Genomic DNA, 127,338 nt, shown 5'->3' on the forward strand with positions numbered 1-127,338 from the left:
TAAATAAAAGTTTTAAAAAGTTGAGGAATTTCTTCATCCAAAGGATCGTGAGAATCTGGAATTCCCTGCCTAGTGAAGCAGTTGAGGCAGTTAGGTGGATTGGCCATGCTAAATTGCTCTTAGTGTCTAAAATTGCCCTTAGTGTTGGGTGGGGTTGCTGGGTTATGGGGATAGGGTGGAGGTGTGGACTTGGGTAGGGTGCTCTTTCCAAGAGCCGGTGCAGACTCGATGGGTTGAATGGCCTCCTTCTGCACTGTAAATTCTATGAAAATACCTCGCTAAATGTTTTTAAGGCAAATGTAGATAGATTTTTGAACAGCAAAGGAATTAGCGTTACGGTGAGTGGTCGGGTAAGTAGAGCTGAGTCCACAAAAAGATCAGCCATGATCTCATTGAATGGCAGAGCAGGCCTGAGGGGCCAGACAGCCTACTCCTGCTCCTAGTTCTTATGTTCTTAAAATACTTTTCTTCCTGAAGTCAATGACCAGCTCTTTAGTTTTCCTGACGTTGAGGGAGAGATTGTTGTCGTTACACCACTTCGCTAGGTTCTCTATCTCTCTCCTGTTTGTGTCATCAGCAAATTTGTAGATGGGGATGGAGTTACCTCTTGAGATTGCAATCAAAAACCAATTGCCTAATCTTGAACATAGAACATACAGTGCAGAAGGAGGCCATTCGGCCGATCGGGTATGCACCGACCCACTTAAGCCCTCACTGCCACCCTATCCCCATAACCCAATAACCCCTCCTAACCTTTTCGGTCACTAAGGGCAATTTCTCATGGCCAATCCACCTAACCTGCACATCTTTGAATCTTCTCAGCATTGTTCTGATTGAAATATTCATCTGTCTTTTTTCCCTTAATCCAGGGGTGGGCAAACTTTTCCGTGCAAGGGCCACATTCAGAAATTCACAATTTTAAAGGGCCGCATAGTATATTAAGTAAAATAATTACTTCACCCGGTTATGATTCTGGGCGCCTCATATAGAACATAGAACAGTACAGCACAGAACAGGCCCTTCGGCCCTCGACGTTGTGCCGAGCAATGATCACCCTACTCAAGTCAACGTATCCACCCTATACCAGTAAGTAACCCAACAGCCCCCCCCCCCCATTAACCTTAAAAAAAATTTAAAAAAAAAAAACCAAATTTCTAAAAAAAAATTTTTTTTTTTTTTTAATGACTTGGTGGGCCGCATGCCGCGGGCCGTAGTTTGCCCACCCCTGCCTTAATCAATCCATCACTCCCTGCTTCAACGAATTAGAAGTGCAAGAAGATAAAACTGGAAATATTTTGTCTTTCATCTGTAGTTGCTTTGAGGGTAGGCCGCATTAAAATAACCTTCCTCCATTGATTTCTATTCTCCACTGCCTCCAAACCTGCCCCATATAGTGACCAATCCACATTCTGATTCAACCACATCTTGGGTCTTCCCTTTTGCACGTTTTCGCTTTGCGTTCCGCCTTTCTTCCCAAACACTCCTCTCTTGTGTGAGCTTCCTTGCTATTATCACTGCCTCAAACAAGTTCCTCTTAACACCCGCTTTTTCAAGCACCCACTTGCTTGTCCACTTGGCCATCCATAATACAGGTAATATCGGTCTGATATTAATGCTCTTATTTGTACCTCGTCACACTGATCGTCCAGCTTTAACAGCAATATAACACAGCCAGACAAGGACAATCAGAAGATGGATTTTCATTATAACTAAGATGCTTTGACTACTCCATGATCTTTGAGTTCACAACGCCATAACCCTGTTGAGTCCAGCCTGAATGTCCTTGGTAGATTCTGTGGCGGGATTCTGTTTCTGAGACTAAGTGTTGACGTCGACGCAGGATTCGTGGACTTTCACGACATCAAAACTGCCTCTGAACCTGGACCGAGTCAGCAAATGTTGAGGGGCTAGCACCGGCGCCACGTGGAGCACAATCGACTCCAATGAAAAACAGTGCGGGATTTGCCAGGTCCGTGCTTGACACTCGGGAGGCTGCCAAGCTGCAGCCGCACATACACATTACACTCCCCACACACACTCATCCCAGCCAACAACATGGCACTGGTTGTGGACACTGCCCATACAGCTGATGGAGGGACACCTTTACGACCCATAGCCCTAAGTTCACAGTAGGCTGTTAGTGGTGTGTGCAGTTGCATGGCTGCCTTGCCAGCTGTGGCAAAGGTGTTCCCTGCCCGTCCACCCCGACCCCGCAGCCCACCTCCTGGCCACCTTCCCACTACTCCCCATGGCCCTGGCAGAAGCCTCCTGGCCAGCGATACAACTGTCAGCAAACTGTGGCGATATTCAGCCATAGTTCTCTCCTGATATTCTCTCCCTCAGCAACCATGACGCGGATTTCACTATTTTTAAAACGTCAAGCGAACCACACCTTCGGCAATTCTGCTCATTGGAGGCGGAGCATCGTGGAGGCCCCGAAGAATACCGGGTCGGGCCCGCTAATGACATTCCAACGGTGTTTACTGCACGTGCGTCCGGACCACTGTCGAAATGATGGAGCATTGCTATTTGGCGTCAAATCGGCACCCGTGGTGATTTTAGCGTCGGAACCTATTCTCCACCCAATCGCATTTCACAATTTCAGCGTCAGCCAACGGGGAACGCCGCCAATTTATCTTTTGTGATGATTTTTTTTTCTTTATTCATTCACGGGATGTGCGCATCGCTGACAGGGTCAGTATTTGTTGCCCATCCATGAGGAGTCGACCACATTGCTCTGGGTCTGGAGTCGCATGTTGGGCAGACCAGGTAAAGAATATTAGTGAATCAGATGGGTTTTTTCAACAATCTACAATGGTTTCAATGGTTCCAGATATTTATTGAATTCAAATTCCACCTGCCTTGATGGGATTTGAACCCAGGTCCCCAGAGCAATACCCCGGGTCTCTGGATTACTAGTCAAGTGACAGTCCAGGAGGGAGATAGAGAACCTAGTGGAGTGGTACAGTGACAACAATCTCTTCCCTCAATGCCAACAAAACTAAAGAGCTGGTCATTGACTTTAGGAAGCAAAGTACTGTACACACCCCTGTTAGCATCAATGGGACTGAGGTAGAGATGTTTAGCAGTTTCAAATTCCTAGGGGTGCATATCTCCAATAATGTGTCCTGGTCCACCCACATAGATGCTATCATCAAGTAAGCACATCAGCGCCTATACTTCCTCAGGAAACTAAGGAAATTCGGCATGTCCACATTAACTCTTACCAACTTTTACAGATGCACCATAGAAAGCATCCTATCTGGCTGCATCACAGCCCAGTATGGCAACTGCTCGGCCCAGGACTGCAAGAAACTTGACAGAGTCGTGAACACAGTCCAGTCCATCACACAAACCTGCCTCCCATCCATTGGCTCCATCTACACCTCCAGCTGCCTGGGGAAAGCGGGCAGCATAATCCAAGACCCGGCTTACTCACTCTTCCAACTTCTTCCATCGGCAGGAGATACAGAAGTCTGGGAACACGCACGAACAGACTCAAAAACAGCTTCTTCCCCGCTGTCACCAGACTCCTAAACGACCCTCTTATGGACTGACCTCATTAACACTACATCCCTGTATGCTTCACCCGAAGCCTTGTATTGCCCTGTTAAGTATTTTCTTTTTTTAAATTTTCTTTTCATGTACTTAATAATCTTTTGAGCTGCTCGCAGAAAAATACTTTTCACTGTACCTCGGTACACGTGACAATAAACAAATCCAAATACCACTACGCTGCTACCTCCCCTGAGTGGCCCAAGATAATGCAAGGTACCAACATGTTGAAACTGCTTTAACCAGAACCTTGCAGGCTTTTAACCACTTATCCCCATCACCTTTGCGTTGTCAACATTATTCAGACTGTATTACTGGTTAACTTGATAATGACAATTCACTAACTCTTGATGCTCCTCCATTGAGCTAGCGAGCAGAATAACGTCATCAGCATATCGAAGATTCAAAACACCCCCCCTCTCCAAACCATATCCCATCTTTGCATCCATTGAGTGTCTATCTCATAACTATTTCTGCCTGGATGTTGAATAAGTATGGCAAGAGGACACAGCCGTCGCACACACTTTTTGACTCTGAACCATTCTGAGAGGATGCTTACAAAAAAGCTTGGCTAGCAAAGTGATTAAATGTGGTGATTATGTCATATCGTCAGCAAGGGCTTTGCACGTGAGACCGAATCGAATACCTTCTCAAAATCAATGTGACACATATATATATATATTGGTTGTTTATCTTCTTGAACTTGTATATCATGATTTCATGATCCTATGCAAAATTGAAGAGTCGTATTGGACTCACATTAACTCTGTTTCTCTCTGTACCAGACACTGCCAGACCTGCTGAGTTTTTCCCAGCATTTTATTTCAGATTTCCAGCATCTGTATTCTGTGTTCACGATTCTAAGATGAGTGACTTGATTAGTGACTACGTTGGGGACTGCAACGGTTCAGGAAGGCAACTCACCATCACCTACTAAAGAGCAACTAGGGATGGGCAATAAATGCTGGCCTAATCAGCGCCGCCACATCCCTTAAATTAATAAAAACAAACTTTGGTTCCATTTCCAGATCGGAATCCTTCCGTATCTGCAACTTCACTCTGACTTTTTTCCCGATTTGTTCCGGGATAATCCAAAGCAAAAGTGCAGGAGCATTAAAGAGCATTAAAAACAATTATTCTTTAATTTGCGCACTGTTCCAGCTCATCTTTCTTTGGAAGAAGAATCAAGGTAGAATCAGTCCAGTCCAGACCCCAGTTGCCTGTCTCCCACAGTGCCACATATATTCAGTACATCCTGTACACGACTGACTCCTCCCATCTTAGGCAGTATATAATCCAGGCCCATGGCTTAACAGCTGGCCACCTGGTGAATGGCTCATTGTACCTCAGATCGAATGTGGAGGCTTATGTTCAACTTGGCTTTAAATTTTTTTCTTTTTAAATGTTTTCATTGAAGTTTTACATTTTATACACTGTGCATTCAATAAGGGTATGTGCATCGGTTACAATATACAAGACATTTCCTTTGGTATCTGTTGCGGCTGTTTTCCAGCCACCCCTCCTCTCTCTGGCCTCTCCACCCCCTCCCCCCCTGCCTGTTCCCTGCAGTTTTGTATGCTCCCGTGTGCCACCCCCACTCCCTTCACTCTATTGGCTGTTGGCCTTGAACAGGTCCTGGAACCTCAAAGAATGTTGTCCAAAACCCGACAAGTCTGGGGCAAGCCCAGAACATGTGGGCTTGGTTGGCCAGGCCTCCCTGGCACCGTTTATCCTCCACCTCCGGGAAGAACCTGCTCATTGAGGTTATTGTCAGGTGCGCTTTGTGCACCACTTTAAACTGCACGAGGCTTAGCCTTGGACATGAGGAGGTGGAGTTGGCAGTGTTCAGTGCTTCACTCCAGAGCCTTATTTCCATCCGTAGTGTTCCTCCCATTTTTCCCTTATTTCGTCCAGTGGAGAGCGTGTCCTTTTTAAAAATAAATTTAGAGTGCCCAATTCATTTTTTCCAATTAAGGGGCAATTTAGCGTGGCCAATCGACCTACCCTGCACATCTTTGGGTTTTAGGGGCGAAACCCACGCAAACACAGGGAGAATTTGCAAACTCCACACGGACAGTGACCCAGAGCCGGGATCGAACCTGGGACCTCGGCGCCGTGAGGCAGCAGGGCTAACCCACTGCGCCACTGTGCCGCCCGTACTTTCTAATAATAGTTGTCTGTACAAGTCCCCAGGATCCCCTCCCCAAATATTATTTATGTTTGGTAACTGTTTAGGCAGCACGGTGGCACAGTGGTTCACACTGTTGCCTCAAAGCCCCCGGGTCCCGGGTTCAATTCTGGCCTCCGGTGACTGTGTGGAGTTTGCACGTTGTCTCCGTGTCTGCGTGGGTCCAAATATGTGCAGGTTCGGTGGATTGGCCATTCTAAATTGTCCTTTTGCATCCAAAAGCATAGGTGGGGTTACTGAATTATGGTGATAGGGGGAAGGTGTGGGCTTAAGTAGGGTGCTCTTTCCAAGGGCCGGTGCAGAGTTGATGGGCCGAATGGCCTCCCTCTGCACTGTAAATTCTATGATTATATAAATAAGTTTGGAATAAAATACATTTTAAAAGGTAGCTGCATCGCTCTGTCAGTTCCTCTAGGATCGCTAACCTGTTTTCGGTGTAAAAGTCTCTGACAGTCTGTGTCTCCCTGTTCTGTCTCCACCTCTTAAAGGTGGCGTCAAGCGTGGCCGGTGCGAACCTGTGGTTGCCACAGATGGGGGCCATAGTGGACATTTCGGTCAGGCCGAAGTGCTGCCTCATCTGGTTCCAGCTTCTGAGGGTGGCTAGCACCACTGGCCTTGTTGAGTGTTTGCCGGCGGGGATGAGAGTGCTGCTGTGGCGAGGGCCCAGAGGGTCGTCCCAGTACAGGAGCTCTCCTCCATCCCCACCCATTTCATGTCTGGTTCTTTCACCCATCTCCTCACTCTGGCTGCCCAGTGGTAGTGTAGGTTTGGGACGGTCAGCCCCCCCATGTTTCTTCTGGTTATAAGAACATAAGAACATGGAGCAGGCCATCTGGCCCCTCGAGCCTGCTCCACCATTCAATGAGATCATGGCTGATCTTTTGTGGACTCAGCTCCACTTTCCGGCCCAAACATCATAACCCTTAATCCCTTTATTCTTCCAAAAACTATCTATCTTTACCTTAAAAACATTTAATGAAGGAGCCTCAACTGCTTCACTGGGCAAGGAATTCCATAGATTCACAACCCTTTGGGTGAAGAAGTTCCTCCTAAACCCAGTCCTAAATCTACTTCCCCTTATTTTGAGGCTCTGCCCCCTAGTTCTGCTTTCACCCGCCAGTGGAAACAACCTGCCCGCATCTATCCTATCTATTCCCTTCATAATTTTAAATGTTTCTATAAGATCCCCCCTCATCCTTCTAAATTCCAACGAGTACAGTCCCAGTCTACTCAACCTCTCATAATCCAACTCTGGGATTAACCTAGTGAATCTCCTCTGCACACCCTCCAGCGCCAGTACGTCCTTTCTCAGGTAAGGAGACCAAAACTGAACACAATACTCTAGGTGTGGCCTCACTAACACCGTATACAATTGCAGCATAACCTCCCTAGTCTTAAACTCCATCCTTCTAGCAATGAAGGCCAAAATTCCATTCGCCTTTTTAAATCACCTGTTGCACCTGTAAACCAACTTTCTGTGACTCTTCAGTGTGAAGATGTAGTTTCGTCACCACAAGGACTAAGCAGAGGTCATTCCTACCAATACTATGAACAGCTGTATCAGGTGGATGAGTGAAGGAGAGGACAAGTAGGTTTTTTTTCCCTTGTGCAGGTTCTCTGGACATCTGACGCAGGTCCAGCCTGGTAGATATATCTTTCAGGACTTGACGATCCCTAATGCGACTGAGCCACTCTTGGTGATGGACATTGAAGTTCTTCCACCCAAAGTAAATTGCTTGTCCCGGCTACAATGATTCTTCCAAATAGAGAATTACTGATTTGTCAACTGAACAAAGGTGGTGGGCCAGAGACATTTCCTGGCCGATGTTTGAGTCAGTATTGGGGAGTCAGGACCACCCCTCCCAACAATATGTGGTATACAGTACAACCACCACTGCTGCGTCTGCATTGACAGTTGGACCAGACGTACCCAGGGATAGTAATGGAGGTGTCTTGAACTTTGGTTGTAAGGTATGATTTGTTGAGTATAACTATAGACAGGCTGATGCCTCACTAGTCTCGAGACAGCTCTCCCAATTTTAGCAACAGTTCCCAGATGATGGTGAGGTAGACTTTGCAGAAATGACTGTGTACCAAGTGCAATTCCGGTCAATCCATTATAGGAAGGATGTGTTTGCACTGGAGGCGTTTCACCAGGATGTTGCCTGGGATGGAACATTTAAGTTATGAAGAGAGGTTGGATAAGCCTTGGTTGTTTTTGCTGGAGCAGAGAAGACGGAGAGGTGGCCTGATCGCACTGCACAAGATTATGAGGGGTACGGACAGAGTGGATAGGATAGTGAGCAGCTGCTCCCTTAGTTGAAGGGTCAGTCACGGGGATGGGGACGACGACACAAGTTGAAGCTGAGGGAAAGGAAGTTTGAGGGTGTTGTGAGGAAAAACCCTTTTACCCAGAGGGTGGTGATAGTCTGAAACACACTGCCTGGGAGGGTGGCAGAGGCAGTTGCCTTACATCCTTTATAAAGTACCTGGATGAGCACTTGGCGCATCATAACATTCAAGGCTATGGGCCAAGTGCTGGCAAATGAGATGCAGGTAGGTAGGTAGGCCAGGTGTTTCTCATGTGTTGGTGCAGGTTCAATGGGCTAAGGAGCCTCTTCTGCACTGTATTTGCTGATTCTGTGACTAAGCAGTGTGTACCGTTACCAGTGCTTTGGTTGTTGCTGGCTAGCCCTTCAGATTTTATTCAACTTTTCTACAGTAGCTTGATTCAACTGAGTGGCTTGCTGGAGCATTTCAGAGGGCAGTCAAGAGTCACCATGTAAGGTACCACAGGATAAGGACTTTCTTTCTGAAAAGGACATAATGGGAGGATGAGACACCCAAATAGGCGATTGCATAAAAAGAAATGAACACGTTATAAGTAAACAAGTCTGTTCTTTATTCGTAGAACCACATACAGGAATGAAACTAGTTCTCCTATTTACAAAGATATCTTGCGTTCAGACATGAAGCAATGCAGGAAGGGTAAACCATTCACAGCAGTAAATCAGTAAACCATTTACCTGGCACAACCAGGGAAAATTTTCCTGGTTCCGTTGCTGCTGTTGGCTCTTCAGTCACAAACAGTACTATAATATTTATTTCAACATTAACATAAACAAATGTCGCTTGGAAGGTTGAATCTCTCCATTTAACTGGTGCTCGAGGCTACACTGACAGAACCATAGAATAACTAGAGCACAGAGTGGGGTCATTTGGCCCATTGGATCTGAGCTAGCTTCAGTTAGTCCCAAATCCTGACTCTTTCCACAGATACTAAAATTTTTTCTCCTTCCATTAATTTAATGGCAAATCACTGCTACAGGTGGGATGTGGCTTTGAGGAGATAATGAATACTGCATTAACAGAGACACAAAATGACACTATTGGGATATGCCAGCATTATATAACATGGGTTGTTCTATTCAGCAACTGAAGACATCTCCATGACTTTTGGAACAGGAGTCCGGAGGAAGATTCCACCTTAACTGTTAACAATTAATTTTCATTCTGATGAAGGGTACATATGCAAACTGCAGAATTGTCTGTTCTCTCCAGCATACATGTCCTTATATTAGAGTGAGGAAGCTGGAGAAGGGAAATCCTTCGCACCTCTGGACTTGGTTTGCAATTCTGGGCAGCTCTGTGAGCTATCAGGCCAGGCTATGATGTTATTTTGCTTCAATGGCCAAATCGCGCTGCCAGCATTTGATTTCTAAGCTCAAGCATAACGAGTGGTGACTTGGGTCAGATAAAGATGCAAAGGGTGCCTGCAAAAACAAAACCCCTGCAGTGGGCCAACACCTTCAAGGTGGGCGGGGAATAAAATTGTGTCACCGAGTGACTACAGCAGAAAAGCCATGATGTGGAGATGCCGGCGTTGGACTGGGGTGAGCACAGTAAGAAGTCTTACAACACCAGGTTAAAGTCCAACAGGTTTGTTTCAAACACGAGCTTTCGGAGCACGGCTCCTTCTTCACGGCACCTGAAGAAGGAGCCGTGCTCCGAAAGCTCGTGTTTGAAACAAACCTGTTGGACTTTAACCTGGTGTTGTAAGACTTCTTACTGTACAGCAGAAAAGACAGCAAAGAAAAAATATTAAACCATTTATGCCCAACTATTGGCATTCTCTGCTGGGAGTGTGCAGTTATTGACTGGGATATGGCTGAGAGTTCACTTTTCACTTGGAGATCTTCCAGCCAACACCAAAAGGAGTCTTTCATTCCATTACCTGAGAGCGAGTGCAGTAATCTACTGCACCAACTGAATTATAATTTAGTTACGTTACTGTACAGATTATAAAGGGTGCAGTTGCAAGATATGCTATCAATACAAAGGGAAATTATATTAACACAGGTGTAGACAGAATATAGGTGTTTGAAGAGGAAACTTATCAAAGGATTGGGGAAAGAACAGGAAAATGAGATTGGAGTAGATTATTCCAATGTGAAGATGGTAGGCAGATGTATCAGGGAACCGGATTCGCTTCCCCCGCAGTTTCCATGGTTCAACATCACTATCCTCTGCCTAACTGAAAGAATTAACTTAACATTTATTAAAGTGCCTTTCACTACATCCCAAATTGCTTTACAATCAACCAAGGATTCCTGAAGTTTGATTATTTTAGTGCTGCTAACAAATAAAGAAGCTAAATTTCACACGGCAACGTCCCAGCAAACAGCAATAAGGTCAATGACCAGATATCCTGTTTCAGTGACGTTGGCTGACGAATCTATATTGGCCAAGGGTCTCTTGCCCTTCTTTAAACAGTGCCATGGGATCTCTCATTTCCACCTGAGGGGACAGCATCATAACTATATTATGGGATGCTCTCTGACATTGCTACAGTGCTCCATTGCTATCACCTGCAATCTACTCAAGCACAACGATGGGTGTATAAAATGTGCATTGCGAAAACGTCCCAACGGCGACAGATATGAATGAAGAAGGAAAAACTGCAAGTATGAAATGAAAAAAAACGCATGAAAATGTTAGAAATATACAGCAGGTCAGTCAGATTTGGAGTAAATGGAAAAGACAGAGATAGACTGTGGCCGCCCTTTGTGGCCTGAAACCTAATTGCTTCGATTCTCATTTGTGTTACACTGTTAGCATTGAAACATAATGATCATTCCTGGACACATTCCATAGTGTGTAACGTTCTTCCATATCAAAACCTTCGGAGGTGCTGCCTGGTAATTTGATCGTAGCCTTCTCTTTTTAAGAAGAAATGCTAATTCAAAGTAATTATTCTCAATAAAATAAGAGGATTTACCATGCAAAAGCACAGTAATCATACGAGCTTAACTAGTCTTTGTACTGGCATTAAGATACCACACAGGCCGTCTCCCCAAGGCTACTTTGAAAATAAAATACTTAGAACTGAATCAAAACACTGCTTCCCTTGGCACTGAGCCCGTCAGCTGTGAAGACCAGGATGGTTCAGGGTTCAATCCAATGGTCATTGCCAAGTCATCTGGTATCAGCTACATAGCAGGAGCACTTCAATCGTTTCCTGCGCTAAGGTACAGATTCCTGGTTTTGAACCATCTCACAACCCATGTCAAAAAAAGTGCCCTAGTGCAAAGCTCGGGTTAGGATAGGAGAAATTTGAGTTGCAGTATGATGCCCCCCACAGTTGAACAGTCTGCCAATGATGCAGTCTAGATGCAAACAAAGAATATCCATTTGGAACTGGAGGCTTAACAGTCTCTGGGAACAATATATCCTCTTACCATGAATTTGCATCTTCAGGGACAAGGGGATGAAAAGGAAAGAAAGTGGGATGAAAACTGGCAGAATGTAAAGGGAAAGACATCTAAAGTGGTGCAAGTCAAAACATGGAGACAAACATTCCAGGCAATAGGCCTTTGACTGAATAAGAATACCATTTTCGGTTCCAGTGCAGAAAGTATCAGACGCAATGTTGATCCAGTCCTCAATCAACAGCCACCCGCTTACACTGTGCTGCAAGAAATGGGGTGAAGGCAGGCTTGCATTTATATAGCGCCATTCGCGACCTCTATCAAGGCAATGGTGTTTCCGCTCAACAAAATATGTTCAACAGAAGATCCTACAACAAACTGCTTTGGGAATAGAAAGCTCCAATAATTCTGAGGCGATAAACAAACCATTTAATAATCTCATCCGCATCTTTTAAAGTCAACAGCAGGAACTTGGACCAATTATGCCCCATCCCTTGATTGCACAGTATGGGCCATTGGTTGCAACCCAGCAAAGATCGACCAAGCCAACAGACCAGGGTCACAAACCTGGGACTGATCTCTCTACACCACTCCGGGTGATCTGTGAGAATTGGGGCGACAGTTATAATTACGACGAGGAGAAAATCTTCCGGGCTTGTGAAGTTCGGAATGCTTGAATTAAAAAAAAAAGTTACTTTGGTTTTTTTTTGGGTTCCATGGATTTTATTGGCTGCTGCACTACATAACCAATGAAATTAAAAAGAAAACTCCAAATATTATACATCTGCAACAACAGTGCTGAAAATACACAGCAGGCATGTCAGCATTCACAGGAGAAGATAAGGGAGGTTAACATTTAGATTGTAGATTCATCTCCAAATGTTTGAAATGGTAAACTACCATATTACACATACTACACACCTGCTGCACATTTCCAGTGTTTTTAGGTTTCAAGTCGTTATGAATGGACTTGACCCAGGCTTGTGCAGGCTCACTATATACAAGCCCCACACGATGCGGTCATCAGGCTTCTTAAAAGTGAAAAAACATTTGAGACGGTCAACTCAAAGCAAAATGCGTTAAGACCTGACAAGAAAACAAAACTTTTAGGAAACAGAAACTCCAGCGACTACTCCAAGTGATCCATTAGAATAACCCGTTGCTGCTTTCAAGAGCCCTTCATTTGGTCTGCTTCAATGCCTGTCCCCAGACCCACAGCTGTCCAATCATCTGCAAGCAAAGAGAATGATGTTAAAGGAGAAATGCAGCCCACATCTCTTTCCACATCCACTGGTGTAAAATACAGCACGTGGTGGCAAATGCAGAATGTTTCCACACTGAACTGATGTCGCCAAGAGTGGAGTTCAGAGATGGCTGCATTAACATGTCCAATCACTGCACAGCAATCAACACAGCCAACTGATTGCTCAGCTATGGAGCCTGCAGTGGTGGAGTACAGAATGCAAGTCGAGCTTAAACTGTACAGTGCACTGTGGACACCCATCTCTAGTTCTGCTTAGTGAGTTACAGAAAAAAGCCAGAAGGCTGACTTCTCATTACCAGGCTACTTGAGGGAGAATAGACTGGAGAAATGTAGTGTTCCCGTGCTGAGATGACAGAGAGGTGCCTGTTATTAGCTACTGATTATTGTTTCAATAATACTGGGACAAGGGCATCACAGTTCTTGCCTTAGAGGGGGTGCAATGAATGTTCGCTGCATTGGCTCCTGGAAATAAGAAACTTGTCCTCGGAAGAGAGATCGAGTAGAATGGGTCTATGTTCTCCGGAGCTTAGAGGAATGAGGTAATTTGATTGAAGCACACACAACTCTTCGAGAGCATGTTGGGACAGATGGACCCTTCCACTGGGGGAAGAGAACTAAATGGGTCCGTACCTGTCAGTGATGGGACAGGGGGATCTCTCTGGGTCAGTGTCTGTCAGTGATGGGACAGAGGGAACTCTCTGGGTCAGTGTCTGTCAGTGATGGGACAGAGGGAACTCTCTGGGCCAGTACCTGTCAGTGATGGGACAGGGGGAACTCTCTGGGTCAGTACCTGTCAGTGATGGGACAGAGGGAACTCTCTGGGTCAGTGTCTGTCAGTGGTGGGACAGGGGGAACTCTCTGGGTCAGTGTCTGTCAGTGGTGGGACAGGGGGAACTCTCTGGGTCAGTACCTGTCAGTGATGGGACAGAGGGAACTCTCTGGGTCAGTACCTGTCAGTGATGGGACAGGAGGATCTCTCTGGGTCAGTGTCTGTCAGTGATGGGACAGGGGGAACTTTCTGGGTCAGTACCTGTCAGTGACGGGACAGAGGGAACTCTCTGGTTCAGTACCTATCAGTGATGGGACAGGGGGAACTCTCTGGGTCAGTACCTGTCAGTGATGGGACAGGGGGAGCTCTCTGGGTCAGTACCTGTCAGTGATGGGACAGGGGTAATATCTCTGGGTCAGTGTCTGTCAGTGGTGGGACAGGGGGATCTCTCTGGGTCAGTACCTGTCAGTGATGGGACAGGGGAACTATCTGGGTCAGAACCTGTCAGTGATGGGACAGAGGGAACTCTCTGGGTCAGTACCTGTCAGTGATGGGACAGGGGGAACTCTCTGGGTCAGTACTTGTCAGTGATGGGACAGGGGGAACTCTCTGGGTCAGTACCTGTAAGTGATGGGACAGGGGGAACTCTCTGGGTCAGTACCTGTCAGTGATGGGACAGGGGGAACTCTCTGGGTCAGTACCTGTCAGTGATGGGACAGGGGGAACTCTCTGGGTCAGTACCTGTCAGTGATGGGACAGAGGGAACTCTCTGGGTCAGTACCTGTCAGTGATGGGACAGGGGGAACTCTGGGTCAGTACCTGTCAGTGATGGGACAGAGGGAGCTCTCTGGGTCAGTACCTGTCAGTGATGGGACAGGGGGAACTCTGGGTCAGTACCTGTCAGTGATGGGACAGGGGGAACTCTGGGTCAGTACCTGTCAGTGATGGGACAGGGGGAACTTTCTGGGTCAGTACCTGTCAGTGATGGGACAGGGGGAACTCTCTGGGTCAGTACCGGTCAGTGATGGGACAGGGGGAGCTCTCTGGGTCAGTACCTGTCAGTGATGGGACAGGGGGAATCTCTCCAGTTTGAAAAACAACCCTCTACAACCACCCTTTGTCTTCTGTCGACAAGCCAACTTTGTATCCAATTGGTACCTCATCATGGATCCCATGGGATTTAACCTCATGCAACAACTTACAATGGGGGATCTTGTCAAAGGATTTGCTAAAGTCCATGTAGATAATGTCAACTGCACTGCCCTCATCCACCTTCTTGGTTACTCCTTCAAAAAATTTAATCAAATTGGTGAGACATGATTTTCCACTCACAAAGCCATGTTGTCTGTCCCTAACTAGTCCTTGCTTCTCTAAACACCTGTTGACCCTGTCTCTCAGAATACCTTCTGACAACTTGCCCACCACAGATATTAGGCTCACCGGTCTGTACTTCCCAGACTTTCCCTGCAGCCCTTCTTAAACAAAGGCACAACATTTGCTATCCTCCAATCTTCAGGCACTTCACCTGTGGTTGTCGACGATTCAAACATCTCTGCGAGGGGACCCGCAATTTCCTCCCATACTGGGATACATTTCATCAGGTCCCGGGGATTTATCTATCTTGATGCGCTTTAAGACTTCCAGTACCTCCTTCTCTGTAATGTGTACACTCCTCAAGGCATCACTATTTAATTCCCCAAGTTCCCCAACATCCATGCCTTTCTCAACAGTAAATACCAATGAGAAATATTCATTTAGGACCTCACTCATCTCTTGTGGATCCGCACATAGATGACCTTGTAGATTCTCAACATGCCCTACTCTCTCCCCAGTTCCTCTTTTGACCGTTATGTATTTGTAGAAGCTCTTTGGATTCTCCTTTGCCTCACCTGCCAAAGCAATCTCATGTCCTCTTTTTGCCCTCCTGATCTCTCACTTAACTCAACTCCGAGAACCTTTATACTCTTCAAGGATCCCCTTGATCCCAGCTGCCTATGCATGCAATATGCCTCCTTCTTCCTTTTGACCATGGCCTCAATATCCCGAGTCATCCAGGGTTCCCTGCTTCTACCAGCCTTGCCCTTTACTCTAAAATGAATGTGCTTACCCTGGTTAACACACTTGTGAAAGCCTCCCACTTACCAGCTGTCCCTTTTGCCTGCCAACAGACTCCCCGAATCAACTTTTGAAAGTTCCTGTCTAATACCATCAAAATTGGCCTTGCCCCAATTTAGAATTTGAACTTTTGGGCCAGACCTATCATTCTCCACAGCTATCTTAAAACTAATGGAATTATGGTCACTGGTCCCAAAGTGATCCCTCACTGCCACCTGTCTTCCTCATTTCCCAAGAGGAGGTCAAGGTTTCCCCCCTCTCTAGTCAGGCCATCCACATTACTGAATGAGAAATTCCTCCTGAATACACTCAACAAATTTCTCTCCATCCAAGCCCCTAAATGCTATAACCATCCCAGTCAATGGTGGGAAAGTGGCCAACTATTGCCACTCTATTTTTCTTGCAGCTATCTGTAATCTCCTTACATATTTGCTCCTCAATTTCCCGCTGACTATTTGGGGGCCTGTAGTGCAATCCTATTAAAAGTGATCTCTCCCTTCTTATTTTCAGTTCTACCCACATAGATTCAAGTGGGTAAACCCTCGGATATATCCCCTCAGTACTGCCATGATATTCCCGTACCAGCCTCCCCGGACAGGCGCCGGAATGTGGCAACTAGGGGCTTTTCACAGTAACTTAATTGAAGCCTACTCGTGACAATAAGCGATTTTCATTTCATTTCATATTCTCCTTGCTCAAATTATCATCTGAATGCTTCAGGTACTTACTTTTAGGTCTTCAAATCGTAATGAGCTTTTTATAAAGTTTTGAAACTTCTGTTGTGTCTTCGGTAGGTGCTGCCCCTGGGAAGCAAGAATACACCATCTTATTGTGGCAAGGGTGTCTTCACATTTTGCCAAATGGCATAACATTTGTATTAAAATCTAATCTGTCAATATATAGACAATAAAAGTAAAGGCCAAAGTTCCATAATAAATGTGCACCAAGGAGTGTGCAGGTGATGGTGGTGGTGGGATCGCAGGATCGCACCAAAACGAAAGTGAGGAAGAAAGAGCAGAAGGGGTTGGGCGGAGGAATCCTGCTATCCGACATGAGTGTTATGGTTAATAAAAACAGAAAATGTTGGAAATACTCAACAGGTCTGGCATCATCTGTGGAGGGAGAAACAGAAATATTTTGTATCTTTCCACCATCTTCAGTCCAAAGATGTGCAGGTTAGGTGGGCTGGCAATGATAAATGGGTTCCAGAGATAGGGCGGGGGAAGTGGTCTTTCGGAGGGTCTGTACAGACTCGATGGGCCGAATGACTCCCTCCTATACTGCAGGGGTTCTATGGATACGGTTTCGGTTTCTATTTCAGGTCTCCAGCACCAATTGTATTTGCTTTTGTATTAAAGTTACTGATTTCCACAAAACAAAGAAGCAAATAACGCCTCTGAATAAAACACTGGTTACCTTTTCAACCATGCTCTTCAGTTTGGATTTTATTTCATCTACAGTGGGTGAAACCTTGGCAGGTTTCAGTAGCTTTGATTTGTCATCTTGCCTTGCATTTTTATCTGGGGTCTGCCAAAGGAAGAGATAAACAACACCGGTTTACTTCACATTGTAATAAAGGTAAAGTCGCCACAGTCCCAGATAACCATAGGCTGCTTTGCCCTTTGAGGGGAGAGAGCTGACTGGTGGTGATATACCCTGAGGATCACCACAACTCAGATGAGGGGGCAAGGTTGAGATGGCGAGGCCTTCATGAATAACCTTCATGTCTCGTGGATAAGCAACCGTACATCACTGCATTCCTCTGAAGCATTGTTCTGTTAGCTATCTGGTTCTCTAAGTGCATTAGCCAGAATGTGCCACATTTGTAACCTACCACAATAAAACAAATCACATCTTAATCCCCACAACAGCAGCAAATGACTACCATTTCCTCAGAATTTGACTAGTTGAAGCTCCTCCCCACTTTTTATGACCCTTAAAAAGACGGCCTTAGTTATCAAACAGCTTTCCTGAAAAGAGTCTCAGGATCCTGCAGCACAGGAGGCCACATGCACCATCGTGAATGATCACAAGAAATAAACTCTGAAACAGGCCACTTGGTTAGAGATGGTCCATGGGATGAGGGATTTCAATTATATGGATAGATTGGAGAAGCTGGGTTATTCTTCTTTGAGAAAGTTGAGGGGATGGATGCTTGAGAGTGGTGCTGAAAATCATGGAGCATCTGAAGGAGTGAGCAGAGAGAGAAATTGTTCCCATCGGCAGAAGGGTTGAGAACCAGAGGACATTAATTCTTTTGCGATCCGCCTTAAATCAATTACAATACAAGAAAAAGCTTTTTAAATGTGGTGAATGGTTAGGATGTGAAATGCACAGACTGAGTGTATGATCGAGGTGGTTTTTCATGAGAATTAAATAATTATCTGAAGAGAGAAAAAGTGCAACAGGGCAAGGGCAGAGGGTTAGGTTGGAAGAGTTGCTCTCGGAAGAGCTGGCACAGACAAAACAGGTCAAATAGTCTCCTTCTGTGCTGTAACCACCCTACGACTCCAAGTTAGGAGTTTACAAAGGACCATCAAATCTACAGCACTGATGCTGAAACCATCATCCGTGCATTTGCTATGTCTAGACTCTAACATTCCAACACACTCCCACATTCTACCTCAGAAAGTTATGTAAAACTCTGCTGCCTGTGTCTTATCTCGCACCAAGTCCTGTTCCCCTATCACTCTTGTCCTCGATGAACTACACTGGCTCCTAATCAAGCAACATCTGGATTTTTCCCCAAATCCCTCCATGGCCCCCCCGTCTCTGTGGCCTCCTTCAACCCCACAATCCTCTTGGAATATCTGTGCTCTTCTAATTCCGCCCCCTTGTGAATTCTCACTGATAACCGCTCCATCAATGGTGGTTGTGCCTTTAGTTGTCTAGGCCTCAAGCTCTGGAATTCCCTCCCTACACCTCTCCACTTTATTTCTCTTCAAATTTAGAGTACCCAATTATTTTCTTTTTCCACTTAAGGAGCAATTTAATGTGGCCAATCCACCTAACCTGCACAGCTTTTGTTTCGAGGGGGTGAAACCCATGCAAACTCCACACGGACAGTGACCCAGGGCCGGGATTCGAACTAGGGCCCTCAGTGCCACAGTCCCAGTGCTAACCACTGCGCCACATGCCACCCTTGCTTACCTCCTTTTAGACTCTCTCTTACTGACAAGATTTTGGTCACCACATCTACTATCACTTCATGTGGTTTTGTGTCACAGTTTGTTTTATTGTACTCTTGTGAAGCACCTGGGATGTTTCATTATGTTAAAAGCACTATTTAAAGAAATGTTGTAAACAACCACAGTTCCGCAGCAAGGATCAAGGTATTCCAGATATCCTTTTGCTTGGCAAGTTCCAGAAGCACGTAGATTGGAGCCTGCAGTAGAAGTGGTCTTTCTACAGCATCAATCACTCTCTATTTTATCAATTCTACTGCAATCATTCCTCCTTCACCCCATGCGCTCCAAAGACAATAAAAGTACGTATGTCTTCCTCCCCCGTAGCCCTCTGTTGAAATTTAAAAAAAATCCAAGTTCCTTCTCCTACTCTAACTTGGGTCTTTTTTTTTTTAAGCATCTCAGATTTTGGCACTTACCTCCTCCCTTCCTAGTACAATCTACACCAAACCTCAACCGTAGTATCAAAAAACTGACATACTCCTCGCTGTTCTTTTCAACCTTGATGGTGCCTTGCACCACTGCCCCGTTACCCTTCATCTAAGTTTCTTCATAATAATTTACTGAAAGAAACACATTACGTTTGGAGCTTAGAAGCAACCTTGCAATTCATTGTGGCCCGTGTTATACCTGACCCAACAAAAATTCTTGTCACTGGATGCAAGGAGACAAAAGGCATTCCATTCCCTAATATGGTCATCACTCACCTGAACAAGTAAATTAATGATGCTTTCCCTTTTAAAAAAAAATACTAGAGTAATGGAGAGCCTTGAGAATTAACAACAAAAAAATTCCAGTTGTAAATGAATGCATCACATCAATGTCTTCTTACATCAGTCAGATCAAAGGCAATGTTATTATAGGATACAGAAACCACATTCAAATCCCTTGGAAGCTGGCTTACGGCCAGAACGGTAGATTTTTGATTCTTCAAAGAACTGTGACCTGTACCGCTACATGACCAACTGAAATAGTTTTTGGGGGGATTTCCGTGGGGCTTCAAGCTCTTTGCAATGTTTCCTGCCAGCATCGCTACGGGATTCCACCGCACGGCAGATGACCAGTGAAAGGCCAAGGCTTTACGGTTAAAAATCCACATCCTCGGAACCCAGGACGACAGCTGTTATTCGAGTGCGAGCGATTAATAATATGTGTGGGGGGGGGGGGGGGGGGGGGGGGGGGAAAAGAGTTGTTGGGGGTGATTGTCAGTGGTGTGTTCTCCCGCCAGCACCGGTCATATTCTAACAGGACCAATGCATTGAATTTTTTAAAACTTCAAAGTTCCAAACCAATTGTTTGTTCAGATCTGGGACCTACTTTTATTCTTCTAAAGGCTGGAATTTACACATTGGACCAACCTTGAGGGTTAGGCCAAGTTCTTAAGGCAATTGGAAGCTCTTCCTGAAGGAGGCTTCAAAAGGTGTGGACAGAGATTATGTTCTTTACAAGGTTGAATGGAAATTGTGAAACAACGTTTGTCTTTGGGGTCCTAGTTATGTTAACCAAACGTTCAACCCAATTCCTGCTCCTCCCACTAACGGCTAACCTCCTCCACCGAGGGGAGATCTCTCTTCTACAGATCCCCACCTTGTCCTCTCCTATTTCCTCCTCAGACACAAGTTTGACCTCTGACCTGCAGCACCGGGGGTTGGTGACTTTGGAAACAAAGGTATCCTTTCCTCAAAGTCCCTCACCTACAGATACCTAAACCCATTCCCCTTCGCAACTGATATGCCCCCTCCAACTCCTCCAGGTCTGAAAATTTCCTTTCAACAAATAAATCCCTGAAGTACTCTATTCCCACCTACCGCCACCCACGGAACCTTGCAGCTAACCCCACCGGAACAAACCTATGATTGTCGCAGATCATAGAATTTACAGTGCAGGAGGAGGCCATTCGGCCCATCGAGTCTGCACCGACCCCTGGAAAGAGCACCCTACCCAAGCATACACCTCCACCCTATCCCTGTAACCCTGTAGCCCGAGCCAACCTTTTTGGACACGAAGGGCAATTTATCATGGCCAATCCACCTAACCTGCACGTCTTTGGACTGTGGGAGGAAACCGGAGCACCCGGAGGAAATCCACGCAGACACAGAGAGAACGTGCAGACTCCGCACAGACAGTGACCCAAGCTGGGAATCGAACCTGAGAGCCTGGAGCTGTGAAGCAATTGTCCTAACCACTGTGTTACCGTGCTGCCCACATGAATATACCTTCCATTCTGAAATGCTGCCGGCACTGGTTCCACATATTCACCGTCGATACCACCACCAGGCCCGTGGAGTACCTGGCCGGCGAGAACAGCAGGGGTGGCAACAATAGTGCCCTCAAACTGGTCCATTTACACAAGACCTCCTTCACCCACTCCCACACCGACCGCTCCTCCACCGCTCATTCCCTAACCACTGCAATGTTTCTGCCCAATAATAGTTTTGCAAGTTGGGACCTGTAACCTTGCTTGCCTGCACTGACCCCATGCAATCCATTGGGAGGTAGTGGCGTAGTAACTATCGCTGGATTAGTAATCCAGAGAGCCAGAGTCATGCTCTGGAGACCTGTGTTCGAAACCTGCCGTGGCAGATAGTGAAATTTGAATTCGATAAAAATTCTTGGAATTAAAAGTCTAAAAAGTGACCATGAAACCATGGTCGACTGTCGTAAAAACCCATCTGGTTCACTAATGTCCGTTGGGGAAGGAAATCTTCCATCCTCACCTGGTCTGGCCGACATGTCACTCCAGATCCACAGCAATGTGATTGACTCTTAAATGCCCTCGAGGATGGGAAATAAATGCTGGCCCAGCCAGCAATGCCCACATCCCATGGACGACTGAAAAAAATGGATCTCCCTCAGCCCAATCGGGGCCCCCTGCACTTTCGCCACCCTCGGGAACTCCAGCCCAGCCGAAACCACCTCATACCCTCATCCTCCACCGGAGGCTCCGAGCTCCACAGTTTCCAGTAAAACGCCTCAAACACCCCATTCACCTCCTCTGGCTCCGTTACCACCGTACCCCTGCCATCTTTGACCCCTCGAATTTCCTTCGCCGCTACTTGCCTCCTCAACTGATGGCAGCATCCTGATGGCTTTCTCCCTATATTCATATATTGCCCCCTCATGGTCTGCACACCTGCCCCACCGCCTTTCCCATGGACACAAGTCCAAACTCAGTCTTGAGCTTTTGTCTCTCGTTCAACAGCCGCCTCCTCAGACACTGCCGAATACCTCCAGTCGACTCTCAAAAGGCCTCTACTACTAACCTCAACCTCTCAGTCTGTTCCACCCTCTCCTTGTGCACCAGGATCGAGAAACTCCCCCCTTACCACTGCCTTCAGTGCCTCCCACAACGTAGAGCCAGAAACATCCCCCACCCCATCTTATTCTGCTCCACATAGTTCCACAAAGCCACCTCTAACTTTTCGCAAACCTCCTTATCCACCAATAACCCAACATCAACCTCTGCTGCGGCTGTTGGGGACTCCCCTTTGCCACCCACAAATCCAAGCAATGCGGCACGTGGTCAGAGACCACAAATCGCTAAATTTTTCAATCCAACCACCCCCACCAATAGTGCCTTGTCCAGGGCAAAGAAGTCAATCTGGGAGTACAACTGGTGGACGTACGAGAAGTACGAAAATTCCTTTGGCCTCTCAAACTGCCACGGTCAGCACTTCCCATGCGCTCCATAAACCCAGACAGCTCCTTGCCATGGTCAACACATCAGGGACCTGGGACACGACTGGTCCAAACAAGGGTCCAGCACTGTATTAAAATCACCTTCATAATCAGCCGGTGCATGTGCTGGTCCGGAATCTTTGCCAATATCCGCCTCAAAAACTCCACATTGTCCAATTCACATTCACTTTTTAAAAATAAATTTAGAGTACCCAATTATTGTTTTCCAATTAAGGGATAATTTTTAATGTGATCAATCCACCTATCCTGCACATCTTTGGGTTGTGGGGGTGAAACCCACGCAGGCACGGGGAGAACGTGCAAACTCCACACGGACAGTGACCCAGGGCCGGGATTCGAACGCCGCAGGCAGCAATGCAAACCACTGTGCCACCATACTGCCCCCAATTCACATTCACCAACACCACGGGCACCCCCTCCAACCTCCCCCTCACCATCACAAATCTACTCCCACGGTCTGCCACTATACTTCCCACCTCCAAAGCCACGCCCTTATTGATCAACACGGCCATCCTCCTCGTCTTCATATCCAACACCGAATGGCATTCGTGCCCCACCTAGCCCCTTCCTCAACCTTGTCTGGTCCCACCACCTTCAAATGTGTCTCAAGAAACACTATGTCCGACTTCAAACCCCTTAAACGAGTGAAAACACGACACCTCTAATCGGCCCATTCAACCCCCAAACGTTCCACCTCATCCCCCCCCCCCGCCCATTAAGGGGCAAGTGAGCATGACCAATCCACCTATCCTGCACATCTTTGGGTTGTGGGGGTGAAACCCACGCACATGGGGAGAACGTGCAAACTCCGCACGGACAGTGACCCAGGGCCGGGATTCGAACGCCGCAGGCAGCAATGCAAACCACTGTGCCACCATGCTGCCCCCAATTCACATTCACCAACACCACGGGCACCCCCTCCAACCTCCCCCTCACCATCACAAATCTACTCCCACGGTCTGCCACTATACTTCCCACCTCCAAAGGCACGCCCTTATTGATCAACACTGCCATCCTCCTAGTCCTCATATCCAACACCGAATGGCATTCGTGCCCCACCTAGTCCCTTCCTCAACCTTGTCTGGTCCCACCACCTTCAAATGTGTCTCAAGAAACACTACGTCCGACTTCAAACCCCTTAAACGAGTGAAAACACGACACCTCTAATCGGCCCATTCAACCCCCGAACGTTCCACCTCATCAATTGGGTCAGGGTGGCTTCCCCCCCCCCCCATTAAGGGGCAAGTGAGCATGACCAATCCACCTAACCTGCACATCATTTTGGGTTGTGGGAGTGAGACCTACACAGACGCGGGGAGAATGTTCAAACTCCACACTGATAGTGACCAGAGGTTGGCGCCGTGAGGCAGCAGTGCTAACCACTGCACCACCGTGCTGTCCCTGGCCTGTGTTCCTTGGATCCCCGCTGTCAGCCCCATAATCTGGAGATTCTGCCTCCTGGAGCGATTCTCCAGGTTCTCCACCTTTTCCTTCAACCGCTTCTGGTCCACCGCCTGACTCAAAATGAGGCCAAGCGGTACTCATGATCCACCACCGACGACTCCATCTTCTGGGGTGCCGAACTCTCAGGGCCTTTGCTCCACTCTCTCAGTGGCAACCTGATCGGCACCACCACATTAGCCAGGTCCTCCATGGACGCTTACCTCTGCTGCTGAAACGTGCCATTTAAATAGTCCACCAATTGCTCGTTAGACCACTGGGCAGTCATTGCTGCCCCAGAGTCCTGCGCCATCTTTCCCTCTATCGCACCAAAAGTCCTCCCGGCCAGGCTGCTGCCCCTTGATCATTAAACTCCTCAATAGGTAATCCATAAACCGACCCCACTACAGGAGAATTCCTGTCTCTCACTGTTTATGCACTTTGCACCAGGAAATACCTCCGATATTGGCTGAAAAGGATCAAACAATTCCACCTCGAGCAGGACCAATTGTGCAACCTGTCACTGTGGGCAGCACAGTGGTTAGCACTGTGACTTCACAGTGCCAGGGTCCCAGGTTCCATTCCCCGCTGGGTCACTGTCTGTGCGGAGTCTGCACGTTCTCTCCGTGTCTGCGTGAGTTTCCTCCGGGTGCTCCGGTTTCCTCCCACAGTCCAAAGACGTGCAGGTTAGGAGGATTGGCCATGCTAAATTGCCCTTAGTGTCAGTTAGATGGGGTTATTGGGTTAAGGGAATAGGGTTGAAGTGAGGGCTTAAGTGGGTCGGTGCAGACTTGATGGGCCGAATGGCCTCCTTCTGCACTGTATATTCTACGTTCTATGTTACATAGCCGCCACCGGAAGTCCGGGAGAAACAGAGGTATCGTCGAGTCCAGTATGATTCTTCTTCAGTACTGAGTTCCGAATCACAAAGAAGAATGTGGCTCGAAACATTAACTCTGTTTTTCTCTCTCCACAGGTGCTGCCAGACCTGCTGAATATTTATAGCATTGTTTTATTTCAGATTTCTAGAATTTGCGGTATTTTCCTTCTATTCCCTTGAATTATGAGCCCTGTTCATAGAATCATAATATGTATGGGCAAGCAGACAAGCAATTCGGCCCAAACTGGTCCATGCCAACCAAAAGATCAATCCAAGCTAACCCTATTTCCCGGCATTTGGCCCATATCCCTCTAAACCTTTCCTATCCATGTCTCTGATCAAATGCCTTTTAAATGTTGTCTATGTCCCTGCGTCAACCACTTCCTCCGGCAGCTCATTCCACATACGTACGACTCTCTGTGTAAAAACATTGCTCCTCAGGTTCCCATTAATTCTTCCCACTCTTAACTTAAACCTATGCCTTCTAGTTCTCTGTTCCAGAATACTCCCCAAGGTCTTACCATTCACCGTGAAAGTCCTACCTTGATTTGACTTCCCAAAATGCAACACCTCACACTATATTGAACTCCATTTGCCATTTCTCAGCCCACTTCCCCAGCTGATCAAGATCCTGCCGCAATTTTTGATAACCTTCCACACTGTCTACAATAGCACCTATTTTAGCGTCATCTGCAAACTTACTAACCATGCCTTGTACATTCTCATCCAAATCGTTGATATAGCACTGACCCCTGAGGCACACCACTAGTCACAGGCCTCCAGTCCGACAGGCATCCTTCCACCATTACCCTCTGCTTCTCTCTGGATTCCATGTGATCTAATCTTCCAGAGCATCCTACCATGTGGAACTTCATCAAAGGCCTTACTAAAGTCCATATGGACAAAGTCTATTGCCCTGCCCTCATCAACCTGTCACTTCAAAGAACTAACAAATTTGTAAGGCATGATCTCCCATGCACAAAGTCATGCTGACTACTCCTAATCAAACCCCGTCTTTCCAAATGCCTGTATATCTTATCCTTCAGAATCCTCTCTAGTAACTTACCCACCACAGATGTTAGGCTTACAGGGCCAGGAGATTTATTCACCTTAACATTTAAATACGTCCATCACCTCCGTATACACCTCCTGTGACGCGAACTGTTCCCAATAGGGGCTGGTTTAGCACACAGTTAAATCGCTGGCTTTGAAAGCAGACCAAGGCAGGCCAGCAGCACGGTTCAATTCCCGTACCAGCCTTCCCGAACAGGCGCCGGAATGTGGCGACTGGGGGCTTTTCACAGTGACTTCATTTGAAACCTACTTGTGACAATAAGCGATTTTCATTTTTCATTTCAATATATCGCCACTAATCTTCCCAGGTTCCCAAGCCTTCATGTCTTTCTCCACGGTAAACACAGAAGAAATATTCATTGAGAACTTTGCCCATCTCCTGCAATTCCACACGTGTCCACGTTTATCTTTTAAAAAAATAAATTTAGAGTACCCAATTCCTTTTTTCCAATTGCTCCTTTTAAGGGGCAATTTAGCATGTTCAATCCACCTACCTTGCAAATCTTTGTGTTGTGGGGGTGAAACCCACGCAAACACGGGGAGAATGTGCAAACTCCACACGGACAGTGACCCAGAGCTGGGATCGAACCTGGGACCTCGGCGCCGTGAGACTGCAGTGCTACCACTGCGCGACTGTGCTGCCCTGTCCACATTGATCCTCGAGGGGTCCTAGTCTCTCTCTAGTGATTCTTTTTCCTTACTTAAAGAATCCCTTTGGATTCACTTTAATCCTCTCGGCCAAAGCTACCTCATGCCCCCTTTTTGCCCTCCTAATTTCCTTCTTCAGTGTATTCCTGCATCCCCAGTACACCTCCAGGGAATCCCTTGATTCCAGCTGCTTGTACCCGAGCCACAATTCCTTCTTTTCCCTGGCCAAAACCTCATCATGTTTTGTCATACCGGGTTCCCAACTCCTGCCAGCCTTGCCCTTCACTCCAACAGGAACATATAGACCCTGAACTCTAGCTATTTCACTTTAAAAGGCCTCCCACTTGCCGGAGGCCCCTTTGCCCTCAAACAAACTACTCCAATCAACCCTTGCGAGTTCCTGTCTAATTCCATCAAAAAACTATTTTAAAATTAATAGAATTATGGTCACTGGTTCCTAAGTGGTACCGCACTGTCACCTCAGTCACTTGCCCTGCCCTATTTCCCAAGAGTAGGTCAAGTTTTGCCCTTTCCTGAGTAGGATCCTCCACATACTGCCTGAGGAAACTTCCTGAACACACTTAACAAATTCCACTCCATCTAAGCTCTTAGCACAATGGCAGTCCCAGTCTATGTTAGGCAAATTAAAATCCCCTACTATGACAACCCCATTACTTCTGCAAGTCCATCTGTTCTTCTAATTCCCATTGACTATTTGGGGGCCTATAGTACAACCCCATTAAGGTCACCATCCCCTTATTTTTTAGTTCCGCCCACAGAGCCTCGCTGGATGATCCCTCTGTTATTTCATCTGATTATTGCCGTGATGCTTCCCGTAATCAAAAATGCAACACCCCCTCCTCTGTCCCGACGGAAGCACCTGTATCCTGGAACATTAAGCCAGTCCTGTCCCTCCCTTAGCCATGTTTCAGTTATGGCTATAACATCCCAGTCCCACGTACCGATCCATACCCTGAGTTCATCAGCCTTACCTGTCAGCCCTCTTGCATTGAAATAGATGCGATTTAATCCACAGGTTTTCCCCGCTCCCTGCCATGCTCCTGCATATCATGTATATTCAGCTTGCCGTTACTGAGTATTCCATTTCCTTTCAGCCCCTCATTTACTTCCCTGCTGCTGAGGATCGCCCCCCGGTACCCCCACCCCGCCAATCTAGTTTAAACCCTCCCTAGTCAGTAATTACAGAACCACAATGCTACTGTACCCCAATGAATGTTCATTAGAGCATTTGACTTGCCCAAGCATGGAAACGATTCCCACTTCTATCTCTGAACAGCCGGAAGGATCCAAACACAGAGCCATGGCACCTTGTGGTAGTAGCTCGCTGATGCGCACTATTTGGGCTTAGTTATTGAAAGACACTAATAAAAAAATCAGAAAGTAGAGAAAAAAATTACTACGAAAGGAATTTTGGCTCCTTTAAATAGAACTGCTTATTTTACCCAGTTTGAACACCGGAAATCTGTCCAAAATTATTTGATTACCTTTACATGCTTTGCGAGTTTTTCATGATATCCTACACGGTGAAAAAAAACTTTCCTTCCTCATTCTTCTCTACTTGGATTGGATTTGTTTTGTTGTCACGTGTACCGAGGTACAGTGAAAAGTATTTTTCTGCAAGCAGCTCAACAGATCATTAAGTACATGGGAAGAAAAGGGAATAAATACTTGAACAGCCTTTGACAGTTGAATACTCCGTCCCGCGCACCGCCTCCCCCTCCCGCACCGGCACCTCCCCCTCCCGCACCAGCACCACCCCGGCCCCTCACCCGCACCACCCCGGCCCCTCACCCGCACCTCCCCGGCCCCTCACCCGCACCTCCCCGGCCCCTCACCCGCACCTCCCCGGCCCCTCACCCGCACCTCCCCGGCCCCTCACCCGCACCTCCCCGGCCCCTCACCCGCACCTCCCCGGCCCCTCACCCGCACCTCCCCGGCCCCTCACCCGCACCTCCCCGGCCCCTCACCCGCACCTCCCCGGCCCCTCACCCGCACCTCCCCGGCCCCTCACCCGCACCTCCCCGGCCCCTCACCCGCACCTCCCCGGCCCCTCACCCGCACCTCCCCGGCCCCTCACCCGCACCTCCCCGGCCCCTCACCCGCACCTCCCCGGCCCCTCACCCGCACCTCCCCGGCCCCTCACCCGCACCTCCCCGGCCCCTCCCCCGCACCTCCCCGGCCCCTCACCCGCACCTCCCCGGCCCCTCACCCGCACCTCCCCGGCCCCTCACCCGCACCTCCCCGGCCCCTCACCCGCACCTCCCCGGCCCCTCACCCGCACCGCCCCGGCCCCTCACCCGCACCGCCCCGGCCCCTCACCCGCACCGCCCCGGCCCCTCACCCGCACCGCCCCGGCCCCTCACCCGCACCGCCCCGGCCCCTCACCCGCACCGCCCCGGCCCCTCACCCGCACCGCCCCGGGCCCTCACCCGCACCTCCCCGGCCCTCACCCGCACCTCCCCGGCCCTCACCCGCACCTCCCCGGCCCTCACCCGCACCTCCCCGGCCCTCACCAGCACCTCCCCGGCCCTCACCAGCACCTCCCCGGCCCTCACCAGCACCTCCCCGGCCCTCACCAGCACCTCCCCGGCCCTCACCAGCACCTCCCCGGCCCTCACCAGCCCCTCCCCGGCCCTCACCAGCACCTCCCCGGCCCTCACCAGCACCTCCCCGGCCCTCACCAGCACCTCCCCGGCCCTCACCAGCACCTCCCCGACCCTCACCAGCACCTCCCCGGCCCTCACCAGCACCTCTCCGGCCCTCACCAGCACCTCTCCGGCCCTCACCAGCACCTCCCCGGCCCTCACCAGCACCTCTCCGGCCCTCACCAGCACCTCTCCGGCCCTCACCAGCACCTCTCCGCACCACCACCTCTCCATTATTGTCCAATTGGAGGAGTCTGCTCTCATCCGATTTCATTCTTACCTATGTAATCTTTGCCAGAGAATCACATGATGATGCACATCAAGATACTCTATGCCAAATGCCGGCAAATGGGGTTAGCTTAGATGTTTTTTTTTGGGTTGGCATGGACCAGTTTGGGCTGAAGGGCCCGTCTCTGTGCCATAGATTCAATGATACATACATGGTGTCTCTTCCTACCTCCTCACTGTTGCCTCTGGAGACCCCCAAGGATCAATACTTGCCCCCCCCCCATTTCTCTTTGTTACCCCATAAGGCTGTGGAAGCTGTCACTGAACATGTCCAAGACAGAAATTGATAGGTTTCTGGAACGTAATGACATCCAGGCGTGTGGAGATAGTGAGGATAAAGGAAGCAAGAGTCATGATCTGTTTGAATAGTGGAGCGGGCTCAACAGGCTGCCTCCTACTTCCTATGTTCCTATCTGCATTGCGCCCTCGGTCCATCATCTGAAGGCAGTGTTAGGTTTCACAGGGGCTGGTTTAGCACAGGGGTAAATAGCTGGCTTTTAAAGCGGACCAAGGTAGGCCAGCAGTACGGTTCAATTGCTGTACCAGCCTCCCCGAACTGGCACCGGAATGCGGCGACTAGGGGTTTTTCACAGTAACTTAATTTGAAGCCTACTTGTGACAATAAGCTATTTTCATTTTACATTTTCATCGAGGTTGACAACAGCCTGCTTCACCTCACCACCACTTCTTTTGACGCCTCCATTGTTGCTAAATTATCAGACCGCTCATCGGTCATCCATTACAGGATGAACAAAAATTTACTCCAATTAAATATCGGGAAGACTGAAGGCATCATTTCCGCTCCCCGCTCCAACTTCCGTTCCCTGACTATTGTCTCCATCCTCTCCATGACAACAGTTTGAGATTAACCAGGCTGCTCACAACCTTCTCAGCACATTTGACCTGGAGATGAAATTCTGACATCATTTGTAGCATCACTAAAACCATCTGTTTCCATCTCCGTGATATCACCGGATTTCACCCACCTTGGCTCATCTGCTGCTAAACGCTCGTTTCTACTTTTGTCATCTCTAGACTTGACTATTCCAATACACTCCTGGCTGGTCTCCGACATCCCACCACCCATAAACTGGAGGTTGTCTAAAACCCTGCTGTCCAAGTCTGAACTCTCAGCAAGTCCTGCTCCCCCAACACCTCTACCCTCCCCCACTTGCACTTTCCCTCAATCATGCCCCACCTTGATTTTCAAATTATCTTCGTTTTCAAACCACTGCAGCTCCACAACACACAGATCTGCGTTCCTCTAATCTAGCCTCTTGTTCTGAATTGCTCCACCATTGGTAACACCTTTAGTTGCCTATATAACCTCCAAGCTCCTGAAAACCTTCTCTACCTCACTTTTCTCCTCCAAGACACTCCTTAAGACCTATCTCTTTGACCACGTTTTTAGTCATCTCACCTAATTATATGTCTTGGTGTTTTATAATGTTTGTTTTGTTTTATAATGCACCTATGAAGTGCCTCGGGATGTTTCATCACATTAAACGTGCTATATGAGATGTTTATTATGACTAAATATGATTATGTGGTCAATATCACATTGCTGTCTGTTACAGCTTGCTGTGAAGAAAGTGCTTGCCACTTTACCTTGGAGGAAAGTCCTTCATTGACTGGAAAATGCTGTGGGACATTGAGGTAGTGAAAGCAGCCATATAAATGAAAGCTAATTTTTTAAAAAATTACTATCTTTTTGTTTTTACATTGGTGCAATGGCACACTCCAAACTTGAGCTGTAGAAAATTTGTACTGTAATATGGCCTATTATATATTGCGATTGTGTGCTGGTTTGGGCACAGTTTCTGAAACTCCACATACTATTACAGTGGCTCTGAAAGGCAATCTTCCGCCCCCCCTGTAGCAAGACTAACCAGGCAGTCACGCTCTGATTAGTACATAGTTATTAAGGTAAGAGACATCTGAACACTGTGGTTTGGGAACTAAAAGAAGCATTATTCCACAATTTGTCTCGCATAATCATGCCAAACTTAATTACATGATGCTAAAGGCTGGAATTCATTTCATGTGGTAAAAGGCTAAATACTGTGATGTAAGCCCATGTAAGTAGTAATTCAATACAGTTGATTCTTGTTCAGCGAATAACCCCTGCTTGCCATGAAATATTTCTTTTCTGCGAGAAACAAAATAGCTGACTTAACAAGGGATTTAAAAACTATAACACAAACTTGCGTGTTGTAAAAACATGACGTCCTCTTTGCTAATCTGTTTTAACTGCATTAAAAAAAAAGGATCTATAAATAAATAACTGGGAATATGCCAATGCCAGCAGAGAGGGATGACAGATACGGCACCAAGTGGAAGATGAAATGCAGGAATACATTACCTTTAACGAGCTTCTTGTGTTTGAAACAGCACTGGTGTAACCTGCTGCTGTTGAATTTGCCGAATTGACACGGAGTGAATTTGGCAACCGTGGGGCAACTATTCAGGTACAAGACGGAAGTCGCATTGCTGAGAATACTGTGCATCTGTAGGCAAGGCAGGGTTGCATTTTGGGGGGGGGGGGGGGTTCGGTTTCTGCACATCCATCAGAAATCTACCCCAACACTGCCCCCCTCTAGTTAAAGAGGTCTATTGATGGTCAATTACATAGAACATAGAACAGTACAGCACAGAACAGGCCCTTCGGCCCTTGATGTTGTGCCGAGCAATGATCACCCTACTTAAACCCACGTAACCTGTATACCCGTAACCCAACAATCCCCCCATTAACCTTACACTACGGGCAATTTAGCATGGCCAATCCACCTAACCCGCACATCTTTGGACTGTGGGAGGAAACCGGAGCACCCGGAGGAAACCCACGCACACACGGGGAGGACGTGCAGACTCCACACAGACAGTGACCCAGCCAGGAATCGAACCTGGGACTGTGAAGCATTGATGCTAACCACCATGCTACCGTGAGGCCCCTTAGTTGGGGGTTGGGGGGTTTGGGGGGGGGGGGGGGGGAAGCGGGATAGAGGGCGATAAGTCCATCTTCCCATGGCAGGACCCAAGGTAGTAGATACAACAACCCCCATTGCAAGTTTAAAAACTTATTTTAGTACGGACAGCACGGTAGCACAAGGGATTAGTACTGTGGCTTCACAGCGCAAGAGTCCCAGGTTCGATTCCCCGCTGGGTCACTGTCTGTGCGCAGTCTTCACGTTCTCTCCGTGTCTGTGAGAGTATCCTCCGGGTGCTCCAGTTTCCTACCACAGTCCAAAGATGTGCAGGATAGGTCGATGGCCATGATAAATTGCCCTTAGTGACCAAAAAGGTTGGGAGGGGTTATTGGGTTACGGGGATAGGGTGGAAGTGAGGGCTTAAGTGGGTCGATGCAGACTTGATGGGCCGAATGGCCTCCTTCTGCACTGTATGTTCTATGTTTCTAACATTTCCGAGTAGGTTTTGCTGCCTTAGAACAATTCTGTGGAGCAGTGGAGTTTTACTGGATAGTCCTTCATATTTGGGTTTACTTTGCCGACATTTAGTTTCATTAATGTTGGTTGCTAATTACATTGCATCGAACAGGGGAGGATGAGAAATCCCATGAGTACTGCACAAGGCAGCTTTATTACCTTGTTGGCATTCCCAACCGAGTACACTGCATAACATTCTTAAGAACTGTCATTCGCTAATGGATTTTTAGAGAGCACTGTGGCAGATTACCCAAATATGGCTCCACATGAATACTACATGATGGACTCTCAAGGCCCCAGAATGTCACTCAGTACCAGGCAACCAAAATAAGCAATACATGAGGCCTTTCCAGTATCACTGATATCCCAAGATAAAACATTTTTTGAAAAATAAAGAAATTGATGCCTTCAGGATATCAGAAGGAATAAAACAGACAAAAGAATACCTGAGAAAAGGAAATTCCAAACTGGTCATACTGGTGACCATGCCCGAGTGAAAAAATGATTTCTGAATAGAGTGTAGTGGATTATATTTCAGACAACATTCACCAGCAGGATAATACTTGGGATTTTATCAATTCAGGCTCCAACCCAACAAGCACACTTTCTTAGCCGATATTGTAATGCTGTGTTAATGGAGTGAAAATGGGGTTTTCTGATGACCTGGATAATTGCCCTTCCTTAACTACACAAAAAGAAATGGACTTTGTTGTCCAGTACTTCCCCGGAGCAGAGAAACTACGATAACTTCTTCGCAGCCTTCAACACGTCATCGATGAAGACGAACATCTTGTGAAAGTCATCCCCACACCCCCACTACTTGCCTTCAAACAATCGCACAACCTCAAACCAACCAGTTTGCAACAACCTACCCAGCCTTCAGAACAGCGACCACGACACCACACAACCCTGCCATGGAAATCTCTGTAAAACATGCCAGATCATCAACATGGGTACCACCATTGCACACGAGTACACCACCCACCAGGTACACGGTACATACTCGTGCGACTCGGCCAACGTTGCCTACCTCTTCCGCTGCAGGAAAGGATGTCACGAAGCGTGGTACATTGGCGAGACCATGCAGACGCTGCGACAATGGATGAACGAACATCGCGTGATGATCGCCAGGCAGTAATGTTCCTTTCCAGTCGCGGAATACTTCAGCGGTCAAGGGCATTCAGCCTCTGATCTCCAGGTAAGCGTTCTTCAAGGCGGCCTCAGGATGGTGGAGTTGTAGTTGTAGACAGTGCGGAAGGATGTTGCAGGTTACAGAGGGACATAGATAAGCTGCAGAGCTGGGCTGAGAGGTGGCAAATGGAGTTTAATGTGGAGAAGTGTGAGGTGATTCACTTTGGAAAGAATAACAGAAATGCGGAATATTTGGCTAATGGTAAAATTCTTGGTAGTGTGGATGAGCAGAGGGATCTCGGTGTCCATGTACATAGATCCCTGAAAGTTGCCACCCAGGTTGATAGGGTTGTGAAGAAGGCCTATGGTGTGTTGGCCTTTATTGGTAGAGGGATTGAGTTCCGGAGCCATGAGGTCATGTTGCAGTTGTACAAAACTCTAGTACGGCCGCATTTGGAGTATTGCGTACAGTTCTGGTCGCCTCATTATAGGAAGGACGTGGAAGCTTTGGAACGGGTGCAGAGGAGATTTACCAGGATGTTGCCTGGTATGGAGGGAAAATCTTATGAGGAAAGGCTGATGGACTTGAGGTTATTTTCGTTAGAGAGAAGAAGGTTAAGAGGTGACTTAATAGAGGCATACAAAATGATCAGAGGGTTAGATAGGGTGGACAGCGAGAGCCTTCTCCCGCGGATGGAGGTGGCTAGCACGAGGGGACATAGCCTTAAATTGAGGGGTAATAGATATAGGACAGAGGTCAGAGGTGGGTTTTGTACGCAAAGAGTGGTGAGGCCGTGGAATGCCCTACCTGCAACAGTAGTGAACACGCCAACATTGAGGGCATTTAAAAATTTATTGGATAAGCATATGGATGATAAGGGCATAGTGTAGGTTAGATGGCCTTTAGATTTTTTCCATGTCGGTGCAACATCGAGGGCCAAAGGGCCTGTACTGCACTGTATCGTTCTATGTTCTATGTTCTATGCGTGACAACGCAGTATCGCCGTGCAGAAACTTATAGCCAAGTTCCGCACACGACTGCGGCCTCAACCGGGACCTTGGATTCATGTTGCATTATATTCACCCCCCCACCATCTGGCCTGGGCTTGCAAAATCTTACCAACTGTCCTGGCTTGAGACAATTCACACCTCTTTAACCTGGGATTACCCCTCTGGATCTGTAAAGACTTAATTACCTGCAAATGCTCGCATTCAAAGCATTATCTTGCATCTTTGACTTTGTCTATATATATGTTTCTGGAACCTACCTCTTCATTCACCTGAGGAAGGAGCAGTGCTCCAAAAGCTAGTGATTTGAAACAAACCTATTGGACTTTAACCTGGTGTTGTAAGACTTCTTACTGTGCACAAGAAGAAAGCTGCTCATTATCCCACTGTAGTCTGTGGGCTCATACTGTATACATCTGGCTTTCATCCTTCACCCACATTACAAAAAGTAATTTATTGACCACTGTGCAGTGAAATTTGGAAAGGGGCGATGGTGTGGCACAGTGACTGCTTCATGCTTTAAATATAACTGCCCTCAGCATCCAAGTCTTTTCTTCTGAAAGGGTGGACTCCGATCTATTTCCGAGTAACCTCGTTTGTCAAAGAGATTTGATTAATCAATCACATGGAATTTCTTGTTAAGAGGAAGAAGGAGGCCTATGTGAAGATGAGGCGTGAAGTTTCAGTTGGGGCGCTTGATAGTTACAAGGAAGCGAGGAAGGATCTAAAGAGAGAGCTGAGAGGAGCAAGGAGGGCCATGAGAAGTCTTTGGCAGGTAGGATCAAGGAAAACCCAAAAGCTTTCTATAGGTATGTCAGGAATAAAAGAATGACTAGGGTAAGAGTAGGGCCAGTCAAGGACAGTGGTGGGAAGTTGTGTGTGGAGGCTGAGGAGATAAACGAGATACTAAATGAATACTTTTTGTCAGTATTCACTCAAGAAAAAGATAATATTGTGGAGGAGAATGCTGAGACCCAGGCTAATAGAATAGATGGCATTGAGGTGCGTAGGGAAGAAGTGTTGGCAATTCTGGACAAGGTGAAAATAGATAAGTCCCCGGGGCCGGATGGGATTTATCCTAGGATTCTCTGGGAAGCCAGGGAAGAGATTGCTGAGCCTTTGGCTTTGATTTTTAGGTCATCATTGGCTACAGGAATAGTGCCAGAGGACTGGAGGATAGCAAATGTGGTCCCTTTGTTCAAGAAGGGGAGTAGAGATAACCCCGGTAACTATAGGCCGGTGAGCCTAACATCTGTGGTGGGTAAAGTCTTGGAGAGGATTATAAAAGATACGATTTATAATCATCTAGATAGGAATAATATTAGGGACAGTCAGCATGGTTTTGTGAAGGGTAGGTCATGCCTCACAAACCTTATCGAGTTCTTTGAGAAGGTGACTGAACAGGTAGACGAGGGTAGAGCAGTTGATGTGGTGTATATGGATTTTAGTAAAGCGTTTGATAAGGTTCCCCACGGTCGGCTATTGCAGACAATACAGAGGCTGGGGATTGAGTGTGATTTACAGATGTGGATCAGAAATTGGCTAGTTGAAAGAAAACAGAGAGTGGTAGTTGATGGCAAATGTTCAGAATGGAGTTCAGTTACGAGTGGCGTACCACAAGGATCTGTTCTGGGGCCATTGCTGTTTGTCATTTTTATAAATGACCTAGAGGAGGGCGCAGAAGGATGGGTGAGTAAATTTGCAGACGACACTAAAGTCGGTGGAGTTGTAGACAGTGCGGAAGGATGTTGCAGGTTACGGAGGGACATAGATAAGCTGCAGAGCTGGGCTGAGAGGTGGCAAATGGAGTTTAATGTGGAGAAGTGTGAGGTGATTCACTTTGGAAAGAATAACAGGAATGCGGAATATTTGGCTAATGGTAAAATTCTTGGCAGTGTGGATGAGCAGAGGGATCGCGGTGTCAATGTACATAGATCCCTGAAAGTTGCCACCCAGGTTGATAGGGTTGTGAAGAAGGCCTATGGTGTGTTGGCCTTTATTGGTAGAGGGATTGAGTTCCGGAGCCATGAGGCCATGTTGCAGTTGTACAAAACTCTAGTACGGCCGCATTTGGAGTATTGCGTACAGTTCTGGTCGCCTCATTATAGGAAGGACGTGGAAGCTTTGGAACGGGTGCAGAGGAGATTTACCAGGATGTTGCCTGGTATGGAGGGAAAATCTTACGAGGAAAGGCTGATGGACTTGAGGTTGTTTTCGTTAGAGAGAAGAAGGTTAAGAGGTGACTTAATAGAGGCATACAAAATGATCAGAGGGTTAGATAGGGTGGACAGCGAGAGCCTTCTCCCGCGGATGGAGGTGGCTAGCACGAGGGGACATAGCTTTAAATTTAGGGGTAATAGATATAGGACAGAGGTCAGAGGTGGGTTTTTTACGCAAAGAGTGGTGAGGCCGTGGAATGCCCTACCTGCAACAGTAGTGAACTCGCCAACATTGAGGGCATTTAAAAATTTATTGGATAAGCATATGGATGATAAGGGCATAGTGTAGGTTAGATGGCCTTTAGATTTTTTCCATGTCGGTGCAACATCGAGGGCCGAAGGGCCTGTACTGCGCTGTATCGTTCTATGGCTTGATTTTACCGCTGCAGAGGATGTTGTAAACATTATGCATCTCAGTTAGATGCAAAGTAGACAGGATTGAGAGATTGTGTTGATCTCAACGTCACATCGTTTGCCACTGAAATGCAGAAAGATTAAGATTACGTTCCAATTTGTTTATGAATTTGCATTGTGATGCAGTCTGCCCAATTTCTCAATGAATTGCTGAAATTTGTTTCTTGGAACACAGGAAAGCGTACTGAGGCAGTGTCAATCAGTGCCTCTATGAGCTTGGACGTCTCTTCTTATATCCACTCCTTTGGTTTGCACCCCTGTGAAGGAAGTGGCCACACGTTGCGAGACAGAGCCCAGCTGTTTATGTTTCGTCCATTTAAAACACCTTTTTAAGGTGTCAATAGCCTCATGGTTTTTGGATAAGAGGCACCCCAAGAACAAATGTGAACTGCTTTGCCAGAACGAGTGCTGTATCCATCATCAAAAGATCAACTGCAGCCAGCAACACAAGGATCTGTACTCTGCATCAACGCTCAATATCACTTCTTCTTGCATGGAGCCAACAGTAATTTAAGCCGAACAACCCTGGAACTTTTCAATGGTGGTCAGACTATTCCCTTGAATAACTCAAAACAATTACACCCTGACTTTTATCAGGAACCCAAATCTTTCTACAAAAAAATAATTTCAACCCTTCTGGACAATAGTTTTAGTGCAAAAGGTGCAAGTAAACTCTGATAAAGACATTCTGGATCCAAATTTGTAGCTGCTTCACAGAACTTTGCTTCTGGTAATTGACTCTGTCCAGTGAATATCAATGATTGCCCGAGGAGCTCTGAAATCCCAATGTGAAATTGTGCAGCCGCCGTGTCCGTGGTCTCCTTGGGCCGATCACATGAATGATCCTTGGAAGTGTTCCCATCCATGGCAATAGTTGTGTTGTCTCCTGTTACCTGAAGAGGGATGACTTAGCATATCATACAAACCCTGTAACATCTAACATGACTTGAGGTGAAGGACTTCGATTGCCAATAGGCATGACTTTTTCTGAATTTATAGGACTTGCCAGCTGGAAGCCTTGTTGACCAAACTTACCCTTTTGCTGAACCTGCTCCTTTCTTCCTCCATTACCTCTGAGCAGAGAGTTTGTTAACAAAAGTGAACCAAAGCAATTAAATACATTTATAAAACCATATGACGTAGGCACAGAAGTCGGCCATTCGGCCCAGCAAGTCCACTCTGCCGTTCAATGAGATCATGACTAATCAGATATAATCCTCAACTCTACTTTCCCAGAGCAGCACGGGGGCGCAGAGGGTAGGCCCTGCAGCCTCACAGCACCGAGGTCCCAGGCTAAATCCTGGTTCTGGGCCACTATCCCTGTGTTTCTCCCTGTGTTTGCGTGGGTTTCGCCCCCACAACCCAAAGATGTGCAGGGTTAGTGGATTGGCCACGCTAAATTGCCCCTTAATTGGAAAAAATGAATTGGATACTCTAAATTTATTTTTAAAAACTCTACTTTCCCAACTTACTCCCATAACCCTCGATTCCCTTAATGGTTAAAAATCCATCTCGGCCTTGAACATACTTAAAAACCCAGCCTCTACAGCCCTTTGCAGTAAAGAATTCCACAGATCCACTAATCTCCGAGAGAAGAAATTCCTCCTCATCTCGGTCTTAAATGGGTGACCCCTTACTCTGGTATTTATATCCTCTGGTTCTAGACTACCACACAGGGGGGAAACAGCCTCACAGCATCAACCCTGTCAAGCCCCCTGAGAATCCTCTAATTCTCAATAAGGTCGCCTTTCATTCTTCTAAACTCCAATGTGTACAGGCCCAACCTCCTCAACCTCTCAAGAAAATCTCTCCATGCCCAGGATCAACCTAGTGAACCTTCTCTGGACTGCCTCCAATGGCAGTATATCGTGAGTAGCACGGTAGCACAGTTGCTTCACAGTTCCAGGGTCCCAGGTTTGATACCCGGTTTGAGTCACTGTCTGTGCGGAGTCTGCACGTTCTCCGTGTTTGCGTGGGTTTCCTCCGGGTGCTCCGGTTTCCTCCCACAGTCTAAAGATGTGTGGGTTAGGTGGATTGGTCATGCTAAATTGCCCTTGGTGTCCAAGGAAAGGTTAAGTTACGTGGGGTAACTGGGTTACGGGGATAGGGTGAAGGCGTGGACTTGAGTAGGGTTCTCCTTCCAAGGACTGGTGCAGACTCGATGGGCCGAATAGCCTCTTTCTATACTGTAAATTCTATGATGCTATGATCTTTCCTTAGATAAGGGAACCAATCTTGTTAACATATACCAGGTGTGGTCCAATGAGTGCCTTGTATAGTTTTATCAGGACGTGCCTATTTTTATACTCTATTCCCTTTGAAATAAAGGCAGCCAACATTCTATTTGCTTTCCTACTACTTGCTGAACTTGTATACTAGCTTTTTATGATTTATGCACGAGGTCCCCCATATACTTTACATTGTATTACAAAGATTATTCAGGGAAAGGTCATTTGTCCCAACTAGTCTGTGCCAGGGTTTATACTCCACAAGTCTCCCATTCAGTTTGCCACACTGTCGCTGAGTCAAGATCCTGGAACTCCCTCCCTAAAAGTACTGAGGGTGTACCTACACCACGTGGACTGCAGCAGCGCAAGACGACAGCTCACCGCCACTTCCTCAAGGGCAATTAGGGATGGACAATGCATGCTAGCCTAGCCACCGAAGCCCACATCCTTTGATCTGGTCCCATTCCTGGACATCTTTGCACAGAGATTCATGGGAAACCGTTCACAATTAAATCTGTGGTTGCACTTGGAGCAGGTTTGGACTGTAAAAATAGATGACGGGAGTGAATAGGTTTCAAAAGGGAAGAGTGAGAGGGTCAACGTCCTCAACTAATTAAAGCAGAGCATCCAAAAAAATAACCTCATTTCAATTCGAGTTAGTTTGAGTGCCGGCTAGATTGAAGAGTTTTTAAAAAATCTATGGATATTTCCAGAAAAGAAAATCAAACACGTCCTGCAAAGAGAATAGTGAATACTACTGGTACCAGTCTTGGATCTTTTTGTGCACAGATGCAAGAGTGAATACTACTGATAACAAAAGACAAAAAGTGTCTTAAAACGAGAGCATTACAGTGAAGTACAACCAAAGGAAAAAGCAGAACAATGGGGCATAATCTTGTAATGAGAGCTAGGCCATTCAGCAGGTTGATGTCACGACTTCTTCACACACAGGGCGGTGCTATTATCCTCCAAAAAAACTGTTGAGACTAGGGGGGCTCAATTGAAATTTTCCAAACAGAGATCAATGGATTTTTCGGAAGAAGTCACACTCGACTTATTGTTTCCTTAAATGATCACATTGCTGGTAACCGGGAGGAGGCCGATAGCGTAGTCAGTGGAAAGATTTGATTTTAGTGGTTAGGACCTGGGATAATGCGGTGGGCGCAGGTTCAATCATAGATTTCCAAAGAGAATTGGATGATTGTGCGTGCGTATGCATGTGGGTGTGGCAGGCAAGGGGGAGAGACTGCAGGGTTACGGATGAAGGGTGGAATAATGGGACTAGCTGAGTTCCTCTTGCAAACAGCTGGCATGAACATGAATGGCCTCCTCTTGTGCTGCAACCTTTCTATGGAACTCTCTCTCTTCCCAATGCTGCCAGGCCTGCTGAATGTTTCCAGCATTCTCTGCTTTTAGTTCCATTGATTTTTGGCAGGCAAGAGTATTAAGTGCTATGAAGCCTGGGTAGATGGAGTTTGAGATTCAGATCAGCCATGGTCTAATTGAAAGGCAGGAAGAGGCCAAGAGGGTGAACAATCTGTTGCCGTACTTACGTGCTTATAATGATCCTCATTTATTAAAACAACAATGCCCTAATTGTTACCTCTTCCCCACTGTACATAGAGGATGAAAAAATGAAGAGCAAGTGGAAAGGAAATTACACATTTCATATAGCATCTCATTAATCTCCATTGTGCCTGTAACAGTGACTACATTTCAACGTATATATCTCACACACACATAAACAATATATAAAGTAAGCTTGGTGACAGGAAGCAGAGACAATAACACAAAAAATCATTTGCCAATTTCTGCAGCAGCAAAAGCAAAAATCAGTCTTCCATTTGCCTCACATAGCAATAATCAGTCATTTCTCTGGTGAACAAAACAAATTCCCAACACCTAGGTTTGCTATTTCAAAGTATCTATTTTCTATAAATTCAGGTGTTCTTCAAACGTGGTATGCAATGAAGCTTTGATTCTAAGAACTTGGCGGGGGGGGGGGGGGGGGTGCGCGTTGGTTATGGGAATTGGGAGGCAGACTAGGGTGGAACTGCAAAGGACGGATTTCTATGGACGGAACTGGAGACAGAGACGGTGCTTGTGATTTGCAGTCGGAAGCAGATGTTTGCTGATTACGGGGGGGGGGGGGGGGTACTTTTAGATAATGACAGGACAGCTTGTGGACAGTGAAACATTCTGCTACTCGAAGGGAAGCTTTGAAAAAATATCTTTTATTTAAAAGCTGTCGATTGTTGGACAAGGCAGCATCTTTGTTCCAACAAAAACTTGTCACGCAAATTAAAGGTAAAGGCACTCGTATTTATGCTCAAGCTGATGTTGAACCCTCTCAAAAGTTCTGTTTAATTTCTTTTGGAGCACAGGTGCAATGACCAAACTGCACCAGCAACATCCTGTAAATAAATTCTTCTCTTTTAAAGGTTTAAAGAAATAAACTATATCTGCATTTATACAGCACTCATGAACTCAGGACATTCTGAAGCACTTACAGTCAATGAAGTAATGATGTACTTTCTGAAGCGTAGTCAGGGTTGTAATGTAGGATAAATGTCAGCCAACTTGGAGAAGAAGCTCCCACAAATGGCAATAATAGTTTAAATAGCCATGATCAATGTGGTACAGGAGGCCATTCAGTTCATGTCAGATCTCAGTAGAGCAATTTATTCAGTCTCATTCCCTCACTCTTATCCCCAATGGGATTTCACAGAATTTACAGTGCAGAAGGAAGCCATTTGGCCTATCGAGTCTGCACCGGCCATAAGACCTCGGAGCAGAATTAGGCCACTCGGCCCACCAAGTCTGCTCCGCCATTCACTTGGAAAGGGCACCCTACCTAAACTCACACCTCCACCCTATCCCCATAACCCAGTAGCTCCACCAAGGGCAATTTAGCATGGTCAATTCACCTAACCTGAACACCTTTGGACTGTGGGAGGAAACCAGAGGAAACAGAACGTGCAGACTCCGCACAGACAGTGACCCAAGCTGGATTGAACCTGGGACCCTGGTGCTGTGAAGCAACTGTGCTAACCACTGCTACCGCGCCACCCAGAATTTCTCTCAATTCATTTTTCGAATAATTTTAAAATATTACTTGAATTTTAACTGGATACAATTAATCCATAAATGCAACTTTAATCATCGGTTAGGATTATGTGGCAAATGGTTAGCAGAAAATCACACTTGTACCAGTACAATTTAACAGGCACAATATCCTTCTCGTGTGATGCCTGTATTTAATTTAACTCCCCAGTGAGTGACCTGCAATTACCATCTTACATCCTAGTATTATAAAGCTACAAATTCTCTAGCCCAGGTATGAAAGAACAAAATCCAGCCTGTACGAACTTGGGCACATTTTCTTTTAATACCTGATTTACCACAGTTGAAGTGGCCAAGGTACAAAACATTTGTTAACCCATCATCACTCTTCACTGAAATCTTAATGTCCACACTAACTTTGGGTAGATCAGGCACTAAGCAGGGGATTCAGATGTTTAAGCATCCAGGTGGGATTAAGGATGAAGGAAAGCAGAGAAAATAACCATGAGGAATGTAGGATGGAAAGGGAGGAAACTGTTGATCGGTTTTGTATTTCAGTTCAGCCGAGTGTGGAAGGGAGGCAGGAAGTGTCAGGTACAGCTGCTCTCTTACTGGTTTAAAAACTTGTTGGAAGAGCACAGAGAACCCTCTTGCTCAAGGAACATACAAATTCAACCCAGTAGGCGAGCACACTCAAGCCATATCCTCTCAAGTCATCCATGGTCCTCACCCTTCCCTCGCACAATGGCCAGAGACCAAAAGCAGGAACCTTGGCTGAACTTTCATCTTCCTTTTTTCAGTGGCACAAATGGCCAAGTGAATGGTTACTCACCCTGTGGTTGTGAAGATGAACCAACTCAGCACTTTTAACCGGATGGGGCTCAGCTGATTCAATATGCTACGTGCCCTCATTTCCATATCATTTAGGAGCCAGAGTAAAGAGATAAAGATCCCCAAAGAAGTGCCTGTAAACTTTCACTCGTCATTGCTCTGCAGTGCAAAGTTTAACATGCCTATCATATCCTTCTGATATCTGTGACCAAACCCATTTTTGTTTAACAGCTGGCTAATCTGTCATTAATTCCTTGCACCTTTGCCTTGTTTACTTGCCTCAGGCGCGAACCTTTCCAAGTGCCTTCTGAAAATTCAGGTTTAATTACAGCCCCGACCTCTCCTCAAACTGGTGAATTCAAAGTTCTACATGAATAAATCATGCTTAGTAGGCCGTCAAGCTGAGTGAGCTACAATCACTTGCACTCTTCCAGACAGTCTGATCTCTGGGGTTAGAAATTGCTGGATGGAGCAGAGTCCATTCCTAGGTTCATCCTTTCATAGTTCTTTCCAGGAGATAGACTGACTTTCCTTTATTTGCTACCTTATCTCTCTCCTCAAACCTTTAAGCCCTCCACAAAGGAATTAGCTCTCTTTTATCGCGGCCAGTGCAACAAATCATATCACACATAACAAAGTCCTATAAATAGCATTGAATTAAATGATCAGTTCATTTATTTTGGCAGATGGAGAAGTAAAAATGTTAGCCATGAGAAAACCAACTACTCTTCTTCAAATAGAGTCATTAGATATACTCATATTGTGCTTGGCAATGGTCAAAGAAGAGGTCTGAAAATTAGTGGCCAATTAACAAAAAAGATGATTCTGTGTGACAAGGAATCATGCAATTATAGCACTTTTTAATAATCTGTGGCGACATACTTCTAGATCATAAATACTTCTAGATCACTTCAGATGGGAACGAGAGGAGAATCAGCATGTGCGTGCATGTGAGAGTGAGCGCACGCACGTGAGAGGGATAGAGAGACCGACCTGCGTGTGAGAAAATGCGATACAGAGACAGGAGTGTTGTGCACGTGAAGGGAGGGAGGCAAGTGTCCCCAATATTAGAATTAACATTCCAGCATCATTCCTCCCATTAAAAGTGGCAAAGGGAGGGGCAGCACAGTGGCTAGCACTGCTGCCTCACGGCACCGAGGACCTGGGTTCCACACTGGCCCTGGGTCACTATCCGTGTGAAGTTTGTACATTCGTATCTGCGTGGGTCTCACCCCAACAAACCCAAAGATGTTCAGGAGAGGTAGATTGGCCACACTAAACTGCCCCTTTATTGGAAAAAAAGAATTGGATGCTCTTAAATGTTTTTAAAATGGCAAAAGATAAGACTTTTATATTTTTAACCAGAGAACTTCTTAATTATTACCAGATTAACATATGCATAGTTATAGCTAGAAAAGACTCGTTTACATTTGACTTCTGCGTTCACACCAATTTTGCAGCAAAAGGGCATCGACATTAATGCTTGGGTTCTCTGATGCTCTTGATAGGTCACTAGGGGTTGCTCAGCTCGAAAGGTTTGGGAAACCCTGATCATTTCAGCACTCAGTGCTTGTAATATATGATGGAGGCCATATTAACAAGCCAGTCTCAGTAATGGTGACGATGGCTACTATCATCTGTTTCACTCATGTCCTTTAGGGAAGGAAATCTACTGTCCTTAAGTGACTCCAGATCCTCCTCCTCCTTGGGCAGTCCCTCAGGGTCGAGGATGGCTTGCTTCCACTCCGGGAAGGTGGGTTCCGCGGTGGCGGAATAGTCCAATCCTGGATTCGCAGACTCTACCACAGGTTTGGCAGGTGGTGTTTGAGACACTCTGGATTCCGCCTTCTCCTTCCGCTGTTTACACTTGGCCTCCACCTGCTCCACTCTACGACACTCGAGCCGATTGGCGCCCTCGCGGATGTGTTTTCTCCAGTTTGTGCGTTCTAAGACAAGCGATTCCCACGGGTCAATGGGGATGTTGCATTTATTTAGGGAGCCTTTCAGAGTGTCCTTGTGGTGTTCCCTCTGCCCTCCTAGTGATCGCAGAATGGTTCTTGACTGTGGCACGCACACAAGAAGTTGAACTCGGCTACACTGAGTTTAAATTCAGTGTTCCAGCACACAGGGCCATCAATTTCAACTGGGCTTTCGGAACATCAAGTCGGATCTGGAACGCTTTATCCGAAAGGATGGCGAAAGCCCAAAATTAGTGAGCTGGCCAGAAAACTGGGGCTGGTTTAGCACAGTGAGCTAAACAGCTGACTTGTAATATAGAACAAAGCCAGCAGCGCGGGTTCAATTCCCGTACTGCCTCCCCGAACAAGCGCCGGAATGTGGTGACTAGGGGCTTTTCACAGTAACTTCATTGAAGCCTACTTGTGAGAATAGGCTATTATTAAAGCAGGGATGCGCGATTATAGATCAATTGGTCTTTCAAAGAGATATCACAGACATGAGGGGCCCAATGGTCTCCTTCCATGCTGTAAATTAATAAAGAGGGCAAGAGACTACCTTTCAAACATTTCTGGTGCAAGTCGAGCTGCTTTCTCTTTATGTTTTGGGAAGGGAGAACCACAACTGGATGAATCCGAAGAATGGAATGTATTCGATATAGCAGATCCTAACCACGGTGATCAGCTCCATCCTGGTAAACGAGAGCCATGTATGAATGAACCATGAGTGATTACAGGTCACTACAACCCAAACCACACATCAAACTCTGAACAAGTCACAGAGACCTCGTAATGTTTGTCAAAAGGTTAATAAGGGTCAAGGAAGCACACCGAGTTTAACTTACTGCATGCCAAGTGCCCCGTCATAGCAAGCAAAACAGAGAGGCTTCTCCAAACAAAACTGATTCTTCAGGGAATCTTTTCACTTGCAAGGTACTTTATAAAAACAAAAATCATTGCAGGCTGTGGACTTTGCTGGCAAAGCCAGTGTTTATTGTCTATCCCTACTTGCCCTCACGAAGGTGGTATCAAGCTGCCTTCCTGAATACAGCTTTCTAGGCCATTTCAGAGGGCAGCCTCGAGTCAACCACATCACTGTGGGTCTGGAGTCCTCTGTAGATCAGACTGGCAAAGGATGATGGATTTCTTTCCTTAAGTTCAGATCACTGGTCGGTAGTTGAGATTTGATTAATTGCAAATATAGAAATCAACACCATCGTACAATAATTCTTGCGTTGTGGTTGGTCAAATGGTGTAAATATATACATTGCTTACTCTCAACCCACCACACGCAACATCCACCCGCACCCCCATCTCTCCTGAAAGCACAAACCACGCTTAGGACCTACCCAAGACAGCCGCCAACCCAGTCCCTAAGACAGGACAAAGAAAAGCGTTTAGTCTCAGGTAAATCCTTCCCCCTGCCCCCCCATACCCCATAAACCTGAAAAAAGCTTCCCCCCCCCCCCACCAACCCTCCAACCTCCACCACCGCCCATCAGACAAATAGGCTAGGCTCACTGAACCTTGCCAGCAAAGGTCATCCTCCCACCAGATTGTACGTCCAAAGAACAAAGAAAAACGACGCTCCCCAGCCAGTCCCAGCTACTGAAGGGTCACCAAATCCCAACACCAGCTCCCATAATCCCAAAACATACAACGGAGATAAACTCTCTCAAACCCATGCCTCCCAACCACCCCATTAAAGTCCCAATCAAATCCATTTCTCAATTCCAAGTCCATGCTCCTTGACAAAGACATCTTCTCCAATGTATTAAAAAAAATGATCTTTTGACCGAAATGTAATTCTCTGCCTCGCCAGGTACACCACTCCAAACCCGACTCCACTCCTCAATAGCGCTATTAATAGCCGTATATCACTTTGCCAACTCCTCTGACATCTTATATCCGGATGACGCTTCCTTCCCACCTCGAGTCCCGATTCACTTTGGCCCATTGCAGAACCCACTCCTCCTCCTGGAAGTTGTGGAATCCAATAACCACCGTCCGTGGCGGCTCATAATAATAATCTTTATTGAATGAAATGAAATGAAAATCGCTTGTCACGAGTAGGCTTCAATGAAGTTACTGTGAAAAGCCCCTAGTCGCCACATTCCAGCACCTGTTCGGGAAGGCTGTTACAGGAATCGAACCGTGCTGCTGGCCTGCCTTGGTCTGCTTTCAAAGCCAGCGATTTAGCCCAGTGTGCTAAACAGCCCCAGATAGTGTCACAAGTAGGCTTACATTAACATTGCATTGAAGTTACTGAGAAAAGCCCTTAGTCGCCACACTCCGACGCCTATTTGGATACATTGAGGGAAAATTCAGAATGTCCAATTCACCCAACAAGCATGTCTTTCGGGACTTGTGGGAGGAAACTGGAGCACCTGGATGAAACCCACAGAGACACGGGGAGAACATGTAGACTCTCAGTCATTTTCAAAGGTTTCCACCAGAGTAGTCAGTGGGCCCGATCCACCTCAAGGGGACAATCGCCCGTCTCCTCTCCCCTCTCCCAAAGGCTTGCCGAACATCTCAGAAAAGAACAGCGGCTTCGGGCCTTCCACCCCCTCCAGCAACCTCATGACTCTTGAGGTTCTGTCTGTTCGATCTTTGTCCACCTCATCCACCTTTGCCCTCAGTGTTTTTGTCCTCTCCTCCACCACCAACATCTCAGCTTCCAACAAGGTGATTCTGTCACCATGCTGTGGAAAGCCACCTCCACACCCTTCAGTGCCTCCTTCACCAGCTCAGTTACCAGTGTCTCCCGGATCAGGCCAAGTGCCTCCTCAGTTGACCACTTGAGGGTTTCCATCATCACCCTGCCCTGCTCCTCAAAATGGTTCGCAAAATTTTTTTCAAACGCCCGCGCCATCTCCCCAGTCAGCGTTTCCACCATGATATGAGCAGCTACACGCAAGGCCATGTCCACCACCTTCCCTTCTACTGAGCTTCACGGGCTTTCCTCTATAAACCATCTTGCCACCGAGCTTCTTCATATTTTTGCTGACAAATTCCTTATCCCATACGATAGGCCAGTTTTGATAACCAAATCCCTGGGACGTGGTTAAAAAGTCTAAAAAAACAAAGCCCATGGCTGGAGCTACCTTATGCGCGACTTTCTCACCTTTCACCACCGGAGTCCATTCACAATCAATAGCTGAACAACATGTGAGAATAACATATTGCACAAAATTGGAACCAGGTACCCAAACATAACATCCTGCTATGCTGCTGCCCTAACTGGTAAAACATTAACCAGCAATCAAACCCCGTTACTTCCTTGGTCATGTGGCTCGCTGCCACTATATTTCTTTTAACCAGTAAACTGCAGATCGACCCCTGGCAATCTAACCCTCCAAGCCAAGACAACGGCTACGTCTGCACTTTTATTTCTTATTTGCTGCACATAGAACGTCCAAAAAACCCCTCGATAACTTGGAAATAACTGTACTGGTCTGAACTGGTTCTGTATACCTTCAAATGGAACTCCAATTTGGATCAGTACCAGTCATTTCCAGGTTTGCCGTGTTTATTCTTCTCATCTTGTTCGAATTTCATGGATCTGGAGCTTTGAAAAGTTAAAGCTAGGTTACCTTTATTGGTGGATAAATTCCAAGATCTATTCAAGAGTAAGAACCCAATGACTCACTGGGCAATAATTAAGCTGCGAGTCAGAAGGTTACGTGCTCGAGTTGATACTCGTGCAGTACTGGAGGAGAGCTGCACTGTTGGAGGTCACAGCAATAATTAAGCTGCGAGTCAGAAGGTTACGTGCTCGAATTGACACTCGTGCAGTACTGGAGGAGTGCTGTGCTGTTGGAGGTCATGGCAATAACTCAGCTGCGAGTCAGAAGGTTACGTGCTAGAGTTGACACTCGATGCAGTACTGGAGGAGAGCTGCGCTGTTGGGAGGTCACAGCAATAACTCAGCTGTGAGTCAGAAGGTTACATGCTCGAGTTGACACTCGATGCAGTACTGAAGAAGTGCTGCACTGTTGGAGGTCACGGCAATAACTCAGCTGTGAGTCAGAAGGTTACATGCTCGAGTTGACACTCGATGCAGTACTGAAGAAGTGCTGCACTGTTGGAGGTCACGGCAATAACTCAGCTGTGAGTCAGAAGGTTACATGCTCGAGTTGACACTCGATGCAGTACTGAAGAAGTGCTGCACTGTTGGAGGTCACGGCAATAACTCAGCTGTGAGTCAGAAGGTTACATGCTCGAGTTGACACTCGATGCAGTACTGAAGAAGTGCTGCACTGTTGGAGGTCACGGCAATAACTCAGCTGCGAGTCAGAAGATTATGTGCTCGAGTTGACACTCGATGCAGTACTGGAGGAGTGCTGCGCTGTTGGAGGTCACGGCAATAACTCAGCTGTGAGTCAGAAGGTTACATGCTCGAGTTGACACTCGATGCAGTACTGGAGGAGTGCTGCACTGTTGGAGGTCACGGCAATAACTCAGCTGCGGGTCAGAAGGTTACGTGCTCGAGTTGACACTCGATGCAGTACTGGAAGAGTGCTGCGCTGTTGGAGGTCACGGCAATAACTCAGCTGTGAGTCAGAAGGTTATGTGCTCGAGTTGACACTCGATGCAGTACTGGAAGAGTGCTGCGCTGTTGGAGGTCACGGCAATAACTCAGCTGCAAGTCAGAAGGTTACGTGCTCGAGTTGACACTCGATGGAGGAGTGCTGCGCTGTTGGAGGTCACGGCAATAACTCAGCTGTGAGTCAGAAGGTTACGTGCTCGAGTTGACACTCGATGCAGTACTGGAAGAGTGCTGCACTGTTGGAGGTCACGGCAATAACTCAACTGCGGGTCAGAAGATTACGTGCTCGAGTTGACACTCGATGCAGTACTGGAAGAGTGCGGCGCTGTTGGAGGTGCCGTCTTTCGGATGAGACATTATACCCTGTAGCGTGAAGACCAAAGATTCCATGGCACTACTTCAAACAGCAGGGCCGCACTCAAGTGTCCTATCAATTGCTCAACTGACATTGCCAATAAAGATTATTTGGTCATTGCTTCGTTAGTTTAGGGGGCCTTGCGGTTTACAAATTGACTGCTGGGTCTCCAAGAGATTATGCTTCAAAAAGTTTTATAACTGGCGGTAAAGTGCTTTGCAATGCCAAGCTTATCAAAGTAAGAAGTCTTACAACACCAGGTTAAAGTCCAACAGGTTTGTTTCAAACACGAGCTTTCGGAGCACGGCTCCTTCTTCAGGTGAGCCGTGCTCCGAAAGCTCGTGTTTGAAACAAACCTGTTGGACTTTAACCTGGTGTTGTAAGACTTCTTACTGTGCTCACCCCAGTCCAACGCCGGCATCTCCACATCAAAGCTTATCAAAGACACTGCATAAAGACAAGTCTTTCTTTAAAAATAAATCAGCTTAAAATATATGCAAAATAATGCAAGCATGAATTTAAACTTTAAATGTTCCCTCCCTCCATCCATCTGGTTTCAATGACTAGCCAAATGACCCTTGGACATCATACAATAAGCAATCTAGCTTTTAAAAAAGAAAACAGGTTTTCAGTACAACACTGTCCTTCCAAGTCACAGTAATCATTCTTTTCTTTCTTGGCTTTCATGCAGCTTAAAAAGATTTCAGAACAGTCAACACGTGGTTTAGCCTGCAGCCAGCTTCCCACAACTTCCCTGCACACAAAAAAAAACACTCCTCAAACTGGATTAAATACCGGATGGCAGTCACAACCCTGTAACGTACTTAGTTGTTACTTGATGACACATCGCACGAGCCACCGCTTTATCTTACAGTTACAGCAGCAGATATCAATGCTATCTTAAATATAAAAACACATACTTGCATCTATGTGGCACCCTCCATGACGTCAGGGCATTCCAAAGCACGTTAAAGTTATTTAGAGGAAAGGAAAGGCTTGTGCTTTTCACAATCACCAGTCGATAGAGGGATAAACATTGGCCAGGAGACCGGAGCCAACACCCTGGGTCTTCTTTCAAGTAGTACCACACAGCTACTCGACCAGACAGATGAGGCCTTGTTTTAACAACTCATCTGAAATTCGGCACGTCTGACAGTGCACCACTCCCTCAGTACGGTACTAGAGTGCCAGTCTTAATTTTTGCGATCAAGCCCTGGATTTAAGTACTTTCTAAGTGTAGGTGCTGCTGAAGTATGCAAACACAGCAGCCAATTTGCATACAGCAAGTACCCACAAGTAACAGTCATTTAATCTGTTTTAGTGGTGCTAGTTGAAATACAAACATTGGCCAAAACACTGGGGAGAACACACCTTGTCTTCTTTAAGATAGTGGCGAGGGATCTTGACCGTCCACCTGAGGGGGCAGATAGGGTCTCAGTTCAATATTTCATCTGCATGATAGCATCTCGGATAGTGCAGCACTGCCTCAGTACTGCATTAAAGTGTCAGTCTGGATTATAGGAAGACTGGTGAGAATTCCTTCAAGTTACAGCATTGAAATACTATGAGAGAGGAAACTTGACTTAGAATTGACATTGCAGATTGGCTGCAATCAGAATTAAAATCCAGCAGGCATGGCAGGTTGAGGTGAGGTGCAAAAATCAGTCAGGTTACATATTCCTGATCATCATTTACTTCAGTGCTGGATAACATGAATATTGTTACTGGGCGAGAACAGAATCAGGTTCAGCTGTGACCGTCGTAAAGTTCAAAATATCCTACTGACACTCGGGCCTAGAAATGAGGTAATAACCAGACTTGTCACTGTGTGGCCAGCGAGCCCTGAACTGAAAAGGCCAGAGGAGCAGTGGAAATTGTTGCTCAGGTCTGATGCACATGCAAGGTGCTGATCTCACTTCAACAGGTAGCTCACTCGACAGGCGACCTTGTTGTTGAGCTACCTACCTCGCTTGAAGTGGCATTCTTACAAGTTCTGAAAAAGGGGGAAGGGATCTGAAACAGGTCATGGGCTTGGGGTGGGGGGGACGGGGATCGAAACCCACTTAACTTTCTATCCTCAGGTGTCAAAGCTCACCAATGAACAATATTTGCTCGAGTAAGATAATAGAGGGTAACCTCAGAAAACAATTGCTCAACATCACGATAGTCCAAGCTTGCTTATAAAGATTTGGCATTCATTAATTTGTCAGAGATCTGACCCTGCTTGTGGAACTGCACTCCCAACAAGAGTTAGTAACTGACAGAGGAAGTGGGGAGAATGGAGAGAGAAAGAGAGGGGAAATAAAATGAGGAATGAGAACATAAACATTTCTTTAAGTTCCACAGGGACACTTCTCATCTGATAGCGTGTGCTAAACAAGGGTTAGCAACAAAGTCACAAGACAAGCACTGGAGGCTTATACTTGCCGAATGCACACCTTAAAGGGAATTCATTGAAAAGGTAGCCGGGGGCGATTATGGGGAGCGACAAAAGCATACAAAACACAAGAGAAAAAAAGAGAGCGAAAAATGAGGGAATTGTGCTGCATTTAACTAGCGCTATGCTTTAGCAGTGGGTGTGTCAGCTTGCCCAGGTGTACAATTCTGTTTCGAATCAAGCTTAGGCTCAGCTTTGACCTTTGCTGGTATCTCCTTTAGAAAGACATGATTTGAAAAGAAAGAAGATTAAAATAAAAAGATCAAAACACCTTTTTTTGGCATTGGGAGGTGGGGGTGGTGGAAAGGTGGATTACTGCAAACACTTGTGTGCGGATTAACTTTATAACTAGATATTTTTTTAAAAAAATACTTTCACGAAGCATAAAAATGTGTTTATAAACCCTCCTCTCTCTCATTTACTTGGGCTATAATCTGGATTGAATAGAATGGATTTGTCAAAGTAGCCACGAGGAGGATCGGATTTCAGATAGTGAACTGTACATTTAGAAATTCCAGTTGTTTTTCTTAAAATCAAGTTTGACACAGGATAGAAACTAAAAGTCTAAAATGTGCGCCGATTTCATGTCTCATTTTAATAAAAAAATCTTACCAACTGCATAGCAAACATAATAAAACATCCCAAAGCACTTGATGGGAGTGTTAAGGTTTGACACCAAGCCACATAAGAAAACAACCCTGATCAAAGAGGTAGGTTTAAGGAGCATCTTAAAGGATGAGAGAAAGGTAGCAAGGCAGAGATTTAAGGAGGGAAATCCAGGGCTTAGGACAAAGACAGCTGAACGCTCCTCCATTAGTGCAAAGGGATAAAAAAACACTTGGGGATGTGCAAGAGTTAGAATTAGACTAGATCTAGATTTATTGTGAAATGAAAATGATAATCGCTTATTGTCACGAGTAGGCTTCAATGAAGTTACTGTGAAAAGCCCCTAGTCGCCACATTCCGGCACCTGTTCGGGGAGGCTGGTATGGGAATTGAACCGTGCTGCTGGCCTGCCTTGGTCTGCTTTAAAAGCCAGCGATTTAGCCCAGTGTGCTAAACCAGCCACGTATTGTCACGTGGACTGAGGGTTTGCCTGCGTGCAATCCAGGCACATTGCTCCATACATGAAAAAAATAGGACATACAATAGATACACAATATAAATACATAGACACAGGCATCGGGTGAAGCATACACTGAAACAGGACTACAACTGTAGAGAACATAGAACATACAACGATACAGCGCAGTACAGGCCCTTCGGCCCACGATGTTGCACCGACATGGGAAGTCAAAAACTAAAGGCCATCTAACCTACACTATGTCATTTTCATCCATATGCTTATCCAATAAACTTTTAAATACCCTCAATGTTGGCGAGTTCACTACTGTTGCAGGTAGGGCATTCCACGGCCTCACCACTCTTTGCGTAAAAAACCTACCTCTGACCTCTGTTCTATATCTATTACCCCTCAATTTAAAGCTATGTCCCCTCGTGCTAGCCACCTCCATCCGCGGGAGAAGGCTCTCACTGTCCACCCTATCTAACCCTCTGATCATTTTGTATGCCTCTATTAAGTCACCTCTTAACCTTCTTCTCTCTAACGAAAACAACCTCAAGTCCATCAGCCTTTCCTCATAAGATTTTCCCTCCATACCAAGCAACATCCTGGTAAATCTCCTCTGCACCCGTTCCAAAGCTTCCACGTCCTTCCTATAATGAGGCGATCAGAACTGTACGCAATACTCCAAATGCGGCCGTACCAGAGTTTTGTACAGCTGCCACATGACCTCATGGCTCCGGAACTCAATCCCTCTACCAATAAAGGCCAACACACCATAGGCCTTCTTCACAACCCTATCAACCTGGGTGGCAACTTTCAGGGATCTATGTACATGGACACCGAGATCCCTCTGCTCATCCACACTGCCAAGAATTTTACCATTAGCCAAATATTCCGCATTCCTGTTATTCTTTCCAAAGTGAATCACCTCACACTTCTCTACATTAAACTCCATTTGCCACCTCTCAGCCCAGCTCTGCAGCTTATCTATGTCCCTCTGTAACCTGCAACATCCTTCCACACTGTCTACAACTCCACCGACTTTAGTGTCGTCTGCAAATTTACTCACCCAACCATCTGTGCCCTCCTCTAGGTCATTTATAAAAATGACAAACAGCAACGGCCCCAGAACAGATCCTTGTGGTACGCCACTCGTAACTGAACTCCATTCTGAACATTTGCCATCAACCACCACCCTATGTCTTCTTTCAACTAGCCAATTTCTGATCCACATCTCTAAATCACCCTCAATCCCCAGCCTCCGTAATTTCTGCAATAGCCGACCGTGGGGAACCCTATCAAACGCTTTACTGAAATCCATATACACCACATCAACTGCTCTACCCTCGTCTATCTGTTCAGTCACCTTCTCAAAGAACTCGATAAGGTTTGTGAGGCATGACCTACCCTTCACAAAACCATGCTGACTATCCCTAATCATATTATTCCTATCTAGATGATTATAAATCGTATCTCTTATAATCCTCTCCAAGACTTTACCCACAACAGACGTGAGGCTCACCGGCCTATAGTTACCGGGGTTATCTCTACTCCCCTTCTTGAACAAAGGGACCACATTTGCTACCCTCCAGTCCTCTGGCACTATTCCTGTAGCCAATGATGACCTAAAAATCAAAGCCAAAGGCTCAGCAATCTCTTCCTTGGCTTCCCAGAGAATCCTAGGATAAATCCCATCAGGCCCCGGGGACTTATCTATTTTCACCTTGTCCAGAATTGCCAACACTTCTTCCCTACGCACCTCAATGCCATCTATTCTAATAGCCTGGGTCTCAGCATTCTCCTCCACAACATTATCTTTTTCCTGAGTGAATACTGACGAAAAGTATTCATTTAGTATCTCGCTTATCTCCTCAGCCTCCACACACAACTTCCCACCATTGTCCTTGACTGGCCCTACTCTTGCCCTAGTCATTCTTTTATTCCTGACATACCTATAGAAAGCTTTTGGGTTTTCTTTGATCCTACCTGCCGAAGACTTTTCATGTCCCCTCCTTGCTCGTCTGAGCTCTCTCTTTAGATCCTTCCTCGCTTCCTTGTAACTATAAAGCGCCCCAACTGAAACTTCACGCCTCATCTTCACATAGGCCTCCTTCTTCCTCTTAACAAGAGATTCCACTTCTTTGGTAAACCACGGTTCCCTCGCTCTACCCCATCCTCCCTGCCTGACTGGTACGTACTTATCAAGAAGCTGTTCCTTGAACAAGCTCCACATATCCAGTGTGCCCAACCCTTGCAGCCTACTTCTCCAACCTACACATCCTAAGTCATGTCTAATGGCATCATAATTGCCCTTCCCCCAGCTATAACTCTTGCCCTGCGGGGTATACTTATCCCTTTCCATCACTAACATAAAGGTCACCGAATTGTGGTCACTGTTTCCAAAGTGCTCACCTACCTCCAGATCTAACACCTGGCCTGGTTCATTACCCAAAACCAAATCCAATGTGGCCTCGCCTCTTGTTGGCCTGTCAACATATTGTGCAGGAAACCCTCCTGCACACATTGTACAAAGAACGACCCATCTAATGTACTCGAACTGTATCTTTTCCAGTCAATATTTGGAAAGTTAAAGTCTCCCATAACAACTACCCTGTCACTTTCGCTCTTTTCCAGAATCATCTTCGCCATCCTTTCCTCTACATCCCTAGAACTATTAGGTGGCCTATAGAAAACTCCCAACAGGGGTGACCTCTCCTTTCCTGTTTCTAACCTCAGCCCATACTACCTCAGAGAAGAGTCCCCATCTAGCATCCTTTCCGCCACCGTAATACTGTCCTTGACTAGCAGCGCCACACCTCCCCCTCTTTTGCCCCCTTCTCTGAGCTTACTAAAACACCTAAACCCCGGAACCTGCAACAACCATTCCTGTCCCTGCTCTATCCATGTCTCTGAAATGGCCACAACATCGAAGTCCCAGGTACCAACCCATGCTGCCAGTTCCCCTACCTTATTTCGTATACTCCTGGCATTGAAGTAGACACACTTCAAACCACCTACCTGAACACTGGCACCCTCCTGCGAAGTCAAATCTGTGCTCCTGACCTCTATACTCTCAATCGCCGTACCCCAAAACTACAATCCAGGTTCCCATGCCCCTGCTGAATTAGTTTAAACCCCCCAAAAAGCACTAACAAATCTCCCCCCCAGGATATTGGTGCCCCTCAGGTTCAGATGTAGACCATCCTGTCTATAGAGGTCCCACCTTCCCCAGAAAGAGCCCCAGTTATCCAGAAATCTGAATCCCTCCCGCCTGCACCATCCCTGTAGCCACGTGTTTAATTGCTCTCTCTCCCTATTCCTCGTCTCACTATCACGTGGCACGGGCAACAACCCAGAGATAACAACTCTGTTTGTTCTCGCTCTGAGCTTCCATCCTAGCTCCCTAAAGGCCTGCCTGACATCCTTGTCCCCTTTCCTACCTGTGTCGTTAGTGCCAATGTGGACTACGACTTGGGGCTGCTCCCCCTCCCCCTAAAGGACCCGAAAAACACGATCCGAGACATCACATACCCTTGCACCTGGGAGGCAACATACCAAACGTGAGTCTCTCTCGCTCCCACAAAATCTCCTATCTGTGCCCCTGACTATTGAGTCCCCAATTACTAATGTTCTACTCCTTTCCCCCCTTACCTTCTGAGCAACAGGGACAGACTCCATGCCAGAGGCCCGTACCCCATGGCTTACCCCTGGTAAGTCGCCCCCCCTACAAGTATCCAAAACGGTATACTTGTTACTCAGGGGAACGACCGCAGGGGGTCCCTGCACTGACTGCTTCTTCCCAGTCCCTCTTACAGTTACCCATCTATCTCCAGTCTTTGGTGTAACTACTTCCCTGAAGCTCCTATCTATGACCCCCTCTGCCTCCCGAATGATCCGAAGTTCATCCAGCTCAAGCTCCAGGTCCCTAACACGGTTTTTGAGGAGCTGGAGTTGGGTGCACTTCCCACAGATGAAATCAGCAGGGACACTGACGGCGTCCCTCACCTCAAACATTCTGCAGGAGGAGCATTGTACTGCCTTCCCTGACATCACCTCTAGATTTAAAAAAAACAAGAAAAATAAAAGAAAAAGAAAGGAAGAGCTTACCTTACATTCCCTCAAACCCTGCTCCCGCTGAAAGGTAAGCAAATTTAAAGGCACTCACTCACCTTCACGACAAGCCCCTGCTCCCGCTTCCCAACAACCGTGGTTTTTTTTTGGTTAGAGGAGGAGGTAGGGTGGGAAATACTGACGAAGTGTTTCAGGTTTAACTGTCACTTGACAACAGCCCCTCCACAAACCACCTTCAAATTAGGCTGACCGCACTGCACGTATGCAAATTTCCCCAGAACAGCTGATCAGTAGCTCTGCTCTGCTGCCCTCTGCTGGATGCTTGCCTTCACTCAAACTCCTCGGGTCTTCTTCGCAGGTACACCTTCAAATTAGGCTGACCGCACTGCACGTATGCAAATTTCCCCAGAACAGCTGATCAGTAGCTCTGCTCTGCTGCCCTCTGCTGGATGCGTAGAGAGATCAGTTCAGTCCATAAGGGGTCTGGTAACAGCGGGGAAGCTGTTTTTGAATCTGTTGGGGCGTGTTCTCAGACTTTTGTATCTCCTGCCGATGGAAGAGGTTGGAAGAGAGAATAGCCCAGGTGGGAAAGGTCTTTGATTCTGCTGCCCACTTTCCCAAGGCAGCAGGAGGTGTGGACAGAACTGAAGGAGCAATGAGATCTCGATGGGTCGTAGAAGGTGACAGAGATGGGGAAGGACGAAGCCATGGAGAACCTCTTATGTTCTCCCCTTTCCTCCTCCCTCGAGCATGCTGGCTCTTGGCTGAGATACACCTGCAGTATTGCTCCCAACTAGCCATTTATCACTTGTAGGCCAATGCATTTGAATTTATTATTGCTACACAAGCCACACCCTGTCCTTATTTAATGCCCACATTTACTGCAGAGGTTATTCAGCAGTGATCAAGACTGGGAACTGCAGCTGACTTTGTCCCACTCTAATCCAAGGCTGCTGCTGCCCCAACTAACAGAAACTGTGGTCTTCTTGGTCTGGATAGTTTTGTCATTACACCAGGTAATGCATTAAATCGCTAGACCAGTTTTTGTTGCAAATTAAGAGTGATGAATGCATGGAACAGTTTGCTACATGCCACAGCAGTGACAATGCCTTAATGAGGCAGAAAGTCAGGGTAGGGGCCATATCTAGAGACTTCAAATTAAGGTAATCATCTGCCTGCTTAGGTAGAGACAAAGGACAGGATTCTCCATTTGGGAGACTATGTTCTACTGCCAGAGATGAATTGCACTAGATTTTCGATAGATTATTGGTCATAAAGCAGATTGCAATTCTGTACTCCTGGCCATGCAACTTTATGAATGGTGTGGAATACGAGGTGATTCCGATATCAGATCGGCAACTTGAGCGGGTGGCAGTAGAGTCCTGAGGCTAACACCCCCCCCCCCCCTCATCACTACAAATCAGCCGAGACCCTCATCTCCCGCATCCCAGACTGCTCCCCCCCCCCCCCCCCCCCCCCGCCCACTGGCCACGATACGCCGCCACAAGGACCCCACCCCCCACAAAGTGACCCCCATCAGAGGGGGAACCTCCCTCCCCCACAGACAAAGGCCCTCACCACACACACAGGCCCACTCCTCACCCCCACACACCAAGTCCCCTTCCTCCCACACACAGTCCCCCTCCCCCCCACACACACACGCAGGCCGCCCCCCCACACACACACAGCCCCCCCCCACACACCACACACAGCCCCCCCCCCACACACACACACACAGCCCCCCCACACACACACACACAGCCCCCCCACACACACACACACACAGCCCCCCCCACACACACACACCCACACACCACAGCCCCCCCACACACCACACACACACACAGCCCCCCCACACACACACAGCCCCCCCACCACACACACACAGCCCCCCCCACACACACACACAGCCCCCCACACACACACACAGCCCCCCACACACACACAGCCCCCCACACACACACAGCCCCCCACACACACACAGCCCCCCCCACACACACAGCCCCCCCCCCACCACAGCCCCCCCCACACACAGCCCCCCCCACACACAGCCCCCCCCACACACAGCCCCCCCCACACACATCCCCCCCACACACATCCCCCACACACATCCCCCCCACACACAGCCCCCCCACACACAGCCCCCCACACACAGCCCCCCACACCCACACACAGCCCCCCACACCACACCCCCCACACACCCCCCCACACACACCCCCCACACACAGCCCCCCACACACAGCCCCCCACACACAGCCCCCCACACACAGCCCCCACACACAGCCCCCACCACAGCCCCCCACACACAGCCCCCCCACACACAGCCCCCCACACACAGCCCCCCACACACAGCCCCCCACACACACCCCCCACACACACCCCCCACACACAGCCCCCCCACACAGCCCCCCACACACATCCCCCCCACACAGCCCCCCACACACAGCCCCCACACACAGCCCCCCACACACAGCCCCCCACCACAGCCCCCCACACACACCCCACACACACACCCACACCCCCCCACCACACACACAGCCCCCCACCACACACACACACAGCCCCCCACACACACACACAGCCCCCCACACACCACACACACCCCCCACACCACACACCCCCCCCACACACACACAGCCCCCCACACACACACACACCGCCCCCCACACACACACACACAGCCCCCCACACACACACACACACAGCCCCCCACACACACACACAGCCCCCCACACACACACACAGCCCCCCACACACACACACAGCCCCCCACACACACACACACAGCCCCCACACACACACACACAGCCCCCCCACACACACACAGCCCCCCACACCCACACACAGCCCCCCACACACACACACACAGCCCCCCACACACACACACAGCCCCCCACACACACACACAGCCCCCCCACACACACACACAGCCCCCCACACACACACAGCCCCCCACACACACACACAGAGCCTCCCACACACACACAGCCCCCCCACCACACACACAGCCCCCCATCTCACACACAGCACACACACACACACACACAGCCCCTCCCCCCACAAACAGCCCCTCCACAGCCCCCCCCCACACACACCACACACAGCCCCACCCCCCCCCCCCCACACACAGCCCCACCCCCCCCCACACACAGCCCCACCACCCCCCCACACACAGCCCCACCACCCCCCACACACAGCCCCACCACCCCCCACACACAGCCACACCCCCCCACACACAGCCCCATCCCCCCCCACACAGCCCCATCCCCCCACACACACACACAGCCCCATTCCCCCCACACACACAGCCCCATCCCCCCCCCCCACACACAGCCCTATTCCCCCCACCACAAACACACAGCCCCCCCCCCACCACGCACAGGCCCTCTCTTCCCACCACCCCCACGGGCACACACACACACAGGCCCTACACACACACACAAACAGGCCCTACACACACACACAAACAGGCCCTACACACACACACACACACAGGCCCTACACACACACACACACACACACACAGGCCCTACACACACACACACACAGGCCCTACACACACACACACACAGGCCCTACACACACACACACACAGGCCCTACACACACACACACACAGGCCCTACACACACACACACACAGGCCCTACACACACACACACACACAGGCCCTACACACACACACACACAGGCCCTACACACACACACACACAGGCCCACACACACACAGGCCCCACACACACACACAGGCCACACACACACACACAGGCCACACACACAGGCCACACACACAGGCCACTCTCTTTGCCCCCCCCCCCCCCCAACTCTCTCACACTCGGGCCGAGCGCCAACTCAAACTGTAATTTATTTTACAACGAATGGGATTGGGCGTCGCAGGCAAGGCCAGCATTTGTTGTCCGTCCCTTATTGCCCTCGAACGGTGTGGCTTTTTAAAAAAAAAGAGTCAACCACATTTGCTGTGGATCTGGAGTAACATGTCGGCCAGACATGGTAAGGATGGCAGATTTCCTTCCCTGAAGGATGTTAGTGAACCCGATAACTTTCTACAACAATCGACAATGGTTTCACTAGACTTATAATTACAGGTATTTATGAAATTCACATTTCACCATCTGCCATGGCGGGATTCAAACCCAGGTCCCCAGAACTTGACGCTCGGTCTTGGGATTAGTAGTGCAGTGACAATACCACCCAACCACCGTCTCCCGCTAACTGTAATCTAATAACTCCAAGCATATCTGGAAATCTACTTTCTTTTTAGGCTGTTGGGACTAAATATTCCAAGACTTTGGATAATTTCTTGGTACACATCCCAAATCACATGCTATTTGGCTAACGGCAAACAGTGAGAATTGCTTTGGTGCTCGGGCTGTCTGTGTACAACAGCAGGAAAGGTTTGAATAGCGGGAATGTGCAAACTCTGGAGTCTTGCTTGATCTGGGGTATTGGTGGGCCCTTGCTGGATGGAATAAATGATGGAATGCATATTAAGTTGTTTTGTGGGAAAGTAGACTTGCGGAATAAAGAATACCCTGGGCTGCTGATTTTGGATATTCCAGACAGCACACAGAATCAATCTAGTTAGCTCAACTTGCCGAGAAAGTTGGAAAGAGCAAAAAGCAATCACAAATCATAATGTTAGTAGACATACTCAGCATCCATCTACCTCAAAGCCACTTTCTTGCGCTTTTGCATATCACAATGTCATTAGTCTCCAGAAATCTTTGACACCATTTTGAACATGGTCAATGATCTAACTTCCACAGTCCTCTGGGGTAGGGAATTCCAAAGATTCACCACCCTCACAGTGAAACATTCCTCATCTTGGTCTTAAATGGCTTACCCCATTATCTTACTAGCCAGGGGAAACATTGAATCCCTACAGTGCAGGAGGAGGCCATTTGGCCCATTGCATCTGCACCAACCCTGCAAAAGAGCACTCTCCCTGGGACCCCACCCCGCCCCACCCTTGTAACCACACATTTGGATACTAAGGGGCAATTTAGCATGGCCAATCCACCTAACCTGCACATCCTTAGACGATGGGTGGAAACTGGAGCACCCGGAGGAAACCTACACAGACCCGAGGAGACCATGCAAACTCCACAGCCACACAAGGTCGGAATGAGGCAACAGTGCTAACCATCATACCTATATCCGCCCCGTCATGTCCTGTAAGCATTTTGTAGGTTTCAATGAGATCACCCTTCCATTCTCCAAACTTCTACAGAATACAGGCCCAGTCTCCTCAATCTCTCCTCATACAGCAACCCACCATGCCAGGGATTAATGAACTGGATGGAGCTCCAATCAAGCAGGCTCTTACTTCTTGGTGGTGTTGAGCGTCTTGAATTTTGTTGGAGCCGAATTCATCAAAGCTTGATTATTCAAGGAAAATCTAATTGTAGTCCTCAGTTTTGTCTTGCACGTCAGATTCTCTAAAGCCTGCCCACCATTGACGAGGCACATGTCAGGAGTGGGATGGAAAATCCTCTTCTTGCCTGGATGAAGGTGTTCAAACTTTCAAGAAGTCGGCACAATCCAGGATTGATCAGCAGCCCAACCATTACCTTAAACATTCATTCCCTCTACCACTGACGCACAGTGGCAATAGTGTAGACCATCCACTGTGCCAACTTGCAAAGGCTTCTTCGGCAGCACTTTCCAAACCTGTGGCCTCGCCCACTTCAAAGACCAAGGGCAGTTGCCAGGACACCGGGCAGAAACCCCAATATTTTATTTAATTTGTAAAACTGAGGAAAGGATACTTCAGGAGTGATTTCATGCTCAAATATGGGTTTTGGTATGTTAAAACTATTCCTAACTTTTACAGTTACCAGTTAAACAATGCTTAACAATACAATGAAACATCAATTCCGAACTGCTATCTTTATCTCCACTGAAACAACACCCATCTCAGGTCACAATGCACTTTTAAATACAGTTAGCAGACTCAGGAATGCTTTCTGTAACGAGATGTCTTGGATAAACCATGATGTGGAGATGCCGGCGTTGGACTGGGGTGAGCACAGTAAGAAGTCTTACACACCAGGTTAAAGTCCAACAGGTTTGTTTCGAACACTGGCTCCTTCCTCAGGTAGAGGTAGGTTCCAGAAACATCAATATATATATATGTTTCTGGAACCTACCTGTTCATCACCTGAGGAAGGAGCTGTGCTCCGAAAGCCAGTGTTTGAAACAAACCTGTTGGACTTTAACCTGGTGTTGTAAGACTTCTTACTTGGATAAACCACATGAGAAAGCGATATCCTTCAGAACACAACTTGCAGATTCTTGCCTGTCTCAACTTACTGTTTAAACTGCCAGCCTTTGAAATTGCTATTATCCTGTCCACAGGTAAATCTTTAAATCACTGTCTTGAGCTCAACTGCCTCTGGTCTGTCTCCAGTCAAAATCAGCTGCTAATCTCGCCTCAACTGCATTGAAAGCAGAGTTTCGTTCTGTTCGCATCCCAATCTGAAACTAAACTTCAAACCCGAAAAACTCAACACCCGACCGCTTCAACCCCAGCTCCTCCTATTAGCTACATCTGTCTAAGCTGAAAACCATATATCTAATTATCTACTCCCCAGGAACCCTCTTAATATTAGTCCAAACTTTTACGCTGCTTTAATTGCACCTCTCGTAGCCTCAAAGCCCGGTTGCCTTGCCAACCAGGATTTTTAAAAAAACAGTAGCAGTTATACACACTAACCCAGGCTTTTAACACCTTATTGCATCAACTACATAGAATGCGGCATATCTGAAATTACGACATTCATCACACAACACAATATCCCAACTTAGAAATATATTTCCGCTCCTTCACTGTTGCTGCGTTAAAATCTTGGAACTCCCGTCTCAACAGTACTGCGAGTATACCTACACCACATGGACTGCAGCCTTCTGCAAGGCAAGTGGAGATGGGCAATAAATGCTGGTCAAGCCTGCAACACTTTCATCCACTGAAAGAATAAAACAAATTGGGATGGGCAATCATGTTGGTCCTCGTCAGGGACACTCACATTGGGTAAATAAGCAAAAAGGATAAAGCCCTCATTTGGAAATGCGGAATCTACAATTGCATTAACGAGTAAACCTTCCAGAACCTTTCATGCCTCAGGACATCACAAATCGCTTCACTGCCAGTAAAATATTTTGAAATGAGGACACTGTTGTCATCTACTAGTAACATATTTCAAAACTTGAGTGAGCATATTAAGAAAATTACAGCAGCTTTAGAATCGGAATTTCAGTCAATCAGTCTGTACCACCACGAGAAGGAAATGGTCTGCTTCATCTCATCTAAGGAAGTTGAAGCACTTGTCAAGAGGAAGAAGAAGGCTTATGTTAGGATGAGACATGAAGGCTCAGTTAGGGCACTTGAGAGTTACAAGTTAGCCAGGAAGGACCTAAAGGGAGAGTTAAGAAGAGCGAGGAGAGGACACGAAAAGTCGTTGGCGGATAGGATCAAGGAAAACCCTAAGGCTTTCTATAGGTATATCAGGAACAAAAGAATGACTCGAGTAAGATTAGGGCCAATCAAGGATAGTAGTGGAAAGTTGTGTGTGGAATCAGAGGAGATAGGGGAAGCATTAAATGGATATTTTTCGTCAGTGTTTACACTGGAGAAAGACAATGTTGTCAAGGAGAACACTCAGGTTCAGTCGACCAGGCTAGATGGAATTGAGGTTCAAAAGGAGGAGGTGTTAGCAATTTTAGAAAATGTCAAAATAGATAAGTCCCCATGGCCAGATGGGATTTATCCTAGGATTCTCTGGGAAGCCAGGGAGGAGATTGCAGAGCCTTTGTCCTTGATCTTTATGTCGTCTTTGTCGACAGGAATAGTGCCGGAAGACTGGAGGATAGCAAATGTTGTCCCCTTGTTCAAGAAGGGGAGTAGAGACAACCCTGGTAATTATAGACCTGTGAGCCTTACTTCGGTTGTGGGTAAAATGTTGGAAAAGGTTATAAGAGATAGGGTTTATAATCATCTTGAAAAGAACAAGTTGATTAGCGATACTCAACACGGTTTTGTGAAGGGTAGGTCATGTCTCACAAACCTTATTGAGTTTTTTGAGAAGGTGACCAAACAGGTGGATCAGGGTAAAGCTGTTGATGTGGTGTATATGGATTTCAGTAAGGCGTTTGATAAGGTTCCCCACGGTAGGCTATTGCAGAAAATAAGGAAGTATGGAATTGAAGGTGATTTAGTGGTTTGGATCAGTAATTGGCTAGCTGAAAGAAGACAGAGGGTGGTGGTTGATGGCAAATGTTCATCCTGGAGTTCAGTTACTAGTGGTGTACCGCAAGGATCTGTTTTGGGGCCACTGCTGTTTGTCATTTTTATAAATGACCTGGAAGAGGGTGTAGAAGGATGGGTTAGTAAATTTGCAGATGACACGAAGGTCGGTGGAGTTGTGGATAGTGCTGAAGGATGTTATAGGATACAGAGGGACATAGATAAGCTGCAGAGCTGGGCTGAGAGGTGGCAGATGGAGTTTAATGCGGAAAAGTGTGAGGTGGTTCACTTTGGAAGGAGTAACAGGAATGCAGAGTACTGGGCTAATGGCAAGATTCTTGGTAGTGTAGATGAACAGAGAGATCTCGGCATCCAGGTACATAAATCCTTGAAAGTTGCCACCCAGGTTAATAGGGCTGTTAAGAAGGCATATGGTGTGCTAGCCTTTATAAGCAGGGGGATTGAGTTTCGGAACCACAGGGTCATGCTGCAGCTGTACATAACTCTGGTGCGGCCACACCTGGAGTACTGCGTGCAGTTCTGGTCACCACATTATAGGAAGGATGTGGAAGCTTTGGAAAGGGTTCAGAGGAGATTTACTAGGATGTTGCCTGGTATGGAGGGAAGGTCTTACGAGGAAAGGCTCAGGGAATTGAGGTTGTTTTCGTTAGAGAGGAGAAGGCTGAGAGGTGACTTAATAGAGACATATAAGATAGTCAGAGGGTTAGATAGGGTGGACAGTGAGAGTCTTTTTCCTCGGATGGTGATGACCAACACGAGGGGACATAGCTTTAAATTGAGGGGTGAGAGATATAGGACAGATGTCAGAGGCAGTTTCTTTACTCAGAGAGTAGTAGGGGTGTGGAACGCCCTGCCTGCAACAGTAGTAGACTCGCCAACTTTAAGGGCATTTAAGTGGTCACTGGATAGACATATGGATGAAAATGGAATAGTGTAGGTCAGATAGGCTTCAGATGGTTTCACAGGTCGGCGCAACATCGAGGGCCGAAGGGCCCGTACTGCGCTGTAGTGTTCTATGTTCTATCCCCCAGCCCATATCCATGCCCTTCAAATATTATTTTCCAAACATATATTCAATTCTCTTAACTAGAAATTATGTTGGAAGCAAAATCCTCATGTTCAAAAAGACCGCTGCACAGGATTTCTCCCAGTATTTTCCTTTTCTCGATGAACAGAACATTGCCAGGGCAATGCCTACTACACGTTTCTGTTAGCCTGACAGCACATGACATGAAGGTTTGAGATTTGATCCTGGTCATGGCAACTGAACTGATACTCCAGAGCAATTGTACGGTATTTAGTTGCATTGTTCTCCTAATAAGACAACATCTTCTACGTCTGACGGCTCAAACGAGTGGCGCGGTGGTTAGCACTGCTGCCTACAGCGCTGAGGACCCGGGTTCGAACCCCGACCCTGGGTCACTGTCCGTGTGCTGTTTGCACATTCTCCCCATGTCTGCGTGGGTCTCACCCCGCAACCCAAAGATCTGTGGGGGTAGGTGAATTGGCCATGCTAAATTTCCCCTTAATTGGAAAAAAAATAATCGGGTACTCTAAATTTACATTTAAAAAAGTACTGTCAATTTGGAGTTTTTGCAGCGTCCTCGTCAATACTGCTGTCAAGCAACCCCTTTAGGGAATGAAACCAGCCGTCTTAACCTAGATCTGGACTATTTATGAAAGTCTGTCTCCACCAAAATGCTTGACTCATCACTGTCCTCTCAAGTGACCTGGCAACCAGGCTGATTGTTACTTTTAGAAAGGTAATTAGGGATAGTCAATAAATGTCGAAAATGCCAGTGATGTCGATATCCCGACAATGAAGAAAATAAGAAATAATCTTCTAATATTTTCAATGAGATCAACACCACTATGAACTCTATCACCGTAGCTTCTAGTTCCTGAAACTCTATTGATCTCAATCCTGAGTATGCTCAACAGCTAAGCAGCCCCAACCTTCTCAGCTTTATGGTTCCAAAGATTCACAACTCTCCAAGTGAAGAAATCCCTCTTTCACCCTGCCCTAAACGGTTTACGTCACTCATACTTCTCAACTCCAGAGTGTACAGGCCATTTCTACTCAAATTAATCGTTACTATTTATTAACTTCATGGCCAGTGGTGGACCTTTTCTTGGTGTAGATTAACTGCTGCATACTTCCCTTAATGCTAAAGGCAGGTATATGGAGGTAGGCCACAGATCAGCCATGATCTCACAGAATGGTAGAACAGGCTTGAGGGGCTGAATGGCCTAATGCTGTTCCTATGTTCTTCGGACAAAGAGTATTGAAAAAATCTGATTGGGCTAAGTTGAAGTTATTTCTACATAAATCCAAATATTGTTTATTTCAAATTAGAAGGGTGCACAAATTTAATGGCACAATTCACTGCCTGTTAAGTATTTAATTTACACCCCGCCCTCACCAATTGCTGGTCAAAATATCAGGTATTGACCATCTTTTATTATATTCATAGAATCCCTACAGTGCAGGAGGCCATTCAACTCACCAAGTCACCACTGACCCGCCAAAAGAGCATTCAATCTAGGTCCAGTCCCCTGCCCAGCACATTTCCATAACCCCAGAAAGTAACCTACACATCCCAGGGCACTATGTAGCAATTGAGCATGGCCAACCACCTAAACTACACATCTTTGGTTGTGGGAGGAGATCGGAGCACCGGGAAGGAACCCACATAGACACGGGGAGAATGTGCAAATTCCACACAATCAGTCAAGGCTGCAATCGAACCAGTGCCCCGACACTGTGAGGCAACAGTGCTAACCACTGCGCCACCTTGCAAGAGAGAAGATAACCATCGTCCCTTGTCATGCAATGCTATTACCGTCAATATCAACATTCTGGGGGCTATCAGTATCCAAAAAACTGAACTGGACCAGCCATGTAATTATTGTGGCTACAAGAGCAGGTCAGAGCTTTGGAATTCTGCAGCGAGTAACTCACCTCCTGACTCCCCAGCGTCTAGCCACCATTTACAAGGCAAGAGTACAATAGAATATTTCCCATTTGCCTGATTGAGTGCAAATTCAAGGAGATTGACAACATCCAGGACAAAGCAGCAGGATTGATCCAACCCCCATTCACTAATTCCAATGCCAGTGGCAGCAGTGTGCATCATTCAAAAGATACACTGTTGTAACTCAGCAAGACACCTTCGACAGCATCTTCCAAATGCATGACCTTTACCATCTAGGACAAGAGCAGCTGACGCATGGTACACCCACCTGAAGCTACACACCATCCTGACTTGGAACTATATCACCGTTCCTTCATTGTCAGAGGTATTAGGAAAATAAAGGCAGTTTTAAGGGATGTTTCTTTGTATTGGTAAAAATGAGAAAGAACGTATAGTTTTAAGTGCATTTAATTTAATGTTTCTGTGCCTGGAAGAATAAAATCTATCGTTGAATTCATGCTGGACAAACATGTTTGTATTTGTGGGGGTTGACCAAGTTCCAACTGTGCTTCTATTGTGCTTCAAGAGGGCTACGGTATGAAAAATAAATATTAGTAGCAAGGGCATTGCTTAGCAACCACTTTCCTTTGTTCTCAGTTTAACTGGAAGCCAGAGACGTTGGAGAGAGGTCACTGAGTGAACAATTCTTAACTTTGCCAGAGGCCGGACAGGTCACGGGACTTGCAAAGATGCAATCAAGTTTCTTAAGGAACAAGATACAGTCCAGATTACAGATTACAAGGGAAATGGGACAGAAAGACTGTCTAAGGCAACTGGAGCTAAGTGAACAGAGACAAAGTAATTGTTCAGATGATGTCAAGAAAGAGTAAACAAATTGTTCCGAGTTAGAGGCCATTGTAATAACTAGATTCAAAGTGAGACTACAGGCTTCAAATAGGTTGATGAAACATTTGATGTCATTTTAATGAGTCTGGGAAATGAGTTAAAACAATTGTTGTTTGAACAGCAAAGACAAAGAAATTCTAAAGAAGTTGATGCAAAATCTTGGACTGGATTTGCTGGTAAAAGTGGAGCGGAAGCTCTGTTCAAAAGAGTCATTTGGAAAGCAGTATTGAGAGAAGATTTGGGGAGAGGAGTTTGGATCCTCTCATATGACAATCATCTGGGGAGACATCTACAGACATTCACTTCGGATTCAAAGTAGAGTGTTTATTTGACCATCATCATCTTGTGTGCTTAATAGGGACTTATCATAGAATTTACAGTACAGGAGGCCGCCCATCGGGTCCCTTGGAAAGAGCACCCTATTTAAACTCACACTTCTAACCTATCCCCGTAATCCAGTAACCCCACCAGACCTTTTTGGAGTCGAAGGGCAATTTAGCATGACCTAATCTGCACATCTTTGGACTGAGGGAGGAAACCGGAGCACCCGGAGGAAACCCATGCAAGCACGAGGAGAGCGTGCAGACGCCACACAGACAGTGACCCAAGCCGGGAATCGAACCAGGGACCCTGGAGCGGTGAAGCAACTGTGCTAACCACAGTGCTGCCCTAACACGTGTGTTAATAAGAACATTGTAGTTTACGGTGTACTTGGTAATGAGTGTTAATCTTAAAATCGGTGTGCATTTGGTTAAACTGGGGGGGGGGGGGGGGGGGGGGGGGGGTAGTAATATAGTCCAATTTTTTCATGTTTAATTAATGTGTTTTTTCTTGTTAAAACTAATTAGCCGTCCCATAACTCTATTAAAAATAGTTAGACTTTTGAGCTAGGGTCCCATTCTGAGATCTTCCTGTTCAGTTCTAATATCAACTGAGATCTTAACAGTCGATTAAAATCCTGGAATTACCTTCCTAACAGCATTATGGGTGTACCTACAACCATATGGACTGTAGTGGATCAAAAAGGCATCTCACCACTAGCTTTTCAAGGGCAATTAGGGATGGGAAATAAATGTTGGCCTTACCGGAAATGAATAAAAAAAGACAATCATTAGCAAATGCAATGCCTGATGTGGTACCAAGTCATACATATCAGAGGTCAGGTTTTATCAGTGAGTTAGCTGATCATAACATTAGTAGCAAGTGGACTGGTACAACATTGTCAGGCTAGATGGAATCCAGAATTCCATCCGCTGATTGTTGTCCAGTGAGTCCAGCTGTAAAATGCATCTTTGTAAACATGGGAGTTAGGATGAACTGTGACGCTATCCAAAGAGGAGCAATGCACCGATACCCATTCGTCAGGCTCACCGGTTAGGCCAATATTGTCCGGAACACAAGAGGACTCCCATCACTTTTAAAAACTAGCTAGCAACAGGCACTAGGTCGAACCATTCAATGTTGGTTGGCACCTGCCGCACCATCAGTGCTTTGATAAGATAGAAATGAGAAGAGAGCCACCCATACAAAAATGACCCTATCCCTAGCTAGAAGGTCAAAATTAACTCATTTGCTTCAGAATTTTACAACCAGATAGAATTTACAGTGCAGAAGGAGGCCATTCGGCCCATCGAGTCTGCACCGGCTCTTTGGAAAGAGCACCCTACCCAAGCCCACATCTCCACCCTACACCCATGACCCAGCAACCCCACACGACACTAAGGGCAATTTTGGACACTAAGGGCAATTTAGCATGGCCAATCCACCTAGCCTGCACATCTTTGGACTGTGGGAGGAAACCGGAGCACCCGGAGGAAACCCACGCACACACGGGGAGAACGTGCAGACTCCGCACAGACAGTGACCCAAGCCGGGAATCGAACCTGGGACCCTGGAGCTGTGAAGCAATTGTGCTAACCACTATGCTACTGTGCTGCCCAATGTGGAGCTTCACAACTCTTGAATCTAACTGTATAAGATCTTGAGTTAATTTTTTTTATTTGTTCATTGAATGTGGGTGTCACTGGCTGGGCCAGCATTTATTGCCTATTGAAGAGTCAACCACATTGTTGTGGATCTGGAGTCATATGCAGGCGATGGCAGATTTCCTTCCCTAAAGGGCTTCAGTGAACCAGATTTTTTTTTTTTAAACAATAGTTTCATGATCATCATTAAACTTACAATTCCATATTTTATAACAATAGTTTCATGATCATCATTAGATTTATAATTCCATACTTTTATTGAATTTGAATTTCATCATCTGCTATGATGGGGTTTGAACCTGTGACCCCAGAGCATTACCCTGGGGTCTCTACACCAAGAGTAGCTCTGTTCTCTCTCCACAGATGATGTCAAATCTACTGAGGTTGTCCAGCATTTTCTGTTTCAGATGTCAGCATCTGCAGTAATTTGCTTTCATCACTGGATTACTGTCCAGTGACAATACCACTAACATCATTGCCTCGCAATCCAGGAACTGGAGCTCAAAATCTAGCACCTAGTACTGTACTAAGGGAATCCAGTGTCGCAGATGAGACGTTAAACAAGTGTCGGATGGGGTTGCTGGGTTATGGGGGTAGGGTGGAGATGTGGGCTTGGGTAGGGTGCTCTTTCCAAAGAGCCGGTGCAGACTCGATGGGCTGAATGGCCTCCTTCTGCACTGTAAATTCTATCTGGTTGTAAAATTCTGAAGCAAATGAGTTAATTTTGACCTTCTAGCGAGGGATAGGGTCATTTTTGTATGGGTGGCTCTCTTCTCATTTCTATCCATTAGATGGATGTGAAAGATCTCTCGACATTATGCGAAAATGTGAAGGGGCATTTTCCACCATTGCATTGCTGTATGAGGGAGCTTGCTGTGCATAAATTGGCTACCTCATTTCCTTCATTACAACATTGATCACGCTTCAAAAGTACCTCACTGGCTCCAAGTGTTTGGGATATCGTGAGGCGAACAGTGTAGGACAAATGCAAATTATTGCTTTCTTTACGCATTCAAAAGTAACAATGATAAAATTGAAGTTAAATTATCAATTTGATTTAAAAAATGTCTGAAGTAAAAAGTATACAGCAAAGAAACAGCTATTAGGGTATGCAAAGAAAAAAAAGCTAATAGCATGTCCTGCGGAGTCTAAATTGTATGTTTCAATCATTTAACTTGAGACAAGCTCTCAACCTGTTGAAATATGTGGTTTTGAATTTAATCATATGGGCCCAGCTTTGTAATCTCTCCTTTGCTTTCAGTCAGTAATTCCTCAGTAGTTCTCCATGCCAAGAAAAAAAAGATCCAACTGAACAAAGGATGTTTTCTTTTCCTTCTCTCCAGCTGATGACATGGCTACATTCACTTCCAACTGGTGCTTTTGTTGGCCCCTCTGTGCACCTGGGCTTTTTATTTTCAACTCAAGAGATTAACGCACGAATGTAGCAGAAAGAAAGAGGGAAAAAAAAGGTGCTCCGTGTCGCATCAGAGCCAACCTTAGATCAAAGCGCTCCCTACGACCCCTCTTATTTGTATGTGTGCGGGATTCCATCTTTTGCGCGAGTGGGGGGAGGGGGGTGGATAAGGGAGGGAAACAGAAGCTGCAAACATAAGCGCTACGCTTATTCATTATATAATCACACTGGATGTTTCTGGAATCATGTTTCAGCCTGAGAACTAGGGTCACCGTGAAGCTTCAGAAGAATGGCAAAGCTTAAGAGAGATGAGCAATAAGCTTTTCTCACCTCTCTTATTGACACAATAACGTTTGGTGCTCATCTGTGCTTTCCTGTCTTGGTGCTCCTCGGAACCAAGTGCTTCGACCCACATAAGCTTCTCACTTGGTAGAGATTGACACTCGCCATTCTCTCCTCTCATTCAGGCACCAGTCTCGAGCACTCGTGTCTCAGAGTCACAAGATCATATATTTCTCCCTTCCAGAGACTCAAGAGCGTAACCCAGGCCAACACTCAAGTGTAGTCACTGTGGGAGAGCCGGGCTGCCGAAGTTCTGTTTTTCAGATAAGGTGTTAAGCCAAGGCTCCATCTTCCTTCTCAGGCAGAAAAGATTGCACAGCAACATTCCAGGAGAGGGGAGGGTCTCCTGCTGTCCCTTAACTAACAACAAAAATCAAGTGCATGAGCCAATTATTTCTTGCAGCTTCGGAGACCTTGCTCTGAACAATTTGTCCACCATGTTCCTAACATGACAACACTGATCACACTTCAAAAACAATTCTTTGGTTGTAAAGTGATTTGGGCCGCCCCAAGGTCACGATCTCAACATTGCCGAACTTCTATTCTCACTACATAGAATCACGACAATGCAGGAGGAGACCACTCGACCCATTGAGTCTGCACCGACCCTGGGAAAGAGCACCCTACTTCAGCCTCCTCCCTATCCCTGTAACCCTACGTTAAAATTTAGTCACTTAAGGGGCATTTGTAGCATGGCCAACCCACCTAAACTGCACATTTTTGGACTGTGGAAGGAAACCCACGTGGACAAGGGGAGAATGTGCAGACTTCACAGGGACCCGAGGCCGAAATTAAACCCAGGTCGTTGGGATTGTGAAACAGCAGTGCTAAGCACCATGCCGCCTAATACATTCATACCGTCACTCCTTGCGAGTAGTGTAATTTGTTCCAGCCCCCCACACAGTCAAGATCCCGAAGTTGGCCATGAAGGGCAAAACAATTTACCGTTCTGGAAAATGAACAATTCAGTCCTGCAATGCACTTGGGGCATCATGGTAGCACAAGTGGATAGCATTATGGCTTCACAGTGCCAGGGTCCCAGGTTCCCCGCTGGGTCACTGTCTGCGGAGTCTGCACGTTCTCCCCGTGTCTGCGTGTTTCCTCAGAGTGCTCCGGTTTCCTCCCACAGTCCAAAGACGTGCAGATTCGGTGGATTGGCCATAATAAATTGCCCTCAGTGACCAAAAAGGGTCGGAGGGGTTATTGGATTACGGGGATACGGTGGGAGTGAGGGCTTAAGTGGGTCGGTGCAGACTCGATGGGCCAAATAGCCTCCTTCTGCACTATATGTTCTATGTTAAAGGCACCATTGAAGTACAATGTGTTGCATTGTGAGCCTCTGCCCTCCACAGAAATTCCACTTTGGCAATTTTTAAAAACATCTTTCACTTGTAACGTAATACAAGAGCAAAATACTGTGGATCCCCAAAATCTGAAATAAAAACTAAAAATGCTGGAAATATTCTGCAGCTCTTGAAAAATATCTGGCAACACAGAAACAGAAATAAGATTTCAGAGGGGTAGCCCTTCATTAGCACATTTGCAGCATCTTCCGCTCTTATCTGGATTTCAAATGTACAGGAACAGATTTATTTATTCTAATACTTTTCTTGCCACAAAAAAGCGACAGGTGCTCAGCACATTAATTTCACTTTCCGAGACATATTTAAATTCCCCCTGCTCCGCAATCTTCCACAGATTGACCTTCTCTTGCCTAGCATTATGACCCGACTGCCCTGCTCCATCATTCAATAACAGCATAGCTAATCTGATTCTAAAAGCAACTCCGCATTTCCACCTACCCCAAAAAACCCTTCATCCCATTATTTTTTTAAAACTTCATTTACGGGCGTCGCTGGTTGGGCGAGCATTTGTTGCTCATCCCATTGCCCTTCAGAAGGTGGTGGTGAATTGCCTACTTGAACCTCTGCAGTCTGAGGTGTAGGTACATCCACTGTGCTATTAGGGAGGGAGCTCCAGGATTTTTCCCCAGCACCAGTGAAGGAACGGCAATATACTTCCAAGTCAGGGTGGTGACTGGCTTGGAGGGGAACCTCCAGGTGGTGGGGTTCCCAGGTATCTGCTGCGCTTGTCCTTCTAGATAGTAGTGGTAGTGGGTTTGGAAGGTGTTGTCAAAGGAACCTTTGTGAGTTACTGCAGTGCATCTTGTAGATGGTACATACGGCTGCCACTGTTTGTCGGTACTGGAGCTGGAGGGTTTGAATGTTTGTGGAAGGAGGAGCAATCAAGCGGGCTGATTTGTCCTGGATAGTATTTGAGTGTTGTTGGAGCTGCACTCATCCACTCCTGGCTTGTGCCTTGTAGATGGTGGGCAGGCTTTGGGGAGTTAGGAGATGAGTACCCTCACGTAGGATTCCTAGCCTTTGACCTGCTCTGGTAGCCATAGTATTATTATGGCTAGTCCAGTTCAGTTTCTTATCAATGGTTACTCCCAGGATGTTGATTATGGGGGAATTCAGCGATGGTAATGCCACTGAATGTAAAGGGGTAATGGCTAGATCCTCTCTTGTAGGAGATGGCCATTGCTGGGCACTTGTGTGGCGCGAATGTTATTTGTCAGCCTAAGCCTGGATATTTTCTACGTCTTGCTGCATTTGGACATGGGCTTCTTCATTATCTGAGTCATTGCGAATGGTGCTGAACATTGTTCAGTCATCCACAAACATCCCCACTTATGACCTTTGAGGGAAGGGAGGTCATTGATGAAGCAGCTGAAGATGGTTGGGCCGAGCACGCTACCCTGAGGACCTCCTGCAGTGATGCCCTGGAGCCGAGATGATTGACCTCCAACCACCACACCCATTTTCATTTGTGCCAGGTATGACTGCAATTAGCAGAGAGTTTCCCCACAATTTCTATTGATTCCAGTTTTGCTAGGGCTCCTTGATGCCATACTCAGTTAAATGCTGCCTTGATGTCAAGGGCAGTCACTCCCACCTCCATCATGAATCTATCCAGCTCCGTTTTTAAAAAAAATTTGGAGTACCCAATTAATTTTTTCCAATTAAGGAGCAATTTAGCATGGCTAATCCACCTACCCTGCACATCTTTGGGTTGTGGGGGTGAGACCCATGCAAACACTGGGAGAATGTACAAACTCTACACGGACAGTGACCCAGAGCCGGGATCGAACCTGGGATCTCGGCGCCGTGAGGTAGCAATGCTAACCACTGAGCCACTGTGTTGCCCTATCCAGTTCTGTTTTAAAACATTCGAGGACTCTGCTTCCACCACCATTTGAGGAAGAGAGTTCCAAAGGCACACGAACCTCAAAGAAAAGGATTCTCCTCATCTGTCATTCTGGGAAAACTCAGCTCGGTCATCATAACCGAAGGGGAGATTGCAGAGGACCTAGTGCGCAACAGGAGGAAAAGCAGTCAACAAACGCCGATTCAGTAATTGACGTGGGACCAACCAAAACAGCCGATTCGTGAGTAAGGCCTGGTATTTTCAATCTTTTAAAGTAATTAATTGCTTAATACTAGGGTAGGGACTTAATAGTATAGAATAGTACTGTACAATTATAATCAAACTGTTTGTGAAGAAACAAGTCTTCTAGCTAACGTAAATGAGGATCCGAGCCAACGTATCTTTTCAAGGGAGTAACTAGCTTAATAGAGATGGACGTCCTCAGACCCGTGATATGCTTCTCCTGCACAATGTGGAAAATGAGGGACGCTGACCATGTGTACAGAAGTTGTGTCCAAATGCAGCTTCTAGCTAACCGGATTTCAGAGCTGGAGCTGTGGGTGGACTCACTGGGTTGTGGGGGAAGACTCATGCAGACATGGGAGAATGTGCAAACTCCACACGGCAGTGACCCGGGGCCAGGACCAAACCCAGGTCCTCAGCGCCGCTAGGCAGCAGTGCTAACCACTGCGTGTACGTGCTACCCTGTTTGTGTTATATATTAACTATGTGGATGTGAACATGGGGTAGCACGGTTGGAAAATTTGCAGACGACACTACTGGAAAGTGTGGAGAATAGCAATAATCTCCAAAATGATACAGATGGGTTGGTGGAGTGAGCGATAAGTGGCGGATGGATTTTAACACACGAGTCTTGCATTTAGGGAGGTCAAACAGTTATAGGGATTACACAATAAATGGGAATATACTTAAAGGGTAGATGGAGAGAGAATTTGGCATAGATGTACACAGGCAGCAGGTCAAGTAGACAAGGTTGTAAAGGGATGATATGGAATGCCCACCTCACTGGCAGAATAAAAGGAAGGATATAATGCTGAGGCCACAACTGGAGAACGGAGTTCAATCATTAATCACCACAGGAAGGAAGTAATTGGTCTGGTGAGAGTGCGGAGGTTTACAAGACTACTGCCAGGGTTAAAAATGTGCAGCTACGATGCGAGATTGGATAGTTTGGGGTTGTTTTCCTTCGAACAAAGAAGGCTGAGGGCTGATTTAATTGAAGTGTGCGAAATTATGAGGGGAAGAGTTAGAGTGGACAGGATAAAATTATTTCCCTTAGGAGGGAACCAGGGGACATAGATTCAAGAGAAGTGGCTGAAGGTGTAGAGAGGACATGAAAAAGAACATTTTTACACAGAGGGTAGGGAGTGTCTGGAATTCGCTGCCTGGGTTGGTGGTGGTTGAGGTAGAGAAACTAAACTCTGTAAAAAGTATATGGATCTGAACTTTTAGTGCTGTAAGATACAGGGCTATGGGCCGGGTACAGGAAGGTGGGATTAGAAAGGGTACCTGGGTTGTCTTCGGGTTGGCATAGACAAGACGTGCTGAATGGCCTCCTTCTGTGCTGGAACATTTCTTTGGTTCTACGGTCTTAAATGGGCGACTCCTTATTTTTAAAGAGTCTCCCACAAGAGGAAACATCCTCTCCACATCCACCCTGTCAAGACACCTCAGAATCTTGATGTTTGGATCAAGTCGCCTTTTACTCTTCTAAACTCCAGTTGATGCAAGCCTAGCCTGTCCTCTTTTTCCTCACAAGTCTATCCACCCATTCCAGGTGTTAGTCCAGTAAACCTCTGAACTGCTTCCGCTGTATTTATATCCTTCCTTAAATAAGGAGACCAATACTGTACACAATACTTCAGGTGCAGTTTCAGCACTGCCCTGTATAACTGAAGTATAACTTCTCTACCTTGTATTCAATTCCCCTCGCAATAAATTCAGATTGTACCATCAGCTTCAGGGTTTCTCGCTCTACCCCTCTTCATACAGGGATCAGCACATGCTCACATCCCACAGTAGTAATTTTCCCACCCTTCCCCTCTACACATTCTCCATGATGAATGGATTATCACATCGCTTCCCAGGAGGTGCACGCATGAAGCAACGTGCTTCTCGTCTTTACAGCCAGAGTTGAAAAATCATCATGCAACGAAAGTCTAACACCAGATTGGTCCGCTATGCCAGTGTTTTTCAAACATTTTCCCCCCGGGGCCCACTTTTGCCAACCAACTGACATTCTCAAACCACGCTGGCTGGCATTCACGATCCATGCCACGTTTGCTTACCTTTAATGCGAAAGAGGAACCGGCTTGGTCCTTACAATCTCACTTGAATCAGGTGCAGTGGAGGAGAGGACAATATGCATATCTGGTGCAGACTAGAGCCATTTCCTTTGTGACCTCTTCAAAACATCCAACCTTGCACATATTGGTTGCTGTGAAGGGCAATAGCAACTAAATGCTTGTTTTACTCAGCACTGGATACTTGCAGGAGATGCTACACCAGAGTGTTGACAGCCACATGGCATGTTTTTAATGTGGTAGTACAGGTCAGCTACAGCAGTGTAGTCTTTTAATTCAGAGTCGACTCCAAAATAATTGACTCTGGGGTCTCAACCTCAAAAATAATTTTTCACCCACCACTTCTCTTTCAAAACCAGAAACTTCCCCTCTCATTTGCCAGTACTTCCCTGTATATAACACACATGGGCTCTGCATCCTTAATTGCACTGGCACAATTGACAAAACCATACCTCAAGAAACCATCTGCTTTGATCCCGAGTTAAGTTTCTTCTTTGGAGGCTGTTAACCAGAGAGCTGTGTGCAGAGCGAACATTAGCACCGCTCTGTCATAGAATCATAGAATTGACAGTGCAGGAGGCCATTCGGCCCATCGAGTCTGCACCAGCCTTTTGAAAGAGCACCCTACCTAAGCCCACATGTCCACCCTATCCCCGTAAATCCACCTAATCTTTTTGGACACCAAGGGCAATTTAGCATGGCCAATCAATCAAACCTGCACATCTTTGGACTGTGGGAGGAAACCAGACGACCCGGAGGAGACCCTCGCAGACACGGGGAGAACATGCAGACTTCGCACAGACAGTGACCCAAGCCAGGAATTGAACTTGTGACCCTGGAGCTGTGTAGCAACCGTGCTAACCACTGTGTTACCGTGCTGCTCTGGGCTCTCAAGAGCAGCTGTCTCCAGCAGATTCTGTTGTGAGCACCTGTCCAATAGGTAAACTGCCTATTTGAGTCTATGGCCGCCTTACTTTTAAGACAACCATTCATCTTCACAGTTCACTTGCCTTGCTTGCTAGCAGCTGGAAAATAGAAACAACACTGCCCTGTGATTTGGCACCAAAAGCACATACCTGGAGGGCGCTTAACGTCAAGTGTGCGTGCGGGGCACGTGACCTGCTCTCTGCTGCCGCTTCTATCTGGAAAACTTCACACAGCCGAATTGATTTTCATTTAAAAGGTGGCAGCAGTCACCATTCTCTTGTTTGCATTAAGTATTTTATTTTGGACAGGTTGACACCAGAGACCCCAACATCTGTCTGTGCGGAGTCTGTACGTTCTCCCAGTGTCGGCGTGGGTTTCCTCCGGGTGATCCGGTTTCCTCCCACAAGTCCCAAAAGACGTGCTGTTAGGTCATTTGGACATTCTGAATTTCCCACCGTGTATCCGAACAGGTGCCGGAATGTGGCAACTAGGGGCTTTTCACAGTAATTTCATTTGAAGCCTACTAGTGACAATAAGCGATTTTCATTTTTTTCAAATACAGCAACAACAATTCCAGTACATCAATTGTATCCATATGGCATACTGGCATGGAAATGACAGCATCAGTCAGGCCAACTGATAGGTGACTATAAACAGTACAGGCTAGCCATTTTCCCCAAAGGAAGGAAGGGTGGAAGGATGGTGGGGTGGAGAGGGGAGGGATTTGAAAAGAGGTGGACATAATGTAGACATTTGAAGTAGACTACAGAACAGCAGAAACAAAAAACCTGCTGCCAAGTAAAGAGGCCCTTCAGCTAATGTAGTCCGCAAGGACCATCAGGCACCGATTTATTCTATTCCCATTTTCCATCGCTTGGTCCGTACCCTTGTATGCTATGGTGTATCAAGTACTCATCTAAATACTACTTAAATAATGAGGGTTCCCGTCTCTAGCACCCTTTCAGGAGTGAATGCCAGATTCCCATGACCCTCTGGATGAAAAAGGTTTTCCTCGCACGCCCTCTAAATCTCTGGGTATTGATCCCTCTACTAAAGGATAAAAGTTCCTTCCCAACCACCATATCTATACCCCTCAATTTTACATACCTCAATCGGACCCATCCTCAGCCTTCTCTGCTCCAAAGAGAACAACCCCAGCCGAACCAGCTTCTCTTCATAGCTGAAATGCTCCAGCCCAGGCAACATCCTGGGGAATCTCCTCTGCAGAATTTCCAGTGCTCACTTTCTTCCTATAGTGAGTTGACCAGAACTACACACACTACTCTAGCCGTGGCCTAACCAGCGTTTTAGGCAGTTCCATCATAGCCTCCCTGCTCTTATATTCTGCGCCTTGGCTAATAAAGGCAAGTATCCCATAAGCCTTCTTAACCACATGATCCACCTGACCTGTTGTCTTCAGTTACTTTCCTCAATTGAAGAGATCCAAGTTAGAGCAAACCATTAACCCATGATGTCTGGCTCCCTCCAAATCAAAGAAAAATAAAAGACTTGCATTCATATAGTGTCTTTCACAACCTGAGAACATCCAAATACGTTTTGCAGCCAATGTAACACTACTGAAGGGCAGTCACTATTCTGCTGTTGCAAACATGATGGCCATTTTGTGCCCAACATAGCCCTATAGGCAGTTACATGATAATAATTTGATGATTAAGTTGCAGGATAGTCGGCCAAGGCACAGGGTAAGAATGTTTGCTCTTTTTCTAAATAGTGCGAAGGGATTGGGGCCATCTGAAAAGCAGAAGGAACTTGTGCTTAACATCTCATCTGAAAAGCAAAACCTCCGACAGTTCAGCACTCCCTCAGTACTGCAGTGCAGAGTCAATGCGCATAATGTCTCTGGAGTGGGGCTTGAACGCACAGATTTCTGAATCAGAGACGAGTGCCACTCACTGAGCCATGGTTGGCAAATGAAGGACAGGGACAGAAAATACATTACCGGATTGCTAAGTGCATACATTCTTAGTGTGGTTGCACAATGTGCCCACTTTAATAATGAGCTGACTGCCCTAACCCACCTTCCCAGGGAACTTCACCAGCTATAACCAAGTCAAAGCAGTTATTAAAATATCAGGGAACAGAAGAGAAAAACAAGGTTATGCAAATTTCTAGCAAATTCAAACAGATTGACTGATCCCAATTCAGATCCCCCGAAAAGGCTTCACTGAAAGTTCCTGACGTCGCACTCTTTTAGATCTCCTGTTTATAGACACGCAACTGGTTGTTTTGGAGTCATATTGCACAACCTAGTGGCAGCATGGTGCAAAGCAAGTGCAATGCCCAACGATATCAAATTAGTTGTTTCCTTATGGTTAAAGTTATAAATAAAATGAATGGCTAAATACGCAAATCCTGCTTTCTTCTCCCTGAACATACACTTAAGGGGCAACCTCCATTTTACACCATCTTTACCTCAAACTGAAGTCGCAACTCGCCATTGAGGCATAATAAAAACTTTGGTCAGTGATGAGAAATTCCGATGTTCCTCCATCCGATTTCTATATTTTCCTGTTTTTGGTGAATTGATAGGATATCATTTACGTTGGTCACCTTCTAGAAATCATTAAAAAGCACCTAATTAGATCCAACCCCATCCCCTACTCCTTTTCTGTAGCTGGGAGAATTTAGTCAGAAAGCCACCATTACATGTACAGAATGTGGCCATTTGGCCCATCGGATCAATGCAGCTCTCTGTAGAGCAATCCAGTCCCGTTCTCTCCCCATAGCGCTGCAAATATGTTTGCATTTCCATTAGACTTCCTTCTTAAAACTTTTCTGCTCCCTCACAAAGATCCTCCCACCTTGCTGAAGTGTGCTGGCGAGAACTGGATGCAATACTCCTAGTCCAACCAGCTCCTAACATTTCAGCATAACTTGCGGGCTTTTGGGCTCTTGTGTCCTGCCACCTTCAAAGATCGCATATGTAAACTAAAAGCTGGCACCTGTATCAATTTATTTTCTTTTAAGGGGTGAGGATGTCACTGGCAAGTCCAGCATTTGTTGCCCATCCTTAATTGTTCTTGAGCTGAGTGGCTTGCTAGGACATTTCAGAGGGCAGTTAAGAGTCAACCACGTTGTTGTGGGTCTGGAGTCACATGCGAGCCAGATCACGTAACAATGCAGATTTTCTTCCCTAAAGGGGAAAATCGACGATAGTACAATCAAAACAATTGATGGTAGACAAGCTTTATAATTTCAAATTAATTGATTTATTATTGATTAATTAATTGAATTTAAATTCCACTGGCTGCTGTGGCAGGATTTAACCCCATGTCACGAGGAACATTAGCTTGGGCCTCTAGATTAAAGTCCAATGATATTACCGTCTCCCTGTTATCAGAACAATACTGTAATATCAGCCTAACTTATATGTTCAAGGTGTTGCTTGATTCAAATGGGCTGGACAGTTCTGACACGAGAATTAGCCTTTAATATTCCAAGAGAGAATAGTTTGAAGAAATCAGTAATGCTCTTGCTCACCATCCAAAGACCCTGAGGAGTGCCTGCGTGCACATCCACCTGCATGCACAAATAGCAGGCCACTTAGGGAAGTCAGACTGGACAGCAGAAAACAAGATGCTTGAAGCAGTTTCTGCTGCTCTTGTGCAGGCAGACCGCATTGCTGTTTGTGGGAGAATGTGGTGTTCAGAATGACTGCTACGTCTCCTTCATGTGACTGAATTTCAAAAGTACTTAATTGTGCCTGCTTGTGTAAGGACTCTTCAATTCAAGTTCACAATGCGCCTGGATCAATTTTGTCAAGCCCCTTAATAATCTTGAGAAATTGGAAATGAACGGTGGGAATTACACTGCCATTGGGTTTAACCTTGGTTTGTTTTGCACCAACTGGGAAAGATTGTATCCTGCCACATTAAAGGCTCCACACTCAAATCCAGCCCTATTATCATGCTGGACTGCAATTCTCAATCTTTGCTTCTTCCTCAACCTTTTCTTTGATGCACAAGGAAAAGGTAGAAGCAGCACTAATTGCCTATATTGAATAGACCTCCCAAAGAGTGATTTTAACTCACTTTAACTGATGTTCTTACAGGAGTCTTTGTAACCTCATCTTCCTCATCATCTTCCTCATCATCCTCCTCCTCCTCCTCCTCATCATCATCATCGTCATCGTCGTCATCGTCGTCATCGTCGTCGTCATCATCGTCATCCTCCTCTTCACTAAAATACAACACATTAGATTCATCCAACGTTCAGTAAATTATACACGATACATACGGCATTCAGAAGCTCCATTACGGCTTACATGGAATTATTAACAGCAAATGTTGGAAAAACACAGATCAGACAGCAGCTATGGGGGGAGAAACAGAGATAATATTTCAGATCGATGAACATCCTCAGAACTTAAACATCACACAATTTCTCTCTCCACAGAAGCTGCCTGATCTGCCAAATGTTCTCAGCACTTTCCGTTTTCATTTCAGATTTGCAGCATCCACAGAACTACATTTTGTTTTACTTTGCAGTTTACGGCAAAGTTTGTTATAACAAATTCTGTAATTTTTCAAATGTTCCTTCTTACCAGTTCAAAGCTAAAAACACAAGGATCCAGTATCCTTGCTCCAACAACATGCAACCCCATGCCATTCAAATCCAGATCCTTGGTACTGTCTTCTGACTCTACGTCATTCCCTTTCAAGTTTTCAAAACTGTAGAATTCCTCAAATAAAGGCACAAATAAAGGCAAAATACTCCGGATGCTGTAAATCTGAAATAAAAAGGGAAAATGCTGTAAAGACGTAGCCGATCTGGCAGCATCTGTGGAGCGAGAAACAGAGTTAACATTTCGAGTCCTTAAGACATCCTCTGAACAAGAGTCATATGGGCTCGAAACATTAACTCAATCACTCTCTCCACAGATGTTTCCAGATCTGCTGAGTTTTTATAGTATTTTCTGTTTTATTGTGGAATTCCTCATCTCTTAACTAATCATGCTTTCCGATGTGAGAGTGCTCTTCACCTATTTTGCTCAATAATTATTAATAGTTTTTCCAATGGCTATTGCCCATTTAATAATTAAACACCACTCAGACGTTAATTTGTATCCTTCGGAAATAAAATCATGCCCCGAGTTACCTTGCTCCAAGCAGCTTCCAGCCACAGAACAAACGCCTGGCAGATTTATTATGTGACATTAAAATAATAACCAAAGGAGCTACTTCCGGTCTGAAATCGGATCTGGAGGCTCAGAACGAATCCGCAAATTCCTCATGTTTCTATATTGCATAAAATATGAAGTTGTCCAAACTGCAGCCCCCAAGCTCCCCCCCATTATATTCAAGTTGATTTCTTTGTCCTGAGAATTCAATGCATTTTAAATATAAACAGGCTGCTAGTCGGACTACTTCTAGAGTTCTATGCCCAGGCCAGCTGGCCTTTGTCAATTTAGTGGGCCAGTATGTTCAGAACAAGAAAACGCTCAATTAGATTCTGGCTCACAACACTCCTGTGCATCTATTCAATCTGTAAACAAACGATTCAAACTCATTGGCCAGCTTCAACATCTTCACCATCTGTTACTGAATCTTGCCCATGTGTTTACATGTGTGAACCAACGTAGTGACCAACAACAGAACTCTAAGACTACACACCTCGGAACAATTGTCCTCTTGACAATAAATATACTGGTCGCCCCACAATAATACTGTAGGCTAGAGTTTGAACTGCTGCTCATTCCGAAAGGAGCCACATCAGTTCAATTTGTCTGGTTAGGAAAGGGTGAACAACGTACTCATCTTCATCGTCCTCTTCGTCCTCATCATCTGCGTCATCATCTTCATCACCTTCTTCGCTTTTAACTTTATCATTCATCGCCTTATCTTTTGCTAACTCTTCTAACTTTGCCTTTTTCTACAAACACAAAAGAGAAGACAGCCATGTTACTAGTGCTTGGCCGGATGTAATTAGTGCACTAGAAAACATCTAGTTGGTGACTAGTTGAATGTTTATTAAACAATAACATGGGTCAGATAACAATAAGAAAACTGTCAAAATCTATTAATTACTATATCATGATTATCTAATTATCTAAGAGCTACTACAAATGCGTCTATCCACTACGACGGCCATCTCCAGACTCCAAGGTAACAGTGTCACATGGTTGTTCTTTACTGCCACCTGCTGGTTGGAGGTCGTATCTATTAATATTTACATGATTGCTTATGCTTGTCACATCCCGTTTCGTTTGGAAATGAATATTTAGATACATTTAAATTTAATATACAATAACTATATGCATAACACTTCAATTATTTACATGTTTAAAGTCCATCACAAATTCAATGTCTGCCTTTCCTCTGTGTCTTGACGACCTTCTAAGCACTAGTTGAACTCGAGTTTGACTGGTTCTCAAATATTGTTGAAGATAGTTCTTGCTGGGTTTCTGTACTTTGTACATCTTTAGCTCGTTCTGTTTCTTCGTCAAATAGTGTTTGCTCAGTTGTCCTGAGATTGCTTTCAACATCATCCGGTGGTTCTGAAACAAGGGGTTGCTGAACCTTCAGCAAGGCCTCTGCTGTTTCTTCTTCGAACTTGCCCTTCATCGGTTACGATAATGTATGACTGCAGACCTGATGGGTGTATTACCTTTGCACACTTCAACTATCCATTTCCATTAGGATATTCTATCCGGATTGTGTCATTCTTCGCTAACGGTTGCAGACATCTTGTCATCTATCAGAATACCTCTTCTGCCTCATTTTTTCCAAATGTAAGCTTCTTCACAAGTTTTTGATTAGTTTGTTCCTGTGAGAGATATGGTACGGTGGTTCTGAGTTGTCGATTCATTAGCAATACCGGGTAGCACAGTGGTTGGCACAGTTGCTTCACAGCGCCAGCGTCCCAGGTTCGATTCCCGGCTTTGGTCACTGTCTGTGCGGAGTCGGCACATTCTCCCTGTGTCTGCGTGGGTTTCCTCCGGGTGCTCCGGTTTCCTCCCACAGTCCAAAGATGTGCGGGTTGGGTGGACTGGCCATGATAAATTGCCCTTAGTATCCAAAACGTTTAGGTGGGGTTACTGGGTTACGAGGAATAGGGTGGAGGCGTGGACTTAAGTAGGGTGCTCTTTCCAAGAGCCAGTGCAGACTCGATGGGCTGAATGGCCTCCTTCTACACTGTCAATTCTATGATTCTATAATTGTGGAGGTGATAAGCTATGCTGCTCTATAGCTAAGTAACGCGAGATAAGGATATTCCCGACCACCCATGGCTTTTTTTGAGTAGCTGCTTCACAATGTGAACACTTTCAGCCTTCTCACAGGATTGCTGACAAAGAGGACGAGATGTCAAAAAATTCATAGCTCTATGTGAACTCTGTCCATTCATGACTGCTAAAACATGGGCCATTGTTGCGGATGACAACTTGCGGTATTCCATGACGAGCAAAAATGTCCTTGGTATATTAATGACATACCAGGCTGATGAGTTGGCTAGTTGAACCACTTCTGGAAAGTTGGAGAAATAGTCAATCACTAACAGGCATTCTTTCCCTGCCAGATAGAACAGATCCATTCCTACTTTCTGCGATGGGAATTGTTATTATTCCGCCGATTTGCATTGGTTCTTTTTGTTGTATCCACTGAAATTTCTGTCAAGTGCAAAATTTTCTTACGCCACTGGGACCCAGGTTCGATCCCAGCCCCAGATCATGTGGAGTTTACACATTCTCCTCATCTGCGTGGGTTTCACCCCCACAACCCGTAGATGCGCAGGTTCGGTGGATTGGCCACGCTAAATTGCCACTTAATTGAAAAAAAATAATTGGTTACTCTAAGTTTATTTTAAAAAGGGGGTGGGCTTCCGGTGACAACGATGTGCTGAGAAATCGCACATCAGGTGGCTCTCCTCCCGTGAACCTGCAAAATAGCCACTTTTCACCTGGAAAACAGCTAAAAACTGAATAATTCATCCCCACAACTTTAGCAGAACAACAGGGAGAAAGAAAGAAAAAAAGATGCCAGGCAAAAGTCAGTCCACGGGCCAAACCGAGACCATGAGTGGGAAGAGCCTGGATCAGCAACGAACAGTCAAGCTGACCGGCACACGAGGCGGCGAAGCCCAAACTTCGCCCGGAGCAAGAGGGCACAACCAGCCACGCTCAAAGCCCTCCCTCACCAGAGGGTGGCTGGCTGGAGTTCCTCTCAAAAGCACTGAGGGAGCACAGAGATGAGACAAAACCGGACATTCAGGCAGCAAAGGGCGCGGTGGCGGAAGCTCTGGCACACATACAACTGGCTGTGGACAAAGCCGAAAAGCGATTGGATGCCCAGGTGGGGGGGGTATCACAGACCTGGAAAGGACCACAACAGACCAGAGTGACTGGACCATTGCCCTAGAATAAGAGGTGGCGAGGCTGGTCATGACACAGGTTAGCTTAAAAGGGCGATTTTTGCGAAAATGCACCGGTACCAAGACCGGGAGAGAAACCTGCGCTAGGCCAGACAGTCCAAGAACTGCTGCTGGGAAGTACCCAAGATCCAGATATACCAAGACATTGGGGCTGACCTGGCCAAGCGCCGGGCTGAATTCAACAAAGCAAAGCCTGCCCTGTACAGCGGGGGGGGGGGGGGGGGGGGAGATTTGGTATGCTGTACCAAGTCAAGCTCTGAGTCATATACCAAAGCAAAAGAATACTTTTTTTACAATCCCTGCGGAGGCGAATAAGTTTGTCGCAGAGCGCAGCTGGAAAAGCAGCAACAGGGGAAACGATGAGGGGCCCACAGAACGAGACTAACACTGCAATGTGCGAACAAGGGAGGGGGAAGAGAGAAAGATCCTCTTCTCTCCCCCCCCCCCCCCCGCCCACATAACCTGTACTACCAACACCAGACCACCGCCACAGAGACCGCTTTTCGTGGGAGAACGTGGCCTCGTTCTGAAAAACATGTAGCGAAAGAGGGAAGGATAAGCTGCATTCAGACAAGTACAATGTAAGACGGCGGGATAGAGCGAGAAAGAAGTTCAGAGAGCAGACGAGAGAAGGAAACACAGCAACTCCCGAGAGGGGAGCCACCACACTAGCGGGATAGCTAGCACCAGGACTCATGAGAACGAAAGAGGCCGCAGCGCACTCCATCAATGGGGAAGGCACCTGGCAGTGGGGGGAGCTGATGGGCGGGGGAGGGGGCACTGTAAGAAAGAAATAGGCAACAACAGATGGAAAATGGCAGACTAGCTACAGCAGGCCACACATGGTGGCCTGGAACAAAATGGCGCTGTAAGGAACCACCTAGGAGGGCCCCTGGGCAAAGGGAGACCCCGGAGTGCAGGGGCATATCCACGTGGCAGACTCACAATTGCCGGCCATGTTGGATGCCCCCTGGACAAAGGAAACCCCTGGAGCGCAGTGACACGTCCACCAAACCAATATGGTTAATCTCACAGGAGCGGGGAGGACAAAAAGCCCCCATCTGGATAGTCATCTGGAATATCAGTGACTTAACGGCCCAGTGAAAGGATCCACAGTCTTCACCCACTACTGGGTGAATATGAAAGCTGACATAGTCTTCCTCCAAGAGACGCACCTGAGGGAGAAGGACCGACTGCGGGTAAGGGCTGGATGGGACAGACTTACCATTCCTGCTACAGGACGAGGGCCAAGGTGGTAACCATTCTAATCAGCAAGAGGATGATATTTACGGCAGTAAAAGACCCAGGGGGATGGTACGTGACGGTCAGTGGCGCTGGACGAGGCAATGGTAGTACTCGTTAATGTGCAAGCTCCCAACTGGGACTACACGGAGTTCATAAAGAAGACCATGGTGGAAATCCCTGACATAAACACAGTTGTATCTATCCAATCAGATACTCAACCAGCTCCTTAATCAAAGTTTACCCTGGTGTCTTTATTTATGAGGAGAACAAAGTATGACACAGATATAATGCAACATACTTTATTAAATATAGTTAACCCATAAATTACCCACTATATATACAAAAAAAATCCAGGGTTCGACTATACTATCCACAAAGGTGGTTTGTTGTGCTGCAGATCCAATCCCCTCGTCCCTCTGGTTCCTCTTTGCAAAGATGAAACTCGCTGGCTGTTTCTTCCTTGCTTCCTTTTTTCCTTCTGGTCTGGTCAAGCTCATCACACGTACCGAGTCTTTGCTGCTGGCATCTCCGCGATGCCTACCTTAATTCCCTTCTTTCCCCAGCTTTCCATAAACTTAGCTGGCTTCCGGCCAATGAGATCTCGAGAAAGGGTCCCAGCAGCCAATGGTCCAGTTGATGAGCATTTGACAGGCGGTGTGGGCTGCACATGACCTGTTCCCATATAAGCAACAGTGGATACTCTGGGTGACAAAGTCTGGTTCGATCTGGGCTATGGACAATAGACCTGTGCATTTCAATGGGGTGCGATGATCTCCTGCTTGGTCTCAGTAGAGTGCGATGATCTTTGATGGGTGATTGAATGGGACAGGTGCAGACATGTTCTGGCAGCTTGTCTGTTGGTTGTGTATTTGGATATTTGGATTCTGCAGGCTTCTTGCTGAAGCGGAGTGTGGATTTAATTTAAAGTGCCCAATTCTTTAATTTAGGATATCCAATTTAATCGGCCTTAAAACTAGGCCCTGATTATATTGCCACAATGCGCACCGGCTGATCATGGGAGGGGACTTTAACTGTGTACAGGACCCACGGACGGACAGGTCGAACCCCAAAACTGAAAAGACCTCCAACATGGCAAAGAACTTGACCTTTGCATGGAACAGACCGGTGGACCCATGGCGTTTCACCCACCCAGGGGAGGAGTTCTCCTTCTCCCAAGTACACAACATCTATTCCAGGATCAACTTTGTAGTAGAGAAATCGGTGATTCCAGGGTTGGTTATGGCAGATTACTCCACAACCGTAATCTCCGACCACGTTCCATACAATACAGATGGGAGGTTGGAGACAGGCAGTGCCCAACGTCCCGCTTGGAGATTGGACGCATCCCTATTGGTCGACAAGGCTTTGTTGTGCGAAAATATCCCAGGTCAGAGACGAATATACAACTAACAACCAGAACGGGGAGGTCTCACCCTCTGGGAGGTGCTAAATTCTGTTATCAGGGGAGAAATTATCACTTTTAGAGCACAAGGAGACAGGGAAGAGAGCGCGAGACAACAGCTTGTTGACTCCATACTGGAGGTGGACCGATGATATTCTGAAGCCCTGACTGTAGAGCCCCTGGCGGAGAGGAAAAAGATACAGATGGACTTTGACCTGCTCCACGAGGAAAGCGCTGCACCAACTCCGCCAGGCACAGGGGACCCTATACAAGCACAGAGATAAGGCCAGCCGCCTTTGGGTGCACCAGCTGAGAAAGCAGGCAGCCACAAGGGAGATCGCACAGATTAAGGATAGCAGAGGTACACTAATTACGGATGCAGACCAGGTCAACAAAGCCTTTGAGACCTTCTCCCAGGGGATGTACACCTCTGAGCCCCCAGTAGGGGACTCATGGATGAAGCAGCTCCTTGATGGACCGAATATGCCAGTTGGGGGAATACAGGAAACAGGGCCTGGAAGCACCGCTAGAACTGGGAGGCGCCATGGACAGTATCAGCTCCATGCAGGCGGGGAAGGCACCAGGACTGGGCGGTTTCCCGGCAGACTTCTACAAAAGACAGCACTAGCCCCACACCTGCGAGGGATGTTCACAGACTCGCTGGCGAGGGGCAGACTGCCGGCCACTCTGGCACAAGCTTCAATCTCGCAGATACCGAAAAAGGACAAAGACCCAACAAGAGTGAGGTTCCTACAGACGCATCTGTTCTCTGCTAAGAGTCGATGCAAAAATACTGGCCAAAATCCTAGCCAAAAGGCGAGAGGACTGCGTACCAGAGGTGGTCTCAGAAGACCAAACGGGTGGACAGCCATCAAACATCAGGCGCCTGCTGAACGTGATCATGACTCCATACGGGGAGAACACACTCGAGGTGGTCGTTTCCCTGGACGCAGAATATGCCTTCGACAGAGTCAAATGGAAGTTCCTCATAGAGGTGATGCACCATCGATTGCACGTGAGGAGAGTGATTTACCAAAGTCAGGCTTTAATTAACTAGAACATAGCCTGGCGATCGTCTACAGTGGAAAGGGACGATCGTCAGGCTTCTGAGCATTTATACCTCGTTGATAGAGGCGTGGTTAACTCAGCCTCTCGGCCAATCGGTCGAGAGGCACATGACCGACCAGGGCCAATGGTAAGCCGACGTTCTGGCCCAATGGCAGACGAGTATGCAGATCATATCATCACATTCACCCCTTACGGAGAAGGAAGGCGGGGGGGGGGGGGGGGGGGGGGGGGGGGAGGGGGGTGTGTGAACGAGACCCGGGGTTGGGGGGGGGGGGGGGGGGGGGGGAAGAACTGATGATATGAGTAGCCGTCAGGAGAATAATTTTCTCTCCGTACCCTTGTCGAATTTGGGGGCTTGCCACTGGCCCAGACATAACAATATTTACAAAAGGAAGTCCATGGGACCGTAGAACTCTAGAAGGATTCGATCAGTCGTTTGGTGGTCCTTGACGTCCTGGCTGAGCGCCGTAGTGGAGGAGGTGTCGTCGGATCGGCTGATGGTCCTGCTGATGTCCTGGAGTCCGGGAGCGATAGACTTCGAGTAGTCTCCGTCACCTGAGCTGGCCGCGGAGACGCCATGGATGAGGGATGGGGAAGCTGAGTGGGGTGCTGGGGTGAAAAAGGGGAGGGGGGGGGGTCTGTGGTGGGGGGGGGGCTGCACGCCGGCGGGTGCCAGGTCCCGGAGGGAGACCGTGTCCTGCCGACCGTCGGGGTGCTCCACATACGCGTACTGCGGGTTAGCGTGGAGTAACTGGACATGCTCCACCAACGGGTCGGACTTGTGCACCCGCACATGCTTCCGGAGCAAGATGGGTCCGGGGGTGACCAGCCACGTCGGGAGAGGGGATCCGGAGGACAACTTCCTGGGGAAAACAAGAAGACGTTCATGAGGTGTCTGATTAGTAGCAGTACAGAGCAGTGAGCGGATAGAGTGCAGCGCATCGGGGAGCACCTCTTGCCATCGGGAAATAGGGAGATCTCTGGACCGGAGGGCCAGTAGTATGGTCTTCCAGATGGTACCATTCTCCCGCTCGACCTGTCCGTTACCCCGAGGGTTATAGCTGGTCGTCCTGCTAGAGGCGATGCCCCTGTCGAGCAGGAATAGACGCAGCTCGTCGCTCATAAATGAGGACCCCCGGTCGCTGTGAATGTACTCGGGGTAGCCAAACAGGGAGAAGATGGAGAGGAGGGCCTTAATGACGGTCGATGTGGTCATGTCGGGACAGGGAATGGCAAAGGGGAAGCGGGAGTGTTCGTCGACAACCGCCAGGAAGTAAATGTTGCGGTTGTTAGAGGGAAGGGGCCCCTTGAAGTCAATGCTGAGACGTTCAAAGGGGCGGGATGCTTTGATCAGGTGTGCGCGCTCGGGGCGGTAGAAGTGCGGTTTGCACTCGGCGCAGATGTGGCAGTCACGGGTTACTGTCCTGACTTCCGTGATGGAGAAAGGCAGGTTGCGGGTCTTAATGAAATGGTAGAGACGGGTCACCCCTGGATGGCAGAGGTCCGCGTGGAGGGAGCGGAGGCGGTCTATCTGCGCGCTGGCGCAGGTACCGCGGGACAGGGCATCGGAAGGCTCATTGAGCTTCCCAGGACGATACAAGATATCATAGTTGTACGTGGACAACTCGATCCGCCACCGTAAAATCTTGTCATTTTTGATCTTGCCCCTTTGTGCATTATCAAACATGAAGGCTACTGACCGTTGGTCTGTGAGGAGGGTAAACCTCCTGCCGGCCAAATAGTGCCTCCAATGTTGCACGGCTTCGACTATGGCCTGGGCTTCCTTTTCCACAGAGGGGTGGCGGAGTTCGGAAGCCTGGAGGGTTCTGGAGAAGAAGGCCACGGGTCTGCCCGCTTGGTTCAGGGTGGCCGCCAGAGCTACTTCAGATGCGTCGCTCTCGACCTGGAAGGGGAGGGCCTCGTCGATGACGCGCATCGTGGCCTTTGCGATGTCCGTTTTGATGCGGCTAAAGGCCTGACAGGCCTCTGTCGACGGCGGGAAGGTCGTGGTTTGCATGAGGGGACGGGCCTTGTCCGCGTAGTTGGGAACCCATTGGGCGTAGTATGCGAAAAACCCCAGGCAGCGTTTGAGAGATTTGGGGGTATTGGGGAGAGGGAGTTCCATCAGGGGGCGCATGCGTTCGGGATCGGGGCCTATCACTCCGTTACGCACTACGTAGCCGAGGATGGCTAGGCGGTCGGTGCTGAACACGCATTTATCCTTATTGTACGTGAGGTTAAGGAGTTTTGCGGTTTGGAGGAATTTCTGGAGGTTGGCGTCATGGTCCTGCTGGTCGTGGCCGCAGATGGTGACATTATCAAGGTACGGGAAGGTAGCCTGTAATCCGTACTTGTCGACCATTCGGTCCATCTCCCGTTGGAAGACCGAGACCCCATTCGTGACACCAAACGGAACCCTAAGGAAGTGGTAGAGGCGCCCGTCAGCCTCGAACGCGGTGTACAGTCGGTCACTCGCGCGGATGGGGAGCTGGTGGTAAGCGGACTCAAGGTCCACAGTTGAGAAGACCTTCTATCTCGCGATCTCGTTTACCATGGTAGAGATACGGGGGAGAGGATACGCGTCCAGTTGCGTAAACCGATTGATGGTTTGGCTGTAATCGATGACCATCCGGTTTTTCTCCCCCGTCCGGACCACCAGCACTTGGGCTCGCCAGGGACTGTTGCTGGCCTCGATGACCCCTTCCGTCAGCAACCTCTGGACCTCGGACCTGATGAAGGATCGGTCCTGGGCGCTGTACCATCTGCTCCGTGTGGCGACGGGTTTGCAATCGGGGGTGAGGTTAGCAAACAGGGAGGGAGGGTCCACTTTGAGGGACGCGAGGCTGCAGACAGTGAGGGGGGGTATAGGGCCGCCGAATTGAAAAGTCAAGCTCTGCAGGTTGCACTGGAAGTCCAGTCCTAGGAGTGCCGGTGCGCAAAGGTCAGGGAGGACAAGGAATTTATAATTTTTAAAAACCTTCCCTTGGACCGTGAGGTCCGCGATGCAGCACCCGGTGATGTGGACGGAGTGCGAACCTGAGGCTAAACCGATTGTGTGTGTTACGGGATGGACAGGGAGCGCGCAGCGTCTTACCGTGTCAGGGTGAACGAAGCTTTCCGTGCTCCCGGAGTCCAGCAGGCAGTCCGTCTTGTGGCCGTTGAGGTGGATCAGCGTAGTCGTTTTGGCGAGCGTGCGTGGATGAGACTGGTCGAGCTGAACGGCCGCGAGTCGTGGAGAAAATTCGTCGTCGCTGTCCGATTCCATGCTGGAGGGGCCTTGCGTGGCAGATGTGGAAGTCGGTGGCCAGGATCCATATGTGGGGTGAACGGCCGCGAGTCGTGGAGAAAATCCGTCGTCGCTGTCCGATTCCATGCTGGAGGGACCTTGCGTGGCAGATGTGGAAGCCGGTGGCCAGGATCCCCAGGTGAGGTCTGTTCCCCAAGATGGCGGCAACCAGGACCCGCACGTGGGGTCGGGGCCCCAAGATGGCGGCGCCCAGGACCCGCACGTGGGGTAGGCACCCCAAGATGGCGGCGCCCAGGAAGCCCTCGTGGCCGCTGGAGGCGGAGCTAGCGTTGCCGGCGCTGTGAGCGGAGAGGCGCGCAGGCCGGCTCCAGGACGCCGGCTCGGTGCATCAGCTGTGGGAGGAGATAAGGCGCGCGGGCATGGTGCGGGGGACCGGGGGCGGGGGGAGCCGAGTCGCGCTGCGGGCAGGCAGGGACCGGGGGGGGCCCGGAGAGGCGAGCCGGTCGGGCACCGGGGCCCGGGGGTGGGGGGAGCCGGGGTCCGGGAGCGGGGGAAGCAGGGCCGCTGCGGGCAGGCAGGGACCAGGGGAGCCCGGAGGAGGGGAGCCGGTCGGGCGCCGGGGCCCGGGGGTGGGGGGAGCCGGGGTCCGGGAGCGGGGGAAGCAGGGCCGCTGCGGGCAAGCAGGGGACCGGGGGGGCCCGGAGAGGCGAGCCGGTCGGGCGCCGGGGCCCGGGGGTGGGGGGAGCCGGGGTCCGGGAGCGGGGGAAGCAGGGCAGCTGCGGGCAGGCAGGGACCAGGGGGGCCCGGAGAGGCGAGCCGGTCGGGTGCCGGGGCCCGGGGGGGAAGAAACGTGCGCGGCGGGCAGGCAGAGGCCTGGAGGGGCCGGGGAGGTGCGCATGTCGGCCGGCGGGGCGCGAGTCGGGAGCGGCTGGAGGGGCCCTGGAGGAGAGAGGGAGGCACACAGGCCGTTTGCAGAGGCCTGGGGGAAGGGGGGGGGGGGGGGGGGGGGGGGAGAGGAGTGTGCTGTGCAGCTTCCAGAAACGCTGCAGCCAGCGTTTTGGCCTGGCAGACCGTGGAGTAGTGGCCCTTCTTCCCGCAGCTCTTACAGAGGGCGGAGCGGGCTGGGCAGCACGAGCGAGGGTGCTTAGCATACCCACAAAAGTAGCAGCGGGGCCCCGCGGATTTATCGGGTCGCCCCGCGGCACAAGCCTGAGGGAGGCCGGGAGCGGTGGGTAGCTGGTGGGAAGCGTGCCAGGAGGCGGCCTGGCCAGGGTCATAGGTGCGAGCGCTTAGATCTGCGACCTCCAGGGAGGCGGAGAGAGTCAGCGTCTCCGTTAAACTGAGTTCGTCTCTTTCCAGCATCCGCTGGCGGATCACAGGAGACAGCATCCCAGCCACGTAAGCGTCTCTGACGAGTAGCTCCATGTGCTCTGTAGCGGACACCACTTCACAGGCGCAACCTCTCCCCAGGGCACAGAGGGCCCGGGCGTATTGGTCTAGAGACTCACCGGGGACCTGCTTTCTGGTGGCCAGCAGATGTCGAGCGAATACCCTGTGATCGGTTTGATGAATTGTCCTTTTAGCTTTTGTATAGCGTCATCATAATCTGTTTCGTCTTCGATTATTGAGTAAGCCTCAATACCCACGCTGCAGTGGAGGACGTGCAGCTTCTGTGCCCCGGTGGGGGGGGTGGTTGTAGATGCCAGGAACCTTTCGAGGCAAGTCAGCCAGAGTTTGAAAAGTTCTGTAGAGTTCGGAGTTTGCGGGCTGATGCGGAGGCATTCGGGCTTGATGCGGAACTCCATCTTCAAAGTTGTAGTTAATTAAATTGATGCACCATCGATTGCACGTGAGGCGAGTGATTTACCAAAGTCAGGCTTTAATTAACTAGAACACAGCCTGGCGATCGTCTACAGTGGAAAGGGACGATCGTCAGGCTTCTGAGCATTTATACCTCGTTGATAGAGGCGTGGTTAACTCAGCCTCTCGGCCAATCGGTCGAGAGGCACATGACCGACCAGGGCCAATGGTAAGCCGACGTTCTGGCCCAATGGCAGACGCGTATGCAGATCATATCATCCCAAGAGGTACTGAAGCAGTTTGGGCTCAGAACAGGACTCACCGTCTGGATGAAACTCCTGTAGATCACTCCCACGGCGAGCGTACGGACAAATGCCAACAGCTCTAAGTACTTCCAGCTGCACAGAGGCACGAGGCAGCGATGTCCGCTACCCCTGCTGGTGTTCGCCTTCGCCATAGAGTCACTAGCGATTGCGCTCAGAACGGCAAAGAATTGGAAGAGGATCCGAAGAGGAGGCAGAGAGCATAGAGTCTCGCTCAATGCAGATGACCTGCTCCTTTACATCCCGAACCCACAAAGAAGCATGGAAGGAATCACTGCACTCCTGAAAAAGAGTTTGGAACCTTCTTGGGCTACAAACTCAATAATAATAATCTTTATCGTCACAAGTAGGCTTACATTAACACTGCAATGAAGTTACTGTGAAAAGCACCTAATCGCCACATTCTGGCACCTGTTCGGGTACACAGAATTCAGAATGTCCAAATTACCTAACATGAGCAAAAGTGAACCCGCAAGGGAGAAGGGCAGAGCTGGTGGAACTGCCGTTTAAACAGGCCCAGCACAATTTCCACTACCTGGGAAGCCAAATCGCTCACGACTGGATAGGGGCCCACAAATAGAACTGACCAGTCTGACAGCAGAAGTCAAAAAGGACCTGCAGAGATGGAACACACTCCCACTCTCCTTGGCGGAGAGGGTGCAGACAATCAACGTGAACGTTCGGTCCACCTCTTCCCACTTCGATCCATCCCGATCTTTACCCCAAGGCCTTTTTCAACTCACTGGACAAATTAATTATGGTGTTCGCGTGGGGGAATGGAAGGATCCCAAAGAAGGTTCTACAGCGATCAAAGTCCATGGGGGATTAGCCCTCCCAAACCTACAGCCTACCTCTGGGCAGCGACAGCAGAAAGAATAAAGTGGTGGATAAAGGACCCAGAGGCCGAGTGGGTGTTCACAGAGGAGGATTCCTGCAAGGGGATCTCCCTCCGGGCCCTAGCCACTGCAGCACTCCCATTCCCACCCAAGAAACATTCAACCAGCCCAGTGTTGGCAGCAACACTCTAGTCGTGAAATCAACTGCAATAACATTTTGGCTTAACCAAAATGTCAGACAAAGCACCCATCTACAACAATCACAGATTCACGCCAGCGCTAACAGACGCCGCCTTCTAGACGGGGGGACGCTGACAGTTAAGGACCTGTACACCGATGACAGGGTAACAACGCCTGACGAGCTGACAGAAAGATTTAAAATAGCTGGTGGCAACAAATTTAGGTACCTGCAGCTTAAAAACTTTCTGCGAAAAGAAACAAGGACTTAGCCACGACGGCCACTACTAGAGGAACTGCTGGATACAGCCAGTTTAGGCAAAGGCAACTCTAAGACATGTACAGACGACTGATAAGGGGGGCCAGCATCCAACTGGACGAGACAAGGGAAAAGTGGGAGGACAACTTGGGGTTGGAAATAGTGGGGATTCTGGAGTGAAGCACTGCACAGGGTCAACTCATCTCCACATGTGCAAGGCTTAGCCTAACGCAACTAAAAGTGGTACATAGAGCCCACTTGACCAGAACCCGAATAAGCAGGGTCTCCCAGGAGGTGGAGGACAAATGTGAACGGTGCCAAGGAGGCCCGGCCAACTACGCCCACATGTTCTGGTCTTGCCCCAGACTAGCTGGGTACTGGACAGCCTTCTTCAAGGCAATGTCCAAAGTGGTGGGAATGAGGGTGGAGCCATGCCCAAGAGTGGCAGTCTTCGGGCTATCAGAACAGCTAAATCTCTTCATGGGGAACAGGGCCGATGCCCTTGCCTTCCTGATTGCCCGCCAGAGAATACTGCTCAGATGGTGGTCCAAAATGGAGAAAATAAAATTTGCCATCCGTGGGGCGGAAGAGGGCTTCCACAGAACATGGGAACCATTCACTCGGTTGTTTGTGGCCAACAGCTAGGTAGCCATGGACAAAGAGTTGCCATAACACAGAAGGGAAGAGAGGGATTGGGGGGGGGGGGGGGGGGGGGGGGGGGGGGGGGGAAAGAGAGAGAGAGAAGAGAACCGGGGAAATGAAGCATAGGCAATTGGAAGCCAGTTTTCACAGGCTTCCATTCCCAGTAGTGGTTCACTTTCAGACTCTACAATGGAAAACTTCACTTTATGCATTTTTTTTTTTTTTTTAATAAATTTAGAGTACCCAATTCATTTTTTCCAATTAAGGGGCAATTTAGTGTGGTCAATCCACCTACCTGCACATCTTTGGGTTGTGGGGGTGAAACCCACGCAAACACGGGGAGAATGTGCAAACTCCACACGGACAGTGACCCAGAGCCGGGATCGAACCTGGGACCTCGGCGCCGTGAGGCAGCAGGGCTAACCCACTGCGCCACCGTGCTGCCCTTTATGCATTTTATTCTTGACACTGACCTCCAGTTCGCATACTCCAAGGTTGTTGCCATTATAATCCTTCAAAAATGCCATTTTATTCAAATTTAATTTTAATTTCTTGCATATCCAATAAACTTATCAGATTGGCCCTCGCTCCCGTGTCGAGTTTAACATTGACTAATGTTTTAGTAATCAGAGGAACTGTCTAGTTATCGCTCAGTAATTGTATTGGCATTGCTATTACTGCAAATTTGCTTCAAAGACATTTTAGCTTGCATCCCGTTAGAATGCTTATCTTCACTAGATATCACATCAATAAAAAAATGTGTCTTCGAGATTGATCTCCAGATTGAGTCTGGAGAAGGGTGTGTAGATAGCCTGCGTCACACTGAGATCCAAAAAGACGAGGTGTTGGGGGTCTTGAAAAATATTAAGTTAGATAAGTCCCCAGGCCTGATGGGATCTACCCCAGAATACTGAAGGAGGCTAGAGAGGAAATTGCTGAGGCCTTGCCAGAAATCTTTGGATCCTCACTGTCTTCAGGTGATGTCCCGGAGGACTGGAGAATAGCCAATGTTGTCCCTTTGTTTAAGAAGGGTAGCAAAGATAATCCAGGGAACTACAGGCCTGTGAGTCTTGCGTCAGTGGTAGGGAAATTACTGGAGAGAATTCTTTGAGACAGGATCTATTCTCATTTGGAAGCAAGTGGACATATTAGCGAGAGGCAGCATGGGGAGGCCGTGTCTTATCATTAACTTGATAGTTTTTTGAGGTGGTCACAAAAATGATTGATGCAGTTAGGGCAGAGGATGTTGTCTGTGGACTTCAGTAAGGCCTTTGACAAGGTCCCTCATGGCAGACTGGTGCGAAAGGTGAAGTCATATGGGATCAGAGGTGAGCTGGCAAGATGGCTACATAGAAGGCTGAGAGCAGCAATGGAAGGGTGCTTTGCTAATTGGAGGGCTGTGACTAGGGGATCAGTGCTGGGGCCTTTGCTGTTCGTAGTATATATAAATGATTTGGAGGAAAATGTAACTGGTCTGATTAGTAAGTTTGCGGATGACACAAAGATTGGTCGAATTGCGGATAGCGATGAGGACTGTCGGATACAGCAGGATTTAGAATGTCTGGAGACTTGGGCGGAGAAATGGCAGATGAAGTTTAATCCGGACAAATGTGAGGTAATGAGTTTTGGAAGGTCTAATACAGGTAGGGAATATACAGTGAATGGTAGAACCCTCAAGAGTATTGACAGTCAGAGAGATCTAGGTGTACAGGTCCACAGGTCACTGAAAGGGGCAACACGGGTGGAGAAGGTAGTTAAGAAGGCATACGGCATGTTGCAGCTGTATAGAATCTTAGTTAGGCCACACTTGGAGTATAGTGTTCAATTCTGGTCGCCACACTACCAGAAGGATGTGGAGGCTTTAGAGAGGGTGCAGAAGAGATTGACCAGGATGTTGCCTGGTATGGATGTTGCCTGGTCCTGTGCTGTACTTTTCGTTGTTCTCTTCAATCACGTTGACTGATTTTTGGATTTCCAATTTTGTTATTCGAAAAACATTGTTTTGCAAAGTGATTTTTGCCTTTGCGTTTAGAACATACTTTTCTGAATGCTGGCCATTGCCTTTGCAAATGCTTGTTGCCGCAACACTTGCACAAAATAGTGGTATTGGCTACCCGTTTAAAATGGCCACCGTTGCATGTTTTGCCTTCGGGCTTGTTACAACACTAATGGCGTCGGCTGCATCTTCAATTTTCATGCCAAATTTCTTTAGGTTTGCTGCGCAGCTAGCTCGCTGGCATGGCAAATTTTAATGGCATCTGCCAGCTGAAGTCAATTCACACTCAACAATCTTTCACGAATTTTGTCATTGCTCATCCCGAACCCAATTTGATCGCGGATCATGGACGTCTGCAAAGTTGCATGTCTGAGCCTTTAACCGCAAGTCTGTTAAGCTGTCGGGCAATTCATCTGTCTTTTTCGTTCAAATGGTTTTTTTTTCAGTGTACGGTGTCAATCACATTTTTTCATGACCTCTTCAAAGTTATTTCTATCAGCTTCGTTATCGAATGTCAAGTTATTAAAGATTTCTATCGCCAATGGATCTGCTACGCTTAGCAGCAATGCTATTCTCCATTCACCAGGCTGTGCCTAAAGACCTAGATATGCTACGTAGTGTGTGAATTGTTGTTTAAAAGCGTGCCAATTTGCATCTACATTACCAGTGACTCGAAACTGGTGTGGTGTTTTCAAACCTTCCATCATTGACTTTGATGACCAGCAGTGCATTGAGTTATATTCTGTCGGCACTCTAATAGTTGGTAGAATTTTTTTTCTTCTTCTTTGTTGTCTTGGTCTCTGGTCTTCTTTTATCTTCAGAACCAATCCTGGTACAATGTTACATTCTGGTGCTTGGCTGGACAGAATTAGCACACTAGAGAATGTCTAGCTCGTGATTAGTTGAATGTTTATTGTTAAACAATAACATGGGTCAGATAACAATAAGAAAACGATCAAAATTCCCGTACCAGCCTCCCTGAACAGGCGCCGGATTGTGGCAACTAGGGGCTTTTCACAGTAACTTCATTTGAAGCCTACTTGTGACAATAAGCGATTTTCATTACATTTTCATTTCATACTGTATTACCATTATTAAATTATCTAAGAGCTACTACAAATGCGACTATCCACTGCGACGACTATCGCCAGACTCCATGAGGTAACAGTGTCACGTGGTTGTTCTTTAATGCCACCTTTTAAAAAAAAAAAAAATCATCTTTATTGTCACAAGTAGGCTGACATTAACACTGCAATGAAGTTACTGTGAAAATCTCCTAGTCGCCACATTCCAGCGCCTGTTCGGGTACAAGGAGGAAGAATTCAGAATGTCCAAGTTACCTAACAGCACGTCTTTCGGGACTTGTGGGAGGAATCCACACAGACACGGGGAGAACGTGCAGACTCTGCACAGACAGTGACCCAAACCGGGAATCGAACCTGGGACCCTGGTGCTGTGAAGCAATAGTGCTAACCACTGGCTACCATGCTGGTTGGAAGTCATATCTATTAATATTTCCATGATTGCTTACGTATATCCCCACAAGCCAGAGCTGGCAGCAGCTTCAGGAATTGAAAAGTTTGAGTGTGGGGTTATTTATCTCAAAAAAGATTCAACGGTCACCGAATAGAATTCGTTAATTATGAATGGGTTCGACAGCGTAGACAGAGAATTGCTGCCACTGTTATTCTTTCACGGGATATTAGCGTCGGTGTCTGGGCCAGAATTTACTGCCCATCCCGAATTGCCCGTGGGAAGGTGGTGGTAGTGAGCTGCCTTCTTGAACCGCTGAATTCCATGTGGTATAGGTACATCCACAGTGCTGTCAGGGAAGGAGTTCCAGGATTTTGACCAATGAGAGTGAAGAAACAGTGACATATTTGCAAGTCAGGATGGCGTGTGGCTTGGAGGCGAACTTCCAGGTGGTAGTGTTCCCATGTGTCTGCTGCCCTTATGGGATGGTAGAGGGTTTGGATGGTGCTGTCTTAGGGTAGATGAATAAACTAAGGACCAAGAATATAAGTAATCATGAAGAAATCCATTAAGGAGCTTAGGAGAAATTTATTTACCCAGAGTGTGATAAGAATGTGGATCTTGCTACCACATGGAGCAGTTGAAGCAAAAAATATGGGTGCATTTAAAGGAAAACTCGATAGCTCCACGAGAAAGAAAGGAATAGAAGGTATGCTTTCAGATGATGTCAACAAGGGGAAACATGTAGATGAGGAATACGAGGGGGCCATGGATAGACCTTAGGGGGAAACGAGAGGTAATATTTCAGGAGAGGGAAGAGAAGCCACTGGCATCCCAACCCATCCAGCAGGAAAGCGACAGAGGTGTTGGCGGATTGTATAGTTAACTGCATCAAAGGTGGAAAACATGTCGACAAGCACGAGGGAGGACAGTTTACCGGCATCACCGTCTCGTAGAATGCCATTTGTGGCTTTGATAAGAGTAATCCTGTTGCTGTGGCAGGGCCGAAAATGTGATTGGAGGGGCTCAAATTTCAAAGTTAAAGGAGAAAAAGGGTATTGGAAACTGGTGGGGGCGGGGGGGGGGGGGGGGGGGTAAACTTTGCAATGGGTTGATTTTTTTATTTTTTGGACCAGAGCGAGAACTTCAGATTTGAAGGAGACAGTAACAAGTGACAGTGCATGAAGAGGGAGAACTCATACCAGCATTAGTTAACATGGGAGCCAGGGAGAGAACTGGTTGTCAGCAACTTAGTGGGAGTAGAGTCGAGGAAACAGGAAGACTATCTCATGGAGAAGAGGAGCTCAGAGTGGATGTGAGGCGAGATAGAAGAGAAAATAGAGTGCGACACCAATTTAAGATGGATGAGAATTCACATGTAGAGCATAAACATCCACATAGGCCTGCTGAGGCCTACGTGCCACATAGTTCAACGTAGTTCTATGGAATGTGAAGGGATGATTGAGCTGACAGCAAATAGTGAGGCAACTGTTAATCGTTTCTCTAACGATGCCTGTTAGATACCATCCTGTACTCATCACCCATCCCCAACTATCCAGATAAGATGGTAATGGCCATCTCACAATGGCATTAAGTAAGGATTTGCAAGATATTGACCGAGCAACATTGAAGGGACAGCAATTTATATCCAAGCTTGGATGATACAAGATTTGGTGGGGAATTTAAAAGGTGCTACTTATTCCTGGGGACTTTGCTTCTTTCCTCTTTCGTCAATTGCATGCATCACAGGGCATGGTGAAGTTACATCGGTGACTGTATAAACCTGGGTGTTGTACATACTGGGAGTCACAATGTGCCAGTACCAGAGAGAAGAACTGAGTTCAAGGGCAGGGCCTCCAATCAAGCACAAAATCAAGGTAATTAGCAAAAGAGCCAGAAGGGGAGAAGTAACCAATTGTTTCTTTTTTTTTTAAATGCAGTGAACTGTTACAATCTGGAGCACTGAATACCGAAAGTAAAACTAATTATGGGGCAATGGGAAAAGAGCAGGGAATGAAACTAACGACAACTCTTTCCAAAGCCAGCACAGTTCAGCGGGCCATATGGCCCCCTCCAGTGCTGTATAATTCTATGAAATATAATTTAAAAGTTCTGATCTTGCACCCAGAGGTTTGATGCAAACAATTTTTCATTACATCACGGCTCCAGACATATTTCTAAATTCTCTCGCTAGCTACCTACCGTCGCAGGGTACAGTGCGGTGGGAGACGATGCAAGCACAACCAGTTGTTTCTTCACGGGAGATATCGCCTGATTATTGTCTTCAGATTCAGACTCGGAATCAGAGTCAGTGTCGGGTGTCCCTGAAATTTAAAAAAAAATGTACCAAAGGTTGTGATCTATGCCACGGTAAAGTATTCAAAATACAGCTGCACTTTTGAAACATTACAAAGGTTGGATTAGATTTGATTTACTGTCTATCGTTCTGTGTACAGTCCAGACAGATCGTTCCATACATTAAAACCATAGGACATACAGAAATACACAATGTAAATACATAGGCTTCGGTCCAACATACTGAGTGTAGTACTCAGCAGAGAAGGTGTGAACAGATCAGTTCAGTCCATAAGAGGGTCATTCAGACTTCTGCATTTCCTGCCCGATGGAAGAGGTTAGAAGAGATAATAACTCGGGTGGGAGGGGTAGACAGAGTCAATGGATGGGAGGTGGGTTCGAGAGCTGTATTGGGCAGTGTTCGCGACCCTCTGTAGTTTCTTACGGTCTTGGGCCGAGCAGTTGCCATGCCAGGATGTGAAGCAGCCAGATGGGATGCTTTCTACGGTGCATGTGTAAAAATTAGTACGAGTCAATGTGGGTGACACCACAACTGAGAAGCTAGATTATCAAGTCAAGGTATTTTACTGTAGGAGAAAAAAATATGGTAAGAGATGATCTGACTGAAATTTTTCAAATTACGAAGGAATTTGTACGGTAGACTTTAAAAAAATGTTTCCACTTAAGATGCTGCAAAACTTGAGCCCTAAATATGAAAATCATTAATAAATCCGATACGGAATCCAAGAGAAATATCTTTCCCCTGAATGGTTAATTCGCTACTCAAGATCAACATCATAACTACATTTAAAGGGATGTTAGGAGAAGCATTAAAGAAAAGTAGACGGCTATACTGATCGGACTAGATAAAGCAGGATGGGAGGAGGCTTGTGGAGAGCATAGACACCAGTTTAGAGCCAATGGATCAAACTACCTATTTATGCACTTTAAATTCTAAGTGATACACCTCACAGAATCAGAGAATTATTATGGTGTAAGAACAGGCCGATTGGCCCTCCGTGTCTATACTGGCTCTGCAAAACGAGCATCAGCCTTTTCTTTTATTAAATCCTTTCCCGGAACTTCAAGAACATGGAAATCCTGTGTCTTCCTCTTCCCGTACAATCTATCACTAGTATTATTCCATTATTTTTGATTCATCTATTTGCTCTTACCCTGCCATTCAGGAGTAGTATTATGGGCCAGGGTTTAGAGAACCTCAAAGTATATGGCGAGTTCACCTGACCCGCAACTTTTAAGAGATTTTGGTTCTGGGGAACACAAGGGCCCACTTTACAGGTGTGATGCAACAGAGAACTAAAACTATATTTAAACAAAAACAATGTTTATTCTATGAATCCAGTTAACATTTTATAAACACACAGTAAAGTTTATTAATTAGCAACCCTGACCACCCCCCAAAAGATATGGTACTCAATAGGTAACCCTTAACTTCCCAAACAACATCCATAAGTTAAAACCTTTTTGAAACAAAGACAGCAGGTTTAAATTCTCTACAGAAACGGGTATTACTTTGAAATCAATGAGCTGAAGACATTCTTTAGCTTGTAGAGAGATCATTACACAGCTGCTTGCATTGAATGCAGCTCTCAAACTCTGAAAACAAAACTAAAAACACACTGCAGCAGCTCCCAGCTCAAAACGAAAGTGAAAGAGACAGCCCAGCTCCACCCACACACTGACATCCCTGCAGCTATTTGATAAATACCCATTTCTTAAAGATACACTCCCATGAAGTTGTTTATTTAAACCCATGACAGTTGTTTATTTAAGCATGCGAAGGGAAGGAACTGGATGATTGTCTTTTCATCAAGAGCTATTAGACAAGTGACTGGATGTTAGAAACAGAGGACCTGGTGCAGAGCTCCTGCTGAGTAATCCAGCATAAAATCATAGAATAACCCAGCATAAAAGGAGGCCATTCAGCCAGCTTCTCTGGCCCTGGCTCTCCGTAAAGGCAACTGACCTCTTCTCCCCACCTTTTCCCCATAACCCTGCAATTTGTTTCTCCTCAGATAATTATACAAATTCTCTTTTGAAAGCCACAATTGAACCTGCCTCCACCACTCTCACAGGTAGTGCATTCCAGATGCGAATCACTCGCTGTTAGAACATTTTTCCGTGTGACGCCATTGCTTCTTTTGCCAATCACCTCAAATTTGTGTCCTTTGGTTCGTGACCCTCCTGTTGATAGTAGTTTCTCCCTATCTGCTCTGTCAGGACCCTTTTGAAAATCTCTACCAAATCTCCTCACAACCTTCTCTTTAAGAATAACAGCCCCATGCAGCTTCTCCAATTCATTCAAGTACTTAACGTTCCTTGCCCCTGGAAGCATTATGAACGTTTACTGTACCCTCTCTAGGTCTTCAAATCCATCCTGAAGTGTGGTGCCTAGAACTGGACCTAATGCTCGAGCAGATGCCTTAACATGGTTACAGTTATATGCCCTCAGTTCAAGGACAATGGTTAATAAACACTGGCCTTGCCAATGACACCCAGATCCCATGGAGAAAAAAAGAATTGCCTAACCACCTTGCGGCCCTTATGCAAATTGGAGTTTGGTTGCCTGCTCAACCTCGGTCAAGGTGACGCCAGATAACAGCGAAGTAGCTCAATCTCTATAAATTGATGAATTATCAACCACTAGAAATACTTCCATGAACAGCAATATCTCTGGTCTGTAACAGTAACAGAATGAGTGCTGACAACACCAAGCTGCAAGTGAAGATCAATTTGTCATTATCTCAAGCCCTTGAAATACTTGACAAGTTACTTACTGCTCCCAAGATACTTTATTTCCTAATGGACAGCGCAGAACATGATGGAAATACAGCCTCATGAAGGCAGGCAATTATCTTTTTAATAAACTGCTGTATCCTGGATATTGCTAATCTACATTGATGCAGTTAACAGGAAACAAGGAAAAATGGATGATACACAGAACATGTCTAGGAGCAGGCCTGCTGTTGGATAGGTGTTTTAACAATACACAGAATTAATAAATAAAGTGCAATGAACATCACATTCATGAATGTAGGCCTGTGTAATAGATAGGGAATATAGGAGGCACACCAAGATTCCCTTTAAAGGCACTGTAAAGATGAAGAGTGTGAAGTCATTCATATTAAATTAAATTTATCAGCTACAAAAATGCAATTAATGCCAAATATTTCTTTATTTTTAATTAAGAACAACCGAAAGGGAAAAAGAACTAATTGCCTTTCATAACTTACTTCAACACACCAAACGGTCATTAACAAAATTAGATTGAGATGAGATAAGAGGAGCAAGCAGAAGAAGTGGACCTAAAGCACAATTGAAGACACCGATGTTTGAAAGGTTTTGAAAGGCAGAAGTGTGTCAAACGAAGGTTGTGCCACAGGTGGTCAGTCGGCCCATTGAGTCATGCCCACTCTATACATGAGCAATTTAGCTCACCCCACTTTTTTTTCCCCATTAATTTGCTGGATGGGGCCGTCACTGACCGGTCCAGGGTTGCCCAGACCCCTCATGGGGGAAAAATTTCATTGGTTGGAGTCATGCTTAGCACAAAAAGATGGTTGTGGTTGTTGAAGGTTAATCATTTCAATCCCAGGATATCACTGCAGGAGTTCCCCAGGGCAGTGTCCTAGGCCCAACCATCTTAAACTGCTTCATCAATGACCTTTCTTCCATCATAAGGTCAGAAGTGGGGACGTTCGCTAAGGATTGTGATGTTCAGCACCATTTACAAGACTCAGTCACTGATCCACTCCATGCACATATGCAGCAAGACCTGGACAACATTCAGGCTTGGGCTGATAAGTGGCAAGTAACATTTGCACCACATAGGTGCCAGGCAAAGACCATCTACAACAAAAGAATATCCAAACATCTTCCATTGACATTCAACGGCATTACCATTGCTGAATCCCCCACTATCAACACCCTGGGGGTCCCAATGACGAGAACTGAACTGGACCAGCCATATAATGACTGTGGCTTCAAGAATAGGTCAAAGGTTGGGAATTTTGCTGCGAGTAACTCACCTCCTGACTCCCCAGAGCCTGTCCACCATCTAGAAGGCACAAGTCAAGAGTATGATGGCATACTCTCCACTTGCCTGGGTGATTGCAACTCCAATAAAGCAACTCCAATAACACTCAAAAAGCTCCACATGATTCAGGACAAACCAGCCTACTTGATCGGCACCCCATTGTCAGGAAATTTATGCTAACGATTAGTATTAGTTCAGTTTAGTTCACACACAATCAAAGTACACCAACCCAATATGATTTTATGCTGAATTCCAGGACACAACTTCAGCACATGACTTGGCCTTAGCATCACACTAAAAATTGACAAGGGAAGAACAATATTTTGCCTTAAGGCGGTGATGCAAGACGTCAAGGTTGAAAAATTACTGGTACAGATTTATCCAACTCCCTTTCAATTAAGTAATCAGTTCTGTTTACTAAATTGAAAGTCCAATTGTGCAAAGAAAAAAAAACAGTATTATAACATTCAGCCTTGGATGTTGACCAACTTGCACATTACCAGCATTTTATTTTTGTTTTACAAGAAACTCGGCCAATAGTACCAAAACATCTGACACATGGGAACTCTCACAGGCAGCACAGAGGATAGCTACATTTCATCAATTGGCTTGCATCTGCAAGTACAGGACATGAAAAAACGGCATACTGATCCAGTTCATTAGCAAACAATAAAAGTGAAACACTGCAGATGCTGGAATCCATCTTAATAGTTCCCAGCCAGCCTATTTCAGAAATATGCATGCGTGGCTTACAGTGAAACACTGAAATGAAAGAACATGTTATTCGGTTCATAGAATTTACAGTGCAGGAGGCCGCCATTCGGCCCATCAAGTCTGCACCGGCTCTTGGAAAGAGCACCCTACCCAAGCCCACACCACCCTAGCCCCATAACCCAGTAACCCCACACAACCAACCCTAAGGGTAATTTTGGACACTAGGGGAAATTTAGCATGGCCAATCCACCTAACCTGGACACCTTTGGACTGTGGGAGGAAGCCGGACCACCCGGAGGAAACTCACGCACACATGGGGAGAACGAGCAGACTCCACACAGACAGTGACCCAGCCAGTAATCGAACCTGGGACCCTGGAGCTGTGAAGCAATTGTGCTAACCACTGTGCCACCGTGATGATTCAACAATTGGCTCCTTTTTTTAAAAAAAGAAAACCTCCCAAACCAATGGCCTCCACCATCTGTAGAACAAGCGAAGCAGCTGCATGTGAACAGCACCACACATTCAGATTTTGAAGTAACTCACCGCTCGTTCATCATCGCTGGATTAAAATCCTGGAACTCCCTCCCAAACAGCATCATTAGGAGCAACTTCACCACACAGACTGCAGTACGTAGAACGTAGAACATACAGCGCAGAAGGAGGCCATTCGACCCATCGAGTCTGCACTGACCCACATAAGCCCTCACTTCCACTCTATCCCCGTAACCCAATAACCCCTACGAACCTTTTTGGTCACTGAGGGCAATTTATCATGGCCAATTCGCCTAACCTGCACGTCTTTGGACTGTGGGAGGAAACCGGAGCATCCGGAGGAAACCCATGCAGACACGGGGAGAACGTGCAGACTCCGCAGTGTGACCCAGGGGGAATCAAACCTGGGACCTTGCCACTGTGAAGCCAGAGGGCTATCCACTTGTGCTACCCTGCTGCCCATAGTTGCAAGACTCTCCACTTTCTTAAGGTTAACCAAGATTGGTCTTAATGAAATGAAAAATGAAAATCACTTATTGTCACGAGTAGGCTTCAATGAAGTTACTGTGAAAAGCCCCTAGTCGCCACATTCCAGCGCCTGTTCGGGGAGGCTGGTACGGGAATTGAACCGTGCTGCTGGCCTGCCTTGGAGCGCTTTAAAAGCCAGCGATTTAGCCCAGTGAGCTAAACCAGCCCCTGATGGAGCCCAGATTATGAGAATATTAAAAAACCCACATCAACCACATTTCCCCCCCAATTAGAACTCTTCTAGAAATAGCTTGTAATTCTGAAAATATGAAACCGTTTGCATCACCTTCCCTCTACACTCTAGCCTTTGGATGACAGTGTTTCACCTGCTTACTCCCATGTTCCCTCATTTTGTTCAATGTTCAATGTTCCCACATTGGAATGTTTCACCATCGTGAGCAATTTTCTGGGATCAATGTGAGCAACTCACTTGTAAGTCATAAGCTTCTGCACAACGCACACACGCCGATCTTTGAGAATATCGCTCAAAACATGTATGATCTATTTTTGATCTATTCCAAGATCTGATCATGCGCCGTGAAGGCAAGATCAAACATCTCAAGTTGAAACGCAATATGTACTTGCAGTCCTGTAAAGACCTTTACATAACATTGTCCACCCTACCCATATTTCTGCATTATAAAAATACCATTACGCCTGGCATATTAGCTGCCTCTGCTACTTTGGCTCCGTTGGCAGCAATCACCTCTATATTATAGAGTGCATTCCTAAGGCCCATTAAAGGGTACCAAGTTAGGGTATTAAGAGTATTCTTGCAATCATGTGTATTTTTATCCAGCACCTTCAGTATAAAGCAACCCACAACACTTCATAGATCAGCAATCACATAACATTTGGCATTAGCGCTAGAGATAGGCAGCAGCACGGTGATGCAAGCAAGCATTATAATGATATTTATAAAGACATCATCTAATTGAGGAGCAGCTAACGCACACAGAAAAAATATATCCATGTAAGTATACCCATATAATCAAAAGATCAAGCAGCAATGTGCAAGACAGGAGGACTTGCCCATTATTCTTACAACAAACACCCAGAAATAAGACACCAAGTGAGATTTTAGTGCGCACATTCGGTTTGCCAAATTTCATTTACACAAGTGAAAATGCAGGTACTTCACAGAATGGCTCCATAGCTGGTGATTGATTCCCCCCTCCCCCCCCCAGAGAAAAGACGTCACCGCAAACAGTATCTTTACAGCTAACATTTTCCTTTTTTTTTTTAAATTTAGTTATTTAAAAAAAAATTTAAAGTACCCAATTCTTCTTCTCCCCCCCCCCCCCCCCCCCCCCCCCCAACTACAGGGCAATTTAGCGTGGCCAATTCACCTACCCTACACATCTTTGGGTTGTAGGGGTGAGACCCACGCAAACACAGGGAGAAAGTGCAAAGTCAACATGGACATTAACTGGAACCAGGATCGAACCCGGGTCCTTGGCGGCGTGAGGCAGCAGTGCTAACCACTGTGCCTCCATTTTTTTCCCCCCTATTAGGGAGCTCTCCTCCGGTCATCCAAAACTTCAAAAGCAAAAAAAAAGCATCGTTCCCCAGCTCGATAATTAAAAAATGTCTAACCAGCTCTTCCCCTTCAGACGGTCACTGCAATGCATTCTTAGGATGTTGGATTCTTCACATGCATAACCGCATAACTTCAGCACTCTTGTCCTACGCCAGTTCAAGTGAAAGGTAGGACCCGATTGTACAGCACCAAAACCCCCGATTTACCGAACACCTCAACCGGTTGCAGGAAATGCTGTTTTTATATCCACCAGGATGCAGTTTATGCGAATAACGCTGCCGTGTTCAAATGGTTTAAATAGACAGGAATGGATGTCATTTCAGTCAGTCTTTATATATATATATATATATATATAAAAAGCTGCTGCAAAAATTAATGTTATCCGCACAAACAAAATATTTATAGTTTGAATCAATTCAATGAAACCATTTCAATTAATGAAACCATCAGAATATTTAGTGCAATTATGTTTATTTACAAATATGGATGTATTTCAGTACTTCTGCTTCAAACTCAATGCACTCACTGAGTTGGTGTTCAATTGGTTCTTTTTATGCTCCTTGTAATAAAAAGTGGCATAGCAGAATACGGACATCCATTTCCAGAATGGCTGATATATCAGATTCTGGGGTACTGGTCTTTGTTCTGTTCGGTTTAACAGACACATGGCTTGGAGATGATACAAGAGTGGCTGAGTTGCTCCGAGGCTTTCTCTGCTGTTGTTTGAAGAACAACTACCTGAGAAAAACCTGAATGATAACCAAAACACAAAATCTATGCCCGTTATGGGCTCCAATGACAGTTCTGGAAGCAGAACAAGGTACTGCTAGGTAATCTGGTAATTCTTGCATTCGTCGGTGACCACCTCACTGTGCAGTGCAGTTTACCTATACTTCAGTGCAAAGTCCTTGGTTTTTTAAATCTTGAATCTAGATCCCACTGATGACTCAAAGTCCTTCTCCACTGTGCAAGTGTTCTTCAGATAGTAAAATATGCTGAACTAGATCAGCTTTCTCCATTGTGCATGGCACATCCTCATAACTTTAGGTGTTTATGTTGAAGTGGATCAGGCTAGCTCACGTTTCTCCAACAATGGTGCTAGGTATGGTGGACGCACTGGGGTCAACTGTTCCTCATGATGTGTTTGCATCACATCCAAGCCAATCTGTAGCCAGAAAATAAAAGTCCACAATTACACAATGAACTTGCATTACCAAGGCATTTGTTCCTTGATTAACATTCACACGGACCAAAAAATGCATAGGCTTCAGTTGTACATAGCTTTCAGAGACCATCATGAAGCGACATATGCAAATACTTAAACATGCACGCACACACTTACCAAGATTATTCCTGATACTATCAATATCTGAGGCAACATTTCCCTCCAGGGTCTCAGTTGTATGAGGTTTTCCTTGTACACAGAGCTCTTGAGGTGAAAGGTCCTGGTCCTCCAGCGTCTCTTCGAGCCTGGAGGTCGAACGACAAGACTTTCATCCTAAATCAATCTGTGCTGGAATCATAAGCACGTTCCAGGGGTAATAGGTTAACTGCTAACGCACTGTTTAAGTGAAAATTTTCCACCATTTCATCAAGCCATTGAAACGGCATTCAAGATGCTCAGCATAGACAATAAATTAAGCATTTTATTTTATTCACCTCACACCTTTTAGAAGGGCTTAGTCCAAACAAAGATTCAATATATAACAGACATGCAAGTTTCAAGAAATGCTCAGCACATTCAGCATATATTGTGCAGAGGTAAAGCTCAATGTAAGATTAGTAAAAATTGTTTAATCTTATAAAAGTTTACGATAGTTTTGTAAGATGTGCATTGTGGAAACTCACCAACAATGTGCTCTCCACTGATGTAGATAGGACCAGAACCAGTCTTCAAACGTAAACAGACCGGGGGAGACACCTCAAATCCTCCCAGAACCGTCTGTAACATAAAAGATTGACCGGATGTTCCTTTATCCAATGTACCATCATTACACGCCAATGACACGACAGGTTAAATTCACACTGATGCCTCGAATATTTTAATATATTATTTCATGGGACGTGGGCATCGCATTTATTGCCCATCGCCAATGGTTCCTGGGGAGGGTGGGGGGGTGTCAAGAGTCAACCAACATTTCTCTGGATCTGGAGTCTCATGTAGGTCAGACAAGCTAAGGATGGCAGATTTCCTTCCCTAATAGACATCAGGCAACCAGGTGGGTTTTTACAACAATGGTTTCATGGTCATTAATCCAGATTTTTATTAATTCAAATTTCACCATCTGCAATGGCGAGATTTGGACCTGGGTCCTCAGATCATTACTCCGGAAAATGAAATGAAATGAAAATCACTTATTGTCACGAGTAGGCTTCAATGAAGTTACTGTGAAAAGCCCCTAGTCGCCACATTCCGGCGCCTGTCCGGGGAGGCTGGTACTCTGGGCGTTTGGATTGCCAGTAGTGACAACACTACTACGTCACTGCCTCCCCATGATCATATCAAGAACAATTAGGAAAGTGCATGCTTTCATAACATGTATTCAAGTATTTATTTAATTTTAAAAAAAATTTAGAGTACCCAATTAATTTTTTTCCTAATTAAGGGGGAATTTAGCATGGCCAATTCACCTACCCTGCACAGCTTTGGGTTGTGGGGTGAACGCAGACACTGGGTAAATTTGCAAACTCCACACAGACAGTTACCCAGAGCCAGGATCAAACCTGGTACCTTGGTGCTATGAGGCAGCAGTGCTAACCACTGCACCACCGTGCTGCCCCTACATTTATTCAAGTATTGAATCATATTGCTCCTCACCTTTTTTTTGACTTTTCCAATTAAGATGCAATTTAGTGTGGGCAAGTCTGCACATCTTTAGGTTGTGGTGGTGAGACTCATGCAGATAAGGGGAGAATGTGCAAACTCCATATGGACATATCGCTCCCAAGTTAATATGAGGTTCATGATCACAAATAGACAATTTTCTCTGTGTGCTTCAAAACTGGAGTTTCGCAAATTTGATCCATGGTTTGTGTCAAGTTAACTGATCTCAACTATAGCAATATTCAAAGCGACACAATTAGCCTGTGCACCGAGGTGGTGGGGAGAAATTCAGAGTTGTCATATGCACAGTGTTACACAGGATATGCAGCACAGAATCAGGCCATTGGGACAACCAGTCCATTTATGCTGCCCTCAAGCCGCCTCCCATCTCTCCTCCATTAAATCCATCATAACACTCTATTCCCTTCTCCCTTATATACTTATCTAGTTTCCCCTTAAATGCATCTATATTATTCATTTCAACCACTTCTTGCTGTAGCTTGCTCTGCATTCTCATCACTCTTTAGGTAATGTTTCTTCTGAATTTCCAATGGGATTTCTTGGTGACTACCTAATATGGATGGCCTCAATTTATCCTCCGCATGAGGGAAAATACTCTCCCCATATCCACTCAATCAAAACCTCCCATAATTGTATTAGGTCATCCTTTTCCCAAAAGCGAAGGGACTCTTGGCGTTACAGATATGCATACCCATACATTTCTGGTAGCATTATTGTAAATCTTCTCTGCACCCTCAATATCTCTTTTTATAATTTGGCAACCAGAATTATGCACAGTACCAAGTGTGGAATAACCAAGATTTGATATAGGTTTCGCATAATCTGCCTATTTTACAATTCTAATCCGCTAGACCTAAAGCTTAGTATTCACTTTGCTTTTTTAAAGGCCTTGCTTACCTGTGATGCAACTTTTAGTGACTGATGTATTTGTGCTCCAAGATCCCTTTGTTCCTCGACTCTACCTAGACGTGCACCTTTCAAATAAGTAGTCACCTCCCTACTCTTCCTACTAAAATCTATATATCATATTTATGCCCCATACACCACACACAACACTTCTTCCACCTACCACACACTGGGGTTGCACCAAGTGTGATGCCTTAAAATGTGGTCTCAGCAGAGAAATGTGTTTGGGAAGCACCGCTTTATACTCAAGCTGCTTTGTCTTTATTCCAGTTGAGCAATCCATTCTATCACTTGTCCTCTGGCTCCACATTCTCCGACCTTATTCAGTACAGATTTACGGGAAACCTTATTAACCTTCTGAAATTCAGGTAAATCACATCAATCACCGTCTACTCAGTCTACACCTGTTTGGCAGTTTAAAGTGGTGGCCTCAAGGACAATTAGAGATGGACAATAAAAATGCTGGCTTTGCCAGCATGTCCCCACAAAATAATGTTAAAAATTCAATGAGCTTGATTAATCAAGATTTTCTCTTTTGAAACCCATGACTGCGAAATGGCCCCCTAATCGAAAGTGCACGTGTACGAGGATTGAAGGCCAGAATTAGGTTCCTATGAGATGCTTCTCCTTCTGGCTGCTTGGCTAACACCAGTCACCATCTACACATCATATTAAGATTTACTCTAATACAGGATGGGGTGTAGAAAAATGGTGAAATTTGTCCTGTTGTGGAAAGCCTTGTCCCGAAAGGGGCAAAGAACAAAAATGAGGATTATTTCTTCACCTTGTGTACTAAACAGAAGTTTGAGGACAGTGAGAAATCGAAGGAAAAAGGTAAAATGGGCTCGAGTCTATAATTTTGGAACTAGATCCACTGGAAATTAGCTTTTCTGCGCAATTCTGCTCAGGCTATTATGGCATATTGGGTAAAAACAAAGAGGAAAACCTAGTCAAATGTAATTGGCCAGGGTGTGCTTCATGTGGAACCCATCATCTCGTATAGGTTGCTTAATTGCCTTCAGTAGGAATTTTGTCGCTTTTTCCACCCCCAAATTGCCTCTAGGTTCTCTACTTATATTTTGGGGGGAGGGGTTGCCGTAGTGGTATTGTCACTGGACTAGTAATCCTGAGACACAGGATAACGGTCTGGGAATCCAGGTTCGAATCTCACCACAGCAGGTGGCAAAATTTAAACTCAAAATATCTGGAATTAAAAGTCTAATGATGATCGTGAAACCATTGTCATTGTCGTAAAAACCCATCTGCTTCACTAACGTCCTTTGGGGAAGGAAATCAGTCATCCTTACCAGGTCTGGCCTATATGTGGCTCAAGACCCACAGCAATGTGGTTGACTCTTAAATGCCCTCTGAAACGGCCTAGCAAGCCACTCAGTTGGATTCAACGGTTACAAAAACAAAAAAGAAATGAAATCGGATGGACCACCTGGCATTGAACCAGGCACTGGAAGTGTCAACAGCAGACCCAGCCCTGTTGACCCTGCAACGTTCTCCTTACTAACATCTGGGGGCGTGTGACAATAAGATAGATTATTATTGTAACATTGACTCTGGACCCCATCAAGTCTCATGGCTTCAGGTTAAACATGGGCAAGGAAACCTCCTACTGATTACCACATATCAGCCACCATCAGCTGATGAATCAGTACTTCTCCATGTTGAACACCACTTGGAGGAAGCACTGAGGGTGGCAAGAGCGTAGAATATGCTCTGGGCGGGGGACTTCAATGTACATCACCAAGAGTGGCCGGGTCCTAAAGGACATAGCTGCGAGACTGGCATGCAGCAGGTGGTGTGGGAACCAAGAGGAAAAAATATACTTGACATCATTCTCACCAATCTGCCTGCTGCAGGTATCTGTCCATGACAGTATCAGTAGAAGTGACCACCGCACAGTCGTTGTGGAGACAAAGTCCCATCTTCACATTGAGGACACCCTCCATCGTGATATGAGGAACAACCACCGCACTAAATGGGATAGACTTCGAACAGATTTGGCAACTCAAGACTGGCCATCCATTTGGCACTGCGGGCCATCTTCAGCAGCATGGTATTCAACCATAATCTACAGCCTCATGACCCGTAACTCATGGCCCGAAGCTCAAAACCATCCAGTACTAAGTTAGCTGCTTGATTGACACACTATCCACTACCATTCAATTCCTCCACCACCACGTGGCAGCAGTGTGTACTCCATAAATAATACACAACAACTCATCACGCCTCCTTCACCAGCTTAGATTCGATCCATTGGTTGTGGGATTGCTTAGTTCCATCTATTGTGCTGTCCTGCTTCTCTGCGCCGTTTGACACACAAGTAGTTCTGTGTTGCAGCTTGCTGCTCCTGGTATGCCCTCTTGCACTCTTTATTGACCAGGGCTGATCCCCTGCTTGATGGTCTTGGTAGTGTGGGGTATGCCGGACCAGGGGTTAGTTTGCGGCTGAATACAATTCTGCTGCTGTTGATTGCCAGTTGCCTCATAGGTGCCCAGTTCTTGAGTTGTCTACTCTGTCAAAAATCTATTCTCCATGGTTTTAGTTTTCCATGGAAAGTATCCTCAATGTGAAGACAGTATCCTCAATGTGAAGACAGTATCCTCAATGTGAAGACAGTATCCTCAATGTGAAGACAGTATCCTCAATGTGAAGACAGTATCCTCAATGTGAAGACAGTATCATCAATGTGAAGACAGTATCCTCAATGTGAAGACAGTATCCTCAATGTGAAGACAGTATCCTCAATGTGAAGACAGTATCCTCAATGTGAAGACAGTATCCTCAATGTGAAGACAGTATCCTCAATGTGAAGACAGTATCCTCAATGTGAAGACAGTATCCTCAATGTGAAGACAGTATCCTCAATGTGAAGACAGTATCCTCAATGTGAAGACAGTATCCTCAATGTGAAGACAGTATCCTCAATGTGAAGACAGTATCCTCAATGTGAAGACAGTATCCTCAATGTGAAGACAGTATCCTCAATGTGAAGACAGTATCCTCAATGTGAAGACAGTATCCTCAATGTGAAGACAGTATCCTCAATGTGAAGACAGTATCCTCAATGTGAAGACAGTATCCTCAATGTGAAGACAGTATCCTCAATGTGAAGACAGTATCCTCAATGTGAAGACAGTATCCTCAATGTGAAGACAGTATCCTCAATGTGAAGACAGTATCCTCAATGTGAAGACAGTATCCTCAATGTGAAGACAGTATCCTCAATGTGAAGACAGGACTTTGGCTCCAAAGGACCCTGTGGTCCTGTGCTGTCATGTACAGATGCATCTGCGACAGATAGATTGGTGAGGGTGAGGGTCAAGAATGTGTTTCCCTCTTGTCGGTTCTCCTCTAGGGCTAGCAGCTAGGGCTCAGCCAGCTTGGTCAGTAGTTGCTCTATCATTCAAGTCCCTCAACCAGAGGACATTGTGCTCTTTTCACCGTCGGCACTTCTTCCAAGTGGTGTTCAACACAGAGGAAAACTGATTCATCGGAAGAGACGGGGTGTGGAATGGGAGGTGGCAATCAGGAGCAGGTTTCCTTTCCCACATTTGACCTGATGCCATGAGACATAGGTCAAATGTCAATAATCCCCAGGGGAACTCCCTCTCAACTATACACCACTGTGCCCCCAGCCCTGTTGGGTCTGTTGCCAGAGATGATTGGACTTTGTCTAAAAGGTGCAATTCCACGAGTATGACAATGACAGACTGTTGCTAGATGAGTCTGTCGGACAGCTTTCAAATTTTGGCACAAGATCCCAGCAGTTAATAACAAACTCTTACAGAGTGGCTTGCAAGGCCATCTCGGAATCAACCACATTGCTGTGGGTAGAGTCACATGCAGATTAGACCAGAGGACAGCAGATTTTGCTCACACTGGTGAACCAAGTGGGCTTTTACAATGGTTTCATGGTCACGATTACTGAGGCTTGCTTTTAATTGCAGGTTTTTCAAATTTGAATTCCACCAGCTGCCGTGGTGGGATTTAAACATGTGCCCCCATGCATCAACTGGAGCTTCTGGATAGGTAGTCCACTTTCTCCCCCCCCCCCCCCCCCACAACAATGCAGTACTCACTACACAATGCACTAAATTGTCAGTCTATATTGCGACTCACGCAGAGTTTGAATACATGTCGATTTGGTCCAGAGGCAAAGGTGCTACAACCGAGTCAGGGGCTGTTTAGCACAGGGCTAAATCGCTGGCTTTGAAAGCAAACCAAGGCAAGCCAGCAGCACAGTTCGATTCCCGTAACAGCCTCCCTGAACAGGCGCCGGAATGTGGCGACTAGGGGCTTTTCACAGTAACTTCAGGGAAGCCTACTCGTGACAGTAAGCGATTATCATTTCATTTCAAGCGAACAAAATACTTTAATTACATTAGGTTCCTGAGGAGACACATTTAATTGTTGATGCGCTCCGTTTTATACTGTTGAACGAATAGCACAGGACATACAAACTTCCCTTCTCCACAAATCTGTTTTCCTTGCAATGCCTATCTACTAACCCCATTTGCATTCAACGCAAGTGCATGCACACATATTAAGGCACTTACTGTAGTTAGAATGGATGGTTTCAGAGATGTCAAAGGCACCTTGATCATTTTCCCATTCGGGTTCATAGCCTCCAGCTCAATGACGTGCAACTCATCCTTTGTTTCAGGACCCACACATACCTGCCACCAAAAAAGAACAGAGGTGATACTGACTTTTCATTGAAAAATAATACAAAGATATTTCAAGAGGTCTACAGGCTAATTTCTTCCAACTTTACCGTTGGAGACAAAAAACAGAAAATATTCTCCAGGCGCAAGATCAAAACAGACAGATCTCCAGTAGATTTTCCAGAGGCTGGATTTTCCAAGCTTGCTGTACAAGACACCATCTGGTGGTATTTTCTAGTCATGACATTAGTAAATAAAAGTCAACCCCGCCAACCCTATTCAGGCAGATGGGGCTGTTGTGCACGAAGCGGATTCTCGAGTCAGAATCAATAAACCGAAGTGACATATGCCCTGGCTGCAGTCCTCCTTCTTGGGCAGTCCCTGAGGGGACGTCTTCCTTCCACTCGAGAGGTGGGTTCTGCGGTGGCTGCATAATCCAATCTTGGATCTGCAGATTCTGCCACAGGTCTGGCAAGTAGTGTTTGATGGGGTGGGTGGGTGGATTCTGCATGCGCTCTTTTTCGTTGTTTCGGCGTGGCCTTTGCGTGCTCCACCCCGTGACGCTCGAGGTGACTGGCGCCTTCGCGGATGCCTTTTCTCCCATTTGTGCGTTCTAAGGCAAGTGGTTCCCATTTGTCGATGGGGATGTTGTACGTTCTCCCCATGTGTGCGTGGGTTTCCTCCGGGTGCTCTTGTTTCCTCTCACAGTCCAAAGATGTGCAGGTTAGGTGGATTGGCCATGCTAAATTGCCCTTAGTGTCCAAAATTGCCCTTAGTGTTGGGTGGGGTTACTGGGTTATGGGGATAGGGTGGAGATGTGGGCCTGGTAGGGTGCTCTTTCCAAGAGCCGGTGCAGACTCGATGGGCCGAATGGCCTCCTTCTGTACTGTAAATTCTATGATAACTCTTCAATCTATCTATATTCTGCTGTATTCTCTGACAGTCCCCTTGACTATCTGCTCCTCCACCAATCTTAGTGTCATCTGCAAACTTGCTAATCAAAGCACCTATACCTTCCTCCAGATCATTTATGTACATCACAAACAACAGTGGTACCAGCACGGATTCCCGTGGAATACCACTGGTCGTAGTTCTCCATTTTGAGAAACTCCCTTCCACTACTACTCTCTGTCTCCTGTTGCCCAGTCAGTTCTTTATCTAGCTAGTACATCCTGGACCCCATGAGACTTCACTTTCTCCATCAACCTACCATGTAGAAACTTATCAAATGCCTTACTGAAGTCCATGTATATGACATCTACAACCCTTCCCTCATCAATCAACTTTGTCACCTCCTCAAAGAATTCTATTAAGTTGGTAAGACATGACCTTCCCTGCACAAAACCATGTTTCCTATCACTGATAAGCCCATTTTCTTCCAAATGGGAATAGACCCTATCCCTCAGTATCTTCTCCAGCAGCTTCCCTACCACTGACGTCTGGCTCACCGGTCTATAATTACCTGGATTATCCCTACTACCCTTCTTAAACAAAGGGACAACATTAGCAATTCTCCAGTCCTCCGGTACGTCACCCATGTTTAAGGATGCTGCAAAGGTATCTGTTGAGGCCCCATCTATTTCCTCTCTCACTTCCCTCAGTAACCTGGGATAGATCCCATCCGGACCTGGGGACTTGTTCACCTTAATGCCTTTTAGAATACCCAACACATCCTCCCTCCTTATGCCGACTTGACCTAGAGTAACCAAACATCTATCCCTAACCTCAACAGCCGTCATGTCCCTCTCCTCAGTGAATACCGATGCAAAGTAATCGTTAAGAATCTCACCTATTTTCTCTGACTCCACACATAACTTTCCTCCTTTGTCCTCGAGTGGGCCAACCCTTTCTCTAGTTACCCTCTTGCTCCTTATATATGAATAAAAGCCTTTGGGATTTTCCTTAACCCCATTTGCTGAAGATATTTCATGACCCTTTTAGCCCCCTTGATTCCTCGTTTCAGATTGGTCCTACATTCCCGATATTCTTCCAAAGCTTTGTCCGTCTTCAGTCACCTAGACCTTATGTATGCTTCCTTTTTCCTCTTAGCTGGTCTCACAATTTCACCTGTCATCCATGGTTCCCTAATCTGCCATTTCTATCCCTCATTTTCACAGGGACAGTCTGTCCTGCACTCTAATCAACCTTTCCTTAAAGCCTCCTGCATATCAAATGTGGATTTACCTTCAAACAGCTGCTCCCAATTCACATTCCCCAGCTCCTGCCGAATTTTGGTATAGTTGTCCTCTCCCCCAATTTAGTACTCTTCTTTTGGACCACTCGTTTTGTCCATGAGCATTCTAAAACTACGGAATTGTGCATCACTATTCCCAAAGTAATCCCCAACTAAAACTTCAACCACCAGGCCAGGGCTCATTCCCAACACCAGATCCAGTATGGCCCCTTCCCGAGTTGGACTATTTACATACTGCTCAAGAAAACCCTCCTTACAAATTCTGCTCCATCTAGACCTCGGACACTAAGTGTATCCCAGTCAATGTGGGAAAATTAAATCTCCTATCACCACCACCCTGTTGCTCCTAACATCTTTCCATAATCGGTTTACATATTTGTTACCTCTATCTCACGCTCGTTGTTGGGAGGTCTGTAGTACAGCCCCAACATTGTTACCGCACCCTTCCTATTTCTGAGCTCTGCCCATATCACCTCACTGCTCGAGTCCTCCATAGTGCCCTCTTTCAACACAGCTGTGATATCCTCTCTGATCAGTAATGCAACTCCTCCACCCCTTTTACCTCCCTCTCTATCCCACCTGCAGCATCGATATCCTGGAATATTTAGTTGCCAATCATGCCCTTCCCTCAACCAAGTCTCAGTAATAGCAATAACATCATTCTCCCAGGTACTAATCCAAGCCCTAAATTCATCTGCCTTACCTACTACATTTCTTATTTGAAAACAAATGAACCTCAGACCACCAGTCCCTTTGCGTTTATCATCTGCTCCCTGCTTACTCTTCCCCTTAGTCACACTGACTTCATGATCTAGTTCCTTACAGGCTTTAGTTACTACTGTTCACTAACCTCCTTACTGTTCACTAACCTCCTCATTTCGTTCCCACCTCCCCGCCACATTTGTTTAAACCCTCCCCAACAGCGTTAGCAAAGCACACCCCAAGGACATTGGTTCCAGTCCAGCCCAGGTGTAGACCATATCCAATTTGTAGTAGTTCCACCTCCCCCAGAACCGTCCCAATGTCCCAAAAATCTGAACCCCTCCCTCCTGCACCATCTCTCAAGCCATGCATTCATCATGCCTATTCTTTCATTTCTACTCTGACCTTGTCGGACCTCATCCCGTTTTTTACCTACATCGTTGGTGCCTATATGCACCGCAATAACTGGCTGTTCACCCTCCCCCTTCAGAATGCTCTGCAGCCGATCTGAAACATCCCTAACCCATGCACTGGGAGGCAACATACCATTCAGGAATCTCGTATTCGACCACAGAACCGCTATCTACTCCCCTTACAATTGAATCCCCTATGACTATAGCCCTTCCACTCTTTTTACCTGCCCTTCTGTACAGCAGAGTCAGCCACGGTATCTTGAACCTGCTACTGCTGCCTTCCCTGGTGAGCCATCTCCCCCAACAGTATCCAAAACGGTATACCTGTTTTGGAGGGAGATGACTCCAGGGGGACACCTGCACTGCCTTCCTGCTTTTTCTCTGCCTTTTGGTCACCCATTCCCTTTCTCCCTCAGCAATCCTAATCTGTGGTGTGACCAATTCGCTAAACGTGCTATCCACGACCTCCACAAGCATCGGTGATGCTCCAAAGTGAGTCCATCCACAGCTCGAGAGCCGTCATGCGGTCTAACAAGTGCCACACATGAAGGAGCCAGGGACATCAGCCATGTCCCTGAGCTCCCACATTGAACAAGAGGAGCATAATCACACGATTTTAAAAAATAGAAATAGAAAACCGTACCTTATCAACACACCTCAGGGAAAAGAAACACTACTTACCAGTCACCAGCCAATCACTTACCTGCTGGCTGTGACGTCATGGTTCAACTTCTTTCTACTTCTACCTGCCCTCGAGTCTCCCTCTTCATCTTTACTGGGCTGGGATCCTTACAGGTGATTGTTTTTTCTTTGGTTAGAGGAGGAGGTAGGGAGGGAAACCAAAGTGTTTGGGGTTTAACTGTCACTTGACAACAGCTCCTCCACAAACACCTTCTGGATACCAGTGACCACAATGCACTGATGCAAATTTTCCCCGCAACAGCCAATCAGCAGCTCCGCTCTGCTGCCCTCTGCTGGATGCTTGCCTTCACTTGAACACGGAGGGTGTCTTGGTCAGGTACACCTTCTGGGCCGCTGTCCGTGTGGAGTTGTGCACATGTCTCCCAATGTTTGCCTGGGTTTCGCCCCATAACCCAAAGATGTGCAGGATAGGTGGATTGACCACAATAAAACTGCCCTTTAATTGGAAAAAAAATGAATTGGGTACTCAATTTATTTTAAAAAAAGTTTAGGAGCATAAGTCTTCAGTACTATTGCCAGAACATTATCAGGGCCCATAGCTTTTTCAGTATCTAGTGCGTTCAGCCATTTCTTGATAGCACGTGGAGTGAAGCTGAGGAGTGACATCGGTGATGCTGGGGACCTCCGGAGGAGGACAGAGGTAGATCATCCACTCGGCACTTCTGCCTGAAGATTGTTGCGAATTCCTCAGCCTTAAATTTTGCACATATGTACTGGGCTCCTCCATCATTGAGGCTGGGGATATTTGTGGAGCCACCTCCTCCAGTGAGTTGTTTTAATTGTCCACTACCATTCCACGGCTGGATGTGGCAAGATTGCAGAGCTCAGATCTGATGCAGTCGTTATGGAATCGCTTTGCTCTATTACTGTTGCATTTGGAGTACAAGTAGGTCCTGTGTTGTAGCTTCACCAGGTTGACACCTCATTTTTCAATGTGCCTGATGTTGCGCCTAGCATGCTCTCCTGCACACTTAATTGAACCAGGATTGATCCCCTGGCTTGGTGGCAATGCTGGGCCATGAAGTTTCAGATTTTGGTTGATTGGTGAGGATGAGGTTAAGTATGTTTTTCCCTCTTGTTGGTTCCCTCACCACCTGCTGCAGTCCCAGTCTCGCAGCGATGTCCTTCAGGACCCGACCAGCTCGACCTGTGGTGGTACTGCCGAGCCACTTTTGGTGATGGACATTAAAGTACCCACCCAGAGCGTATTCTGCATTCTTGCCACCCTCAGTGCTTCCTCCAAGTGGTGTTTAACATGGAGGAGTACTGATTCATCAGCTGATAGTGGCTGGTACATGGTAATTAGCAGGACGTTTCTTTGTCCATGTTTATCCTGAAGCCATGAGACTTGATGGGATCCAGAGTCAATGATGAAGACTCCCAGGGCAACTCCCTCCCGACTATATACTACTGTGCCACCACCTCTGCTGGGTCTGTCCTGCCAGTGAGACAGGACATACCAGGAATGGTGACAGTGGTGTCTGGGACATTGTAAGGTATGATTCTGTGGGTATGACTATGTCAGCCTGTTGCTTACTAGTCTGTGAGACAGCTCTCCCAACTTTAGCACAAGCGCTCAGGTGTTCATAAGGAGAAGTTTGCAGAGTCGACAGGGCTCCTCCATCATCGAGGATGGGGACATCTGTGGAGCCTCCTCCTCCAGTGAGTTGTTTAATTGTTGAAAACCATTCACGGCTGGATGTGGCAGGATTGCAGAGCTCAGATCTGATGCGGTAGTTATGGAATCACTTGTTGCTTTGTCATTGTCATTTTGGTGCTTGGTTCAATGCCAGGTGGTCCATCTGGTTTCATTCCTATTTTGTGCTTTCTAAAGATTGAATACAACTGAGTTTGT

General features: G+C 46.8%; 1 protein-coding gene across 1 annotated transcript; it reads right to left on the reverse strand.

The window, feature by feature from the left end:
* Positions 1-12,146: 12,146 nt before the first annotated feature.
* Positions 12,147-121,572, reverse strand: LOC119963837 (nucleophosmin-like). Its single transcript, XM_038793178.1, has 8 exons — positions 121,365-121,572; positions 114,891-114,984; positions 105,616-105,737; positions 86,331-86,449; positions 84,610-84,757; positions 17,016-17,126; positions 16,328-16,402; positions 12,147-12,681 (listed from the first exon to the last, which is right to left on the reverse strand). The coding sequence occupies exons 1-8, from the start codon at positions 121,428-121,430 to the stop codon at positions 12,631-12,633; spliced, it is 786 nt and encodes a 261-aa protein (XP_038649106.1). The 5' UTR covers positions 121,431-121,572; the 3' UTR covers positions 12,147-12,630.
* Positions 121,573-127,338: the final 5,766 nt, after the last annotated feature.

Source organism: Scyliorhinus canicula, chromosome 3 (genome assembly GCF_902713615.1).
Source record: "Scyliorhinus canicula chromosome 3, sScyCan1.1, whole genome shotgun sequence".
NCBI lineage: Eukaryota > Metazoa > Chordata > Chondrichthyes > Carcharhiniformes > Scyliorhinidae > Scyliorhinus > Scyliorhinus canicula.

What these genes read in the sequence shown, in the direction of transcription:
- LOC119963837 (XM_038793178.1), bottom strand. Translation starts at nt 121,430, where the DNA reads ATGAACCCGAATGGGAAAATGATCAAGGTGCCTTTGACATCTCTGAAA. An exon ending in AACCATCCATTCTAACTACA is followed by an intron (nt 114,985 to 121,364) that starts GTAAGTGCCTTA and finishes TTTATGTTACAG; the next exon opens with ACGGTTCTGGGAGGATTTGA. An exon ending in CAGTGGAGAGCACATTGTTG is followed by an intron (nt 105,738 to 114,890) that starts GTGAGTTTCCAC and finishes TTTAAATTTCAG; the next exon opens with GGACACCCGACACTGACTCT.